Raw genomic sequence first — 144,179 nt, 5'->3', positions numbered from 1 at the left:
TTATCATAATAAAATCAAATTATGCCTTCACTCTCTAAGTATACCCATAACAGAAATAAAGTTCTCAAGAGTTCTTTCCTTTTTACCTTTACATGTTTCTTTTCAGTTTTGTATTTATAGATCAAATTTTTTTGTTCAGCTCTGGTGTTTTCATCAGAAAAAAATGAAACTCACCTCTCATTGAATGTCCATCTTAACCGTTGAAAGACAACACTCATTTTATCTAGATAGCTTACTCTTTGCTATAATCCAAGTTCCTTTGTCCTTCAGAATATCAGGTTCCAGGCCCTTTGATCCTTAAAGTGGAAGCTTCTAGGTCCCGAGTAATCACCTCCTTAAAGAAACCCCAAAATTAACCCCCCGAGGAATATCATGGCCAAATATCAGAACTATCCAACCAAGGGAAAGTTATTGCAAGAGGCCAGAAAGAAACAATTTAAATACTGAGAAGCTATAATCAGGATTAATTCTGGGGTCTATTTAAGAAGGTGATTGGTGAATTCTTCTGATTCTAAGAAATCAGAGCAGGTTTATTTATGATTTACAGTAAGATAATGTCTAGGTTCTTTCCCTGAAAGATTGTGAAGACTGAGTTAGTCCCTTGGATACCTTTGAATCAGCTGGAATCAGGATAAGCAAAGTCCTTGGTCTTTAGGGGTAGAAGTGAAGGGAATGGACACAGGATCTCCACAACCTTCTTTTTCCACCTCCACCGCCAAAATGACTCTAGCTTGTCTTACTCCACCCCCTAATCCTTCCCACAATTCTCAGTATACACCAAAAGATTGAACCAGCACAGAATAGTGGGAAGGGCCATTTTCCAAGCATATGATAATCAAGTATTGTCCAATCGGTAATTAGCCTTAAGTGCTCAGTTATCCAACCTCAGTGGATTAACTCAGAGTTTCAGCCCTTTACAAAAGATAATGCTCAATTTAGCTGAGTAATTTATTCTTGGCTGTAATATAAATTCCTTTGCCTTTTGGAATATCAGATTCCTGGCTCTTTGATCCTTCAAGGTGAAAGCTACTACATCCTAGGTTAATCTGATTGTGGCTCCTCAGTATTTGAATTGTTTCTTTCTTTCTGCTTGCAGTTTTGTTGTTGTTGTTGTTGTTCTGATAGTTCTGAAATTAAGCTATGATGTTCCTTGGAGTTTTCATTTTGGGGTCTCTTTTAGGAGGTGATTAGTGAATTCTTTCAATGGCTCTTTTCCCTTCTGATTCTAGGACATCAGGGCAGTTTTCCTTTATTACTTCCTAAAAGATAATATCTAGCCTCCTTTTTTCATCATCCTTAGTTTGTCTCTTCTACAATTATTTTTAGATCACTTTTTTTTCTAGGAGGTATTTCATATTTTCTTTTATTTTTCCATATTTTTATTTTTGTTTGACTGATTCTTAAAGTCTTATTGAGTCATTTACTTCCATTTGTTCAATTCTAATTTTTAGTGTATTGTTTTCTTCAATAACCTTTTTTAGCACCTTTTGCATTTGGCCAATTTAATTGTTTTGTTCATTGCATTTTTTTTCCATTTCACAAATTCTGTTTTTCAACAAATTGATATCTTTTAAATATCTATTTTGTAAGGAATTATATGCTTTTCCCATTTCATCAAATCTGCTTCTTAAGGAGTTTTTTTTTTTCAGATAATTTCTGTTTTTCCTTTTCCATACCCTCTTGCAAAGATCTCATTTCCTTTCCCCATTTTTCTTTTAATTCTCTTTGAAATCCTTTTTGAAATCTTCCAAAAAAGTCTTGTGAAATGGGAACCAATTCATATTTCCCTTTTGGAGCTTCATCTGGAGTTGATTTGCCTTTAGGAATCTCATGATTTGAGGTCTGTTCTTTCTCTCTATAAAAGTTGTTTATGGTCAGAGTTCTTTTTTTTTTTTTCTCCTTTTTTAAGGGTTGAGATCTGCTCTTAAGGCAAGGGGGTGACAGCTGCTTTAGTTTGCCCTGGGGCCAGTGTTTCTGATTGATTTCCAGTGCTAAGTAATCATGGCCAAGTCCTGTGTTCTTCCTGATCTTAGAGGCTCTCAATTTGCCGTTTTTATTGTCTTTGGGGTGTCTTGCAGCAAATCTGCTAAACCATCAACTTTCAACCAAGACAGAATAGCCTAAGAGCCTTACAGAAGATTCCCAATGTATGCTCTGGCTCCCTGCCCCAGCCTCCCTTCTCTGAAGGCTGGGTTCAGCAGACTGTCATACTGCTCTACTGAACCAGACCTGTTGTGACATTCTTCCAAAGTATCTTCTTCTGGAAATGTGTTGCACTCTAAGTACCTGGGGGTTCTGTCATTACAAAACCAGTTCAGAGCCAGTGAAATTTGTTTTTGTAGTCTATCTCTAACAAATAAATTTCTAGTTTAGGGAAAATCACTTAATCTCTCAATGTCTTAAGCAACTAAGTCTAAGACTTGAAATTATTGATGCAATTTACACATAATTATGAAAGAAGTTTATAATCAGAGGTTAGTTCTCCCAAGTGAATGAAATAATAAATCCAGATCTTTAAAAATTAAACAAATCTATGTATGCCTAAGGCATAACAACTATTTTAAAGAAATTGGATATATATATATATATATACACACATATATATAATCATAAGTATACATCCCAGCAATAGTAATTGAAGACTATGATACCCAATTAAATGAATATCAAATAAGTTATAGACTTGAATATAAATAAAAATATAAATAGTCCTGATTAACAGCAGAGGAATTAATTACTTAAATAATCCTATTTTGGAAAAAAAAATTGAACAATCTATTAATCAACTGCCTAAGAAACCATTTTCAGGGCCAGATGGATTTGTATGTAATCTACCAAACATATAAAGAAGAATTTATTCCAATATTATACAAACTATTTGGGAAAATAGAGAAAGAAGAGTCCTACCAAATTCCTTTTTATGACATATATAAGGTGCTAATAGCTAAAATAAATAGGGCCAAAACAAAGAGAAAATTATAGAACAATTTACCTTTTGTATATTGATGCAAAAATCTCAAATAAAATGTTAGCAAAGAGATCTCAGGAAGTTATCACCAGCATTAAAACACTGGGAACAAGTATGATTTATACCAGAAATGCAGGATTGGTTCAATCTTAGGAAAACTATTAGCATAATTTACTATATAAATAACCAAAGTAAGAGAAATCACATGATTATCTCAATATATGCAGAAAAAAATTGACAAAATCCAACACCCATTCCTATTAATAAACACTAGAGTACATGGTAACCAGAAGAGTTTTCCTTAAAATGATCAGTAGCGTCTATCTAAAACCATCAGCAAGCATCATTTGTAATGGGGATGAACTAGAATCATTCCTCATAAGATCAGGGGTGAAGCAAGCTTGCCCACTATCCCCATTACTATTCAATATTGTATTAAAAATGTTAGCATAACAATGAGAAGAAAAATAAATTAAGGGAACTAGCATAGGCAATAAGAAAATAAAACCATCATTCTTTTGCTCATCATAAGATTGTATACTTAAGAGTCCTAGAGAATCAACTAAAAAACTTCTAGAAACAACAGCTTTAGCGAAGTTGTAGGACAGAAAATAAATCCACACAAATCATTAACATTTCTATATATTACCAATAAAGTCCAACAGCAAGAGATACAAAGAGAAATTTCATTTAAATTAGCTGTAGTTAATATAATATGTGGTAGTATTTCTGCCAAGACAAAGTCAGGAAGTGTATAAACAATTATAAAACACTTTCCACACAAACAATATTAGATATAAATAATTGGAAGAATATCAAATGCTCATGGTTAGGCATAACTAATATAATAAAAATGAGAATTCTACATAAATTAATCTCTTCATTCAGTGCCATAAATTACTTTACAGAAAGTAACAGAAAAACTAACAAAGTTCATCTGGAAGAAGAAAAATAAAGAATTTCAAGGGCATTAATGAAAAAAAAAAATGCAAATGAAGCTGGCCCATCTGTATCAGACTTAACTAATAAATCAGTGGTGATCAAAAATATTCAGTACTGGCTAAGAAATAGTTAGCTGATCATTGGAATAGGCCCACAAGACATAACAGTCAATGACTATAGTAATCTAGTGTTTGATAACCTGAAAGACTATAGCTTCTGAGATAAGCATTCGCTATTTCACAAAAATTGCTGGATAAATTGGAAAATAGTATGGTAGAATGTAGGCATTTAGCAACACATAACACTCTATACCAAGTAAGATCAAAATTAATTAATTCATGAATTAGACATAAAGGGTGTACTATAAGCAAATTAGAACAAGGGATAAACTGTTTCCCAGATCTGTAGAGATGGAAGGAATTTATGACCAAAGAAGAACTAGAGAACATTATAAAGTGCAAAATGTATCATTTTATTGTATTACATTTAAAAGATTTTGTACAAACAAAACCAATGTATCCAAGATTAGAAGGGAAGAAGAAAACTGGGAAAAGCTTTTTTTTTAAAATATCCAAGGATTCTGACAAATGCCTTATTACTAAAATATTTGGAGAACTGATTCAAATTTATTTGCATAGAAGTCATTCTTCAACTCATAAATGGTCAAAGACAATTTTCAGAGGAAGAAATTAAAGCCATTTCTAGTCATATGAAAAAAAATGCACTAAATAACTATTGATTATAGAAATGCAGATTAAGACAACTCAGCTACCACCTGACACCTTTCAGATTGGCTAAGATTACAGGAAAAAATAATGATGAATGTTGGAGGGGATGTGGGAAAACTGGAGTACTAATACATTATTGGAAGAATTGTGAACTGATCCAACCATTCTGGAAAGCAATTTGGAACTCTGACCTAAACACTGTCTCTACTGGTACTGTATCCCAAAGACATCATAAAAAAAATGGAAAAGGACCCACATGTGCAAAAATATTTATGGCAGCCCCTCCACCCCTCCTTTTTTTTTTTTTTTAGTAGCAAGGAACTGAGAAACTGAGTTCATGCCCATCAGGTGGAGGATGGTTGAATAAGTTATGGTATATGAATATTATGCAATGTTATTTTTTCATAAGAAATAATCAGCTGGTTGATTTCAGAGAGGTCTGGATATTCTTACATGAACTGTTGCTAAGTGAAGTGAATAGAACCAAGAGAACATTGTAAATAGCAACAACAAGATTATTTAATCAACTGCACAAGTTTAACATATATTGGATTACTTGCTATGTAGGGGACAGAATGAGAGGAAGGAAGGCAGAAAAATTTGTAACACAAATTTTGCAAGGATGAATGTTGAAAACTATCTTTGCATATATTTTGAAAATAAAACTTATTAAAATAATAACATTTTTTAAAAATATGGAAAGATTTGGACTCATAAAAGATGATGTCTACCTTCTAATGGAATTAGTATGGTTTTACATAGATTCCTATAAATGTTTATGTATCTGTATGAGTAAGGTTATAGATAAAAATGTGTATATATCTATATACATATATTATTTATATATACATATATGTTTGTATATATTTATATATACATAGGCATATATTCATACATGTGTAGGTTTGTGTTTGTGTGTGTATGTGTGTACATACTTGTAGCCTTCTTGGGAGATGGTGGGAGGAAAGGTGAAAAAATAATAATGTAAAATCTACATAGTAGAGAACAAAAGAAAAAGTTATAAGGAAACCAGAAAAAATAGACTGCTCTGAATACAATATATAGAATTTTTATATAGACTTTTTTGTAATGGAAATTTATTGCTTTATATTTTGAATCCTCCCATCGGTTCTATTTTGCACATGGCAATCTTTTTTCTTTCCTTTTCCTATTTTTATTTGTTTTAATTAAATAAAAGGGAAAAAGATATATGAATACATTTCTTGAGAAGGGTCTGAGAAGGGTCTTTAATTGATAATCTAAGAAAAATGAAAAGTGCCACTGAATATTAGAAATTCAAGAAGTCAACAGCTATGGAAATGACTAAAGGTATATTTGTGATTTCTCTTAATAAATTTTAAACAAATTTTGTGTTCAAGACTTTTTCCTTCAGGGTTAGTAAATTAATAACCAATATATGTGTATTGTAAATAATGTAACCAATAGTATAATTAATAATAACAAAATTGATATTTGTCAAGCATAGGAAATGACATTTACATATACATGATGTGTATATGTATGTATGAATACATTTGTCCACACACAGAGAAAGGGAGACAGAGACAAAAACTAAGATAAGCTAATTGATTAGTTCATGATAGGTTTTATGATTTTACTAATGAAAGAGGAAATCTTAATATATACTTCTTAATTGTCTTAGAATCTGATATGAAACTGAATAGAGAAAAAGTTTTAGTTGGAAAAAAGTTATTGTCTCTCTGGGATAGTCAGCTTCTAAATCCATGCTCATATTTTTAAACAGAAAACTATGAAGAAACAAGCCAAAAACAATATGAAACTAAACTTCACCAACCTTACAAAGCCTTAAAAAAAAGAATCAGTTTCCTGCAGAAATAATGGGATCCTTTTTATTGAAGTTGTTCAGGGGAAAAAAATGTTTAAATGATCAATTTAGAGAAATGTTTCCCAGAAGATTCTTTGTTGTGTTATGTTAAGTGAAATGGCCTCTGCTATTCATTCCAAATACGAGAGTCAATGATTCAATTAATTATAGTAATACATGTAATGGGAGGAAATAATTCTCCTTATGAACTAATGAATCTAAAAATTATGAATAAATGTAGGAATATAGTCAGTCAATTAATCAATTAGGATTTGTTAAGTGTCTGTGCTATGGCAGGCACAATGCTAATTGCTGGAGATAGGTTAAAAAAAAGTCCTTGATTTCAAGACATTCATAATCTAAAGGAGGAAAGAACATGTAAATAATAGCTATAGATAAAATAAATCGGAGATAATCTCAGAGATCATATTTTACAATTTAAGCAGACTGGGAGGAACATCTTTTGGAAGATAAAAATTTTGCCCCAAATTGAAGAAAGCCAAGGAAGTTGAAGAGAGGTGTAAGGATAAGGAGGCAAAGCATTGTGATCATTAGTGATAGTGAAAATGTCAAGAGTTGGGGACATGAATTGTCTTGTATGAGGAATAGCAATAAGACCACTGTCATTAAATCATTGAATACTTGGAGGAAGGGGTGGGATAGTTAAAGTGAAAGAAGTCTGGAAATGTAGATAACTGTCATGAAGGGATTTAAAAGCCAAAAAAGAATTTATATTTGATTTGAGAGAACTAGAATTGATTGAATGAAGAGAATGATATAGATTTGCAATTTTTAAAAAAATGTATGTTAAAATATAAGAAAAAATATTTGAAGGTAGAATGAATAGGTGTTGTCAATAGATTGAATATGGCAGAGTGAGAGGTTGAATATGATACTGGAGTTCTGAATCTGGGTAACCAAAAAAAAAAAAAAAAAAAAAAAAACACAGACAGTGCCCTCCACAATAATGGGGAAGTTAGGAAAAGGGATAAGATTTATAGGAAATCATAATTAGACAACTTTTGACTTGTTAAGTTTACAATCTCTATGAAATATCCATTTCAATATGTCAAATAGTGAATTAGAATGCAACTTGGAATTCCAAGTTGGAATCTTGAAGGTCAAGATAGAGGTACTGAAATTCTTTACATATGGTTTAAGTTAGAGTTTTATAATTCTTAATGTAAATAAAATGGAATGCTTAGGTACCAGATTAATGAAAACATATTGAAAATCATGCAAAATATTTTTAAGAGATTCTGTTCTGTAAAATTCAGTATGGAAACTAAACTACACAATGTTTTAATCAATCCCTTATCTAGATGTGCAGACATTTCTTATTTCAGAAAGAAGGGGGATATGGGATTTGGAGCCTTATATAGAAAATCAGCAATCCAAGATCTGGATAATGCAATTCATATTATAAAATAATATGAATTATATTATAAAACAAAGGGAGATCGCATTTACTCCAAATTCATTGTATCCCTTTTGTTGGAATCCTTACAAAGTGTTAAGTCATCAGAATTGATAGAGACAATAATTATCTAATTTAGCATGGCTCAGTATGATTGATGTGATCCTATAAAGAGATGTTATGGGCCAGAACTTGAAACAAGGTACTAAGTGGAATTGAGGAGACAATGTTTAAATCTAGTTTAGAATTGATTTAATCCTACAACAGATAATGGTTTCCCAGTGATATAAGGATTAGTGTGTACTCAGTGTACAGCATATAAGCAAGAAGCTCTCAGGGCCAAAGAGCGCTCTGGGAGATACAGAAGCCCACTCTCAAAGGCGGAATCAGATTCATTCCATTTTCCTGTGCTGGCTGCAGGCTGAAGGACAAACCTTTGGATTTGGAGACATTCAGAGGGAGCTCTTAGAACCAAGGAGAGAGACAGGTCTCTATTAAAGTTAACAAGGCCCAAGGAAAGAGATAAGACTTGGAAGGAGAAAATGAATGTTTGGATTTTATCAACTGGCTGCATTTGAAGTGATTATTACTCTGAACTGAAACTATGGCTGCCTCCAGAAAACCTCTCCAAGAAACCTGCTCCCAGAGAACCATCATATTATACAAAAGAAGAGAACACTACATTTTGGCGTCCAACATGGGGCTGACAGGATCCTGATCTCAGTAGAAAAGCCTCTGATCCTGGAAAAGTCTCCTCAACCCAGAAATTAGGGTGAATACAACAAAGAAATTTTGTTAAAAGAGTTAAAATAGTATTTCAGCTAAGATGGGACAGATGTTTAGAAAACATGTTGGGCCCAAACAACACCCCACATTGGGCACCAAAATGTGGTGTTCTCTTCTTTTTTATAATATATGATGGTTCTCTGTGAGAGCAGGTTTCTTGGGGAGGTTTGTAGAGGCAGCCTTAGTTTCAATTCAGAGTAATAATCACTTCAAATGCAGCCAGGTGTTAAAGTAGTTCTTTATTGTTTCTTCCAAAATAGCCCAGTTAGCTCTTGTTGCTAGCTTCAGCCCATCTCTCTGAATCTTGGTTCTGCCTTACTGCAGATTAGCTTCTCAATCTCCCAAACTGAACTCTCACTCTGTCAATCTTCCAAAGTGACTTCTGCTCTAGCTCAACTCCAACTCGTAGCTTCTTCTGAACTGACTGACTTCACTAACAGCTCCTTTTTATGCACTTCTAGAGGTGTGAACTCAAAGACTGACACCTCTTCTGAGAGTGGAATTATGGGAGGTGTGAATTCACAAAGTTACAAAGTTAACTGTGTATCTCCCCTACTTGTGAATTCCAATGTATAAGCCAATATGTGAATTCTCAAAGGTGTAAACTCAAGCATTGTTTCTATCAATATTACTGACTTAACACCTTGAAAGGATTTGCTCTAATGTGTGAACCAATAGGCATTGTATCAATTCTACTGAGTTAACACTAGGATTCTAACACCTTTGAAAGGATAAAATTTATTTTTTAAAATTTTTAATAGCTTTTTATTTACAAGTTATATGCATGGATAATTTTATAGCATAGACAATTGCCAAACCTTTTGTTCCAATTTTTCCCCTCCTTCCCCCGCCTCCATCTCCTCCCCTAGATGGCAGGTTGACCAATATATGTTAAATATGTTAAAGTATAAATTAAATACAATATAAGTATACATGTCCAAACAGTTATTTTGCTGTACAAAACAAATTAGACTTTGAAATAGTGTATTATTAGCCTGTGAAGGAAATAAAAAATGCAGGCAGACAAAAATAAAGGGATTGGTAATTCTATGTAATAGTTCATAGTCATTTCCCAGAGTTGTTTCGCTGGGGTCATTACTGCTTTATTGGAACTGATTTGGTTCATCTCATTGCTGAAGATGGCCACATACATCAGAATTGATCATCATATAGTATTGTTATTGAAGTATATAATGATCTCCTGGTCCTGCTCATTTCACTCAGCATCAGTTCAGATAAGTCTCTCCAGGTCTTTCTGAAATTATCCTACTGGTCATTTCTTACAGAACAATAATATTTCATAATCTTCACAAACCACAATTTATTCAGCCATTCTCCAATTTATGGGCATCCACTCAGTTTCCAGTTTCTGGCCACTACAAAGAGGGCTGCCACAAACATTTGTGCTAGATCAAAGGGTAGGCACAGTTTGATAACTTTTTGAGTATAGTTCCAAATTGCTCTCCAGAATAGTTGGATGTATTCACAATTCCACCAACAATGTATTAATGTCCCTGTTTTCCCACATCCCCTTCAACATTCCGCATTATCTATTCCTGTCATTCTAGCCAGTCTGACAGGTGTGTAATGGTATCTCAGAGTTGTTTTAATTTGCATTTCTCTGATTAATAATGACTTGGAGCATATTTTCATATGGCTAGAAATAGTTTCAATTTCTTTGTCTGAGAATTATCTGTTCATATCGAAAGGATTAAATTTAAACAAAAAGAATAGGAAGTCACAGAGCTATCATATTGGGGATCATTTTCTAGTTTATATGATCTTGGACTTAAGTAGAGAACAAATTCTCTTAGAACATTTACACTGTATAAGTACCTGTAACAAAGGCAGTTGGCCAGCATAAAAAAGAAAAGCCCAATTATTAGAGCTAATTGATAGATCCCCTCACCTGGCTTAAAACACCCTAACAAACAGTCTAAAAAATGTCAGATTCTTCTTCCTTGTTCCCCACTCCCACCTCCAAGAAAGTTGTCACCAGAAATAAAGTAGGATTGAAAATAGTAAAAAAGCTTCAGAGATTACAGACTAAATAAAAAGGATAGAGATAACAGGAAGATAATCTCTGTCCTCAAGGAATGTATAATATAATTTTAGAATATAAGAAATATGCAAAAAGCTGTCTACTACTGCCAGATGATGGTTCCCACCTGGCTTCACCTCTATCCCTGAGTTAAATTAAAGGCTTCCATTTAGTTAACTCTATTAAGACAGGAGCTTCAGATTTTGCTAAAATTACATCTCTTAGACTTTCTCCATATTATTAAAATGAGCAGCAAACTCTCTCAAATGAGGAAAAAAACCTAATATGTACAATGACTTTAACAATGTAAATAACAGCAATGACCACAAAAATGAAATTGCATGTTTTAAACTAAAATGAATAATCATGGTCCTAAATAAGAGATATGAGAAAAAAAAAAAAAACTTGCTTTCTTTTTTTTCCAGAGTTCAAAGAATATGAGTGAGAAAAACTGCAGTTAATATTAATCTGCTCATAATGACATATAGTATCTCTACATATCTATATATATAACTGCATTTTTAAAATAAATTAGAATCAATACATTTATATTAAAGTTAAAGTCCTACATAAATTCCAAAGGGCATAGCTTTTACATATGGAATTTTAAAATATATGCAACAAATGAACATAATGATATTCGTGAAAGTTATGAAACAAAGAAACTTGAAAAGTAATGTGTTAACCAAGACTCTTGGTCATTAAGAGAAGAGATAAATCATGCCTTTTTGGAGAAATTAGAGAGGGCTTAATGAAAAAGTGATTTTAAATAGATCTTGAAAAATTAAAATAGCTTATATGTATAGAGGTTAGAGTCATTCTAAAAGAAAGAACAATATGACAAAATCATCAAGAAACCATGGGGCATACATGGAGTTCAGTTTGGCTGCAAAGTAAGGTTTATTTAGGAAAGTAAAGAGAAACAAGATGCTGATTTCCAAACAAAACCACAAAATGTTTACTTTTAAGGGTATATACAAATTGCACCATATATGTAACAATGACAGTTCTGTTTTATTGGTGGCTTACAAATCATCTTGCACACATATAATTTGTTCTCCACAATAGTCCTATAGGGGTAGCTACTACAGCACTATTGCATCATTTAAAAAGTAAGAAAACTGAGATTAAGAAATTGTAACTTCACTATTATTATGTGGATTTTCTGACAAGGAAATTATACCTTTTCCTCTCATGTCTTAAAGTTTTTGTTTATTTACAATACCACTCTGTAGTTTTGGGAGAAATGATCTCAATCAATGATTCTACCATAAATTCCAACCTATGGTAGAAGTAGAATCTTAGATTTGATTGTTTCAAAGAAAAGTCTGTAGCCACATCTCATCAAAGATTATCATCTTTCCAGTGTCTCTGCTTAACAAAAATACTATTGAACTCCTAATTATCATAGATAAATTGTTAGAGTTTCATAGTAAGTTATGGTTCTCTAAGGAACCAAGACAGGACTTCACAAAAGGATTTGGTTTTCCAATGAACTTGTCATCACTCAGCACTGTAAAGTTTCATACTTGGAGACTTCCTTCCTTGATGGATAGCTTATGTTAGTTTTTCTGAAAAAATTCATGTTTTGTTTATTTGTTTTCCTCTCCAATGATCCATTGTTTGCTTCTGCCCCTGCATGAACTCATACACTTTCAGCGTGGAATTTGTCATCTGGATTAGGCTGGTCTTTTAGCACCAAAACACAGACCACGAAAAATTGGTTCTTAGGTAGTCTTTGCTTATCTTTTCTCTGAAGTTAAGTGAATTCCAAAACAAATGTCAATTGTAACTAAATGCTGCTAATCTACATCAATTTTTTATTTAAATTTGAATCATCTCCAGAGATGTCAGAGATATGAATGAAAAGGTGAATATTTATTAAATGCTTACTATATATAAAGCCTTGGTTAAATATTGGAATGCTTTAGAAAATTAGATATTGCTTGCTTCAAAATGAGCTAACATTTTACAAAACAAACAAATTGAATCATTTGCCAATCAGATAGAATGATCCAGTTGTACTTGGGATGGAGAAAAAAAGCAGATGTTAATGAATCTTCAACCATGTTGTTTCCATTGATAAAACCATATCTATTTTTTTTTATACATGACCAAACTGTTATTTTGCTGTACAAAAAGAATCAGACTCTGAAATATTGTACAATTAGCTTGTGAAGGAAATAAAAAATGCAGGTGGGCATAAATATAGGGATTGGGAATTCAATGTAATGGTTTTTAGTCGTCACCCAGAGTTCTTTCTCTGGGCGTAGCTGGTTCAGTTCATTACTACTCCACTGGAAATGATTTGGTTGATCTCATTGCTGAGGATGGCCAGGTCCATCAGAACTGGTCATCATATAGTATTGTTGTTGAAGTATATAATGATCTCCTGGTCCTGCTCATTTCACTCAGCTTCAGTTCGTGTAAGTCTCTCCAGGCCTTTCTGAAATCATCCTGTTGGTCATTTCTTACAGAGCAATAATATTCCATAATATTCATATACAACAATTTATCCAACCATTCTCCAACTGATGGGCATCCACTCAGTTTCCAATTTCTAGCCACTACAAAAAGGGCTGCCACAAACATTCGTGCACATACAGGTCCCTTTCCCTTCTTTATGATCTCTTTGGGATATAAGCCCAGTAGTAACATTGCTGGATCAAAGGGTATGCACAGTTTGGTAACTTTTTGAGCATAGTTCCGAATTGCTCTCCAGAATGAAAACCGTATCTATTAATGATGCTAATTCTTTGACAGTGTGTCTTTAAATTTTTACTTTCAAATAAAATTTGTAAAAAGGATTTCATCCTTGTTATTGTTCAGACATCAATAATTACATCTAAATCACTGAAGCAGCCAGCTAATGCAGTTGGATTTATCAATGGACCTAGAGTCAAGAAGATCTGAGTTCAAAGCAATCCTTTTGTGTGATTCTAGAAAAGTCACTTAATCCTAATTGTCTCAGTTTTCTCATCTGCAAAGTAAGCTGAATAAGGAAATGACAAAACCACTCTGGTATCAATTTCAAGAAAACCCTTCAACGGGATTGCAAAGTGTTAGACATGACCAAAAGAGTGAAAAGCAACAAAAAGTTAAACTTTATTTAAAATATACACTTTGATAAATACTAAAAATAGAAGAGAAAAAAAGTGTTCCAAGTAGCATATGTGTTTAAATAAATAGATATATAGATATCTATATACTGATATAAAATGTATTGATATCAATAAATTTAACATACAATATTCAACAAAGAATAATCATGCACTTTTAGAAGTTTGCAGGTACTGTCTCATAAGGATTTCTCCCTTGGATCCCAGATATGGGAACACAGCAGATAGCAGAACTGGTTGGCATTACTCTTCCCAAGGTTCTCAGTATTACCTTTTCAGTAGCAGCAATTAGTTAGAGACTGGTGTTTGGGGGGAAGGGGGTTGAAGAGGGCAGGATACTAGGTCCCTTCACCATATGCTTTGTTTCCCTGGATGATGACTACAGGAGATCAGTTTAAAAAAAAAAAAAAAAAAAAGGAAAGAAAAAAAAAGGAAAAAAATTCTGTTTATTCTTTTAATGGTGATTTTATTCTCTGCTTAGCTTTTCCATATTGCTAAACTAAATTTAGTGAATGCAGTTGCAATTCCCCACTCACACACTTCGATCTTCCCCATTATACACACATTCCCATTTTTCTCTCCCTTTCCCTCTCCTACTCTGGCTTTGGCTCTGTCTATGTCTCTGGTTCTGGCTCTTTCTCTGTCTTTCTGTCTCTCTCTCCGTCTCTCTCTCTGTATGTCTCTCTCTCTCTCTCTCTCTATCTCTCTCTCTCTCTCTCTCATTCTGTCTCATTGTTCTGTTACCCTTTTTTACCTTTGTGGGATTGGGGATTTAGAATATTTAAGTATAATGAAGAATATTTCTTTAATACCTCCTAATCTCTGTTCCTCTAAATGCTGATTTCTTCAAGACTCAGCTCATGTTGCAACTTTTCTTTGAAGCCTTCACTAATTCTCTTTATCTCTAAAACTTAATATACTGCTGGACACTTAGTAGACACTATCTATATGATTATTGATTAATTGATTCTTAATGTTGTCTTTCTTTTCTTACATTTAAAATTTGGCTTTATGTTCACATACAGTGGTTTTTCAAAGATAATTTCTCTTTCCCTTTTTTTTCTGAATATTTTATAAAGCATTATTTTCCTGGAAAAAAACCAAAGATTTCAAAAACAGTTATATTTTATATTGGGTATCTGAATTGCAAAGTGGATATAAGGATGGTCATTAAGAATGGCCTAAAGTAAAGTCCTGTATCTGAAATATACTGATGACTGGTCATAGATACCTCATTTAACATCACTGTATCCCCAAACAACTCTCTAGGACAATAAACCACAGGCTGGTCTTCTCTGGTGGAAGGTATTTCTACACTGAGAGTTCACTTCAAGATGAAAGCAAATACCTGAGTTAAAAACCAAATTTTATACTGCTATATCAAAAACATTTACATATATGGATTAATTTTAAACAAGATTAGTGTTACATAATGTTACAAGTAATATTTTGAAAGAAATGTTACAGATTATGTGACAAAAGTTTTAAAAATTCTAAAGATGCATTGTATTCTCATTTTACATTTCTCCCTGTCATGTACTTGACATTCCAACTACTTTGTTTTCTAAATTTCATTCACACTGTCTGTATTTTTAAGCAACCTGGCCCCATTACTTGTAATATACTCCCTCCTAATCTCTGCCTCTTCAAAATCCTTATCTTTCTTCAAAGCTCAGTTGGTGTTATAACTTCACTGTATAGTTTTTCATAATTTTTGTATCTTGAATATTTAGTATAGTGCCTGGAACTCAGTAAGTACTTATTATGTAGGTTACTGATTGATAATTCTTATTATTATCTTTCTTCTTAACATCTATCTGTGAACATTCAAGTATGTGCCTCAGCAGAATGCAAGCTACAAGAGGGTAATTGTATTTATATCATTAAGTCACTATGTTAAGTGTTAGAATAAAAATTAAATAACAATTTGCTCAGAGAAGGAATTTTATTAATATTTGTGGAATCAAATCCTCTTACTATCAGGCTCATCTAGTCAGTAGAGTTTTAGGTATTCCCTTGGACTACTGCATTATATCTAGGATAGAGTGGTTCTCTCAGTGTCAAAACCACTTTATGTTCTATAGGGCAAAGACTTTATTTCCTATGTTCACAGAACATGTGAAGTTGTATTCCCCAAACTGCTGAGTGTCTTGTATGTGGTTGCTTGTTGGTTACTTCTTCTAGTCCCTCCTCCTTTTTCTTCTTCTTCTTTCAAATTATTTATAAGACTTTGGAAATAGACATTGTGCATCATGAAACAACTTAACAGTGGAATAGATACTAATAAAGTCAGAGAAAATGTGTTCAAATCCTTGTCACTCACTAAATGCATGTTTTTGCTTAAATCACTTCACTTTAATCTTCTGGGAAAAGAGGGGTTGGACTTGATTATATTTAAAATCCTTTCTCAATATAAATCTAGTATACAAGAATCTCCTTGATAGACTCAAGGAAGAGATGAGTTTTTAAAAGATAAAGGAGAAAACATACATATTTAAAAGAAAAATCAAAGAAATAAAAATAGAAAATATGGTCTATGTATAGACAACTAAATTGCTGTTTGTCCTTCATTCTCAAAGAGAAACATGACATCAGAGAGATGATGCTATGACATGTAAATGAAGTGGATTTAAATGAAGGAAGGGTATGCTAGGTCACCTGTCTCACTTTCCCCTCCAGAGCCATCTGGGTCCAGTGGCAAGATATAGCTCAAAATGATTGAAGATGGCCCTGGATAAAATGGGAGGCTTTGGCCTTTTTATGTTAAGGTCTTCAACAGGTGGATTAATAGCCATTTAATGAATACATATTAGTCGTACCTTTATTTATTTAGCAAACATTTATTAAGTTCCTAATATACATAACTGAAGTGACAGGCACTGGGGGAGATGTAAAATAAATTCTGAAACTTATAATCTATACGGCAAAACATGCTTCATAGTTGTACATATAATAAATACCAAATACTAAAATAGTCAATAAGAATTTATTACATACTATGTATTTTAGATCAGGAATTATGTTAAGTAAGGGGAAGGGTAGGGGAAGGGGAAAGAAAGGGCAAAACAAAATCTTTCCTCATAGAGCTTATATTCTAATAGGAGATACAATGTAAAAAAAAATTAGGTACATAACAAGAAATATAAAAAATTATAGAAGGAAATTTCATAGAAGGAACTATAAGCAAGGATAACTTTGAAAAGGCCCATCGAGGACAATGGGATTTGAGCTGAGTATTAAAAAAGTCAGAGAATTTAAGAACTTCATCTGAGAAAGAATATTCCAAGAATAAAGTAGGCAGCTTACTTCAAACATAATGATATAAGATAAGCAAATCCTATTTGCAAAGAACAGTAATGGAGCCTGAGTAACTAGACAGTAGAATTTGTGGAGGAGAAGGAAATATAGGAAATACTGCAGATGTAGGAAGGTAACTGATTATGAAGAGCTTTAAAAGCTAAACAGAGGTGTTTATATTGTACCCTTTACAATGAAGCACAGTGCTTGGAACAGCAAGACATCTTCTTGAGTTTGAATTTGGCCTCAGACATTAACTTGCTATGTAATCTAGAGAAAATTACTTAACTATTTAACCAGTTTTCCATCTGTTAAATGAGCTGGAAAAGGAAATAGTAAACTATTCAAGTTTACTTTGCCAAGTACCTTTGCCAAGAAAAACTACAAAATGAGGTCACAAAGAATCAGATATAATCAAAATTACAATAATAATCTCAATATATAGCCACTGAAACTTATTGAAGAGTGAAAGAGTGGGGTTGGAGTAATATGGCCAGACAGGTTTTAGAAAAAGCATTTTAGCAGATGAATAGATAACAGAATGGAGTGGGGAGATCATTTTAAAGATTAGTGCAATATTCTAGGCAATACTAATATCAGAAAAGCTTGAATAGGTATATTGGTTTGTGAATGGAGAGGAGGGAATATAAATGAACAATGATGTAGACACAGAAACAACAGTGTTTGACAAAATATAGGATATATGGGGTGAATGAAAGTGAGGAGCCAGAGAAGACACCAAGACTGCATATCTAAGTGACTTAATTCAGTCCAATTTTCTTTTGTGAGCCTGTTATGCATTATCAACTGCCTTTTGAACACTAAGAAATGAAGGTCCCAAAGGATTGCCAAACTCATTAGTTCCAAAATCTTTCCTCTTAGATCTCCTTTAAACTTTATTATTATTAACAAGACTCTAATCTTTCCATCTCTCTGCTTCTCTTCTCTTCTCTTCTCTTCTCTTCTCTTCTCTTCTCTTCTCTTCTCTTCTCTTCTCTTCTCTTTTCTCTCGCTCTCGCTCTCTCTCACTCTCATTTGTCTCACCCCTTCCTTCCTTGGCATCAAGCAATATACTAAGCATAATAATTCTAAGAAAGTAGATTAGGGATGGTTTTGAATGCCAAACAGAGAAACCTCTAATTTACCCAAAGAACAAAAAATACAATAGCACTTTATGACCCCTGGAGGAGCAAATTCATAAAAATAAGAAAAAGCACCATTCAAGATTTAAGAAATGCAGATTCTGGGCAGCTAGGTGGTACAGTGGATAGAATACCAGCCCTGAAGTCAGGAGGAACTGAGTTCAAATCTGATTTCAGATACTTAACATTTCCTGACTGTGTGATCCTGGGCAAGTCACTTAACCCCAATTGCCTCAGCAGAAAAAAAAATGCAGATTCATGGCTGGCAGTAGCAAGCTATATAGAATGTATTGCTAGGTGCTGTGGAAGATATAAAATCAGAAAACATATTTTGTCTTTCACTCTTCATAAAATGAAAGAGAAATTTAAGTCATGTGTGAAATTATGTTTTAGAGATTGCAGGGGAAAGTATCAAAAATGTTAATTACAATATTCAGGGAAGTTGTCATGGAGAAGACACTTGAATCAGATTTAGAAGACGGGATGGATTTGGATCATTAAAGAAGGGAGTGAAATGTCTGTCCCAAATATAATAAAGTCACCTTATTAGAATAGAACATACATTTGAAAAATAGCAAAATATGGGCTAAAGATAGTAATGGTACTTTTGCTAATATTGCTTTAAAATCTAATATCTATTATCAACCAATAATTTGATTAGGGAACAGAACAGATTAAGTTCCAGCAATATATAAAACACAATGTAAATCCATGAATTTGAGACATTGCTAATTATGAAACTTTCAGAGTCATTCTGATAACTACTAAATTCTCCAATTCAGGTTAATAAGTCTTTCAGATCTAAATTTGTGGTAATATCCTATACATTAGTAAATTATATAATTTATACCTTGTTGCTTCATTTCATAAGAGGTAGCTTTGCAGGCATATTTTGAGGAGTTGGAGTAACTGTTGGTGAGGTGGCTAGAGTCCTGGACTAGATTCAGAAAGATGTGAGTTCACATCTAGCCTTAGGTATATATTAGTATTGTAACCTATGGCATGTCACTTAATGTCTACTTGCTCAATTTCTTCATCTGTAAAATGAGCATGATAATAACACTTCCATCTATGGGTTGTTGTGAGAATAAAATGAGTTAATATTTGTAATGTGCTCAGCACAGGGCCTGATTCTAAATAAGTGCTATATGAATGTTTCTCATTATCATTATTATTGTGGTTGTTATTTTCCTCATTTAAATGTATCTTCCGGATGGTTGTAGGAATGAAGCATTCCCCACTGGAAAACAAAACAAAACAAAACACCAAAAAACATCTTATTGGGAATCTGGAGATTTGACTGTTTTGGAGGCATGCTCCTTAAATGAGAACATTTTCATCAGATGAGAGAGGGCTAACTGATTTGTAAAATTTTTAAATCTTTGTAATCAACAACTTAATTCAGTAAGTATATTTTAGTACCTACTACTATATGTAAGACAAAGTAACAAACCCTAGGGATTAGAGACAGAAATCAGAAAAAAATACATTTTAAAATAGTTATTGACTTAAAGGAACTTATATTTTAAATGAGAGCTTTTAAGATTTTATGCATAGATGGACTTAAGAGTTCATTTAGTCAGACAAGTAAACAGAAAAGTAACGTACAATAACTTGAGAAAGAAGAGAGCACAAAATAAACAAACAACAACAACAAATAAACAAAATGAATAGCACCAACTTAGGCTTCCTGAAGGATGTGAAATATAAATCGAACCCTGAAAAAGAATTAGGGAGTCTAAAAGGTAGAGATGAAAAAAACAAACAAACAAACAGATTTTATCACTGGTTTCAGGCCTCTCCTTGGTTATTATAATTAAATTTTCTTTTGCAATTGTTTAGAAGGCTGAAATGACTCAATGGTGCAAATGTCTTTTTTTTTTTTTTCATTTTTATGGACCAAATTACAATCTGTACAAGAATGATGCCAGGAGATCTTCCTTTTCTACACATTGGAACATGATAGTTAGAAGATTTTGATATGTACTTAGGACAGCAAATCACTCATAGTTTTTCCCCATTCACTTACATCCAGACAATGCCTATTTGTCTCTTCTGAAAGCCAGTTTTGTACTGAAGCTAAAACTAGACTGAGGATGAATAAGGGAATGTGGCTCAGAAGACCTGTCTCATAAATTAATTAATCGACTTCCAATAAGTTGCATGAGTTCTCTTTGCACTAAATAATGACATTCTCCAAATAGGGGAGGGTTTCATGCTGCAGCCTTTAGCCCTGCTATAAGATGCTTTTTATCTACAGTTTCTGACATTTCCCTAATAGTAAAATGGTTTGTCTTGCATTTTATGTCATTGAAAATTATGCACGAGTCAACAACAGCCAATCCCAGTTGAGTCATATCAGTGTAAATAAAAATGCAAAAAAGTGAAGTCAATAATATTACCAAAAAATAGGTGTTTAGGGTATAATATGGGCATTCAGACTGCACAGATGTTCAGCAGAAATGAGATCCGCACCTCAATTGAGTAAGAGTATTACCTGTTTTATTACTCTGACTTGATACAGGAGGCAAGGGTAGAGTGTCTGTGACCTTGACTGCACCAGAGAACGTGCTGCTTTGAAAATTCCTGCTCTGAAGCAGGCATGTTCATGCAGTGAACAGCCACAAAGCTGAAAACCGTGTTTAGATCTAATGTTTAAATTTCTGTGAATGATATATAAAGCTCATCTTGCTTGTTTTATTTATGGGTGAGGAAGGGGGATGGAAAGAAGAAATTGAAATTGAAAATAATTTTAAATGTAAAAATACATAAATAAACAAATTGATGTGAATGAATAAGTTGATTTAAAAAATAACTAAAAGACAACTTATTTGCTCAGAGAAACTAGGAATTTAGAATGTGGATTGGTTACCTAGAATTTATATCTTCTGTGCTTATAGAAATTATCAAATAACTTTTCATAATCTTATTATTGCATGATTTTTTGATATTCTGATAGAGGAAAAGAAATATATTGATTTGCAGAGTTTGCAACTCTCTGGTCACTTTACTTGTTCAAATACTGTATTCTACATATAACACAGAGAATAATACTTAGGATAGACTATATGTACTTATAATAAAATATATAATAATACTCAATCATGCTTCTTAATTTGTGAATTAACATTTGGAAATTTTTAAGAAGAAATAGATTTCTAATATCCGTAATTATTGGGATGGGGAGAATGCTTAGAACTTGTGATTTTTTTTCAGAGAAGATTTAGCTTTCTACTTTTTTAAAAAATAGTCCTTACCACCCCTACCCCACCCCAAAAAATTTTTTTTTTCAATAGCCTCTCCTGACCTTTCCTTTTGTGTCCATTTAACAAGCCAAATGGCTTAAAAGAGGTGTATAACGGATTTTTGCCCCAACGGAGAATACAGTCTACCTAATGGGTACATGATATATACATGAAAAGATTTTTTTTAAAATGTGAGTTAGTATGTACAAAATGACACATAAGTACCATGTGGCAGAATTTAAATGGATGGAGGGAAGAGAATGCTCTGAAGAAGTAAAATTCGTGTGAAAAGAGTTAAGCTGAGTATGAACAAAGAACAGGGCTTGGATAAACAGAGAAAGAATAATGCATTTTGTGCCAGAGTTGGAAGAGAAGGAAAATAGAGTGAAGACAGGCAGAATGAACAAAGGCACTAAAGAATATATTTCAGATGAGCCTAAGCTACATTTTTTTATACTCATAGTACACAGAATAAGGGAAAAAATAGTGGTCCTGTACTCTTTATTGGAAAGATTATTCACATGCCACATCTGTAGATCTTTTTGTTTTTTATTTTTTCACTTCTTTAAATTTACTCTCAGAATTTAGAAAGAATATGATAAATTTGACTGCTTTCTGAGGAAAGTGATCAGGGAAATAGAAGACTATGGCATGGAAAGAGCGATTGAAGGATTTGAGTAAATGTAAGAGGAAGGGGAGATGACTTCAAGAGGACATGACAGCTGTCTGCATGTATTTAAAATGGCATCCTGTGGGAGAGATATGGGATGTTCTCTGTTAAGCCAAAAGGGCAGAAATGTGATCAATAACTAGAAGTTTCAGGAAGTCATATGCCAATCCAAATAGAAAATACTTCATAATAATTTGAACTGAGCAAGAATAAAATAGCCTACTTCAGGAAATACTGGGTGTCCCCTCCTTGCAGTTCTATATGAAGTGATAATGTGGAGGGGGGTTCAACCCAGTTCAGGTACAGGCAAAATTACAAGGCCTCAGTAGTTTATAAAATATGAAATTCTGTGATTTTCTTTGCTTAGGGGAGGAAAAGAAATTTTGAATAAAATGGCAACTTCTTTCAAAAAAAATCTTCAAACTTCTTTTGGAGAGCTAAGATTGACTATTATAATTACATTTCTTTTCTTTGTATTTATTTTACTGTTATTGCTCTCACCATTTACATTATTATGTAATTTATATTACTATATACATCATTTGTGTTATTTTTTGGTTCTGCTTACCTCCTTTATTCATACAATTCTTCCCATGCTTCTCTTTATCCCATATTTTCATTTCATTTTATTTATGTACTATAACATAGTTTAGCCATTTCCTATTTATGGAAGTAGGCTGTTTCCTTGTCTTTGCTATTACAGATACTGCTGCCATCAGTATTTTAGGGAGTGTGGATTTCTTGTTTTCATTGATTCTCTTGGGGAAGCCATATGATTACTGGGTCAAAAGAAAGAGATATTTCAGTCTCTACTTAGTATTTTTATACATTACTTTCTATGTTGGTTTAATCAATTTTCAGACCTATTAAGAGTATATTAACATGCCTCTTTCCACAGCTGTCCAAACAAAGAAGCATTATAAGATATAAAAACCTACTTGGAATAAAATAAGTAGGAACATAAAAACCATCAATATGTTTATACAATGACTATAGTGCAAATGAACAGGATACCAACACATTAAAAACTGAATGATGCAAAGTTATAATGTCAAAACTTGCTCCCAAAGAAGAAACTTCACTTGTTTATTGGCATGGAATTGATGGTATGAAATTTTGCATAAATGATTTATTAGTGATATAATTGATTGATATTTTAGTAATTTTTTCTATCTTTTCCTGATTATGATTTCCTTGGTACAAAGAATTCCAGGATGAGAAAATTTCTTCTAACATTGTGAATTCACACATTTTCTGAAATGTTAAATCCTAGATAGGTGCCCAAGTAACTTATCCAGGGCTACAAAGACAATATGTGTTATTCAATAATTAAATACAGATTTTCTTGGTTCTAGAGATGATTCTATAACCTCTATACTGTTTCTCCTCAAAACATCAATTAAAAAAAATAAGCATTTTTATTAAGAAAGGCAGATGACACACCACTGCTAGTAATTCTTGAGAGCTAAGGAGCAGATGTGCTTTCTTTAAAAAAGAAAGCAGATTAAGTTCAGAATTTGTGATTTGTATTTACTACATTAGAAATCATTGAGTGAGGCATACTAATCAGAGGATTTGTGAATGGCCTTATGAATAGAGCAAAAGCCAGTATCAGTCTTCCTTAATTTTTGTCTTTGTCAGTCATTACTACCATCTGTCTCTGTCTCCTATATTCCACGTTCCATTCTGTGTTCTTTCTCCCTCTTTTCCCCTTTCCCCCTCAGTTTTCCTTCTATAATTTATTTTTAAATTTTAGAACAGAAAAGCTTATGTGACCAAATAGACCTGTTGGAGGTAAGATGATCACATCCAATTTTTAAGAATTTATATATGATGTATACTTAGAGTAATCATTAGAAAATATTTGCTCCACCCCCCAAAAAAAGAGAGAGAGAGACCACTTCCATAACTACCATATCAGATGATTAACTTAATTGTAAAAAAAGGCTACCTGTGTGGTGAATTACATTTCTTCTCTCACTTTTTTGCCTAGATCATCTTTTTCCTGTGCCTTCTTTGAAGGGCCTTATAGATGCACTTCTGTTTAAGGTTTACCCTGAGAGATTTAGAGCCAGATACCTCAAATCCTAATAACACTTAAATTAAGTAAACACCCTCTATTTCCTTTCTATAGGGATTATTTCTGTAGGTATATTTTGGTGAATATACATGTTCATTTTTTTGTATTGCATATTGCATTACATCTTAGAGTTAGACTTTTTTCTCTGAAATGGTCAAAGGATAAGAAAAGACAATTTTCAGATGAAGAAATTGAAACAATTTCTAGTTATATGAAAAGGTTCTCTAAATCATTATTGACCAGAGAAATGTAAATTAAAACAGCTCTAAGGTACTACTACTCATCTTTCAGATTGGCTAAGAAGACAGAAAAAAAATTAGTGACAAATGTCAGAGGGGATGTGGGAAAACTGGAACACTAATACATTGTTGGTGGAGTTGTGAACTGATTCAACCATTCTGGAAAGCAGTTTGGAACTATACCCAAAGGGCTGTCAAACTTTCCATACCCCTTGATCCAACAATATCTCTACTGGGCTTGTATCCCAAATAGAATATAAAGGAAGGAAAGGTACCCATATATGCAATAATGTTTGTGGCAGCCCTTTTTGTAATGGCAAGAAACTGGAAACTAAATGGATGTCCATTAGTTGGAAAATGGCAGAATAAGTTATGGTATATGAATATTATGAAATATTATTTTTCTATAAGAAACAATCAGCAGGATGATTTCACAGAGGCCTGGAGACACATGAACTGATACTTAGTGAAATTAAAGTGATACTAAGTGAAATGAGCAGAATCAGGAGATCATTGTACATGACAACAACAAGATTAAATGATGATCAATTCTGATAGATGTGGCTCTCTTCAACAATGAGGTGATTCAAACCAATTCCAATAGTCTTGTGATGAAGAGAGCCATCTACACCCAGAGAGAGGACTGTGGTAACTAGTGTAGATCACAACATAGTGTGTTCATTCTTCATTGTTTTTTGCTTGCATTTTGTTTTCTTTCTCCTTTTTTTTCCTTTTTGATCTGATTTTTCTTGTTCAGCATGATATTTGAGGATATATATAATTGTACATGCTTAACACATATTAGATTACTTGCCATCTAGAGAAGGGGATAGGGAGAAGGGAGGGAAAATTTGGAATACAAGGTTTTGCAAGGATCAATGTTGAAAATTATCTATGCATATATTTTGAAAATAAAAAAAGCATAAATTAAAAAGAAAGAACTTATCTGCCAGGTGCTCTGAAAAAGTGAAAAGCATTCCTAGTCTTCTAAAATTCAAGTGAATTTTATCAATATACACATCTTATCATTAAAGAAATATGTTTAAAAATAGGTGTGAATGAGATTTGTTAGGTCTGATTAGCTAATATGCATAATATTTTAAAAAAATGTGGTTTACAAGAATTTCTACTTGAGAATTCAAGTCAACTGATTCCAGATTTCACACCTCATTGATGACAATCACAAACTCAAAGATGACCATTTCTACTAAGCTCCTAAATAAAAATTGGAAACTTGTTATTGTGGGACAAGTGCAAAGGTAGGGGAGAGAATGCAGTTTACCTTCTAAAAAGTTGTTTGTACTTTGTTCATTTAGGTGTTTTACTTTTGTTTTTTAAAAGTACAATCAATAGATCAATCCTTTTGTTACCTATACATTGGACAGTAATAATGCAAAAAAGAGAAAAAAATTGAACATAGAATTCATTTCTTCTTAATGTGAAAGTCTAATTTTTAAATAGAGATTATAGCATGCTGTTAATTGGGGTAAGTTTTTCATTAAACCAGCTTTCATCAGCATATCGTCATTGTTCAGTTTTACTTTTATGTTGATTTCATCTTTGTTTTACTATTGTCTAGCATCCATCCCTTGGTTCTAGTGCCATTTCTCAGAAATGACCTCACTATTAATTGAGGAGCACTTTATGGTTTTGCCCCATCTTTATATTAAATGAGTATTTTTTTTAATGTATAGACATAACAATCACCAAGCCTTACATGATTTAAAATGCAGAGAAAACAGCTCAAGGAGATTGGAAGATCCTTCCCTGAGTGTGCTGTCAGGAGGGGTGGCAGACAGGTCCTTTGAAGCTAATGTCCTCAAATTTCCTGGGGCTGGTTCAGCCTTAGGCAGGAGCACCATCTGAATGAGACATATTTCTGTCTAATCCTGCTGAAGACAGATAAGTCTGCCAATTGAAACTGTAAAAGCCTGACAGCCAACGGCACCAGCTTTGTAATAATAAAAGACTGATTCTGAAATATCAGAAATGGAACAGCATCTTCTGACAGTAAGAAACTAACACTTTTGACAAGAAATTGGAGACATGATCATTTCTAGTCAAACACGATGTCTGTTCATTCAGAGGATCAAATTTACTTTCATCACAGAAATTCAGGTTTCATTTCATCACTGACATTTTCTCCATTTTTTTCCTTATCAAGTTAAAAAAAAAAAACTTGCAATGACACATCTTTTTGATGTATCTTACTAGGACAATAACCTCAGTGTTATTTTCATCTAAACAGGATCTAGGGTATATTGAAGAATTACTATTTTTTCTTTGCATTTAGTCACATATCAGAAATCATGATTACATTCATTTATTTAATCTGTAATTTTTCTCCATCTTGTTTATGCATTATACAGCCCCTTGCTTGGGTTCCATCATCCATCAAGATCTGAGTTTTTTACAGATACTTTTCCACCCTGCTACTTTTATAAACACCTTTATAATTTCTCTGTTGTTACCGCTACCCTGTAACAACTTTTTGATTGAGGAAAATTTTTTTAATCAAAGGCTTTTATTCTCAAAACATATGCATGGATAATTTTCAACATTCACTCTTGAAAAATCTTATGTTCCAAATTTTTTCCCTTCTTTCCCCCATCCCCTTCACCAGATAGCAAGTAATCAATATATGTTAATCATGTGCAATTCTTCTAAATATATTTCCACATACTGAACAACAAAAATCAGATAAAAAGAATAAAAATGAGAAATAAAAGAAAATACAAGCAAACAACAAAAAAGACTGAAAATACTATGTTGTGATCCACATTCAGTTCCCACAGTCCTCTTTCTGGGTTTAGATGGCTGTCTTAATCAAAAGACCATTGGAACTGGCCTGAATCATCACATTATTGAAGAAAATCACGTCCATCAGAATTGATAATCATATCATTTTGTTGTTGCTGTGTAGAATGATCTCCTGATTCTACTCTTTTCACTTAGCATCAGTTCATGTAAGTCTCTCTAGACCTCTCTGAAATCATCCTGCTGGACGTTTCTTATAGAACAATAATATTCTGTAACATTCATGTACCGTAACTTATTCAGCCATTCTCCAACTGATGGGCATCCACTCAATTTCCAGTTTCTTGCACCAGAAGAAGAGCTGCTACAAACATTTCTGAACATATGAATTCCTTTCCTTCCTTTATGATCTCGTTGGGATAAAAGTCCAGTAGAGACACTGTGGGATCAAAGGGTATGCACAGTTTGATAGCCCTTTTGGCATACTTCCAAATTGCTCTCCAGAATGGTTGAATTAGTTCACAACTCCAACAACATAAAAGAGTCCCAGGTTTCCCCCATCCCCTCCCATATTCTTTACTATTTTTTCCTGTCATCGTAGCCAATCTGATAGATTTTTAGTGGTATCTCAGAATTGTCTTAATTGCATTTCTCTGATCAATAGTGATTTAGAGCATCTTTTCTTATGACTAGAAATCATTTCAATTTCTTCTTGATGTGACTTTTTAATTTCATCATAGGATACCAAAAAATAACTCTGTTTCTAAAACATATCATGATCAAATTAGGCAAAACATACCAAAACAAAAAAGATTTCATTATTTTAAGTACTTGATTTTATTGTCTGAATTTGAATGCAAAATAGAGGCCTTTGAAAATTTTCTTTTACTTTTTTATCCAATGTTTTCCTCTATAATTATATGTAAGAAATATTTTATTACTAATAATCAGGATTTGAAGTTTATAATTATCAGAGATTCTCAGTTCTCATGTTCAATATGCTTACAGATTACCCCAGACAGTAATAAGGATATCTATACTCAAATGTTCTTACACTGGAGAAGTCACAAAATTGGATCAAAAGAAACAAATGCACATATGCTAAGATATTTCCATTTTAATTGCATATTAATCAATGGTATTTTCCACTTAAAAACTTAAGAAACATATTTAAAAATCGGAACAAATGATTAACTATGAATTTATATTATCTTTTCACTTTGTGAATTATGATGATTGCTGAAAAAAATAAAATTAAAATAAAATTGAAAGATTAAAAATGCCTCTGAATATTAACTTATTTTGTTCTGGAAGATGAATGAGTTTACCTTTTTAAAATCATGTTAAGTAATCATAAGAGGCCATAAATCAAAATTCTACCCTTTCCATTTTGATTTTTGTCATTCTATTATTGACAACAATACAATACATTGACAACAATGACAATCCCTATTATTGGGATGATTTCTAAGAAATATTTCATTATTTTTTTAAAGCAGCAAAATGTTGACTAAATAATTGACATAAGGACATATTTCTATTCTACTTTTTACATTTAATTTAAGATGAAAACATAATCTTTATAGTTTAAAAACCTACTAAATTAAGTTTGGCACTAGAAAAGAAACCAGCACTGGCAATTTTCTTGCCAGCATCACCTTGTCATAATGGAATTTCAAAAGCATTTTAAAAAATACCTACAGGGTGTCTTTAGTACCAAGAGAAAATGGTATTTACTCTAGGTTATGCACTTCTGTAGTGTTATGTATTTGAGATACAAATAGAAAAATAAGGTATGATTTGCTCTTAAGGAGTTCACAATTATTTAAGAGAGAGCTATTTTAGCTTCATGGAAGATGCTAAGTCATAATGATCCTTGGGGTACAACAGTAGGTTAATCTTAATTAATGTCCAATAATAATAAATGTGGGAATGTCAGTGAGTCTCCAGGGCTAAATGGTAAGTCATGGTCTGCTAAGATCTGGTAGATATTAGGAAGAATGTGGTGCAAATAACAATTCCCACTGGTATACCATCTAGATAGAATTGTAATTGCTGACTCCTCCTTCCACAAGCAACCTATATCGCCATATTCAGTGACTACTAAGAAAGATAGACTTGGTTTCAGGGTCAGAGTTTAGTATAGATCTGGGTTTCCATTACAGAGGCAATTATGGGGAAAGAGGTTAGCATATGCTTGAGAGGAAATATCCCCAACTTGGTAGGAACATAGATGGACAGCAGAAGGGCTCCATACAGCCTACTGTTCATAGGTTCTTAGGCATTTATTGGGATATGGATGATTACATGCAGAATATGTAATTGTGCATTTGATGTGGCACACCAAAATATAGAATCGGTCTCAAGTTGATACATGTGGAAATGGAAAAGAGTAGAAAAGTAGTCTCAGGTGGTAGCAAAACTTTTCTTGAGACTGAATGTTTTGTTTTGTTTTTCTCTTGAAAGAAGCAGATCCCATCAGGTTGGCTGAAGACTAGATAATTATATATTTTGGAAGTGCCTTCCTTTTCCAAGCTATTGACTCTCTCTTGTATATCTCTCATTTTTTCCTTCTATTTTTCTTATTTGCCTTTCATAGTCTTTTATGGGCACTTTCAAGAAAGGTCCTTGTATGAGACAAATTCATATCATTTTTTTTAAATTGCTTCTGTGGACATTTTGCCTTCATCTGAGTTGATATTTTGGTCTTCCCTGTCACCATAGTAACTTTCTAATGTTAAGGTTCTTTTCTAGTTCTTGTTCATTTTCTTTGCTTTTCTTTTGGTATTTCCTGTTTTGTGACTTTGATGGTTGAGCCCTGCTTCTAGGCTAAAGGGGGTATTGTCCTAGGTTTCTCTGTAGCTCTGAACCCTGGCAATGAGCACAGGGGCTCCTTATGTTTGGGGTCTTGCTCCCAGTAGGGAGTAGCATAGCTTTATATGCGCTTTACAGGAAACAGCATGGTTTCCCAGAATTTGTCTTCTGAGACAGTATGGGGGGGTTGTCCTACTTGTTTACTCCACTACTAAGTAAGGAATGATGGTGTTAGTTGATGATCTGCTATCTTTAAAATCCTCTCACCAGCTTTCCCAGATTCTGCCTAAGCTAAGTTGAACCTCCCTTTTAATCCAGTGAGAGTGAGCTTTTTTGAAGTCCTTCCACCCTATTTTGAACTGAAGAGGGGTTTCATTCTGTTAGACTTTAATCAGAGACTTGGTTTCACATGTTTTTTGAGGAAAACTGGGAGAGCTTAAGCAGCTCCCTGGCTTCACTCTGCCATCTTGGCTCCCTAGTTATATCTTTTAGAAAATATGGAGGTATAGTAAAAGAATCAATAGTGTAAGGAGATAATCAGAGAATGATATCATAAGGGATTTAATAAGATTTATCAGTTTATATTACTACATGGGAGGATGATACTTGTAACAGAACTTTTTCATTATTATGACAGAAGATTATATACACATATATTTATACATACACATACATATACAGACAGAAGGCACCTGTGTGCCTTTGAATATAAAGAGATAATCTCTTTTTTTTTTTAAATGTTGAAATTAAAGGGTGACAAAGAAATGTAGTGGGAGAAAGGGAAAGGGAGAAGTGGAATGGTGCAAATCACCTGCCATAATAAAGAGGCAAGAAAAACCTTTTACAGTGGAGGGGAAGAAGGAGAGGAGAGAGAGAGAGAATGAGTGGACTTTATTCTCATCAGAATTGGCTCAAAGAAGAAATAACATACATTCTCAATATAGATATAGAAATCTATCTTACCCTTCAGGAAAATAGGAGGGGAAATAGAATATAGGAAGAGAGGGAGGATAATAAAAAAAGTGGGCATATTTAGGAAGGGAGTAGCCAGTACCAAAATACGTTTGAGGAGGGATAGGGTGAAAGGAGAGGAAGAAATACAGTTCACAATAGTAATTGCAAAAAGAACTTCTCAACAAGTTCCTCTGATAAGACCTCATTTTTCAAACATGGAGGGAACTGAGTCAGATTTATAAAAAAAAAAAAAAAATAAGAACCATGCCCTAATTGATCAAAAGATATGATTTGTGTCTAAAGATCTATATATTCATGCATATCCTTTTGATCTAACAACAACTACTAGTCATGAATGCCAAAAAATGTTTAAAAAAAAAGGAAAATGACCTATATGTACAAAAATATTCATAGCAGCTATCTTCTTAGGGCAAAAAGTATAGGTTGACTACCAAATGGGGAATGGCTCAATGAACCATGGTGTGTGTTTGTGATGGGATATTATTCTTCTATGGGAAATGACAAGCAGGATGCTCTCAACAAAGTAAAAACACTTGAAAGTCCTCCATGATATCAAGCAAAATTAAATATACTGACAGGTGTAAATGACTTTGCCATTCTCTGTAATACAATCATCCATGACTACTCTGAAAGACTTAGGATGAAAAATCCTATCCATACCCCGGGAGGGAACTGATTGACTTTGAATATAGAATGAAGCATTCTCTTTCTCTTTTTATTTGTCTCCCTCTTTTTAAATTTAATTTTTCTTGAAGCATTTTGCTTTCATTAGGGTAGAAAATTCATATTGTCTTTCACAACTTGACTTATGGGAATGTTTTGCATAACTTCACATGTGATTTCCTAATTGTGGGTGGGAATAAGGGAGAACCTAGAACTCAAAAAAAATTTCAAATGTAAAAAAAAAAAAAATAATAATAATTTTGAAGCAAAACTTTACCTAGAATTAAAAGAGAAGCTTTTCTTTTTAATGTGATGGATGGTGGAGCACATGGAGAGTTGGGGTTGGAGAAAAGAATCAATGTCAGTCTATAGAGCCAAAACAAGATATGCCAGATCACAATCCGTAATTGATCTTCCTAGATGTTCTTCTCACAACTTCTGCCATCACAATAAATTATGCTTATTCTAAAGGAAGTTACTCTGGGTGTTCTGCAATGATGTTTCAAGTGGCTAACTATATTTTGTCTACATAGAAAAAAAAATAAAAAGAAATATAAATTTTGCATCCCAAACTAGAAAACGAATATGTAGAACCATGAAAACTTCCAAAATCTATATAGTAAGGCAACATATGATAGTGGTTAGAGCAATTAAGTCAAATAGATGCAGGATATTATCTGTATGACCTTGTACAAGCCACATAATCTCTGTGTGACTCAGTTTTCTCATATATAAAATTAGATGCCCGATGTTTTTAAGCTCTAAATCTTACAGGCTACAGAATTTCATTACCTGTCTAATAGGGATAAAATTAATGCCTCCCTCACAAGGTTATTATAAGAATAAAATTAAATAATTTATGTAAAATTATTTCAAATATCAGAGCACTGCATAAATGCTTATATTGCTTTTTGTTATTGTTGTTTGTTATTATGATAAAACTCTTCACCCTCTAGTTTTAAAAAAAGATGCTTGTGTTTCATAATAATCTTTAAGGCAGCTATTTATATTTGGATACAATAGTTTCTAAGGGCTCTTTGAGCTCTGTGATCTTAAAATGATCCTATAAACCTTTATCTATATCTATGCCAATGTCTATATCTATATAGATTAATATAATGGGAAAGTAGAGAGAAGTGATATATATATATATATATATATATATATATATATATATATATATTATACATATATGTGTATATATGTGGGAGGAGGGCATGGTGGGAGTGTATATACATATACATCTCATATGAAAGACTGAAAAGGAAAAATATTTTAATAAACTCTGAGAAGCTTTCAAACCCATTCTTTTCTTTGCAATGTAGTATAGGTAAGTGAAAATATTTGGAACAATTATTCTCAGCCCTGTGGTCAAACATCTTCAATTAAATCATTCAAATATTAAAGTAAAAGAAGTAAATTTTCTCAATCTTTCACTTTGTTCCATAAGAATTAATCTGGGATTTCTTATAATATGATATAGAAAATATTCATTGTGTATCGTGTGGTAATAGTAGCACAAGGCACCTAAAAATAAGGCTTTTAAAACTAATAAACCAATAATCATATTTTCCAAGTCTTTTATTCATGTTCTCAAAGAAACAAAAGAAGCACTGTTAAGGAGTTCTAGCCAGCCAGAGGTCCTCCTTTGGGGTTTAGCTGAGTTCAATAGTTATGGTACCCTTAGATCTAGGATACAAAGATGAGTAAGATGTAGTAGGACCTACCTAAAATGCTCTCAGTCCTATCTTAAGTTTCTCAGAATTTCTATTTTCTTTTAAGATTCAGTTCACATAGCATTTTCTGCAAAAGTATTTTCCCAGACCTCTCCTCACTTTCTTCCAACTTTTCCTCCAAGGCTACTTTCTGTCTATTCTGTGTGCTTCTTATATGTACCTATTTTTGTAAATGCTATCTTACTCCATTTTAGAGTAAACTACTTGAGGTTATGGACTGCCCTATGCCTTATTTATTTCATAGGACTGAAGCCAGTGTCTGGGGGATACTTAAAATTTCCTGTGATTGAGATGATTTCCTTTGAACGGACACACCATTAATATCACAAAAAAAATTTGTAATATTGAAGCATCTTGAGTTGGATCAATTTTATTTGGGGTATGCCTTTTACTTATTTCTAATAAACTGTTGTCACCATAAAAATCCCAGAAAAAAAAAAATGAAATGTGTTACCTAGTTACCTACAATATATAATTTGTTGACCTCTTTACCCACTTTATCACCTCTTATCTATAAGCATAGGTTGGGAGCCTAAGCAGATTTTAAGCCAAATTTTATCCCTTAGAATTGGGGAAATAAGGAGAGGTCAAAAGTATTGTCCTTACAAAAGGTGGGCGCAAATAATAGATTACAGTGAGAGGTTCTGGGTAGTCAGATTGTCCAGAAGAGGTCAGGAGAAGCAAGTCATCTTGAGAGAGAACAGATATTAAGAAGATCTAAGAGAATAGATAGAAATAGGTATGAGATTAAAATACTTAAAATGATAAGAAAAACCTTACTATAAATCAAGGGACCCCACTAGTTCCAGGAAGAATTTTGAATTGCCATCATAATAGGAAGTATGTGGGAGATATTATGATCAAACTTATATGTTTGCATAATCAACTTGATAAGTTTATATAATACAGCCATTGCTGAAAGGAATACCTATCATAAAAGTAGGCATGTACCATAACCCTTTGTTTAAAAAAAATTAAACACAAGGATCTCTTTTGATTTTTCCTCAATGCTTAATATGTCTTCCAATGATGGTGACCAAGGAAAACAAAAGATTGTTATATGAACCTCTATCTTTTTATGTTCTACTTACACACACACACACACACACACCTGTTTTTGTTTGTTTTCTTAGAACTTACAGCTTAGAATGTAGAAAGGATTGAGCTTAGGGAATGATTCAATAAAAAATGATGAATTTGAGGAGAACTTGTTAACACACTCTGTTTACCAAAACAAAAGACTACTTCTTTTTATCTACCAGATTCTGGTTACTTTATAATTCTGTGTTTTCTTTGCTGAGCACATATTAGACTCTTGATCTTGACAATGGATTTTTGCGGCCCTAGGGTTAACTCATGGGCAATCCTTAGTTCAATATTACATGAGTTTTGAAACCAAATACTAGCTATAAAGAGAGGTAAGATTTCCCTAAAAAGTATCATTTTCACAGAAGAGGGCTGCATCTGAAGGTATAAGATCATTCCATGAGGGTCCAGGCCAACAATTCATGATACTATTATGATTGCTTGAATGGTACAGGTCCAAGATGAATGGGGAATACTTATTCAGTGTCCACTGTCATTTTCAGAGGGACTCCTATAATGCAGAATTTTATCTTTTCTGTATTTATTCTGTTAGACCTTAGTAATTTACACATTTTCTGAGATGTGTAAAATTTTCAAAAGACCTGTCCCTATCCTGACAACCATAAAATACAATGAGTTCCTGTGTGGTAACTGAGGACATTGTTCCACATATTTGAGTAGAATTAGACATTAGTCACAGTTAAGTTTTATTTTAAAGGTTTCCTTAGAGTCTTACTAAAGAATGATAGCAAATTCAGAGAAATATGATAAATTTTTTGAAATATCAGATGGTTAAGATTGAATCCAGGCCTTATAAGCTTTGCATAAGGTTGTCCTGGGTGTGGGAGATTCAGGACTCGGGGTCACAGATAACATCAGTGGAATCCTTTTGGATACTGACTCCTAATTTCCCAAATCCATAGAACATGAGTGTTTAGTTCTTAAATTAGGGATGAATTTTTGTATCCATGTCAAACTTATAATCTCATATTCTTCTCCCAAACTTTGGTGGGAAATTTACATATTATCCTAGACATCAACCATTGGAAGTACCCTTTTTAGAGGTTAACAACTCCAAACTATATTTGAAAATAGTACATATTACATCAGAACTGATAAACTGGAATTTAAATTTTCCTTAAAGATATTTCAAAGGAAGAGATAAACTATCTCATGAGGCATAATATTTAACTTTGTATGATGCTAATTGTTAGGAAGTTTATTCATAAAAAATGCTTTTTTGCTTTGCCATTTTACCCAAAACAATTCGTTCTCATTGAGGATCAAGTAAATCTTTTCTAATCCTTCTAACATTATTTCATGTACCATATTCTTTCATAACACCCAGTGATCTGCTCACAGTAGGTTCTTAGGTTCTTCCTAAATGTTTAGTGGTTAGTTGATTCCATAGCTAGTAGGTTGCTTCTACTTACCACAATGACTCCAGTAAAATTGAAAAAATCAATAAAATCACCATCTAATTCATAATTTTTAAAAATACTCATGATGACCTCATAATTATGTCTTTTAATTTTGTCATTTATTCAAAAAAGATAGTTTAAATTCATGAGAGTAGCAGATTCAATAATAAAAACTATTGAAATTATAGATTTAGAGCCACAATCATACAATCAATCAAAAAGCAATTATTAAGTCCCTATTACATACAAAGTGCTGTAGTAAGCACAAGTAATTGAAACAGTCCTTAAATCAGACATCAGAGTTCAGAATTCAATAGACTGGAAAAAAGGGGTTCAAAGGGTTTAAATCAATGACATCAACTTTGATCTCTGTGGGACACATATTGACTTAGAAAACTACAAATTTACATTATCTATGTTTTATTTTTAATCCTGTTTGTTTTGTTAAACATCTATCAATTATATTTTAATCATGTTGGAGGGAATTGCTGACTGGTGGCCAGTTTGACATGTAAATTGTGCAAGGTTAAAGAGGGAGTTATATGGAAGAATCATGTCAAATCAGCAACCATTTATTAAATGCCTACTTTGTGTCAATCACTATACTAAGCACTAGCTATATAAAGAAAGGGAAAGCCAATGTCTCACCATGTAATGGGACTGGCAATATGAAAACGATAATACATGGATATAAAATAAAGATAGGAAATAATCACAGAAGGAAGGTACTAACAATAAGGAAGACTAGGGAAGGCTTGAGAAAGAAGGAGACTTTAGCTGAAGAAGGAAAGCATTCCCAGTATGGAAAAGCTTCCATAGGACCTTTAACTCCTAATCTGGAATTCTTTGCTTTACATAATACTGACACCACACTTTAGCAACTCTGAATAGCATCACAAATTAAACCAAAATTCATGGTAACTATATAATGTTTCTTACTTGAGGATCATACCTACAGGCATAATTTAAAAACTTACCAATTAAGCCTATCAGCATCTCTGTGTAAATAGATAAGTGAGAAGCATCATTTTATCACTTCAATAATCCTTGTCTTTGTTATAAAGGCCTAACCACTAGAAACCAATCACAGAACTACTGTTTTTAAATGAATAAATAAGAACCCCTGCTGTAAGACAGATATTAGCAAGGAGGCATGGAACTTGACAGAGGACATGTCTGGTTCAGCAACTATTGAAAAGAGAATGACATATACAGAACAGGACGCTAGACCTCTGAAATGTGTCATATGGGAGAATAATGAACATGGATAAGTCTACCAGCTAATGTTAGTGGACTGGGTTATAATAAAAGAAGTTAATTTGATAAACTGATTCCACTTAAAAGGTAAAGCAATAGAGTTTACTTTCAAAGTTTAATAGAAACTTGAAGTTAGAAACCCAAATTAACAGAAAGAAGAAAAGCAATACAAAAAGGATTTGGGCTAACCATAAATGAGGAAAGGAGAGCATAAGACAGGTATGGTCCTGGAAAGATTTCCCAGGAAATTTTTTAAGAAAAAGAAGCTATGTGACAAGCCTGGGAGAAAAATCAACAGAAATTTGTTCTGTATTCCCCAGATATGGAAAAAAGCTTTAAGTATGATATTTTGTAACAATTTTTTCACTGAGAGGAGTCCAGGACTAGTCTTAGTATCTTGATTCAAATGTAGTCAAAATAGCAAAGTTAACATGTTATTTCTCCCACCCCACCCCAAGGAATCTTTATACCTTGATGAGTAATATAAGCTTGAAATTTTATATCTTAGCTGATATTTCATTTCTTAGTTAAGGTAGAAATTCCTCTAACCAATGTTAACATTGGTTAACAACTACATAATAAGATTGTGGAAATAATATTTGGAAATCTGGATTCAACTTTTGACTTTGACCTTGGGTAAATTATTTAATCTCTCCAGTCTCCAGATTCTATGAGTCTTCTTCTTAAGTGGGATAAGAGTAAATGCTTACCAAGGCTTATTCCCATCATGGACCCATGATCCTAAGGAAATTTTGATTATAGGACAATTATAGAGAGTGGATCTGTGATTTCATAGGTATAGACATCTACTGGATAAGGAGACATTTCCTATGCATGTATGTCAGAATCTCCTCAGCAACTACATAGGAGATTTGCCTAAACACTGGAAAAAATAATAAACAATTATAACAATATTGATATGATGATGATAGCTAACCTTTACAATAATGCTTATTATATGGTAGGCACTGTATTAAGTCTTAGCTCATTTTATTCTCACAAGAACCCTGGGAGGTTAGTGCCATTATTATCTCTATTTTACAGATGAGGAAACCGAGAGAAACAGAGGTTATGACACCCAAGATCATATAGCTAGTAAGTATCTCAGGTCAGATTTGAATTCAGGTCCTCCCCACTCAGGACTCAGAAATCTATTTACTATGCCAACTAGCTATGCCAAGTTAAGAGTCTTCTCTAAGATAACAAAGTCAGCATTTCTCAGAGGTGGAAATTTAACTTTCTCACTTCAAGGATAATTATATTCTTTTTTTCTAGGCTAAGTCTCATTAAACATTAAGAGAGCACAAATCCAAATAATGTATATCCCTTTTGTTAAATTAACTTTTAGTATAGCTAGGGAGATGAAGCAATATACAAATAGCTACCAAAAGAAGGAAGAATATAAGAAACACTTAAGTGGGAGTAAGAATGAAATTCTCTCTCATTTGGAGAGGTTGGAAATTTCTTCTGACTGAAGTTTTCAAGGCATATATATATATATATATATATACACATATATATATGTAATTATAAATAAATTTAGAGACTGAAGAAAACACAAAATTCATCTAGACCAGGTCTTTCATTTTGAAAAAAACTGAAGTCCTAAGGTGTTACATCTTGTCCATGATCACTCAAATTACAAATTGCAGAGCCATGATTCACTTTTAAGTCTTTGGATTTCAAATCAATGCTTGTATTTTTGTTTATTCCAGTGTGTAAGTGTCTCTTAAAAGCTGTGTTATATTTTGATAAGTAAAGGTGAGAATCAGAGACATTTTAGAGAGAATATACGACGAACAATAAGGGCTAAGGCTTTTTTATGACATAAGTGGTTGACTGTCCAGGGTGTATTTATTTCATAATAGAAGGATAGATTGAAACAGGGGAAACAATCTTTTATTCTATCATAGAATCCTTTGAAAGTTTGATGAAATCTATAATATGCTTTTCAGAACTCAGTTTTTAAATGTATAAAATTAAATACATAGGAATATAAGAAAAGCCAATTAAATTGAAATGTAGTTTTCTAAATTAAATATATATATATATATATATTCACAGACACCAGATAAGAACTCCTGGATTCTAGAGATCTGGAGGACAAACGAAAGACAGAGAAAGACTGACCATCTTGCTAATGGTCTCTGTCTGTTTTTATATTAATTTGTTTTGTTTTGCTTTTTGTTAGGATCACAGATTTGGGTTTTTTTTTTTTGTTTGTTTGTTTTTGCTGAGGCAATTGGGGTTAAGTGACTTGCCCAGGGTCACACAGCTAGACAATGTTAAGTGTCTGAGATCAGATCTGAACTCAGGTCCTCCTGATTTCAGGGCTGGTGCTCTATCTACTATACCACCTAGCTGCCCCAAGATCATAGATTTGAACTGGAAAGTTATCTCCATCTAATCCAGCTCCTATATTTTACATGTAAAGAAACTAAAGTCCAAGAGATTAAGCAATTTATTTACGTATATTGATAATATGCTTCAGAAGTGAGATTTGAGCACAGATATTCTCAATTTCAGAGATTTCACTATTGCCCCTTTCTTTTCCTTTTACATCCTTCCTATCCTATTACAAATAAGCCCCTTGAACTAGGGTGATATTTCATTTTTATCTGTATATCTCAACAAATCAATAAATATTTATAAAGCATGTACTAAATTCTAAGCTCTGGGAGGACAAAAAGATGCAAAAAACAATCTCTTCCCTTAAGAGGCCTAAATCTAATGGGGAGACAACATACAAGTAAATACTAAAACATGTAAAAACATACAAGTAAATACTAAAAATGTAAAAACAAACAAGCCAAATACTTAATAAATAGGAAATAAGAACAGAAGGAAGACTCTAGAATTATATCTTGTACTTACTTAGTAGGTGGAAAATACTGAGACTCTCCATGAGGGATACTTGAATGAATTCAACCAGGAATATTGGCAAAGAATAAAACAGCATTTTTAAAGTTTATTTTATAAAATGGAAGAGTTTGTGATGGCAATTCAAGAAAGGTTATTATTACCAGAAAGTACATTAGGATTATCCTTAAGAAATCAAGTTTAGTAATCAATGTAGATTATACAAGGCAACACTAGTAATTGAACAGTATGTAGATAAGGGCTAGAAGGAATCTTATAGGGCATTGAATGCAACCTCATTTTATAGATAAGGAAACTGAAGCTCAGAGAGATTAAGCTCATAGTCATACAGTAACTGAGATGGGAATAGAACTTGGAAGAGTATGACAAGGAATCTATGGAACAGAATATTTTAATAAATACTAAACTGTCAGGCAGTGATAACTTGAAGAGTATCCAGAAGAGGATGAAAAAAATAATCTAAGGTGTTGAGATCCTCACATATGACCTTTCCAATGCCTCCTTTCCCTATTCTCAAAGCTATATATCTCACAGAATATGAGATCTCGTAGAATCCTATTCATTGTCTATTGTTCTGTCATATTCAATTAAATATATATTAATAAAGCACTTATATTGTAGATTCTATTGTGCTAATATACTAGAGATGCAAAAAAACAACAAAATTAAATAATCTGTTTTCAAAAAGATTACATTCTACTAGCAGCAAGATATGTGTATATTTATGTGTGTAATATATATATATACACAAATATATATATTTATCTGTATGAAATGCATACACACAAATATATATGTATATACTTCTGTGTGTTTATATAGAGACAAAAGAGAGGGACATACATAAAGAGAGATGGAGACAGAGATAAAGAGATGTTCTGAAGCATCTTCAGTAACTACTTATTAATGTTCGTTTAACCTTTTCTCCTTAGTACGTAGGTCTAGTATCATTATAGAACATGCTTCTTTGAGAATAATACAGTGTTATATTTCTTTGAAGCTACTAGTTTCATCATGTTAACTCCTAATTACTGAAAACACACACACACACACACATACACACACACACACACACACACACACACACACACCTTTTTCCTAGTTTCAAATTAATGTCCCCTTTGAGATTTTTCATCATTTTTCTTTTTTTTCTTGTTTTAGTTCCTTTGTAGAACAAAGATGACACATCCTCTTCACAAAGTCACTCATAAGAAACCTCAGTCACTACTTAGTTCTATCCAAACATGAAAGTAATCCCCACTATTACATACCTAAGAAGAGGTCATCCAGCTTCTACTTTAAAATTTCCTACTTAGAACAGGTAGATGGTGCAGTGTATAGAGCACAGAGTATAGAGCCTGGAGTCAGGAGGACCTGAGTTCACATCTAGCCTCAGATACTTAACATTTACTAGCTCTGTGACCTTGGACAAGTCTCTTAAACCCAGCTGCCTTGCAAAAAGCCCTCTCTTACTCCAGTTTAGATTACCTATTTCTCTTTGATCTCTCAGATGTCCCCAGGCGAATAATTTTATGTAATTCTTTTACACAATCTCAGAATGATTTGTTCATATATTGAAAACAGAAATATTTTCAACAAAAAAGAGAAACATCATTCATTCACATAGCTTAATAATCTGAAGGTGTTAATATTCCTCTCAAACCAGCTGGCTCTCAGAAAGTAGTTCACTTACTGACAAGCTCTGAAGGCCATTGGAGTTAATACATTCTAAAGCCCATGGGGAAGCTGACGGGAAAGCCAAACTAAGCTCTGGAGTAAAGGGCATAGCAAAGAATCAATTGCTGGCAGAATGGTTTCTAGACTAGGAGGAGATTTTCTGCTACCTCTGAGATTTTTGACAGACCAAGAAGAAAAATTGAATACATCTTAAAGCTTGTGCCAGCCAAACCCTGTGCTCTGAGACCAGAAGGTATATGTAGTCCCAAATGCTAAAATGTGAAAGGTCAACACAGGGTCTGGCTTCCTCAAAGTCCCTGCTTTCATTATTTTTATCATGGCAAAAACAAAAACCCTCATTCATTTTTGAGAATGTAAAAATACAAACCTTAATGTTTTATGAGTATCAAGCTTCAACTAAATTGTTTTAAATATTTGTCATCTTAATAATATATTTGGATTCATGCATTGTGGTGTCACATAATTTTTGTCATTATAACCATTTATTTTAAATCATCGATTTTTATAGCAGTCAAAGGTGATTATAGTTATGGCTTTCATTTTTATCTTTAAGTACTAGGAAAATTTTGTTTCGATTATACCAAACTGAAAAGTTTTTGTACAAACAAAACTAATGCAGACAAGATTAGAAGGGAAGCAATAAACTGGGAAAATATTTTTACAGTCAAAGGTTCTGATAAAGGCTTCATTTCCAAAATATATAGAGAATTAATTCTAATTTATAAAAAATCAAGTCATTCTCCAATTGAAAAATGGTCAAAGGATATGAACAGACAATTCTCAGATGAAGAAATTGAAACTATTTCTAGTCATATGAAAAGATGCTCCAAGTCATTTATTAATCAGAGAAATGCAAATTAAGACAACTCTAAGATACCACTACACACCTGTCAGATTGGCTAAGATGACAGGAAAAAATAATGATGATTGTTGGAGGGGATGTGGGAAAACTGGGACATTGATTCATTGTTGGTGGAGTTGTGAACGAATCCAACCATTTTGGAGAGTAGTTTGGAACTATGCTCAAAAAGTTATCAAACTGTGCATACCCTTTGATCCAGCAGTGTTACTACTGGGATTATATCCCAAAGAGATTATAAAGAAGGGAAAGGGACCTGTATGTGCACGAATGTTTGTGGCAGCCCTTTTTGTAGTGGCTAAAAACTGGAAACTGAATGGATGTCCATCAGTTGGAGAATGGCTGAATAAATTATGGTATATGTATATTATGGAATATTACTGTTCTGTAAGAAATGACCAACAGGATGATTTCAGAAAGGCCTGGAGAGACTTACATGAACTGATGCTGAGTGAAATGAGCAAGACCAGGAGATCATTATATACTTCAACAACAATACTATATGATGACCAGTTCTGATGGACCAGGCCATCCTCAGCAACGAGATCAACCAAATCATTTCCAATGGAGCAGTAATGAACTGAACTAGCTATGCCCAGAAAAAGAACTCTGGGAGATGACTAAAACCCATTACATTGAATTCCCAATCCCTATATTTATGCACACCTGCATTTTTGATTTCCTTCACAAGCTAATTGTACAATATTTCAGAGTCTGATTCTTTTTGTACAGCAAAATAACGTTTTGGTCATGTATACTTATTGTATATCTAATTTATATTTTAATATATTTAACATCTACTGGTCATCCTGCCATCTAGGGGAGGGGGTGGGGGTAAGAGGTGAAAAATTGGAACAAGAGGTTTGGCAATTGTTAATGCTGTAAAGTTACCTATGTATATATCCTGTAAATAAAAGGCTATTAAATAAAAAAAAAAAATTTGGAATCAAGTCAACTCAAAAAAATCAAGAAACCTTTAAGTGGTTATTATGTATCAGGCATTGTGATAGATCCTAAGAGCATATCTAAAAAGAGAAAAGATGATAGTCTCTCTTCTTAAGGACCTTGCATTCTAATTGGTAAAAGGAAGCTAAAAAGTATATCGAGATGGGGGAAAGGCATAGGCAAGGCTTGAACTGGGGTATAGTAATAAAGGTCCAACAAATCAGGGATACAGTCTTGAGAAGAATAAAGATATGGTTGACCATCTTAAAATGGAAGTCTGGGAATAACTAGCCAGTCAGAAAAAGAGGCAACAGGGATGAAGGATACTTCCAAGTGTGAGGAGTCTAGGAATAGAGTAGATTTCCAGGCTAAAGAGATTTCTGTGGAATGTATGGTAGAGAAGTTCCTTTATTTATTAACTATTTTATTTTTCCCCACTTATATGGGGAAAAAAAAGTTGACATTTCTTTTTAAGCTTTGAGTTTCTAAATTCTTATCCTTCCTTCCTCCCCACCCATCGTCATTGAGAAGACAAGCAATTTAATATAATTTACATGTGTTTGGTCATGCAAAATATTTCCTAATAGTCATGTTGTAAAGGAAAACATAGACTTGGTAGAGAAAGTTCTGAGAGTCAGGACTGCAGCTAGGAAAGGTACGGAGATATACCAGAAGAAGGTTTCATGATACTTGTATGTGTATTATATCTTAAGTCACCAAATCAAAGATTAAAGGATAAGAGGAAACTTGGAAAGATTAAACAATGCATATTCACTGATCTTTTCTTTCTTCTTCCTCTCCCTGACTCCCCTTTTTCCTTTTTCTTCCTTTAAATCCACCTTTATTATTGCTCATTTATTTATTTATTTTTATTCAGAAATTGCAGTTATGCCTGACTCTTCATGACTCCCCACTGGCATGGGTTGTCTTTTCCTTCTTCAGCTCATTTTATAGATGAGGAACCAAGGCAAACAGAATTAAATAAGTTGCTTGGGATCACAGCTTGTAAATGTCTGAGGCCAGATTTGAATACAGGAACATGAGTAAGGCCTGGTAATCTATCCACTGTGCCACTTTAACTGCCCTAAGATTATGATTTTGATTATATTTTAATTACACACTCATTTTGTACAATATATTATGATAGGTAATGTGTATATGAGAAAAAAAGTCCCAATTGTTAAGGATCATACATTCTACTGGGCAGAATAAAACATGTCTTTAAAGGTAAATAAGAAGTAATTTCAAGGAGAATAAGATATATCATCAATTAGAGGAGGGAGGGAAGGGATATCAAGAAAAGTTTCCTATAGGAGGTATTTCCAGAAATCAAGAACTCAAGAAGAATGTTAAAATGTTTAACAATGGGCTCTTACAATTCCATTTTCTTTAATTTGCATAGTATACTTTTAAGTTTAATCTAAATTATACAAATTTTGTTCAGCAGTTTTTTTAATTTAGAAATTAAAAATACAAGTTATACTCTAATTTGTAGCATTTGTACAGTTTTAAGGTGTAAATTTTCACATTAAGAACTTAATAATTAGATTGATCCAGTTAGAAGATGTCTCTATCATGCTCCTAGACTGTCAAAATGGAAATAAAGCAGCTAAAAAGATAAATTGGTACCAGGTTCTAAAGGGTTTTAAATCTAAACAAAGATTTTGTTTCAGAGATGGTGGGAGAGTAGCACTGTTAACTTTAGAAATGTTCCTTTGGCAACTTTGTGGACAATAATTAATGAGCAGAAAAATTGGAAGCAAGAAGACAAATCAGGGGAAAATTTACAAAAAGCCAGGAAAGAGGTGATTAATCCTGATTAAGGATAGTGTCCCTGTACGTGCTGAAAAGTGAACAATTGTAAGATATTGAATTAGAATTAATGTTAGAAGTACACACAAATCAAACCTAAAACTATATTATAAAACAGCAGTAATCAAAACCGTTTGGTACTAGCTAAGAAATAGAGTAATAGGTCAATGGAATAAATTAGCTACACACGACACAATAATCAAGGCCAAAGAAATCTAATATTTGATAAAGCCCCAAACTCCAGCTTGTGGAATAAGAACTCACTATATGACCAAAATTGCTGAGAAAACTAGAAAATAATGTCATAAAATCGGCATAGACCTACATCTTACCCCATACCAAAATAAGGTCAAGATGGATACATGATTTGGGCATAAGGGATGATAGATACCATAAACAAGTTAGTAAAAAAAAGGGATAAGTTACCTATCAGATCTTTGGAGAAGGGAGAAATTTATGACCAAAGAAGAACTAGAAAACATTATGAAAGATAAAATGGATAAATTTGATCACATAAAATTAAAAAAAAAAGGTTTTGCATGGGGCATCAGTCCTCAAATCAGGAGGTCCTGAGTTCAAATTTGGCCTCAGACACTTAACACTTTCTAGCTATGTGACCCTGGGCAAGTCACTTAACCCCAAAAGCCTTGGGGGGTGGGGGACCGGTGAATATTTTGCATGAACAAAACCAAGAAAAACAAGATTAAAATGGAACTATAAAAAAGGGAAAAATCTTTACAGACAGTATTTCTGAAAAAGGTCTTATTTTTAAAATATGTAAAGAACTGTGTCAAATTTATAAGAATACAAGTCATTCTCCAATTGATAAATGGTCAAAGGCTATAAACAGACAATTTTCAAATGAATAAATAAAAGCCATTTATAGTTATATGAAAAAATACTCTAAACTACTATTGATTAGAGAAATGTTATATTAAAACTATTGTGTTTTTTTTTTTTCTTTAAATTATAAGAGTTCTCTCTGGGAGAGAGGGTTTCTTGGGGAGGTTTTCTGGAAGCACCTTTAGTTTCAGTTACAAGTAAATAATCACCCAAAATCTCAGCCAGATGACAAAAGTTCAGATCTTTTATTGTGTCCTTCAATATAGCCTGGTTAGCTCAGAGGCCTATCTCTCTGCTTGGTTCTAATAGCTCTTGCAGCTTTGTCCTTGGCTTCTGCCTCTGCTTTCTTCAGCCTCCAGCCAACACCAAGGTGGAAGATGCAATGAATCTCTCTTGCCTCCGAGAGAGGGCTTCCAGCTCTCAATCTCCCATAGTGCTGAATCTCCAACCCCTGGGAATGTTCCCAAGTAACAACTCTCTAGTGGCTCACTAAAGCTGTATTTATGCTGCTTCTCCGAGAGTGGGATTGTGGGATATTTCTCAGCACGCTCTCTGACCCTAAGAGCTTCAAGGGAAGTGTGAATTCAGATATCTCATACTAAACCCTGAAATCTTCCAAATGTGTGAACTCCAATGAGTACTTAAATACTTCTAGCTTATAAGAGCTCTCTAAAGGTGTGAACACAAGCATTATTGTCTATTAGTTGTACTTGTACCTTGTTTCAAGTTCTGGCCCATAACATCTCCTCGTAGGATCAGATTAATCATACTGAACCATGCTAAATTAGATAATTATTGTCTCTATCAACTCTAATGACTTAACAATTAGTAAAGATTCCAACATAAAACAATTCTGAAGTACTACCTCAAACCTTTCAGATTGGCTAAGATGACAGGAAAAGATCATGATGGATGTTGGAGGGGATGTGGGAAAAAGTGCAACACTGATGGTGGGAGTTGTGTGATTCAACTATTCTGAAGAGCAATCTGGAACTGTGCCCAAAGGGCTATAAAACAGTGCATGCTCTTTGACCCAGTAGTGCCATTACTGGGTCTATATACAAATAAATCATAAAGCAGGGAAAAGGACCCACATGTGCAAAAATATTTGTAGCAGCTCTTATTGTGGTAGCAAAGAATTGGAAATGGAGTGGATGTGAGGGAATGGCTGAACAAGCTGTGGCACATTAAGGTAATAAAAAATTATTGTTCTATAAAAAATGATGAACAAGTTGAACTGATGCTCAGTGAAACGAGCAGAAACAGGAATACATCGTACATAATAACAGCAAGAATATGCAATGATCAACTATGAAAGGCTTGGTTCTTCTTAGTGGTTTAGTGATCTGAAGCAATCCTAATAGACTGGACAGAAAATGGCATCTGCATCCAGAAAAAGATCTAAAGAGACTAAAAGTAAATCAACAATGCTATGTTCACTTCTTTTTTTTTTTTTTTTTTTTTTTTTTTAGTCTTCCATGTTTTTTCCCTTTTACTTTGATTTTTCTCTCCCAACATGATTCATAAACTAATGTGTATTGAAAATAAATAAAATGACTACCAAAAAAGCAGTACACATGAAATGTTTGTGCTGCAAAGATTTACTTAGAAGCTTCTAGATTCAAGAAGCTTGCATTCTTTTTTGTTTGGTAGTTGCTGTTGTGGTTGTTGTTTGCAGGGAAATTGGGGTTAAGTGACTTGACTAGGGTCACATAGCTGGTAAGAAGGAACTTACACTCTAATGAGGAGACATATTATTACTATTACAATTTTTATTAGTAGTAGTATTATTTTTGCATATGTCTAAAATGGCATCTAAGAATAATGGCATCTAAATATAGAGTGTATCTATAAGGACTAGTGATTTTCCCCAGTCCCTGCCTGTTGCCTCTCAAAGTTTACTCAGGGTTCTATACTCTTGGATTATCTGTCTTCTTAATAGGGAAGCCTTAGTAGGGAAAATAATTCCCAGGTGCCTCAGTTTCCAACACACATCACTCATATTCCTTGGAAACAATTTAATTTTTGACTCTATATTAAATATCCTCCCCAGTAAACAGAAGGAGAAATAAAATGATACCCAGAGAACAAACATAAATCAGAAGATATGGAACAGAAATTCCATTCCAACCTAGAAAGCAATGATGAATCATAAAGTGACTACAATATTTTGAAAGTCTAGTATTCAAGACTCACTGGCACTTTTGCAACAAGGCTTCGAAATAGTATTTTACATTTTATCTCTGAAGATACAGCTTGATCCTCACAAATTGATCTCTTTCATCCACTTGGCTGCTATTTTCACCACTGTTAATACTGCATTTTTCTTGTTGGTCAACACTTGGAACTTAAGAAGAGAACACCAGATAGATGCCTTTCAGGATCTCACAACATACTGTACCAAAGTAAAGAAGATACAAATTGTGTCCTTCTAGACACAAAGTTGTATAGGTCTCAAGATTAAGGCTTGCTGTGTGGTGGGAGAAAGGTGATTCTCCACTCACTTCCTCATCCAACTGTCTCACAATGTCCTAGAAAATTCAGTTATATTATGGCTAAGGTCATCAGTCTATTAAGAGTTCTTATGGCTAGAAGGAAGAGGTCAGAGGGTAATTGCACCTGCTCTGAATTGATTGTCTATTGGGTGTAGTAGCTGAGAGAGGGGAAGGGAAGTATCTTCCAAGGGAGCATTGAATATAAAAATTTGAAAAGGGAAAAAACCTCAAACTCTGCATTGTCAATATACTTTCATGGGATAACCTTCTGATTTCTTGACTACAGTAGAATTCTGCAGGGCAAGAATAATTTGTTTTTGAATTTCCAGCTGAAAAACTGTTTCTATAGCCGCTTCTTTCTCTGGTGAATGGACTTTATTCAATAAGGCCACTTACTTTCTATTTAAAGATTATTGTTCAGACATTTTCAGTCACATTTTGACTTTTTAATGAGCCTATTTGGTATTTACTTGGCTGAGATAATGATGTGATTTGCCTTGCCTTCTTAAAGTCATGAGGGAACTGAAGCAAATAGGGTTAGGTAATTTGCCTGGATCACAATATAACAAGTACCTGAGATCTGATTTGAACTCAGGAAGATGAGTTATACTAACTCCAAGTCAAGAATTCTAACTACTATATCATCTAGTTCTCTAACTAAGGATAAATGTATTTCTCTTTCCATAAATCCCATGGGATACTATGAAGAATGGTACAGTGTGGCCAGGATCCCAATGGTGGGGCAATAGCCATATCTGGAATCTTATGAATCCAAGATTATCATTAACATCTCCTGGAAAATTATATATATATATATATATATATATATATATATATATATATATATATATATATATATTTATATCCTAACCTCTGCAGTCCTAGGCCTGAATACTACAGGACTAAGCTGAACTATACTTTGACATAAAAATACCTTGCAAACATAAAGACATGGTGCAAAAATACTACTTTGTGAGTGGAATAAAACATGTGTGGAGAATATCTTTTTACTATGAATTATCAATAAAATTCAATTTGAATCACCTGCTGCAATTTTTAAATCTAAAAATGGAACACAGATATAAAAAAACTAGCAATAAAAAGCTTGTGCCTATATATCAAGCTATTTTCCATACTTTCCTTTATGGTTATCCATCTGGCTTTGCTTCCATACAAGCTTTTCTTTTATATCTTGCATTTTATAATATTCATATGAGGCTCACTTAAATTGGTTTCTCATTATTGTTAAAGCATCTTAACATAATATCATTGCAAAGAGGAACCTTGAACACATGAATTATGAACACCTGCACATTAGCAAAAGCATAATGGAAATAAAGATGGATTTGGAAGCAGAGAACCTTCAGTCCTGGGCTCAGTTCTGCTGTTTGCCTCTCATGAGACTTCAGTCAATTTTTCTAATACCAGACCAGTTCTTCCTAGTACATAAATTACTGAATTGTGAGTCAAGCATATCCAAGTTCAGTGCCTGCCCTGACACTTACTAGCTTTGTGATAATGGGTAAGTCTATGGACCTCAATTTTCTCATCTGGAAAATGTGTTTGGATTAGATCACCAATGATAAAATCATAAATTTATAGCTCAAAATTACTTTTAAAAGGCCCTCATTTTACACATAAGCAACTAAGGATGGCAGATTAAGTCATATTTTCAAAGATGCAAAATTTTTAAGTGACAGTGACAGTATTCAAACCCAGATCAATTTTTCTACTAAATGCATTACTGCATGATGCATGCATGACTGATTGAATAAATAAATAAATGTTAAATGCTCTTGATGTGCTAAGGTCTAACTACTCAAATGCAGAAGTGAAGACAATTCCTTCCTTTAAGAAAAGGAAAATAATAGAAGAATCAAATAAATTCTATCTGGAATCAGGCCTTGGTGTAATGGGCAGTTGAAACAAACACCAATTAAGACAAGAGGGCTCCAGGTAAGAGTGGGGGGAAGGCAAGGGGAGAACAGTTAAGTTTTTGAAAGGATTGTTTCTGGTCCCAGCAAAGGTAGATAGCAAAACAACAAAATGTTGACAAAGATGCACTGGCTTCAGCAGACAGGTTTTATAACCCACCGGAAGGGCAGTGTCCATTGCAAGCAGCTCCACTCTCTTTAGATAATCACCACGTGATGTGGAGAGACCCAGAAAGTGGTGAATGGAAGGGACCAGATAGGTTAACTGCTTGGGGGAGAGAGTTTGCTTGCATCTCTACAGGTGGAGAAGGAATCAGATAGGTGCCAACAAGCCATATTTGCTTTGTCCATCGGAGAGAGACAGAGCAGACCCTTAAAACAAAAGAGAAGATCCAAGAAACATCTGGAGGTTCTGTTGCTGACTGTGCCCGCCATTGAAAGAGCATGGCAGTTACGACATTTGAATCATGGACATCAAAAATTGTTGGACTTCAAAAGGAATCATTGGATTCTCTGAGACATGATAAGACTGTTGTAGGACTTGAAAACCCTCAGGAATCATTGGATTTTCTGAAAAATGATAAGACTGTTGCAGGACTTCAAAATCTGCAGGAATCATTGGCTTCCCTAACACATAAAAAGACTTTTGCAGGACTTCAAAAACTTGAGGGAATCATTGGATTCCCTGACATGTGAAGCAATGGACAATAGATTGGTTTTGGACTATCTTTGCTGAAGAAGGCATATGTGTTACTGTTGTTTTTGGTTTTGGACTATCTTTGCTGAAGAAGGCATATGTGTTACTGTTGTTTACGTACCCTCCTTCTAGGACTTTTGGCAATCTTTTACAACACCATGTTGATTCATATTGTTTGTTATTTCACTACTTGCATGTACAATTCATGTTTGTTACACAACATTGAGCCTGCAGTGCCTGTGGGGAGAGTCATCACTAATAGCCTGTGCGTTATTGCTATGTGCTTGTATGATGCCTCCCATGCTGATGGGTTTGTGCATACCTGTTTCTAATAAGACCCTTCAGCCCAGAAACCTGCTAGCAATCCCCATTTCCTTTTAGTGCTTTTCATCTCCCTTCCTGAGAGGTCAGGGGTGGCGTGACCACCTGTGTTCTAAAACAAAAGAAAGCAGGAAATTTAAAGAGCTGAAACTCTTGAGTTCATGCACTGAGGCCAGACAACTGAGCACTTAAGTCTAACTACTGATTGGACAATACTCTATTAGCATATGCTTGGAAAATGGCCCGCTGTGAAGGTTTTCCTTGGAGGCAGTCTTAGTCTCAGTTGAAATAAATAATTACTCCAAAATTGCAGCCAGCTGGTAAAAATGCAAGCGTTTATTTCTCCTTACAAATTAGCCTGGTTAGTTGAGGCCTATCTCTCTGCCTGGCTCCAAGAGATCTTGCAGCTTTGTCCTTGGCTTCTGCCTCTGCTTTCTTCAGCCTCCAACCAGCTCCGATTCGTGACTTCTCAATCTCCAGTCTGTGGTGAGTAGTCTTTTCTTCCAGTATTCTGTCTCAGAGCCCTGTTGATGTTCTGGAGAAATTCTTCCTAGCTCCAAGAGCTTCCTCCATATATATCATCTCCCAAAGGTTAACTCCTCCTTCTGGAGGCAGGGACTATGGGTTATCTCCCAGAGTGCTCTCTGGTCCTAAGAATTTCAAGGGAGATGTGAATTCAGACTAAGCCAGCCCTGAATTCTCATGTGAACTCCATTGAGTACTTAGATACTTATGAGCTCTCTAAAGGTGTGAACACAAGCATTGTTCAATCAGTTCCACTTAGTATCTTGTTTCAAGTTCTGGCACAAAATAACTCTAAGATTAAATTAACTCCAATGTTTTTAACACTTTGTAGAGAAATGTCTTAACACTTTAGTAAAGATTCCAACAGCCCACCCCATTATTCTGTGACAGCTCAGTCTGTTGGTATAGACAGAGAATTGTAAGTGGGAATTGTGGGTAGCGTAAGAAAAGTGAGAGTTACTTTTGGCTGTGGAGAGAGAGAAAAAAAGTGTGGAGATTCCTGTGTTCATTCCCCTGACTGCTACCCCAAAAAACCAAGAATAAAGATCAAGGACTTTTGCTTATCCCGACTCTGGCTGATTCTAAGATATTCAGGGTGCTAACTTGGTCTTCACAAAATGTAGAAATATATGAATTAGCCCTGTGTGTTTTCCCACTATGCTTTGCTCTTTCACTACTTTAGAAAAGTTAGACACTGTTTTTAAGAAGTAAAAACAAAACTAGATTTCACTTTGTGTTTTTTTAGGCATTTAGACACTTTATGTTGATGTCCCAATTTATTAAAACAACAATTTAGATGTAACCAAGATACAATACAGCATTTTGCCTTGCAGTGTGCTCTTGGCCAGTGTTTTACATCCAAAAGGGAAAGCCCACCTAGGAGGATCCAGGAAAGCATTGGCTTAGAAGATCATACTGATATAGAAAAAAAAAAGCAATGAATTATGAGACAAAAAGTTTTCCTTATTCTTACCATACAAAATGGTCTTACTCTGCTGGAAGAGTCAATAGTGAAATAAAGATTTCCATTACTAGATAGTGAGGATGTGATTACAATGTAGTCATAGATCATAATTCTAGACCTTAGAGTTCATAGCTTAGAATTCTTAGGAACATTGTTTTAAAGTTGTAAGAAACTTTATAGACCAGCTAGTTCAAATCTCTCATTTTATAAATAAAACAGAAATACACGCAAAGAAAAAAAAACTTTGAGAACTAGAGAGATTTAAGTGGTTTTCCAAAGTCACATGAGGAAAAGAGACAGTGTCAGCATAATCCATACAAAAGTCAGATTGAAAACTCAGGTATATGGGCAAACATAGATGGGAATAAGATTTTTATACTGATGGCAAAATTGACACAAAAAAATAAGTGGTAGATATGGAAATCATCCAAATCTATTTCTCCATAATTCAGAGTCTAAATTATCTAGGCTTAATTTTTACCTCCAGTATTTATTAATTATGTGAACATGGACAATGATTATTCTCTTTAAGTCTCAGATTCCTCATCTAGAAGATGGTAATTATAATTCCTATAATGTCTAATTGAGGACTATTGTAATACTCAACTGACATAGATGAAATGTTTAGTAAACTTTGAAGTGTTGTTTTAAAATCATTTATTTATTCTTCAAAATTTATCTTATAGTTTAGACAGAAAAAAATCCTTTGAAAAAAGATTCTTCTATTTTATGTTTAATGATTAGGGGTTTATAGCATAAATGGTCAACATGATTGGTCCTGGTATTTGAATAAAAGTGCTGGAATATAAGCTCATGTATTACATGCTCACTGAAAGCATGCTTAGGGAGCAGAACCAAGATGGCAGATTGGAGGTAGTAACCCAACCACACTTTCCCAACATTCTTTTGCAAACAACTTTAAATCAACATCTTAAATCAAATTTTGGAGTAACATAGCCACTAGAAGTTCAAAATAAGACATTTTTCAGCATGAGACAATTTAATAGGTCATCAGGAAAGATATGTAACAGCCCAGTAGTGTCCATTCTAGAGTATAAGAAGTAACAGCATGAAAGAGTGGGAAAGACTTGAAGATGTTGCAATAGCAATGACAACAGCAACTTCAGGATTTTTTGGAAGTTCTCATATTGTAAAAAGGTCAGAACAATTACAGAAGTTTTGCTAGTCCTGGGTACTGCTGGAATTGATTGGCAACTAGCATATTGCTCATATGCAATTCTGGGTTGAGTTGCAGTTTCAGGGGAGAGAATATCATATTCCAAGATAACATATTCTTTTAACATGAAAGCTGCCAAATCTTGTGTAATCCCAACTTTAAGTCAAAATATTTGAATTTCTTTCTTTCTGGATGTTTGCAATATTTTCTCTCTGAATTGGGAATTCTGGGATTTGACTATAATATTACTAAGAGTATTAATTTTAGGATCTCTTTCAAGATGTAATTCTTTCCATTTCTATTTTATTCTCTGGATCCTAGATTTTAGGGCATTTTTTTCCTTATAATTTCTTGAAATGTGAAGTATGGCATATGTTTTAATTTTTTTTTTTGATGTTTTGGCTAGTTCAATAGTTCTTAAATTGTCTCTCCTTTAACAATTTTCCAGGAGTGTTTTTTCCCAATGAAATATTTCACATTTTTTCCTATTTTTCACTCTTTTCATTTTGCTTGATTATTGATTTCTTATAGTTAGTACCTTCCACTTACCCACTTCTAATTTTTAAGAAATTATTTTCTTCCATTAGCTTCTACACCACCTTCTCCATTTGGTCAATTCTACTTTTTTTTTCCAACTAATTTTTGTCTTTTTCAACATTATGTCAATAGTTTAAGTTACCATTTCTTCAGTATGTTTATGCCTCTTTTGCCAAGCTGTTATTCTCTTTTAATTATTTCCCTATATCCATCTCATTTCTCTTTTGAAAAATTTCCTCCACCACTCTTCTCTTTTTCTTTAAGTCTTCTAGGAATTCTTGTGAGAACTGGGCTGAATTAGCATTTTTTTGGAGACTTGTTTTAGCTGTTTTCACAATGTTTTTCTCTTGTAAATTTGTTTTGATCTTCCCTGCTACCATAGTAGCTTTTTATTGTTAAATTATTATTTCTTTTGCTTGTTCATTTTTCCAGATTATTTCTTGACTTTATGTAAAAGTTGGGCTCTGTTCATCTGGAGGTGAAAAGGCACTATCCCAAGCTGGAAGTTTTATTGTGCTACTCTTTTCCAAGCAATTTGTAGAGATCTGCAAGTTTTTGGTGCTTCCAAGAGAAACTGATGATCCAAGGAGAGGTATAGTCATCACTAACCGGGCCTGTGATTTTTATTTACCCAAGAAGGGTTCCTGCTACCTAATCACAAGACCTAGCACTTCTCTCACTGTATGAACAAGTCTACTACTCTCCGAAGGAGCAAGGGCTAATGTTCTTCTCTACTTTAAAAATTCAACCCTTGCCTTTGTTCCCTTGTGATCATTAAATATAAGCATTCATCTTTATTTTGGAACTATGAGCTGCATATGGCAATACTCTTGCCAATAAAAGCCAGCTATACTCAATCCAGAAAAAAAAGATCTTTTGTGATATATTTCTGATCAGTTGTCTGATCCCCTTACTATTTCCAACTGAGAGCTTCTAAAAATGATGCTCTTGATACTTCCATGGCAGTTGTAGCCATCTCTAAGACCCTGTGCTGATGCTGATGCTTCATGAGCTCCAGACTACCTTTTACTCCCATGTCATAGACATCTCATGCTTACCTTCTAAGTTATCTTATGCTGAAAAAATATTTTACACTTATTTTTTCATTGTGCTCTATTTTAAAATTTTATTTGAGATGTGATTTTAAAGTTATTGGAAAGGGAATATTGATTGTTGCCTCTAATCTGCCACCTTGCCTCCCCACCATAACTTATTCTAACATACCTATATTACCAATCACTCTATTAATGATGCTCATGTTTTTATTTTTCATTTAATCCAAATCACATTGTCAATGGAGTGAACTTTTTAAGATCACTTAGATGGTCAGCAATTTTTCATGTTCTATTTGTTTGTTTGTTTGTTTTGGGAGCATTGTTGATTTTCTCTGTGCTAGGACTTATCTACTTCTTAAACCTTCTTATGAACATTTTAAATTTTCATGGATTTCTTTAACATGATCTTTCATTTATTGTTATCCCTTGATTTTTTTTTTTACTTTTTAACCTTTAGTTTCGATTGTTGGTCAAAGAAAAAACTTATAAAAAGTTATAAGCTTGTATCTGAACAGTTAAACACAGGTTATGATACAATATACAGGAAAAGGGAGATTGACCTATTTATAAGCGATAATGACACTGATTTTGAAAGAAAGTTACAAAAAAAGTATAGTTGACATGCCTGGGAATAATATCAAAGTAATATTAAAGTGGATTTTTAAGATAGGCATCATCACCAGCATCAGTATCAGCATAATCATCATCATTCCTACTTCACAAATGAACAACTGAATTTTAGAGAGATTAAATAATTTTCCGATTTCACACTTAATGTTCTGTCCACTACACCAATATGCTGCATGTAACCTTGGAGTCAGAAAAATGAGTAAACTCAGATTCAGACATTTATTAGTTTTGTGATTCTGGGCAAGTTACTTATGCTTTGTTTGCCTGTTTTTTCACCTGAAAAACAGGCATAATAATAGCACCTATTCCCAACATTATTTGGAGGATAAAATGAAGTAATATTTATAAAACATTTTTCAAACCTTAAAATACTATTTAATCCTATATTAATTTGTCTATACTGTACAATTTTTGCCTTTTCCCCTTTCACATAGTGATTAAAATCACATCATTGCCTCCACATTTGTTGCTAGTATAAGGATAAATTGACTGAACATTTGATCTGAAATAAAAGTAACTTAACCATGTTGTTTCAACATATTTCTGTTTTATTCCCCTCTCCTTTTTTATAACAAATACATTACTGTTCTATTACTCTACATTTTTAACTCTGCCGTCTTTTTATCTTAGTTGTTAGAGGTTGGGAGATCATGGTGTGAACATTTCAAATTCTCTTCCAGGTCACAAAAATCTCAACCCCATGTGGCTGATTTGGCATCTTGTGAAGCATTATCCAAGGTCAAAAGTAAAACCTGTGACCCATGAGCCACTGGAAAAAAAAGTCATTAACTGCTATTGGCCCAATGTTCCAACTCTTGGGCTATATAACACATTTATAGATCATCTGGACAAAGGGTTCCCAGTTGCTACTAAAAAAAAAAAAAAAAAAAAAAAAAAAAAAAAAAAAAAAAAAAAAAAAAAAAAAAAAAAAAAGAAAAGAAAAGAAAAGAAAGAAAAAAGGCAATAATGTGAAGGTAAGGGATGCCTTGAGGAATAAAGGAGATATATAGATTTAAAATGATCTATCAAATTCCTTGATTGTAACAGTTCATGTGAGGCATGTCTCACAAGCTATTCAATTTCAAGTGAATATTTACCACAGAATAGTAGTCACTCAGTGGATTGTTTTCTTGTTTCTAGTACTATTCTTCATATCATGTATATGCAAACAATTATACATAAGTGTTTTCCTTATGACTCAACACAAACTTTTCCTTAAGAGTAGCTACAGACATTACAGGTATATTTTGATGATTTTTTTTTTGCCTAAAACCTTGAACCTAAAGAATAGAATTATGTGTCTCATTGAAAGAAAAAAAATGAAGCAACCAAATAATATATAGGCATTCTGTACCTCTGATGAAATATTTATATACACTCATGGATGTTGTATTTCTTCAAAAAGCTAGTCCTTCCAAAGGTACAGAGTTTATAACCATCAGTGACTTCCTATCTTATGAAACTTTAAGTTAATTTTTTCTTGTTTTTAATAACTTCAACATGAAGAAATCTAATTATTATTCAATAGTTTGTCATTTAGAAATCTATTTTTTGCATGAAAGAAAATATAATTTGTGAGTTGGCTATTGTTTGTCCATCCATTTACTCTTAATGAGTACATTTTTTTTTTCCAGTTTTGAATGTCTCTGATGACATCTACAATTTTCATTCTTTATTAGCAATAGGCTTTTAGCAATCATACCCACCATGTTCCTCTTCATTTCCTTTTTGCCCCATTCTTCATAGACTGCAATATTCCACAACCAGCAATCATATAACATTGCTGGAAAAATATTAGTATTAAAAAGATTTGAATTTACTTCATAGAAAAGTTTATAACTTCTAGTGGGGTCTCTCCAACATTCCAAGCTTCTATGCTACCAGTAGGACTTCATCTACAAAGAGAATACTTAAATTCACACTGCATAGAGCATTTTTCTTGGATTTGGATTTTTCCTCGGGCATATTCTGCGATGATAATAACACCTATCTCTTTCTGGTTATAATTTTTAATGGTATCAGTTATCAAAGTATTATCGCATGAAGTCATTTTTTTTGTTGCATCTTTCAAGGAATTGATTAGAGAAATGCATATTAAACCAACCTTGAGATAACATTTTACATTTACCAGACTGATTAAAATGAGAAAAGAGTTAAGTAAAAAATGTTGAAGAAGATATGGCAAAAAATTGAGACTAATTAATTGTTGACAGAATCACAAAATGATCAAATCATTTTGAAAAACAATCTGATATTATGCCACAGAGTTATTAAAGTACCTCTACCCACTTATATCACTATTTGCTCTATGTCCAAATATGATTATTAAAAATGAAAAAAGAAGCTATATGTTCTATAATGTTTATAGCTGTTCTCTTTGTGCTGGCAAAGAAGTAGAAATTTCAGGAATGTTCATCATTTGGGGAATGGATGAACAAGTTGTAATATATAATGGTAATAGAATACTACTCTGCCATAAGAAATACCTATATATGTATATATAAATATACACACACACTTATTTAGGACTAATGGTAGCCATCTCTAGGGTGGGGAGGAAAGGATGAGGGAAAATAAAATTACAGGATAATTTTGTTGTAGGTTAGAAATGAACATATACTTGTACATAATGTATTTGTGATTTCATGTATCTTTTTATTAAACTACGTTATGAAATGCTTAAAACCTTATGTGATTTCAACATATGCATGGATATTATAATGCAGGCTAGGGAGGGAGCCTTCAATAAGACATGTCACTCTACTAACAGCTAGAGTCAGGTAAATGTCATAGTGGACAGAATGCTGTACCTGAAGTCAAGAAGACCTTCATGGCTTGATAGATCTTTAAAAAGGAGATGGCTTTTTTTTTTTTTTTAATCAAATTCCCATCTAATGCTTATACAAACAGGAGATTATATATGCACATGTTGCTTCATAATAGAATGTAAATTTAAGGGGAACTTTGTGTCTGTATTCCAGGCATTCAGCACAATGCCTAATACATAGCAGATGCATAGGAATGCTTATTTGTTGGTTGGTTGGTTGATTATTATTGTTGTTGATCTTAAACATAAATATAATGACATTATTATTAGTGAGTAGAAAACAATTTGAACATTATCATATTTGTATAGTACCAGGAAAAGTGGTATGTGAGTTTGTGGTTATAGTTGTTTCCTTAATTAAGTTTAAAATATAAGAAGAAAAAATAGATAGGTTTCCCCAAAAAACAAAACTATATCAGTATAAATTCTGATGGACGTAGCTCTTTTCAACATCAATGCGAGTCAGACCAGTTTCAATAGTCTTGTGATGAAGAGAGCCATTTACATCCAGAGAGAGAATTGTGGGAACTGAGTGTGAATCACAACATAGTATTTTCACTTTTTTTGATTGTTATTTGTTTGCATTTTGTTTTCTTTATATTTTTTTCAGTTTTGATCCATTTTTTCTTTTCTAACATAAAATTTTGTGGAAATACATATATAGAAAAATTGCACAAGTTTAAGATATATTGAATTACTTTCTGTCTAAGGGAGAAGATGGGAGAAAAGGAGGGGAAATAATTTGGAACACAAGGTTTTACAAAAATGAATGTTGAAAATTATCTATGCATATATTTGAAAATGAAAAGCTTTAATAAAAAATAAAGATATAGGCATATGACATAGAAAATAAATCTAGATTACATACAAAAGTTATATCATGTCATACCTTTATATTCAAATAATTTATTGAGAGGTGAAAAGAATTTAAACTCTAATTCTGTGTATTTTTAAATTTGTTACAAAAAGGATTTTATTTAGTAGGAAGGAATCAAGCATTTATTAAGCACCTACTATATTCCAGGTATTATCTCAGTTGACACTTATAATCATGGTAAACTAGTATAATATAGTACTCATTTTTCAATTGAAGAAACTGAAGCAGAGAGAATTTAAGTGACTTACCCCTATTCCTATAGCAAATAAAAATCTGAGGTCAAATTTGAACCCAGCTAGTTGACTCTGCATTTACTAGAAAGACAACTTTAGCAGGGAAAGAACTAGAATGGCATTCTATTTTTTAAAAGATACATAATGGCTAAATCTTGGAACATAGACCAATAATTTAGTCTTTAATCTTAATTTTCTATAGAAATTAAAATTGAATTTGATTTCATATGAAGTCACTTGTGTATGTTGATCCCATAGGAAGCAAAAAAATGTAAAACACTAATGTGTACATTTAGGAAAAAAAATCTGATTTTTCCTCTAATTCAAAGTTTCCAGAATGGAGGAGATAGAAAGCAAAAGAAAATATTTATCACATGCTAAATGGTTTAGCCTCAAAGAACTTCATGATAATCAAAACATTGACATATTCCCACTTATATGCTAATTCCTCCATGCTGAGTACGATATTGTGGTACATGAACATGTCATTTCTGATTATAGAGAAAGATAGGGCATGGCATAGTGTTTTTGTCATACTACCCAGGGTTCGTGAAAATGAGTATAATTCTGGTTGACTACAATAGCAATGTAACCCTTAATATTTCTCATTTTTAAAATTTGTAGTTCTGAGTTTCAATAACAATGATTTCCAGCTGATACCCATTGCACACAATGGCAACCTTGGTCAAGAGAAACTCCCTTCTGGCCCATCTGGAAAAACGGCGGTTTATGAGCCATTGTGGTCTCAATAGAGGTATCAGCCATGTGTGTCACAGAAGGAACAGACAGTATGGCAAGCCTCCAGATGGGAAATTATCTTGACTAGAAGTCAATTCCTTTCAAAGAATTCAGGTTAGAGCATAAAGTAAAAATGTTCACAGAGGGCTTTCTTTTACTGCCTACAAGGAACACCTCTATCTATGATTGTTATATTTTTCCCATGGTGTATTTTATGCATACTTTACTACTTGACAGACCTTTTGCAGCTCATTCAATGTGCTTGTTATTACCCCTTACTGAGACACCTATTATTTAAGGTTATTACTAGTGATACCAGTAAGAATAACATATTATTCTCACATGTGTGATAGAACAAATCAGATATATTCACAGTTTGAGGGACATACTTTACAGAACTTGATGGAGTGATTCATATTTCTTCCCTGAAGTGTGATATCTACAGTTATAGAAAGGAACATGGCTCACTTGTGGTTGAGTAGGGCAGGCCTTCTGATAAGGAGACACAGATGAGTGATCTGCCCTCATGCAAAAACTTACACCTTTTAAAACAATGATGTTGAGTTGTTCATCTTTTTCAGAAAACATTTTTTTTTATTTCAATTGTTAATTTTAAGGACTGGACATAATACATAGATTTTTTAAATATATAATTAGAGCTAAAGGGTAGCTAGATAGCACAATAGTCAGAATGCTAAGACTGGAATAAGGAGGAAGTAATTCAAATGCAATCTGAGACATTTACTAGCTCTGTGACCCTGTGAAAGTGATTTAACCCTATTTGCTTTAGTTTTCTGATCTGCTAAAAAAAAAAAAAAAAAGAGCTGAGAAGGAAATGGCAAAATTAGTTTTGCCAAGAAAAGCTCAAATGAGATCATAAAGAGTCAAATATAATGAATTAGCTAAACAAAGAACTATATATTAAGAGGGCAACATTATATTGAGATCTGCATTATTGAAGGAAATCTTTGAAAATATGAAATCACATATCTATCAGATTGAAGTATTTGTGTATATGCTTGGTGAATGCAGTCAAACAAGACTTGGAAATAATTACCACTTAGTCAAAATAAAAATCCTTCTGACTCAGGAAAATGTTAAAGTAATGCCTATAGGAAAAATACAGAATATAAGAATTTAAAGGAGAAAAACCAAAATAATGGTAGATGAAATTAGAGAAGGCAGAAAGCAAACCAGCCTGGAAGAAGCAAAAGAACAAGTCCTTTGGCAATTCCAGCTGAAATAACTGTAAAACAGAAAAGTAAGGAAGGAGAAGAGTCAAAAGAAGAGTTGGAGGAGAATGGATGGAAAGTAAAGTACAAAGAAAAAGGTAGGGCAGGGCTCAAGGAATTAAAAATGATAACAGGGAGCACAAGTTTATACATGACTTGTTCTCTTGCATCCAGGAAGGCAGAAGAAAAAGGCAGGAATTACAAGAAGAAAGAAGAAGAAAAAAGAAGAGAGGGAAGAGGAAAGAAGAAGAAGAAGATGAAGAAGAAGAAGGGAGGAGGAGGAGGAGAAAGAGCAGGAAGAGGAGAACCAGGAGGAAAAGGAGAAGGAGAAAGAGAAGAAGGAGGAGGAGGAGCAGGAGGAGGAGGAGCAAGAGGAGGAGAAGCAGGAGGAGGAGAAGGAGGAGGAAGAGGAGGAGGAGGAGGAGGAAAGAGAAGGGAGAAGAAGGAGGAAAGAGAAGGGAGAAGAAGGAGGAAGAGGAAGAGAAAAAAGAGGAGAAGGAGGAAGAGGAAGAAGAAAGAAAGAACTATAACTAAAGGAATATAGAGATGGGGCATTTAGACATCTTTATTGAGTCAATCACCCGATCTCACTGAAAACAACTAGGACAATATTTTAGTCCTGCCACATTTAATCAATCAATCAATAAATCACTATTTATTATTAAACACTATATGACAGTTACTCTAAGAAAGCTAAGAAATATATAAAAAAGCCCTTCCTCTCAAAATGCTCAAAATCTATTAGGGGAAACATTGTGCACACAAAAATCAAGAGTAGATCTAGATCCATATTCACATAGATATAGATATATCTATACACATGGATATATAATCAATTTTACATCTATCCATCCATAATTAAATAAATAAATGAGAAAGGATATTAGAATTAAAGGGGCTTGGGAAAGATTTTCATCACAAAGTTAGATTTTAGATGGGACTTGAAAGAAACTGAGGAAGCCAGATGAAACTTCATATTCCCTATTCTTTTATTGAATAAATCATTTAAAAATACATTTAAAGTAACTTCATTAATTAGGTGAGAACACCTGTATTGATTCAACCAATCAAAGGCATGAGACCAATTCTGAAAAGCTCTTGAAAGCTACTGGATAGAATAGAGTGACACAGAAAATATATTGATATTGGGAGGGGGGATACTTGGCTATCCCATATGGGCGTTCTACAAAATAGCAAACCCATTTAAAAAATTAAACCTTTTTGTGACTAGCAAGAACAAAAGGAATGCCAGACAAGTCACTGAAAGGAAATTTCTTGGAGCAAAGAAAGAAAAGTCTCATCTTCTCCCTCTGGCATACCTCCAATATATTCCCCAAACCACAAGAAAACCTTGCAACCTTTAGATGGTAGGAGGATTTAGGATTCTCATGTTGTTTAGTATATCCTGGGACATCAGTCATTGATTATGATGTACAGCACAAATTAAGAACACGAGTACAAGGAGCCCAGCAGAAAAGTGACAAAAAAAAAAAAAAAAAAGTTCCTATGTAGGAACTATATCATGTCTTTTCTGATAAAGTTAGTTTCTAAACTAATAGATCATGGTGTTGCTATATATAATTTATCGAGTTATTAACAAAGCATTTAGATCAACTTCTTATACTATTCTTGTAAGGAAAATGGAGAAATGCCAACTATACATTAGTACATTAAGTGAATTTGGAATGATCTAAAGGACCAGACCCATAGTCTTCAATGAATTGAATGAAAGCAGAAGTTGCATATTATCAGATTAATATAGGGCATAAAGCTGGTAGTTATAACTAATAATCATATTGGTTAAGAGTGTCAGGTTTTAAAAAGATCTATAAGTCCACTGAATCACTTAAAAAGAGAATCAAAATGAGATGGTATTTAATAGAATAAATATTAAGTCATACTAAGATAAATATATTCAATATCTTTAATATAAGACAAAGGAGAAAAGGTTAGGAAGAAGTTTGTTTATTAAAAATAGGGGACAGCCATTTCAATGAAACAATTGCAGGACTAGACAGACAAAAAATTAAAGTGACTTGTGTGTGTGTGTGCATTATTAAGACAAGAATAGCTTTCACAAAGAGCAAGATTTTTTTCCTTTACCTGTACTTTACCTCTGTTAGAATAGTTAAAGGTTTTAGTTTAAAAATAATCATTATAATCTAGAAAGTAGCTAGAATGACCTTGATATGATTACATATGAAGATGGGCGGGTGTAAAGTCCAGGCTAGCTCCCTGGAGGCCTCAGGAATAGCCGGAGTCAGGATAAATAACAGTCCTTGGTCTTTAGGGGAAGAAGTGAAGGAGACAGACAAAACTGCCTGGATTCTTGAGTCTAAAGTCGCCACCTCTCTCCTCCTCCTTTGGGCCAAGTGAAATCCTCTGGCCTCTCTCACCCCACCCCCTAATCTTTATCTACAATTCTCTTAACCCCAAACATTGAGCCAGCATTAATTGTGACAAGATAAATTCCAAACATACTAATAGAGTCATTGTCCAATATGTAATTAGCCTTAAGTGCTCTGTTGTCTGATTAAGTGCATCTATTCAAAGTTTCATCCCTTTACAGGTGGGTATGGGATTTTTTTTTCTTTTGGTCAATATGAAAAAAAAAAAATAAAAGTAAGTTCAGAATCAGAGGAAATGATAAGTTTTTAGAAGTATTTGAAGGTTTACCATGTAAAAGAGGAATTAGAAAATTTCTTCCCATTAGTAAGAATGGGAAAAAGTTACAAAGATGCTAATTTAGGCTTGATTTGAGAGGATGGGGTGGAAATTAAACTCTTTACTGATTATTGATACTGAAATGTGGAATGGGTTACCTTGATTTCTAGTGGATTTTCCCAATCTGTTGTTCTTGTTTAGTAGTTTTTATTGTGTCTAACTCTTTGTAATATTATTGGAGGTTTTCTTGCGAAAGAAATGATTATTAATAGCCAATAATATGGAGTTCAGACTTCTACCCTTCCACAATTCTGGTTTCAAAAATTCTGTCTCTTTAAGGATATTGCTGATAATGAAATTGAACTAGTACCTCAGTCTCGTGATACAACTATTGTGTTCTTCTCAGGCTTAGATGAAGCATGCATTCTTTGAATACCATATTCCAAGATGTGTCTAGAGAGAGTCTGTCCAAAGATAGTATGATGTCACACTTAACCTCTCATTTTAATATATGCCAGAATAGGATTGTCATCCCTCAGGAACATTTATACTTGAAAGCCATATAAATGATGAGCTCACAACCATGATTGTCTTTGATCCAATAGTGAAGGTCAAATGACCATTCTCTATATTCATAACATGCTGACCTTATTAATAGAATGATTAGATTACCCAACAGATTACAAAGAAAACTGGAGGGGTTTACCATTTTTTTGTCCAGGAACATGCAGCTAGTGTCTGAGGTCTAATTTGAAATCATGAAGATGAATCAGGCCCAAAACTCTATCTACTGTACCACTTGACTGCTCATAAATTAAAAACTTCTCAAATAAAATGTTGAAGAGATTGTTTTCACAATACATGATATGATAGAAAAATACTAAAGAACCTTACAATTCTGAAATTCTGTGATTCTAATTATGGAGAGAGAAATAAGAAAATGTGAAGAAGCATTTAAGCTAAAAAGAATGTAAATGTAGGAGAAAGGAGGCCTGTAGAAAGAGAGACACAAAGGATTTTGATACAGTTAAGTTGTAGGTTTTACTAAGATGTCATGATTGATAGATATGCTTTTTACTTTTCTCTTTTTTTTTGGAAATAATTCTGATTCTTTGCAACATAGAATACTCAGAAATAAATGAACACATGATGTAGTTGAATTCCAAATCATGTGGTTTAGGAGAGAAATTTCTAATCTCAGATGAAGCTTTTAGGGTTCAGTACCAAATGTTGAAAGATACCAAATGTTAGGGTTGGGTCATGTGAAGAATTCATAATGGCCATTTGCTTTGGCAAAAGTAGGTTTATTTAGGGGAATGAGATTATAGACAAAATGAAGAGATACAATAGACCCTAGGAGTGATAAATTTGGACTAAAATTGGGAGAACTTATTTATACCAAGGACAGAGGTTTTAATAATTAATGATGAAAAAGAAAATTCCCTAGTGGAACTCACAATTTACCAGTAGAGAGGGAATGCCCCATGAGGTTGGAATATTTCCTTAGCTGGAAGGCTAAATAGCAAAAGAGATTTAGTACCCTAAAAAGTTGGTTTGTTATAAGAAGGAGAAAGACACCATAAGGTATGGTGAGGGGTTGAGAAGAAAGTTATCATGTGTTGTGGAGGAATGATAATGAGAAAAACACTACTAGGCAAAATGTGTAGTGGACTATAATCCTAAGTGGGATCCAGGAAAAATAGGGTGAGCAATGGACAGATTTATAGGGAAAATTTAAACTCAGGAGTTCGATATAACTCAAATTTCTCACCTGACATAGCAAGGTGGGGCTACCCATGATCTCTACAGATGGTAGAACCAGAAGACTAAAGTGATCTATCAGTGCCTTACCTTGCCTGCCCCAGGGATCAATTCCATCAATGCTGCAGTCCTTCTCTGCCAGCTGCAACCAGTTATTGAGGATTTCATCACAAATACTCCTTGGGTACCTAGTGAAGAACAGGATACAACATGTTGTATATAAGAGATTTCCCTAAGTTTATGGTATCTTGTCTCCCAATCCACTTTCTATATAAGAATTTAGTAGTCATTTGCATTTATTCTATTTGTCTTTATATATCTTCTTGTTGTCCTTTTCATTAGAATATGAGTTCCATGCAATCAGGTAATTATATATTTATTATGCCTGACACAGAGGTACTTAATAAATTCCTAGTGATTGATGCAGCAGAATATCATTGTCAGTAGTCATATTAGGAATATATTTGTATATACATATAAATGTTTATACATTATCATTTGGAAAAACAAAGAATGAGAATGTATCTTAAACTAGATCATCACCAAAGGTGTCATCATTGTTGGACCTGTAAACTAGATGACTTTATGTCATTCCTTTTAGATAACTTATTTATGTCACAAATATATAAAAATGTATGCTACAAGTAATCATAAAACTTAATATATGTATAGCATGCTATTTCCAAAATAAATTTTGTCATGCTACATTTTAATGCTTTGAGTATATTGAACCCAAAAATACCAGTCAAGAAGAATAAGGACATAGAAAATCCTCCATTTGGGGAGAAGGAGAGCAGAGAAAGAGACAGAGACAGAGACAGACAGACAAAAACAGAGAAAGAGAGATAGAGAGGAAGGGAAGAAGAGAGAGAGAGAGAGAGAAAATAAAGGATCAGGATAAAAGGACATCTAAGAATAAAATATTAAGAAATCAACTTAATCTTATACTGAAATAAACACTAATAATTTTTTTGCACTTAAATAGATTTTATTTTTCCAATTATGTGTAAATATAGTTTTCAGCATCCACTCATAAGATTTTGAGTTGCAAAGTTTTCTCCCTCCTTTCTCATATATATATATATGTGTATGTTATACACATTTAGTCATATTAAACAGATTTCTGCATTAGTTATGTTGTGAAACATGAATTTAAAAATTGGAAAATTCAAAAGAAAAACCATAAAAAAGAAAAAATTAAAATAGTATGTTTCAATCTTTATTCAAGCACCATAGGTCTTTCTCTGGTTATGAATAAACTTTTCCATCACAAGTCTTTTGGAATTGTTTCAAATCATTATAAGAGCTAAATCTACCATAAATGGTACTATGGCGTTACTGTTATTGTGTACAATATTCTCCTGGTTCTACTCATTTCACTCAGGATCAGTTCACAGAAGTATTTCCAGGTTTTTTTTAAATCCTTCTGCTCATCATTTCTTACAGACCAAGAGTATTCCATTGCATATATATATATACATATATATATATATATATATCACAATTACTCAGCCATTCCCAAATTTATAGGCATACCTACAATTTCCAATACTTTGCCATCACAAAAAATAAATATCTTTGTATGTTTTATTTTTTCTTCTTTTTTTTTATGTCTTTGGAATACAGATCTAGTAGTGGTACTGCTGGATCAATGAATAGGCACAATTTTATAACCCTTTGGGCAGCTTTCCAAAATATTCTCCAAAATCGTTGCATCAGTTCATAATGCTAACAATGCATTAATGTCCCAAATATCCCACATCATTTCCAACATTTATCATTTTTCGTTTCTGTCATATTAAAAATCTGATACAAGTGACTTTGAAACTCAAAGTTGTTTTAATTTATATTTCTCTGATTAATAGTGATTTATACCATTTTTCATGAGTATAAATAACTTTAATTCCTTCATCTAAAAGTGGACTATTCATATCATTTGACCATTTATCAATTGGGGAATGGTTTATATTCTTATAACTTTGATTCAGTTCTCTCTACATTTTAGAAATAATACTTTTATCAGAAACAATGTCTACAAAAATGTTTTGTATCTTACTTCCCTTCTAATCTTGCTTTTGTTAGTAGAAAAACTTTTAAATTTTATTTTAATGTAATGTAATGAAAATTATCCATTTTGCTTTTCAGAATGTTCTTATCTCCTTTTTGGTCATATTTTTTTCTCCATCAATCTAACAATTAAACTATTTCTTGCTCTCCTAATTTGTCTACTATATCAACTAATTTGACCTTATCTTCCTATAGGATCTGAGATATTTGTCTATGCCTAGTTTCTGTCATACTCTTTTCCAGTTTTCCTGGCAGTTTTTGTCAAATAATGAGTTCTCATTCCAGAAGCTGGAGTTTGTGGGTTTATCAATCAGCACATTACTATAGTCATTTACTGCTATGTTTCTATCTATTCCAGTGATCCATTGCTATATTTCTTAGCCATTAGTAAATGATTTTGACATTTATTTATTTCTAATCCAGTTTTAGATCCAGTACAACAATTCCACCTTCCTTTGAATTTTTTTCATTAATTCCCTTCATATTCTTGATTCTTGTTTGTCGGATGAATTTTGCTATAATTTTTCTAGCTATATAAAATAATTTTGGTAGTTTAATTGGCATGACAGCAGATAAGTAGCTTAATTTAAGTAGAATTGTCATTTTTATTCTATTAGCTCAGTCTCTCCATGACATTTTTTCAATAATTTACATGTGACTTCATCTGTGTGAAAATTCTTTTGTAATTGTGTTTATATAGTTTCTGTCTTTGTCTTGGCAAGTAGATTATCAAATATTTTGTACTGTCTAAAGTTATTTTAAATGGATTTTTTCTTTTTACTTCTGACTTCTGGGCTTTGTTGGTAATGCATAAAAATGATGATCATATATGTGGATTTATTTTATATCTTAAACTTTACTAAATTTGTTAATCATTTTACCTAGGTTTTTAGTTGATTCTCTAGGATCCTCTAAGTATATATCATATCATCTACAAAGTGGTAGTTTTGCTTTCTCATTGTCTATTCTTAATTCTTTTGATTTATTTTTTTGCTTATTGTTATAGCTAAGATTTGTAGTACTACACTGAATAATGATAATGGGCAACCTTGGTTCACCATCATTATTATTGGAAAGGACGCTAGCTCATCCCCATTCTGTAAAGTGCTTGCCAATGGTTTTAGATACTGATACTATTTTAAGAAAAACTCCATTTATTTCCATGTCTTTTAGTGTTTTTTAAAAGGAATGGGTGCTTTATTCTGTCAAAAGACTTTCTGTATCCATTGAGAAAATATATGATTTTTGTCAGTTTTGTTATGTGTTTAATTATGCTGGTATTTTCCTAAATACAATATTATTACCCCCACTCTGCAAATGAGTAAAGTTCAGAGATTTTGCATTGGCTAAGGTCACAACCTTAGCTAGAGGCAGGATTCAATAAGCCAATCAAACTCTGATTTTAAATCCAGTACTGATCACAACTGCACAATTGCACAATTGGTCAATCAATCTGTCTATCAGCAACTAATACCATCAATTGACATTTGTTGATAGTACACAATCAACAAAGCACTGTCAGCTCTATTAATGTCTGGGAATTATGCAATCTATGTCTACCTTGCCAAACACTGTATATAATAAAATATGAGCTGCACATCATCCTAACAAGTTTTCTTAACAGGCTTTAAAAAATTCTGCTGGTTTGAATTATAATCTCCTTATCATGTGCAGATCCTTTAGACAAATAGCTCCAGGTTACATGCACATTAGGTTATTGCTCATCAAAGAGATTAAAATAGGTGTGTTAGAAAGATAATTTTTTTCCTCTCCATTGCTCCCTAGAAATTGCTTTATAAAAACCCTGCAGAGAGGACAACAAGGTTCTCTGAGAAATAAAAAAAAAAAAAAAATCAGAAAAGGAATTCATAGCTAATTATAGAAAGGCTGACAAGCTGGTTTGGTTTCTGACAATATACACAAATGCTCTGGTTTTTGCTTTAATACATGTACTATATATTTCAGAACTAATAGGCATCATTATGCCTAGAAAATTGTGAAAGATCTTTGTAACCCTAGAAAATCGAATATTTCATAAAATACACTGAGATGGTTGTCAGTTCTACATTCTTAAAATATGGTACATTTATTTGTTTTTTTATTGCATAAGGAAAATTCAAATTTCAAATAATTCTGATATTTTAATGTCTTTTTAATACAAAATTTGAGAGGAAATGAATCTAAATTTAATATATAAAATGATTTTGAGAAAGTATAATGAGAGACATTTCATGTCGCAAAATAATAAAAAAGAGAAGATGATCAAAACAAACAAAAATCACATGATAACACGGGAATCTGTGTGGTACAGTGAATAGAGCACTGACTTTGTGGTCAGGAATACCTAAGTTCAAATATAATCTCAGTCTTTTACTGGCTGTCTGACTCTGGGCAAGTCATATAGCATCTTTATACCTTACTTTCCTTAACTATAAAATAGGGCTTGACATAATGATATGCAAGTACTCCAATATATGTTAGACATCTGCAATTCTTCTATACATATTTCCACAATGATCATGCTGCACAAAAAAAATCAGATTAAAAATGAAAAAAAATGAACTAGAAAATAAAAAGCAACCAAATAACAGCAAAAAGTGAAAATACTATGTTGGGATCCACAGTCCCAACAGTCCTCTTTCTGGATGCAGATCGCTCTCTCCATCACAAGTCTGTTGGAATTGGCTCATGGTTGAAAAGAGCCACATCCATCAGACTTGATCGTTTCATAATCTTGTTGTTGCTGGGTACAATGTTCTTTTGGTTCCACTTACTTCTCTTAGCATCAGTTCATTTAAGTCTCTCCAGGCTTTTGTGAAATCATCTTGCTGATCATTTCTTATAGAAAAATAATATTCCAATGCATTCATATGCCACAACTTTTTTAGCCATTTTCCAGTTGATGGACATCTATTCAGTTTCCAGTTCCCACTACCAAAAGGGCTGCTATAAACATTTTTGTACATGTGGATCCTTTTCCCTTTTTTATGATCTCTTTGCTATATAGGTCTAGTAAAGACACTGTTGCTTCAAAGGATATTTTGATAGCCCTTTGGGCTCAGTTTCATATTACTATCCAAAATGGTTGGATTCGTTTATAATTCTACCAACAATGTATTATTGTCCCAGTTTTCCCACATCTGCTCTAAGATTTATCATCATCTTTTCCTATCATCTCAGCCAATTTGAGAGGTATGTAATAGTATGTCAGAGTTGTCTTAATTTGCATTTCTCTAATCAATAGTGATTTAGAGCATTTTTTTCATATTTCCAGAATTGGTTTCAATTTCTTCATCTGAAATTATCTATTCATGCCCTAAGATCATTTATCAATTGGAGAATGGCTTGTATTCTTATAAATTTGAATCAATTCTCTCTGTATTTTAAAAATGAAGCCTTTATCAGAACCTTTGTATATAAAATTTTTCCTAGTTTTCTGCTTCCCTTGTAATCTTGTCTATATTGGTTTTGTTTATACAAAAACTTTTTAATGTAATATAATCAAAAATTTCCATTTTGCATTTCATAATGTATTATAGTTCTTCTTTGGCCACAAGTATCTTGCTTTTCCACAGATCTGAGAGCTTCCAATTTGCTTAAAAGACTTTTTTTTAATTTGATGACATTCCAAAAATATTCAAATAGAATAAAGTAGACTAATTCAAAAAAACTAATTATAATACATGAACATGATTCTTTCATAACTTTTGATGGAAAAATAAGGAAACACTTAAGGACTTGAACATCATAATTTGTCAGTCAATCCTATGAAAATAAAAATGTAAGTAGGAAGTAAAAACCCTAAGGGAGCATCAAAACTATGGCAAAAATTACTTGAAGGAGGGAAAAATAAAGGCTTAAAAATCTGGGAAAGTACACAGAAAGATTTTATCCATATTTAGCAGATATATACAGTGGAACAATATAAATCTATGCTCCACTAAAGGGAACAAAAAGTTGCATGTGCAGAAATTTAGGAAACAAAACAATATTAAAAACCTGCATTCTCTTAACCAACAAACCAATTCAAAAAAGGTCAAGGTGAAATGAAGGCAAAGGGCAAAATAAATAATTCAACTTTAATTTAAAAAAAACAAAAAACTTTGATACAGAGGCTTGAGAAATGAGACACATAAAAGAGAATTTCTGATGTAGGAGAATATGAAAAATCTGTGGTCATGTATATGGGTGCAAGAGGTTGCAGACTGGATCAAATGAGAAACAAAGAAGTCATGAAATGCTGATACAAATAATGGTAGAATGGTTGTCAAACACACACGTACACATACATATATACACACAAACAGAGATGGGTGAGGAACAAAAGGGTTTCACTCAGGGGGAAAAAACATTTATAGCATTCAAATAACATTTTATTGTAAATTTGCAATAGCTTCAAAATATTTATACTGCCTTTTTGGATTATTACAGCAACTTTGACTCATTTCTACACTCATGATCTATTTAGGCATTGTTAAAAAAATAATTAAATAGCACCAAGCATAATGATAATACTAGATCAATTGACTGTACATGGAAAAAAATGTTTCCTATATGAAACACTCTACCAATGCAAAAATGTCAAGAACAATTGACACATAACTTGGTATTTTTGAGAGAAATATTTCAAGCTCTTTAAGATTATACCTAACCTTAAAATCCTTAATATCCCTTCTAAATAGAACTAAATATTGCTACCAAATCATGAAGTGAACCAAAACATTATATTTATCATGTGGTATACATTTAAAAGTCTATAACCTAATCCATTCTCACCATTCTACTCTCCCCATATATCACTTTCTTCCAGAAACTATACAGTTTAGTTTTCCTGGTTTATATGCTATTTCTCATTTGTGACACTGCGTCTTCTATCTTCTGGCATCTATCCTGGTTGTCCCCCATGCTTGGATTATCCTCTCTTATCTTCACTTTTTAGAAATACTGGCTTACTAAAGACTTAGCCCAAAAATCAACTTCTGCAGGAAGCATTCTAAATCAAATTGAATTGCAATAACATTTAATATACACTTACAAAAGTTTAATATGGAATATGCCAATTTCTAAAAGTACCTGAAAATAGATTAATTTAAAATAGTTATGAAATGTGGGACTCAATATCCTAAGCTATTTATAAAAAAAATAGTGCTTCTTCACCAAAAAGCAATAACGGGATTCACAGAATAAGAACCCATGAGAAAAAATCAAAATCTTACAAAAATTATTTAGGAATAAGTAGAGATAGCTTTGCTGAGTAAGTAAAGGATGGTGAAAAGTACATTTATTTGTTTTGTTACTGTTGAGTATAAGCAGAATTAGTTCATTTCCAGACAGAGCCTACAAAATGTCTCAGATGAAGAATGGAAGCATAAGGCTAACCAATGGACACATCCACATGATCACAGGCAACAGTATGCTAAATAAAAAACATTGAATGGAAGCCAGAAGAGTGAGGATTTGTTTGTTAAAATAGAGGTTTATCATGGTAATTTAAGATGAGATTATTGCCACCAGAATATAGGAAAGGAAATATTGCCACCAGATATGGCAATCAAATTAGAAAATGCAAGGATACTATACTGCAAAATATCTCTGTAGTTATGAAAGTAAATTAAAAATAAATTCATAAAATTTAAAAATTAGCAAGATATAATCTAATTAAGAGAATTACACATTAGCATTTGATAATCTACCCATCTTTACCCACTATTTCTTGCCCAAACTCTTATTCAAAATTCAGTGATTAATCACCCTGATGGGACCATTTGCATCTGAAGGACCCAGGACAAACCTAGACTTAGGACTTGCCTGTAATTAGCTCCCTTTACTGATGGGAGTGCAATGGGAATAACAGCCTCCCAGTAGAGGAACAGGGGCAAGCCCAATGGGCCTCACTGTAACTAGCTTGGGCAGCCTATTAATTTCTCTTTCCATCTTCCACTCATTATTACTCCTCTGACTTAACTTATTTTTCTCCTTATATCTATAATCATGAATCATTAATTTTTTAGAATAATGTATCTCAGACTTTTTCATCATCTCATAATCCAGTCTTCCTCAACATAACATTACTCATATCCCAATCTTAACTTTCTATCTCATCCACTAGATCCTATGGAATTCTTATTCCAACTTGGGATTCTTTCCCTCTTATTTTTCATATATGAGGATTTCCTTGAGACTTTACTATCTCAGTGTTGTCATAGAATTTCCCAGTTATCCCTTAAACACTTACGATACCTCTACTCAAATCTCTGTAACACTCATCCTGAAGGTGGATATGGAATATTCCTTGTTCCCCATTGTTTCTTCTATACTCCCCTCTTTACTCCCTTTACTCAAAAAATAGTTCTCTTTTAAAGGCTATTCATTGAAAAAAAATTTCCTCTGAGCAAAATTTTGGTGGTCCTCTGACCTGATCCTTCAGGTCATTTTGCACACTTTTTAAAAATTTGTTTTTTAAGATCTAATGCAGTTTCAATTGATCAAGGATGGACAGAAGCAGCTACACTCAAAAAAAGAACACTGGGAAATGAATGTAAACTGTTTGCGTTTTTGTCTTTCTTCCCAGGCTATTTATACTTTCTGAATCCAATTCTCCCTGTGCAACAAGAGAACTGTTCAGTTCTGCACACATATATTGTATCTAGGATATAATGTAACTTATTTAACATGTATAGGACTACTTGCCATCTGGGGGAGGGGGTGGAGTGAGGGAGGTGAAAAATCAGAACAGAAGTGAGTTCAAGGGATAATGTTGTAAAAAATTACCATGGCATGGGTTCTGTCAATAAAAAATTATTAAAACAGTTATTTTTATTTTCCCTAGTTACACACAAAAAGTGACTTTTTTGTTATACATCTACCCTTTCTTTTTTAATATATTTCCTTATTAATTATGCTGGGACAAAAAAAAAATCAGAACAGAGCTAAAAAACATGAGAGGAAAATAAGACAGAAGAAAAAGAAAACAAAAAGTGGACATAGCATGTGTTGATTTACATTCAGTCTCCATAGTTCTTTCTGTGGATGTGAATGGCATTTTCCATCCAAAGTTTAATGGGATTGCCTTAGATCACTGAATCGCTGAAAAGAACCAAGTTTGACATAGTTAACAGACCATATGTCTGTCATAGACATACCTATATGATATACTAGCACTGCTGAGTCAAATGACATGCAATTTGATAAACCTTGGTGAAAGCATGGAGAATGCCTTAATTGGTAAAAGGTCAAATGATATCAGCACACAATTTTCAAATGAAGAAATTGAACTTATCTATAGTCACAATTTAAATCACTGTACATGCAAATTAAAACAACTGGGAGATACCACTTCATCACACCTTTAGATTAGCTAAAATGATAGGAAAAGATAATGGGGGGGCGGAGCCAAGATGGCGGAGAAGACACACGCGACTTTCTAAGCTCTTCTCTTACCCTCTTTATCAATATTATATCGAGCCTCAAAATAGTCTTGACTGCTACAATTCGTAAAGATAAGAAGTAGAACAACCACCGGCAAGAAAATCTGCAGTCTCGCCAAAAAAGGTTGGTTCCGGGGCCAGGGGAGATCGCATCAGACGGGGAGAGAAATTAGGTTCCGAGGAGAGTCTCAAACCGAGGGTGAAGGCACAGATCTCAGCACAAGCACGCAGCCCCAACCCGCAGTACGGGGCTTTTCCTTGGGGCAGTTGTGATCCTGCACGGCAGGAGGATGCAGCCCGGGTTAGCCTCCAATCTGCGCAGTGGGGGGCTCGGCTTGGGGCCATAGAGCTTTTCCAGGGCGATTTGCATTGGGCAGAGACACTGGGGCAGAGTTCCGAGGGGTCTCAGGTCTGGGCTCAGCTGCTAATACTCACAGTCCCACAAGAGGCTCCGGCCTGGGGCAGTGACACTTTCACCACTTAGTCTCTAGCCAAAGGCAATCGCTAACCCACACAGCCCTACTGGGCACTTCAATAGCTCAGCCAGTGCTGAATCCACTTCCTGTTGGGGGAAGGGAAAACTCTCACCCAGAGCACTCCCATACCTCGGAGCCAGAAATCGGTTTACATCTTTCCCTGTCTCTACAGAGGAAGCTGGTAACCCCTTGCCTAGGAGACCACCCTAAAGGCTTTAAAACATGAATAAAAAGATGAAAAGAACAATCGACAGCTTCTATGCAGAAAAAGAGCAGGTCAGCAAACCTGAAGAGACCTCAAACAGCAAAAATGCATCAGACTGTCCTCCTTACATAATGCTCCTCATAGAAGAGACCATTAAAAGTCTCAAAAGAGAGTTAGAAGATAAATGGGGAAAGGAAAGAGAAGCCTTACAAGAGAGCAACAACTTCCTGAAATACGAATTGAAAAGTTAAAAATTCCCAGGAAGTGCAAATTTGTGAATTGGAAAAAGTAAAAAATCTCAGGAAAGTAAGAATTGTGAATTGAAAAAAAAGAATTCACTAGAAAGTAGGATCCGTGAATTGGAAAAGACAAAGAACACACAAGAAAGTAGGATTCTGTGAATTGAAAAGAAAATAATTCACTAAAAAAAAAAATTAGTGAAATGGAAAAAATTCCACAGACCAAAACAATACATTCAAAAACTCAATTGGACATATACAGAAAGAAGTAAAAAGCTAATGAAGAAAATAATTCTTTAAAAATTAGAACTGAACAAATTGAAACTAATGATGCATTGAGACAGCAAGAATCAGTCAAGCAAAAACAAAAAAATGACAAACTGGAAAAAACCATGAATTATCTACTTGGTAAAACGACAGAGTTGGAAAATAGATCTAGGAGAGATAATCTGAGGATTATTGGACTTTCCAAAAACTATGATGAAAAAAAGAGCCTGGATACTATTTTACAAGAAATTATCAAAGAGAACTGCCCAGATGTAATAGAATCAGAAGGTAAAATAGGCATTGAAAGAATTCATCGAACACCTTCTGAAAGAAACCCTAAAATAAAAACCCGAAGGAATATTGTGGCAAAATTTCAGAACTATCAGATTAAGGAAAAAATTTTACAAGCAGCCAAAAAAAAAACATTTAAATACCGAGGTGCCACAATAAGGATCACCCAAGATCTAGCTGCCTCTACATTAAAGGAAAGAAGGGCCTGGAATATGATATTCGAAAGGCACAAGAACTTGGGATGCAGCCAAGAATAAACTACCCAGCTATGTTGGAGCATTTTCTTCCAGGGAAGAAGATGGACATTTAATGAAACAAATGAATTCCATTTGTTTCTGAAGAAAAACCAGAATTAAACAAAAAATTTGATCTCCAAGAATAGAACCTCAAGAGATGCAGAAAAGGTAAAAATAACTCTTGAGAATTGTATTTCTGTTGGGATATACAAAAAAATACATGTAAAATTTGATTGTACTGATATAACATAAAAAAGGGAAGTAGATATGGAAAAGGGATGATGGCAGAATAAGGTGGGAAGGAGGGATAAAAAGAGGGAAACCACATCCCACAAAGAGGCTAAGGAAACTTATCATATCTGAGGGAATTTAGAGAGGGAGGAACATTAGTGAATCTTACTCTCATCAGAGTTGGCTCAAAGGAAAAATAATTGACATTTGTTTTAGAGAAAATTCTCTCGCCTCCATTAAAAACGGGGAGAGGAAAAGGAAAAGAAAAAGAGTAATAAGGGAAGGAAGGGGAAAGACTCAAAGGGGGAGAGGAGGATTATAAAGAGGATAAGTATCGTGATACAAGAGGGTACATAAGTTTAAAAGGGGGAAAGAGGGTTGGGGGAGGCAAGAATAAGTAAAGCACAATCTGGGGTTATTAGGATGGCAGGAAATACAGATTTAGTAATTCTAACCGTAAATGTGAATGGGATGAACTCCCCCATAAAGAGGAGGCAGATAGCAGACTGGATCAAAAAGTCAGAACCCTACAATATGTTGTTTACAAGAAACACATTTAAAGCAGGGGGATACATATAGAGTAAAGGTAAAAGGCTGGAGCAAAATCTATTATGCTTCAGGTGAAGTCAAAAAAGCAGGGGTAGCCATCCTTATCTCAGATCAAGCAAAAGTAAAAATGGATCTAATTAAAAGAGATAAGGAAGGAAACTACATCTTGCTAAAGGGTAGCATAAACAATGAAGCAATATCAATATTAAACATATATGCACCAAGTGGTATGGCACTCAGCTTCCTAAAGGAGAAGTTAAGAGAGTTGCAAGAAGAAATAGACAACAAAACTGTAATAGTAGGAGATCCAACCTTGCACTCTCAGAATTAGACAAATCAAACCACAAAACAAATAAGAAAGAAATTAAAGAAGTAAATAGAATATTAGAAAAATTAGGTATGTTGGATCTTTGAGAAAATTGAATGGAGATAGAAGGAATATACTTTCTTCTCAGCAGTTCATGGAACCTATTCAAAAATTGACCATATATAGGACATAAAGACCTCAAAATTAAAATGCAAGAAAGCAGAAATAGTAAATGCTTTCTTTTCAGATCATGATGCAATAAAACTACATTCAACAAAAAATTAGGGGAAATAGACCAAAAGTAATTGGAAACTAAACAATCACATCTTAAAGAATGATTGGGTGAAGCAGCAAATTATAGATACAATTAATAATTTCACACAAGATAATGACAATGATGAGACATCATACCAAAATTTGTGGGATGCAGCCAAAGCGGTAATAAGAGGGAATTTTATATCCTTAGAGGCTTACTTGAATAAAACAGAGAAAGAAAAGATTAATGAATTGGGCTTGCAACTAAAAACTAAAAAAGACCAAATTAAAACCCCCAATCAAATACTAAATTGGAAATTTAAAATTAAAAGGAGAAATTAAAAATATTGAAAGTAAAAATCTATTGAACTAATTAATAAAACTAAGAGTTGGTTCTATGAAAAGCCAATAAAATAGATAAGTCCTTGGTAAATCTGATTAGAAAAGGAGGGAGGAAAATGAAATTAGTAGTCTTAAAATGAAAAGGAGAACTTTCCACCAATGAAGAGGAAATTAGAGAAATAATAAGGAGTTATTTTGCTCAACTTTATGCCAATAAATTTGATAACCTAAGTGAAATGGATGACTACCTCCAAAAATATAGACTTCCCAGACTAACAGAGGAGGAAGTAAATTGCTTGAATAGTCCCATTTCAGAAAAAGAAATAGAACAGGCAATTAAACAACTCCCTAAGAAAAAATCCCCAGGACCAGATGGATTTACATGTGAATTTTACCAAACATTTAAAGAACAATTGGCCCCAATGCTATATAAATTATTTGATAAAATAGGGAATGAAGGAGTCCTACCAAATTCCTTCTATGACACAGACATGGTACTGATACCTAAACCAGGTAGGTTGAAAACAGAGAAAGAAAATTATAGACCAATCTCCCTAATGAATATTGATGCTAAAATCTTAAATAAGATATTAGCAAAAAGACTACAGAAAATCATCCCCAGGATAATACACTATGATCAAGTAGGATTTATACCAGGAATGCAGGGCTGGTTCAATATTAGGAAAACTATCAATATAATTGGCCATGTTAATAACCAAATTAACAAAAACCATATGATCATCTCAATAGATGCAGAAAAAGCATTTGATAAAATCCAACATCCATTCCTATTAAAAACACTTGAGAGTATAGGAATAAATGGACTTTTCCTTAAAATAATCAGCAGCATCTATTTAAAACCATCAGTAAGCATCATATGTAATGGAGACAAACTGCAACCATTCCCAATAAGATCTGGAGTGAAACAAGGTTGCCCACTATCACCGTTACTATTTAATATTGTATTAGAAACGCTAGCTATAGCAATAAGAGCTGAGAAAGAGATTAAAGGAATAAGAATAGGCAATGAGGAAGCCAAATTATCACTCTTTGCCGATGACATGATGGTATACTTAGAGAACCCCAGAGATTCTGCTAAAAAGTTATTAGAAATAATCCACAACTTTAGCAAAGTTGCTGGTTATAAAATAAACCCACATAAGTCATCAGCATTCTTATATATCACTAACAAAATCCAACAGTCAGAGTTACAAAGAGAAATTCCATTTAAAGTAACTACTGATAATATAAAATATTTAGGAATCTATCTGCCAAGGGAAAATCAGAAACTTTATGAGCAAAATTATCAGACCACTTTTCACACAAATTAAGTCTGATCTAACTCAATTGAAAATATTAAATGCTCTTAGATAGGGCGAGCAAATATAATAAAGATGATAATATTACCTAAACTAATCTATTTATTTAGCGCTATACCAATCAGACTCCCAAAAACTATTTTAATGACCTAGAAAAATAACAACAAAGTTCATATGGAAAACAAAAGATCAAGAATTTCAAGGGAATTAATGAAAAAAATCAAATGATGGTGGCTTAGCGTAACCAGATCTAAAATTATATTATAGAGCAGCAGCTACCAAAACTATTTGGTATTGGCTAAGGAATAGATTAGTTGATCAGTGGAATAGATTAGGTTCAAGGGATAAAACAGTCAACAAATATAGCAACCTAGTCTTTGACAAACCCAAAGATCCCAGCTTTGGGATAAGAACTTACTGTTTGATAAAATTGCTGGGAAAATTGGAAACTAATATGGCAGAAACTAGGCATTGATCCATACTTAACGCCGTACACCAAGATAAGGTCAAAATGGGTTCATGACATAGGCATAAAGAATGAAATCATTAATAAATTAGAGGAACATAGGATAGTTTACCTCTCAGACCTGTGGAAGGGGAAGGTCTTTATGACCAAAGCAGAACTAGAGATCATTACTGATCACAAAATAGAAAATTTCTGATTATACCAAACTGAAAAGTTTTTGTACAAACAAAACTAATGCAGACAAGATTAGAAGGAAGCAATAAACTGGGAAAATATTTTTACAGTCAAAGGTTCTGATAAAGGCCTCATTTCCAAAATATATAGAGAATTAACTCTAATTTATAAAAAATCAAGCCATTCTCCAATTGAAAAATGGTCAAAGGATATGAACAGACAATTCTCAGATGAAGAAATTGAAACTATTTCTAGTCATATGAAAAGATGCTCCAAGTCATTATTAATCAGAGAAATGCAAATTAAGACAACTCTAAGATACCACTACACACCTGTCAGATTGGCTAAGATGACAGGAAAAATAATGATGATTGTTGGAGGGAGTGGGAAAACTGGGACATTGATTCATTGTTGGTGGAGTTGTGAACGAATCCAACCATTTTGGAGAGTAGTTTGGAACTATGCTCAAAAAGTTATCAAACTGTGCATACCCTTTGATCCAGCAGTGTTACTACTGGGATTATATCCCAAAGAGATTATAAAGAAGGGAAAGGGACCTGTATGTGCACGAATGTTTGTGGAAGCCCTTTTTGTAGTGGCTAGAGACTGGAAACTGAATGGATGTCCATCATTTGGAGAATGGTTGAATAAATTGTGGTATATGAAAATTATGGAATATTACTGTTCTGTAAGAAATGACCAACAGGATGATTTCAGAAAGGCCTGGAGAGACTTACACGAACTGATGCTGAGTGAAATGAGCAGGACCAGGAGATCATTATATACTTCAACAAAATACTAGATGATGACCAGTTCTGATGGATCAGGCCATCCTCAGCAATCGAGATCAATCAAATCATTTCTAATGGAGCAGTAATGAACTGAACTACTATACCCAGAAAAGAACTCTGGGAGATGACTAAAACCATTACATTGAATTCCAATCCCTATATTTATCATACATGCATTTTGACTTCCTTCACAAGCTAATTGTACAATAATTCAGAGTCTGATTCTTTTTGTACAGCAAAATAATGTTTTGGTCATGTATACTTATTGTGTATCTAAGTTATATTTTAATATATTTAACATCTAATGGTCATCCTGCCATTTAGGGAGGGGTGGGGGTAAGAGGTGAAAAATTGGAACAAGAGGTTTGGCAATTGTTAATGCTGTAAAGTTACCCATGTATATATCCTGTAAATAAAAGGCTATTAAATAAAAAAAAAAAAAAAAGGAAAAGATAATGATAAATGTTGGAGGGATATGGGAAAACTGGAAAACTAATGCATTGTTGGTGAAGTTGTTAAATGATCTAACCATTCAGGAGAGTAATTTGGAACTATGCCAAAAGAGTTATAAAACTGCATACTCATTGGTTCAGCAGTACCATTACTGGATCTGTATCTCATAACCCTAAGTAATGACCTTTATTGATTAAGAATTCTTACTTTCATGTATACTTATTGTGTATCTAATTTATATTTTAATATATTTAACATCTACTGGTTATCCTGCCATCTGGGGAGGGGGTGGGGGGTAAGAGGTGAAAAATTGGAACAAGAGGTTTGGCAATTGTTAATGCTGTAAAGTTACCCATGCATATAACCTGTAAATAAAAGGCTATTAAATTAAAAAAAAAAAAAAGAATTCTGACTTTGCTCTCACTGACTATAACCTATGATCATTACTTCTTTTCTTTTGCTTTTATCTTCCTACACCAGTTCCTCGTTATTAAGATCTCTATTTCCTTAGTCCTTTCTTGGGATATTATCCATTTTCTGATTTCCCTTTCTTCCCCTGACAAACAATCCAATAGTTAGTCAATTCATTTCTATATTTTCTTTTGTCCTGTCAAAAAAACTTCTGCCAAATCTCAGCAAGATTATTGGCTGCATCCATCACTTATATTTAACACTAAAAAATGCTACAGAATGCCTCACAATTATGTTGACTAGGTACAATACAAAGTCATGATATTCACCTTCATTTGTACTTTCACCACAACAAGGCAATCTTTTTATTCACTGTCATTTCATTTCCATTTTTAGTCTTTACAAAAGCTATTTCATGTCTTTTTTTATTCAACAACCTCCTCCCTTGAATATTCCATACTCATTGCTCTCTCTCAACTGAAGACTCTGCCTTTTATTTTCTTGTACAGAATTGAGGCTCAAAATGGATTCCCTCTTTTTTCACTCTCAAAATTTCTTGACATTTTCATCTTTTCTTCCTAGTCTCTGAAAAATAGGTGGCCCTTCTTATTAATAAATTCAACTAACCTACAACTCCATTCAATTGTATCGTCATCTATATCCTCCAAAAGTTTGTAGGTTACAAACTTTGAGGTTTGGGGTCATCTTCCCTCAAAACTTCAACCTCTATCAACTGGTTCCTTTTTTACTATCTTCAACCAAGCCTAGGTTTCCCCTTTCTTTGCATAATTTTAACTTTATTCTATCATATTATCAAATTATTATGCTACATTTCTTTCAGCCAAATTCCTTTAAAAAGTTACTTTTCTTGTTCCTACTTCTCTTCTCATTCTTAAATGTGTTGTAATCTAGTTCCCAGTCCTGCCCAATTGAATCTTCTCTCTCCAAAATTAAAAATTACCACTTAATTGACAAATCTGATGAAATTTTCTCAGCTTCAATTCTTCTCAACCTGTTTCATATGACACTATTGATCATTCTGTCCTCCTGAATACTCTTGTGACATTATTATCTCCTCATTCACCACTCCTTATCCTTTGATTATTCATTATCTACCTCATGTCCTTTAACTGTGAATTGACCCTCTCTCTTCTCCATTTAATGCTTTTGGTAGTGTCATCTGCTCTAAAGTCTTAAATTTTTTGTTTCTACGTTCTATTCCTCTGGAATAAAACAAACAATCTCTAAGATCTGTAATTAGATAGTTGAGGATTTCATATAACTTTACAACTAGCTATGAGAAATGAATTGAATTTAGAGACCTCCTTGACACATAGAGATATCCCTTCTCTATAGCCCTCAAACTATTCTCTGATCTGTATTTATGGGAAAATAAAGTTTTCATTTTTTTTCTTTACCCTTCAAATAACCAATTGCTTTTTTTCTGCAACAATCTTTAGAATATTAAATGTAAGAGAATAATAGCAAAATAGTGAGATCTTCAAAATATTTTTGTCTGAATAACATTAAAAACATCAAACTAAGTTCTGAAGATATGGTGAACCGTTGTTCCTAGAGGAGTTGGCTGTTGAGTAGTAATCTGCCTATTGGAATCTTTTATTTTTGTGTAATGTTATTATAGCATTAGATGTCACAGTACAATATGAAGTTGATAGGTCAACACTTGGTCCCTTAAACCCCTTCTCCATGCTGAATAAAGGGAAGATGAATCCTTACTAGTTTTTTCCTGCTTCCTTTTCTAGAGGTGGTTTGGCTACCAAGAAGGTGCTGGTAAAGTCAGCTCTCCAAAAATGTAAGAAACACTTTTAAGTTTAAAACTGCCCTGTTAATGTTTTTCCATTGTTTTGTAATGTCTAAACAATCAACAACAACAAAATAAATAAATTAAGCCCTGATATATAACATTTGCTTTTTTCCAAGATATAAATGTTCACCCTGTAAATTGAACAGTTTGCTTTCCTGAGTCTACTTTAGCATAGCCCTGTATCTTTATGTTTATTCCAGTCAATGCTTTTTCCTCCCTTTCTTCTTTCTCTCTGGAGATTTAATCATCCTTACCTTATTACAAAAATTAGCTCACTAACAGGAGCAATATAATGCTTTCAGGTCTACTTGGTACCTTTTTATATTTTATGGAATTCAAATCCATGTAAAAGCTATTAATTAAATCACAATAGCAATCACAATAGTCCTGAAACCCCAGTTATTTAGAAAACCCCAAACATTCAGATAGATTTTTAGCTATTTGCCTTCATTTACTTAGCTGTTTGTCTCTGGATAACCCATGACCTCTTAATGATGAGATTATTTTTTTTTAAAAAAGGATAAAGGCATTGTTTAGATTAAAAGAATGAACAGATTATATTACTATTATTATATTACATACTATTACTGGACACATTGCAAGAGAAAATCACAGAAAAGGGAAACGGGAGAAAGAACAGAATTTGGGAGGAATTTGGGAGGAATTTTCTCCAATTCTTAAAGAGACATATTTAAGCTGGAGAAAAGTTTGATACAGAAATGTAATATTATATCACTATGGATGAATCTGATGATTATGAAAAATAAAAAGAAGCATGGATCACACTCCATACCAAAATAAGGTCAAAATGGATACATAATTTGAGCATAAAGGGTGATACCATAAACAAATTAGGACAGCAAGGTATAATTTATTTATCAGATTTTTGCAGAAGGGAGGAAGTTATGACCAAAGAAGAACTAGAGAACATTATAAAGGCAAAATGGACAACTTTGATTATTTTAAATTAAAAAAGGTTTTGTACAAACAAAATTAATAGAAATAAAATTAAAAGGAATGTAACAAAGCTAAGAAAAAGTTTTTATAGCCAGTGTTTCTGATACAGGTCTCATTTCTAAAATATATGAAGAAGTGCATCAAATTTATAAGAATACAAGAATTACCCAATTCATAAATAGTCAAAAGATTTGAACAGACAATTTTCAGATGATAAATTAAAACCATCTACAATCATATGAAAAAATTCTCTAAATCTATCTTGGAAGATTTCATAAAGGATCTAAATCATGATTAATTAGAGAAATACAAATTAAGGCATTTCTGAGGTACCACCTCACACCTCAAATTGGCTAAGAACAGGAAAAGATAATGATTTATGTTGGAGGGGATGTGGGAAAACTGGGACACGGATGCATTGTTGGTGGAGTTGTGAAATGATTCAATCATTCTGGAGAGCAATTTGGAACTATGCCCAAAGAGCTATCAAATTATGCATACTCTTTGACCCTGCAATGCCACTACAAGTCTTATCCCAAAGAAATCATAAATGAAGGAAAATGATTCATATATGCAGCTCTTTTTGTGGTAACAAAAAATTGGAAAATGATTAGATGCTCATCAATTGGGGAATGGCTAAATAAGTTGTGGTAGATGAATGGAATTGAATATTATTGTTCTATAAAAATAATGAATAAACTAACTTTAGAAAGGCCTGCAAAGATTTACACAAACTGATGCTGAATGAAACAAGCAGAACTAGGAATACATCGTACACAATAACAGCAAAAATATGCAGTGATCAAGTATGAAAGACTTGAATCTTCTCAGTGGTTCAGTGATCCAAGACAATCCCAATAGCTTTGAATAGAAAATGTCATATACATCCAGAAAAAGAACTATGGAATATAATGTTCTCTGTTTCTGTTTTCTTGGGGTCTCTGGGAGCAGCCTTCTTTTCAGTTCAGTAATCACCACAAGTGCAGCCAGGTGTTGAAGTCCAAATCCTTTATTATCTCTTTCAAAGTCTTGTCTCCTTTCCTGGGGCCTGGTGAGCTTTCTTAGAGGCCTAATTCTCTCCTTGGTTCCAAGAGCTTGAGCTCCTGCCACCAAGCCTTCTTTTCTGTGGCTCTCAGTACCTGCTTATATGCTCCACACTGAGTATAAACCAGTCATTATATCACTAGAAAAACATTATTTGTTGTGGGATTAAATCTATCATACTGAACCATGCTAAACTGGATACCCATTGTCTCCTCAGTTCCACTTAGTACTTGTAAGTATCGTTTGTTTCAAGTTCAGAGTTTTAGCCCATAACATCTCCCACTTTCTTTTGTTTTTAGAACATAGGGGTCATGCTGTCCCTGACTTCTCAAGGAGGTCAGAACCCCAAAAAAAGGAGGTGATCATGCCTTCCCTGACTGAAAACAAGGGGTGAAAACACCACAAAAGGAGGCAATGAAAGGGAGATGGAAACACCAAAGGGAATGGGAAATGAAATCAGATTAGTGGGTTTCTGAAGGGTCTCATTTGAAACAGGCATACATAATATCAACATGGGAGGTATTACACATAATTACATAAATTACATAAGCACATAGTAACACAGGCTAGTAGTGATATACAAATAACATGAATCAACATGCGGATTTATACATATCCATAAGTCCTAGAAATAGTCCAAAAGGAATCCATTGTCCATTACTTGATGTGCCAAGAATCCAATGATTCTTGGAAGTTTTGAAGTACTGCATGAGTCTTATCATGTCTCAGAGAATCCAATGATTCCTGTTGGTTCTGAATTTCTGCAACAGTCTTAACACTTTTTCATCTCAGTGAACCCAATGATTTCTTCTGGTTTTAAAGTTCTGCAACAGTCTTATCAACAATTTTTCATCTCAGGGAATCCAATGATTACCTTGGGTTTTGAAGTTCTGTAACAGTCTTATTATCAGCCATGCTCTTTTAGTTTCAGGTATTTCTTAGGTCTTCTGTGTTTTGAGGTTTTTTCTCTTTTTCTGTCTCTCTCTGATGGACAAGGCAAATATGCTTTGTTGGTACCCATCTGATTCCTTCTCCATCTGTAGAGATAGAAGCAAACCCTTTCTCCTAAGCAATTAACATATCTAATCTCTTCTATTTACCACTTTCTAGATCTCTCCTCATCACCTGGCAAATACATTGGAGCTGCTTGCACTGGACACTGCCCTTCTGTTGGGTTAAAAAAAAGGTTGTATTCTCCCCAATTGTAATCCCTTTCTCCCATATGATTGCTTTTCTGCTGGTTGATCATGTAATCCATTTTCCCCATCTGATTCCTTTTTTGTTCATTGATCATATCAGAATCCTGAAGTTCTAAAGACTTTCTGGGTGTAAACTTGGCTGCCATCATGCTCCACCTGTTTTTTGTTTGAGGTCTTGGAGCTGGTCTTGGAGTGTATCTTCTCCTTTGTTGTCCTGAAGAGTAAAAAGAAAACAAAGTCAACAAAGAGTCAAGCTCTTCAATCACAGGGTATGCATTTATTTTTAAATCAGATATATTCTGTCCTTTTTTTTTTTTTTTTTGCTTTAATTAGTGCCTTTTATAATCTTGTTATAGGCTGCTTCATAGTGGTGCTGATTGTGTTACTGCTTCTTTTCCCTCCTCCTTCTCTCTCCACTCATGAAAGGTTAATTGAGGGGGGAGGGTCATGAGATGAGGAATGCCCTAATGACTTCTGCTATGAAGCATCACATTCAGAATTGTACTTAGCTCCATTCTTATCTGATTCTTTATCCTTTTCACTTAGTTTGTCTGGATCCTCCTCCTGCTTTTTCTTCTTTTTCCTTATTCTATAACTTATATAATATCCTAAATCTAGTTGTATTAAATTATATGTATAAAACGTTTCTTTGGAAACTGAGTCAGGTCCATTATCATTATAGTATTCACATAGTTGCTCTCCTACTAATTTCCACTCATCTAGATGTAATTCTTTTTTCTTAGAGAACCAAGGAGATGTGTACTGTACTGTTTCTAAAAGTTCAATGATCTGCTCTCAAGTTACAATCAAACCTTGGCTTTTAATGAGTTTAACCAAGTTTTCAACAAATTTTCCTTGTGGTGGATAAATCTCCTTTCTAAACATTTGTCCAATTTTAACTGGAATACTACTTTAGCCCTTTACAAAGTTTCCTTCTTGTACTCATCCTAATTTCACAGATGTAGGTTCTTGGTCCAATGTTCAGAGGTCAAAATGTAATGTTCTTTATTTCTGTTTCCTTCGGATCTCTGGGACAGCCTTCTTTTCAGTTCAGTAATTACAACAAGTACAGCCAGGTGTTAAAATCCAAATCATTTATTATCTCTTTCAAAGTTTTGTCTCCTGTCCTGCGACCTGTTTAGCTTTCTTAAAGGCCTATCTCTCTCCTTGGTTCTGAGAGCTTGAGCTTCAGATGCCAGTCCTTTGTGTTCTCTGCCTCTGCTAACTTCTTTTCTGTGGCTCTCAGTCCCTGCTTATATGCTCCACATTAAGTATAAACTAATCATTATATCACTAGGAAACCATTATTTGTTGTGAGATTAAATCTATCATACTGAACCATGCTAAACTGGATAACCATTGTCTCCTCAATTCCACTTAGTATCTTGTAAGCATCCTTTGTTTCAAATTCAGAGTTCTAGCCCATAACAATGGAGTTTGAATGTGAATCAACACATTCTATGTCCACTTCTTTTTTTTTTCTTTTTGTCCCAATTTTTCTCTCCCAACATGATTCATAAAGCAATGTGTATTAAAAATAAATAAATTTTAAAAATCATAGAATTACATGAACTATTATAAAATAAGCAAATGTTAATGCCATCTATACTCAATTACTAAGAAATGAGAATGGAATAACTATAAAACAATAAAATATAAATATAACAAAAATTATAAGGAACAAGCTAAATAGGCAGGGAGGGAGGGAGGGAGAAAGGAAGGAAGGGAGAGAGGAAGTGAGGAAAGGAGGGAGGGAGGAAAAAAAAAGAAAGGAGGGAGGAAGGAAGAACTATAGAAGTCATCTATCTGTTCCCCCAACCCCTTTGGAGACATACAGGGGAGGGAGATCTATAAGTGTGGAATATTGTAAATAATATTAGATGTTAATGGGTTTGCTCAAGTTCTCCCCCTTCTTTCTTTTAATTTTTTATCATAAGTGAATACTCTGGAAATTAGAAGAATGATATGAAAAATAAAGGTGATGTATAAACAAAAATGTTAAGATATAAATGCCACTAATAACTTCAGTTGGTATTCTCTAGAGCCAAATTTTTGTATAACCAAATATCCCATCTAAAACTCTTTCACCCACTACTGGATCTCCTCTTAGTTTCTCTTTTCACTTGTCCCTATATTTCCACTGGGCAGGCTGGGCAGAGCTGGGATAGTTTCTTCCTGCTGCCACTGCTGCTACTCCTATTGCTTATTCCTTATAGTCCTCATTCATTTATCTCAAGTTGTTTCTTACAGTGTATGTGTGAATGGGTGGGTGGGTGTGTCTTTGTATGTATGCGTGTGTGCTTGTGTTTGTCCCTTTAAAAATCCTGCAACATAATCCAAATTGGCTTTAGGATTCAACAATTCCAATAATTCCAACTAGCTTTCAGACTAAGAGGGAATATTTCCCTCTGAAAAAATTCCAGGATGCCAGGCAGCTCTCAAATATTAAATATACAATAAATTATACTTCTGATCCTTTCTATATAGTGACTGAAGGTATACAATATACATAAATATATTCACTTAACTTTCATTATAAACCTGCCACTTTACTTTGAAGGATATTAGAGTTTTGAGAGACATTAGTAGTTTTATACTGCCCTAGGAGAATTAATGCTCAAGTATATGTATGAAATCAGTTAGCCTGGTCAGCCTACTCAGAAACTCAGATGCTGGAATCTCAGGTAGTAAGAAAAGGAGAATGATGCAGGGGAAGAAAAAAGGAAGGAAGTAAATGAGGGCAGGGAGGGAGAAAAGAAGTAAGGGAAGAGGAAGGAAGGGAGAAAGGAGAGAGGCAAGGAGGGAGAGAGGGAGGGAAGAAGGAAGGAAGAAAGGAAGGAAGGAAGGAAGGAAGGAAGGAAGGAAGGAAGGAAGGAAGGAAGGAAGGAAGGAAGGAAGGAGGGAAGGAGTAAAGGAGGGAGGAAGGAATACCTATTACCTCAATGGAATGACACAGGCTATGTACAATGAATCAGATAATATTTAGGGATCCTTGATGGCACTATTCTCATGTGCACACAAACATTTAGTGAAGCATCAATACACAGACAGTAGAGACAAACAAAATTTTACAGTTGGATGTCAACCTGTAATATAGGTCAAGCTCTACTATAAACACTGAGAGCCCATTTTAAAATCTACTCCTAATTATAGTTGATATATGTAGGGCTTTTTCATCTTATTGTGATAAAAACCTTTTTCCTTAGAAATGCATTACTCTTCTGGTTAAGTTTCCTACCTCAGCAACATACTCTTCCTTATGTAATCATTTTTTTCTGCTTCTGACCTTCAAATGAGCCAGAAAATAAACAAGAGACGTGAGATTCTTTTCCCCAAATACCATTTTTGTATGAAACCATTAAAGGTTTCACAAAAATATGCAATTTGAAGACACATAGTGAAAATGTTATCAGTATATTAAATGTATATAGAAATTCATTAATCCTTAGCCAGCTACCATAAGCCACACAATTCTTTAGTAAATTATATAAATTTGACAAAGCTATCCATCACAGTATGGCACAGGTGTTATAATGAGAAGCTTGCTTTCTTTACCTCCCTCTGTCTTTACATTTCCCTTTCTTTTCTACCTGTCCTCACTCTTTTTAATCATTCCTTCACTACTTCATTTCTTTCACATACTCTTTTCTTCACTCACTGATTTCTTCATTCCCTCTTTATTTCTTTTTCTTTTTTTTCTATCATTTTTCCTCCCTCGTCTGTCTTTTTCTTTTTTATCTTTTTATTCTCCCCCTTTCTCCTCTTTACCTCTTGGCTTGCTCTTTCTTTCCCATTTCCTGTTCTCCTCATTGCCTTTCTTTTTGCCTCCTTTCCTTCATCTTTTCTATCTTCTTTCTCTCCCTCTATTTTCTTCTCTCTCATTCCCTGTACTGCATCATTTTTCTTCTCCATTCCTTGCTTATTCCAACTAACAATACTCAAGGGCACAAAAGACATTGCTCAGCTCCCTTGATCTTACTCAGAAAAGAACATATTTCTGACCTTAACTAAACATGCTATTTTTCCTCACCAAAAATGTGATTGTGGAAGAGCCTCAAATTCTAAAATTGGGACTTCAAATATATACCTTTTCTATTTCAGGGATTTGAATCCAGACTTCAATCATTCTTTCTTTACAATCTCATTGACTTGTGTATTAACTCAAAGAATTTATCTCATTTGGTCTTTACTACAACAATGAAAAATAATAAAAACTTACTTTTACAGAAAGTTTTAAAGTTTAAAAATACATTTTTAAAACTCTATAAGTGATACAAATATGTTCATTTTTCAAATGAGGAAACTAATATAGAGAGATTTGACTTTAAGCTCTCCCTCTAGATTGTCTCCAAATTGATAATGTATATGATGTTTTGAGATTTCCAAAGCCTTTTCCCCACAATAATTCTGTAAAAGGGAAAGTCCAATTCTTATTCATATTTTATTTCAAATGAATATGAAATTTAAAAAATTTGGATACCTTGTCTCAAATCACATAAATCATAAATGTCAAACCTGAAAGAGAAAATCTACATCTCTTAAGTCTATGCTCTAGCTCCCCTCCAGGTTTTCAAAATCACCCAAAGTTAGAATTCAAAGTTGAATTGCTCCATTTCTCAGAATGATCACTTTTATTGCCTCATATTATCACAATAAAATATTCTCCCTAGTCATCAAAATCAACAAATATTTCTTGAGCACCTATGATATGCCAATAATTGTACTAGGTGCTGGGGGAAATTAATACAGATAATGAAAAAAAATATCTACTAATACAATTCCATTTCTATGTATATACTGAATAAACATAATGTAAATAAACACAAGGAGATAATGCAAGGTAATTTAGGAGGCACCATCCATGTTTCTCAAAATCTAACTCATCAAATAAAATGTCAGCACTTCACTGAGGTTTCCCTGATTTTTTTTTTTTTTTTTTTTTTTTTTGCTGTTATGCTTCCTGTGGACATTCACAGTACTTAATTTATATATTTCTTATGTACCTAGAATATTCTAGGTGCGTATGTGTGTATGTGTACACACACACATATACACACACATTAAACATATATACATGTAGAGGGCCTCTATTGAATAATAAGTCTATTTCCAGGAAGAGTCTGGTCCAGTTATTATTTGAGACCTGCTGTCTGTAAGAGTGAACAATTCAGAGCATTGCTCATCATCTTCCTAATAATGAATGAAAGACATACTCAAAATAAATTTAGAATAATATTGATGGAGAATGCATATGATATGAACAAGGCATCACAATTATGCTATTTAGGACTCTGTCTTGGTAAATACATTAGTATGATAATTTCTGCTATTTAAGACTTTTTTGATAAATACATTGGTATTGATAAGCATCACAACTACTATTTACAATTCTGTTTTGATAAGTACCTTGATATTGATAGTTAAGATAGAAACTGAAATGTCAACATATGATTTATGCATTAACCCTGGAATGTGTATGGCTTCACTTGGAGGTAGCTGGTGTTAATGTAACACTAATTTAAAGAGTACATAAAACCTGGCTCTCAGATTAATAAAGGGAGATGGCAAAGCACATCTTCTTCCTAGTCTCAGGTATGCAATTCAAATCCACACTCTTGGTATTCCCTGGAACTGGACTCTGGCATATACATATATACTCACATATATTTCTATGCATAATATATATGTATGCATATATATGTAGTGAGATTTATATAGATAGATCTTTCCTTATACACAGTATAATTTCTATATGCTTATGTAAATGCCTGTTCTTCCTACAAGATTCTGAAGTTCTTTTGGACAAAAGTTATATTTTGTTCAACTTTGAATTCCCTTTAGCATTTGGCATGGGACTGCATTTGTGACATGTTTCATAGAAGATCCAGAGAGGATCATAGCTTTAGAATTGTAAGAGACTTCATAGCTTTCTAACTTCCCCCCTATCATTTTATAGATCTTTTTTTTCAGAGTAATAAATTATATTTACTATATACAGCAAGTAGCAAAGGACAAAAAAGATGCTCAAATCGGAGAATAAACATGATCAAGTCAAGAGGATATCCCACCCCAGCCCATATACAATAAAATACAAACAACAACAATAATAATTAAATAAAGACATCTTTAATAGAAAGGTTCACACAAGTGGACACACTCTAGCATGACAAAAAAATGAGCTAAAATGACTGACACTAAGGCTCAGAGAAATTGCTAAAGTTTACAGAGCTAGTAAATGTCAGATGTGGAATTTGAAACTCAGTTCACCAATGTCAGAACTACTGTGCTCTCCATGGTACTATACTGTCATTCAGGTGAAACTCTAAAATTATTGCCCAATTCTCAAGTAACAAGTCAGGGTGAAAGCAATGTACAGATGACAGACTCAAAGGCAGGGATTAGTTATGGCAGCTATGAGCAATGCTATCTACTTAGTTTACCACCCTGCAGCCCAAAAATTTGAGCTGGAGAGCATAGCATTAGCCAAGCTAGCTCATTTGGCTTGAAGAGTGGCATCTGTGCCCTCAAGGGTATCAGTCATTACTGAGGATCCTTTGCTATCAAATGTGTAAATCCTCTCATTTTCAAAAAAAAAAAAAAAAAAAAAAAAAACCTCTAAATCTCTCTGTAGAATGAGAAGACATGAAGAGATTATATTTTATACGAAAGCACCAGAACAATTTCTTGTGTCACCAAAAATTCTGCCATAATTGTCTTTTTTTAATTGCTAGGGTAGGGTTGGGTAAAATTACTGAGCAAATGTCATTTTTTTCTTCTTAAGATACTATTTTTAAACCTGATGTTTTAATGGATAGAATGCTAATATTGAATTAAGAAGACCCAGATTCCAAAGGCAGCCCTGCTAATACTGACTCTGAGACGATAGGCAAATGATAAAAACTCTCTGCCTTCAATTTCTTCATTTGTAAATGGACCTTTCATGCATGTCCTTTCTCCTTTTGGTATATTCTATCCTGATTTAAATAAAAATCATAGGATAGCTTTTAAAAATTTGTCTTACCTGGTAAAATTAATTCATAAATTACATATGTGCATGCATAAACACACAGAGAGACTTTAGTGTAAAGCATGAGATAGTTCTCTTAAAGGTTACCTCTGTGGTTTTCTGGCTGACCTTGAATGAACTTATTTTGGTGAGCCAAAAAAAAAAAAAAAAAGAAAAGAATTGTCCCTGGTGGGGGAGTGGGGAAGTACATAAATGAGAAGATTGTCCATCTTCCTTGGCAGGGAAAACTGTTCTGGGAAGATTACATAGTTTCATTTTCAAAAGCCAATGCTAATAGTTAAATATCACAGATATTAGCGACAAAAGTCATGAATTAAATAGTCAGATAATGGACATAATGAGTGACACCCAATAAAGTGCAATCTCACATCTGCCTACTAATTATATAATTTATGTCCATGATTATCTCCATTATAACTGGTTATTTGATAAGTTGAAGTTGGAGTTGCAAGAGGGAAGCTTTTCAGGAGACAATGCAGTACATGATTATCATTATCCTTTTTCATTAAGGAGAAGATAAATATGGAGAGAAAAGCAGGTGTTATCATCATACTTGATGCCTAAGAAGTTAGATGTTTTCCAATGCAGAAGAGGACCCAGAGTTCAATCCACAACATAGTTAACAATAACAACAAGCTTTCCAAAATTATTAAATATGCTGCAACACACAAAGCTTTAAAGTGTGGCATTTGACTAACACATTTAAGGTGGACTAGAGTGAAAGCAAACTGCAGAGAATCAATCTTGCCTTCCTTAAAGCAATTTTCTTCCTCTCCCCAAAGGATGTTTAAGAACTCATGCAAGAATCTCCAAATTACATTGCTCTCATTTATGAACTCCTTCCCTCTCAAGTAATTTCAGTGTATATTTATTAAAAATAGCTCACACCATTTCTATGAATAAAGTCAAATTTTCATGTTTGTGGGAATAGGAGACAGTATAAATTTGTTACAGTTCACTATTGAGGTAGACGACATGTATTTTTAATACATGTATATATATACACACATATTCATATAGACATGGCTATCTATTTATCTACCCATCAAACAATGGAAGTGTAAAACCTTTGATGTACGAGTGAAAAATTTATTTTTTACATTTAATCTGGCATGGGAGTCTACCTTCTAAACAGAGAAATCAGCTGCATTTAATTTCAAAAAGGGGTAGTTCTGAGTGCTTCTCAAAAGTATTCACTGTACATAATTAGCTCAAAAGGAGTTGTAGAGATTTGCGCTTCTGTGTTATATAAAAGTCAGGTTTAAAAAGAACTTTGGGGACCAACAACAATAAACACTTTATTACATCTCACTTGGGAAGGAAATATAAAGACTTACTAATTTTAAAACAATCTAAGCTATAAAAGAAGATGTGAAAAACAGTCAAAAATAATATATAGTAGTTTAAAGCATGTAACCTATATATTTTTAAAGGCTTTCATTTATACCCAGGTCCTCAAACTTTAGCATAATAAAGAACTTTTAATAGAACAATATCAATTCATTTAAAATTTAACTAATGCAAATCAAAAGAACTCAGCTGAACAATACAGAAGTCAAGTAAGAAATGACAATGCAATTACAAACCCATATTTTTAAAATATTACATTATGTCTTTCATTATTTGAGAAATGAGAAATAATCATTAAAAATTAACAAGAATTTTTCAAAAATATCATTGGATTAAGGTCAAAACAGATTACTGGTCTTCATTAATTTTAGAATTAATATATATCATAGTTGGAAGAAACCTCTGAAGTTGTGTTCTCAAAAAAAAAAAAATCCCCTCTAATGTATATCCAAAAAATCATTATCTAAACTTTGTTCCTGCAAAGAAGAGAGATTCCCTGCTTCCCAGGTCAGTTGATTTTTTTTTTTGTTTTTTTTTTTCTCTAATTTTCCTTACAATGCCATTTAAAATGTGTCTCTTTCTAATTTCCGAGTGTGTCAGAGAGACCTGAGTTCAAATCCAGCCAATAGTACTTATTAATCCTAGACAAATCACTCAAACAGGGTTGAGTTACCTCATTTATAAAATAAGCTGGAGAAGAAAATGGCAAACTACTTCAGTATCTTTGCAGAAAAAAATGTGATCAGGTAGAATCAGATAAAACTGAAACTGAAGAACAGTAACAATAAAAGTAACAAGAGTTCAAAGAGACCTAAGTGTATATCTAAGCCAACTTATACTTTAAAAAGAATTTCCACTATACAATACTCAGCAAGGATAAGTCAAATTTTATTTAAAGAACTCTCAGGCTGGGAGATGTATTGTATGGTCGTCCAAATGGTTCTTGAGGCAATTACATTTTACAAAATTTCTAAATAGGATATTTCTTCACATCAAAATTAGCTTTCCTATTTCCTCAGTCACGTGAGCTTGGGCATCTGATTGGCACAGTAAAAAAAGGGGCAAAAATTAAAATTTTAAGTTTTAACACCTATATGTATATATGTGTGTCTATAGATATGCACACATGTACATATTTACATACATGTATATGTATACATGAAAATATAGTATACATAGGAAAATATATAAGATTAGTTTATATATATATATATATATATATATATATATTATATATATATAAATAATAGTGTGTGTATATGTGTGCGTATGTGTATTTAGTTTTTCCCTTAGTCTATCTCATTTGATTTTTGAAGTCTTTTTTTGATAATTTTTAAAAATTTTATAATTTATATATAATATATATATATATATATATATATATATATTTTTATAAATTCTGAGTTGGTAGCCATTTAATGTCACTCTTAGTAGTAAAAGAGTTTTTTTTTTTCCTTTTTAAAAATTTCATTGTCCTCTTCTGAAAATGAACCTAGGTCTTCCTTATTCCCATTATAAGTTTCTATGGTTGGGTTCAATTTTTTTTTTTTTTTTATGAGAACTATTAGTGTAAGCACTTCTAATCCTGTGATGGATGGATGGATGGTGCCTCTACCTCACTTCAGCTCTCTCCTATTACCTGAAATCCCAAGCCAAGAGCCCAGGTTTCTCAGATCATGGGAAAGATCTGATGTCTACTACATTAGAGAGAATCATGGACCATTTAATAAAGTGCCATAGCTTCAGAGCTCTACCTCAGATGTCTTATTGTAGGTGACATAATTTTAAACTTTATAGATATAAAATCTGTGAGGTATAAATGGAAGGTAGTCTCAAAGAGAAATTTAAACATAAAGACAAAGCAGGAAAAATATGAGATGTCAAGTGGGTGTTAGAAAAAGTAGGATATGAGTCAAATCCAGAATCCAATGCCAAAGTAGAGATGAGATTAAGAGGTAGATATCATTCCAGGCATGAAGGTGGGGAAAACAGTATCTAGAAAAGCCTAGTATGAAGAGATGATGCAAACCAAAACCAAAAAAACAGTAAGAAAGTAAAATTTATTGTTGAAACTTTTCACTAAAGTCTAACAGGTTATCATGGCTTATTCAATAATGTCCCAGAAATTGTCTGGAACCAAATAGAGTTCAGAAAAATGGCCTGATAAAAGTACGCAAGACAGAATAGAAAACATTTGTGATGAAACCTAAGTTTATGAGAATGGAGAAGGTACTAGATTTGAAGAAGATGAATACAAGACAGTTTATTACACATAGTACTGAAGACAGCTCGTATTTTCAGAAGGGCAAACAAAATGCCACTTTAATGTATTATATAATAGAATGTCATTTTTTGACCAAATTGACTTGAAAAAAGCAACAACTTAATAACTCTTTCAAGATTACACTGAGATCATCCAAGTAAATAATGAAATGCAATAAATAGATTGGGACTGTCCAATAAGCAGCAAGTCTCCTTGTTTCAGGTATTTCTCAGTCAATGAGACACAAATCTGGAGTGCCATATTTCCTGTTTGCCTTTGATATGGAGTCATCCTTTCTTAAAAAAGAAAAACAGACATTCTGGACAATTTGCTCAGAATGATCTGAATTGGCCCACACTCAACCAGACTTGCTCATTATGTATGATAGGGAAGGTACTGTCAGATGGCAAAACATGGACACTGTGATTTAGAAGTGACTAAGGAATAAGAGGATTCAGGGCAAGTGTCATGACTGTTCATAACTGCAGGAGTTACTTGATTTGGTAAGTAGATGGAAATTCTGGAGAAAGGGATATAAAAACCCAATGGGAAACCTAGGAAAGTATAGTCAAAATCCTTCCTTAACCAAGTAGCTAAGAATGGAACCAAAGAAGGAGATAACAGCCTCCCAAGCAAAGTTGAAAGGACTTTCAACAGTCTGTTTGGTTAAGGCCTTGATAGTCTTACTTTTTGTCAGATTCTCTTGATATTTTCTTTTTTTTTTTTCCTTTTTGAGTTTGCCCTCTTTCTTCCTTTCTCATTTTGCTTCTGTCTTCTTTTTCTTCTGTCTTCCTCAACTGGTCACAATATAGAACTATAAGTTGAGTTATTCAGCATATTGTTTTATAATCATCTTTTTATTTTTACTTTAAAAGGTATATTTATCAAATGTCATTATCATAGAATCTTAAAAATTTAAAGGCATGCCGGAGTTTTCTAGAAATGTCTGTACTCAAAAAGGGATAACTTTGCAATACTATGAGGCAACTAATGATGCAGTAGATAGAGCAACAAGACTGAAGACAGGAAGACTAAACATCAAATTTCACCTCAGACACTTAGAAGCTTTATGACCTAAGAAAACCAATTAAAATTTATCCATTTCATTTTCCTCAATGGTAAAATGAGGATAATAATAGCACCTACCTCACAGGGTGGTTATGAATCTCAAGTGAGTTAACAGTTTCAAAACACTTAGCATAATGCCTTAAAACATAGTAGGTGCTTAACACATACTTGTTTCCTTCTCTTATATTATTCCCACAAGTGTTCATCCAGGCTCTGCTTGTTGACTACCATTGAGAGGGAACCCACACCTACCAAGAAAATTCTAATTGTTAACTTTGGGGGGGGGAGTTTCCCTCACCAAGATAAAGTCATCTTCTGTAGAATTTATCTGAATTGTCCCTATTTTTTTTTCCAATGGGGCTAAGTACCGAGGGAAATTTATGAGGATAGCACAGGAAGATGGTTGGCTTGGAAACCCTCAAAACAGGGTTCTAGAACTGGCTCAGAAGACTATGATCCATGGGACCTTGGCCATGACTTGACCTAGTTGGGCCTCAGTTTCTACATCTATAAATGAGAATGTTGGACTCTAGAACCTCTGAGACATCTTCTACCTTTATCTCTGTGATTCCATAACGCCTTTTCAATGTAACAGCCCTGTATTATTTGATTACAGCAGTCACTTCATCCTTGAGATTAAACATCCCTGGTTCTCTCAAATGATATCCATATGACAGTCTTTAGTATACTTGCCATACAGGTAAAGAGAAAAAAAAAATTCAACTTTCAACTCGGTTCCTTTACCTGCGCTATCATAGTGTACCTCGTTCACATTGTCTGTTGAAAGACAATGATAGATACTTTTCTTTCTTTTTTTTACTTTATTATTTTTGGGGTTTCTTTTATTTTGTTTTGTTTTTTTTAATCTGTATTTTTTCTTTTGTAATATGGCTAATATGAAAATGTTTTTATATGACTGCACATATATAAGATATCTCAAATTACTTTCTAAAAGAAAGGGAAGGTGAAAAAGGGAGAGAATTGAGAACTCAAAATTAAAAAAAAATTAAAACATTAAAAATTTGTTTACATGTAATTGAAAAATAATAAAATGAAAATTAAAGATAAAAAGAAATATAATATTATAATAGATGATGATTTGGAGCCCCTTTCTCTTTGAAGTCATGTAATTGGTGAAAGAACCTCCGTTCTTGTTTGTTCTTCTTCATTTTGGGTCAAGGAGATTAATCTTTTGATTAGTAAGTTGATAATGGAATTACTATATATAAAACAAGTTTTATTTTTATTTTTTTGCCCTGCCAAATTGGAGAATCAGAGAATGACCTCTGAGGACTTAAAAGGAAGTAGCTTCCAAAGTAGATGAGAGAAGTCAGGGAAGGTTATGTCAGGTTGAACCAGCGTCCTCAAAAACCAAAGTGGTATAAGGGAAAATATATCCCCAAGATTGTGGTGGAAAAACATTTGTACTTAGCTCCTTTTATATTGTATTTACCAAGTGAATATCTCTTTGCAAGAGAAAGAGGGAGACGGAGAGACAAACAGAGATAGAGAAAGATTAGTGACAGGGAGGAGGAGGAGGAGGAGGAGGAGGAGGAGGAAGAGGAAGGAAGGAAGGAAGAAAGGAAGGAAGGAAGGAAGGAAGGAAGGAAAGAAGGAAGGAAGGAAGGAAGGAAGGAAGGAAGGGCTAAAGGGAGAGGGAAAAAGACAGACAGAGACAGAGAGAGTATATAATCTCTTACTGGATGCTTTGAGAGGAAGTCACCAAGAAAAGAAAAATCAAAATAGAAGAAAATCAAATTGATGTCTCAAAAGAAAACTTTGGCCCATATACAACTTTTCCAACAATATGGAACTCTTCCCAAAAGTATGTGTGATTCAAAATCAACTAGGCATTCCTACTTCACTTTCAGATGAGAAACAAAACCAAACTAGTTTGATACCCATAAGGTGCTCTAGTTTCTAAAGGCCTGAATAGTTTACCCTCTACTTCCTTTCTATAGGTTCACAAATATTCTCTGGACCCACACTTACAGAAGACAATCATTAGATAACTCCTAAATGAAAAGATCATAAAATATTCCATCTCACAAAGTATATCCTTATGCTAAATATGCAGCATGAGACTCTCTGAATAGGAATTGGAGACCTGAAGAACACACACACACACACACACACACACACACACATACACACACACACACACACACACACACACACACACACTCAATGCCTCCTGATGCTCCAGGGAGAAACCAACTGTCTTGGATGAAAATTCTTCAATGATTTCTTCAGCACAGAAGCCCATTCAACTGTTTGAAAGAAAAAAAAAATTAAAAGATAGTAATTTTATTTATTTATTTTTTGCATGATATTTTATGAAATTTCTCTAGGAATCCCTGTATCTGGATTCTTATTTTGAAATTTTCCCCCAAATGATTCCCACCATTTGAAATGGAAATATCAATTGCACTGCAAACCCACCAAAAAGGGCAAGAAGTGTCACTTATAGTAAAAAGCCATACAAGAACAAATAAGTCCTAAAGATAGGCAATACCATTGATATATCAGAACAGAGCATGGACCAGTGATACTTTGATGTAAGGATAACAAATAAACATCATGAACATTCTATGTATGCATACATATATGAATGTGCTTAAAATGTGTGTGTATTTCAGAATGCTATTATGAAATTATGAAAATACATGCAAAGAGATAGCAAAAAATGTCTATAAATATGTGTCCATAAATGGTCAATCTGTGTTCATCTCCACACAATGCATGTATGTATGTAAATTTGTGTATTTTACATATGTATTTGCAAAAACACATATATACATATAGAAACTGCTGAAGGGCTAGTAAATTTTACTACTTACATCTGGATTAGCATTAATGCAATGAGTTGCACATCTGCCTTGACAGCTCCATGAATTTCATTTGATTTTGAATTACTTGCATGTTCTTCAGATGCTAATCTAGCAACAGCTGTAGTAGTAAAGGAAATTGAAGTGAACATAGCAAAATATATATCTACTACATTTTTATTTGTTTTACAAGCACATGGAGATTTATAGACTAATTTTATTTGGAAAGAAAAATATCAACACCAAAGACAAAACTACCATATAGTAGTTTATAAAACATAAGTTGGATTTCCTGTATGATTCTTAAATTGTTGCTCAATTCAGTTTAACAAAAAATGAACAGTTAATATGTGCATAGAGACAATATATGCTAATTAAAATTCTAGTTAGTTGTATACCAGTTACAATACTGGTTACTAGTATGCTAATTAAAATACTAATTAGAATTCTAACATAATGATGAGCTTCAATTTCATCCCACTTAATAATAATTAATCCATTTGGTAAGAACAATTTCCTGAATTATTTAGAACTGAGTGTGAACTTAGTCTATGTGTCCTTGAATCAATCAAAAGTCTTTGATGATAGACTTGGCCATATACTTAGGAACCTGCATGAGTAGGAGCTATTTCAAAACTAAATAGAAATTCTGAGGATCCAAGAGTAGAAAGGAGGTCATATGGAGCTAAACCAGAAAGACCCAGAAGGCTAGAAGTCAAATATATACAGGTGACATTGACCATGTACATTATTTTTATTTACATATATTTTTCTCTATATAATTTAAATGAACTGTAATTTAAAAATCCTTCTCCATCCCTCTCTAAGGAAGACTTTGATTTTTACCAAAAGAGGAGCAAACTCTAGGGACCACTGGGCTGTCCAACTGCTCTCCTGAAAGAGATTTTGTGGGACATTTGCAGACAGCTGTCATATGAACTAATGGTAAAAATTCAGTAACAGATATTTTGATAAGGCAACTTGTTAAAAAAAATTGCTAATGAGGTTTGTAGAAGAATTATACTAGGACAATGCAAAGATGCTCCTTTAGAGGAGATCATAAGATGCTGTGCCACAGTGGGCACAAATACCTTTTATAGCCAGGTTATGATGCAGACTTCCCAAGATCCCAACATGGAAAGACAGGGTCCCTTTTGGCAAGGAACTTCCAGAGAGACTCGCCAATGTTTTCAGTGTGGTAAAGTAGGGCATCTGAGACAGAATGAGAAAACAGGGTGGGAGAACAAGACCCAATACCCCATGTCCAAAATGCAACAGAGGCTTCCATTGGGCCTCAGAATGTAGACTGATTCAGGGAAATGGGATGAGGGGCCCACTTCCAGGGCCCCAGACAAAAAACACTTGGGGCATGATGGCAACCGATGGTACACCCAGAAAGTGCCTAGAAGTCCAGTACCCAGACATGACCAATCATCCAGGAAGCCATCTGATGGGAGAAAGGGATTACAATTGGGGAGAATAGAGTTGTATGCAGCTGAGACAACTGCGATACCACCTGGAGAGGTGAAATCTGTTCCTCTCCAGTCTATGGATCCCTTGCCTCCAGGCACAGTAGGCTTGACCATTTCATCTCCTGAGAGTACATACAAAACAGTGTCCATCCATATACTGATGTGGGAAACTGGGGAATGTGTAGATAATATCCTAGTCATTAATATAGGTAGACAATGTGTAACATCACCCAGGAGAAGTAGTAGTACCAGGTTTACTGATACAGACTCCTAATAAGCAATCTGGTGATAGTCGCCCAGATTCTACTCCAAGCAACAAAATCCAGGAATATACTGGACATTAGCTGTGACAAATGACCGACCTATGCTCACTATCTATATAAATGGCATACCATTAGAATGATTGGTAGGCACTGGTGCAGACTGTACAGTCATTAGAGGTGCCAGTTGGCCCAGTCACTGGCCAAAGATTAAGGCAGACAACTACATGTCTGGTGTAAGAGGATCAATAGCAGTTGAAGTTAGTGCTATCCCTTTGAGATGGACTTTTGAAGGCAAAACAGGAGTTTTTACTCCTTTTATAGTTGAAAAAATCCCCATCAATCTGTAGGGAAGAGGCATTTTACAACAATTAGAATTAAAAATGAGTACTTTGGTTTTTTTAGGCAGGGCTTCTGTTGAAGGCCTGCCAACACTTTTACCTGTTCCTATCCAATGGAAAACTGATACACAGTGTGGATAGAACAGTGGCCCTTAGGTAGCGATAAAATTCAGGCCTTATTAGATATAGTACAGATTGACCAAGGACACTTACAACCTTCTCTAAGTTCTTGGAATTCCCCAGTATTTGTTGTAAGAAAGAAATCTTGAAAATGGAGGATGTTGACTGATTTAAGAAAGGTAAATGAACAGGTGGAAACTATGGGAACTCTTCATCTGGACTTCCATCTCCTACTCAATTGCCTAGAGAATGGCCTCTTTGGGTTATAGACATTAAGGATTGTTTCTATTCTATCCCTCTAGATAAGGAGGGTATGAAAAGATTTGCCTTTTCAGTGCCCAGTATTAACTTAGCTGAGCCTTATAAAAGATATGAATGGACAGTTTTGCCACAGGGAATGAAAAACAGCCCTACTATAGGTGTCAAATATATGTTGCTGCTCTTACTAAGGAACTACAAATTGCACATAGCTCCAGAAAAAATTGAAAGACATGCTTCTTTTCAATATTTAAGATATGAAGTATACCCTACGGTGCTTACAGTACGAAAACTGTCCTTAAGAACAGAGAAGCTAAATACTTTCAATGACTTTAAGAAATTAATAGGAGATATCCAATGGATGTGTCCACTGTTAGGCTTGACTATCTATCAGATGCAACCATTATATGACATTTTAAGGGAAGACAGTGCTTTAAACTCACTATATCAGCTTACAAAAGAAGCTCAAGAAGCTTTGAGAGAAGTCAAACTGGCTTTATCCAATGTGGTTGAAAGAGTCACTCAAAAACCCTTGGAAATATCAATGTTTGCTACACAAGAGACACACACAGCAGTCCTTCATCAAGGAGACAGTGTGATAGAGTGGGTGAACCTCTCAGCACGACCAGCCCAAAACCTTACTCCTTATGCAGTGCTTGTGGCTAGAATTTTATTAAAGGCCATTAAGTAAGCAATATAATTATCTGGGATAAGACCTGACAAGATATACAACTTTTATACTAATGCACAAATTAATGTATGCTGTGAAACCATCCCAGAGTGACAAATTTTATTAGCCATGGTTCCAAATTTTACACATGGGTCTCCATTAAAGATAACCAGACTATTACATAATTGGCGATGGATTCCTGAAGAAAAGGTTTCTAAAATTCCTCTTAAAGGACCAACTATCTTTACAGATGCATCCAAACATAATATTTGTGCTGTATACTCTTGTGACTTAACTATAAAGAGAGTAGTCAGAACTCCTTTTCAGTCCACTTAGCAGAATGAATTGTATGCATTCTAGCTCTTACTTATTATCCAGGAGATATAAATATATCTGATTCGGCCTATTCAGTGGGTGTAGTACACAGAATTACCACAGCCCAAATTTGTAGCCTCTAATATATATAATCTTTTATATATATATATAAAATCTTATATATATATATATATATATATAATCTTATATATATATATATATATATATATATATATATATATATATATATATATATATATATATATATATATATATATATATATATATATCAGCTCTTTAAGGAACTTCAAGAGCAAGTGAAAAAGCATCCAGGTAAGATTTATATCTTGCATGTCCACTCTCATAGTGGACTTCCAGGTCCTATTTTTGATGGTAATTCAAAGGCAGATAGCCTTCTAACCATGTTAGCCAATACTCTTTTATTTCAAGAAACCCAAGAATCTCATTTTAAATATCATCAGGCTGCTTGAGCTTTACATTTACAATTTGGAATAAGAGAGGAAGTTAGGAGCATAGTAAAAGGCTGTACAGCTTGGCTTCCTTTCCATGCTCCTATGCTCCCTCCAGGGAAGAACCCTTGTGGCTTGAGACCCAGTGAAATTTGGCAAATGAATGTGACCTATTATAAATCTTTTGGTCACCTGTCTTTTATCCATGTTGTGGTAGACACTTTTCAGGATTCACTTTTGCAATACCAGCAGCAAAAGAGACAGCCGGAGTAGTCACTGAATTCCTTACCCAAATATTTGCAATTATGGGTGTGCCACAATCCATAAAAACAGATAATGGACCTGCATATACTTCTAAACATTTTGCACACTTTTGTGCACAGTATAAGATTTTACACACCCCTGGCATACCCTTTAATCCTCAAGGACAGGCAATAGTAGAGAGGAGAAACAGAGACATTAAGAAGCTCCTCCAAAAGCAAAAGAAAGGGGGAGCCACAGGTAACCCCAGAGAACTTCTAAATCTGGCCCTTTATACTATTAACTTCTTAATTTTTGACAAAGATGCACTGGCTCTGGCAGACAGGTTTTATAACCCACCAGAAGGGCAGTGTCCAGTGCAAACAGCTCCACTATCTTTAGACAGTGGCCAGGTGATGTGGAGATACCAAGAAAGTGATGAATAGAAGGGACCAGAGAGGATAAGTGCTTGGGGGAGAGGGTTTGCTTTTATCTTTACAGACGGAGAAGGAATCAGATGGGTGCCAACAAACCATATTCTCCCTGTCCATTAGAAAGAGACAGAGCAGACCTTTGAAACAAAGGAGAAGACCCAAGAAACATCGGGGGTTCTTTCACTGACTGTTCCCACCACTGAAAGAGCATGGCAGTTATGGTGTTTGAATCATGGATATCAAAATTTGTTGGACTTCAAAACCTTCAGGAATCATTGGATTCTCTGAGACATGATAAGATTGTTGTAGGACTTGAAAACTCTCAGGAATCATTGGATTCTCTGAGACATGATAATGAGACATTGGATTCTCTGTTGTAGGACTTGAAAGCCCTCAGGAATCATTGGATTTTTTGAGAAATGATAAGACTGTTGCAGGACTTCAAAATCTGCAGGAATCATTGGATTCCCTAACATATAAAAAGACTTTTGCAGGACTATTTTCTTTCTTTTTTTTTGCTGAAGCAATTGGCGTTAAGTGACTTGCCCAGGGTCACAACAGCTTATGTTTATCATTTTCATAGAAATCCATAATTTCAGATTTGGAAGAGATTTCAAAAGCCATCTTCTCCTACCCACAAATGGACCAGAAGCCTTGCTAAAAATATACAACAGGATGAATTTTCTATCTCTGGAAGCAGTCAATTCCACATCTGGACAACTTCAATGATTAGAAAAATTAGCTTACAGAGAGCTTATGTCTATATGCATGTTAAAAAACCTATCACTCTTATCTCTGTCCTTTGAGACCAAGGGGATGACATTTATTCCTTCTTTTGCATAACTGAAACTCTACCATTTTCTTAGTTCTCTTCCTACTCCTCCTTGACTCTCTGACTTTTCTGCCTCTATCTAAATTACCTCCTTACCTTGAAGTTGCCTATGTCCATCTGGATGATTTTTGCTTCCCATTAGGTCACTTCTTATATGAAATCTCCACATTAGGAATTACTCCTCTCATTTCTTTCCTGGCTCCACATCTGACCCTAGAGTCACTTCTGCCTTAAGTTAGGTACATTCAACTACCTCCTCCTTTCCATCACATTTTTCAGCTCTCTTTTATATTTTACCTTCTCCCATTAGAATGTAAACACCTTGACATTAGATAATGTCTTTCTTTTTGCTTGTATTTCCGTTCCCAGAGCTTGTCATAGGACTTTGCACATAGTGAATGCTTAATGAATCTTTTAATCTTAATAAATCTCTTCTTTCTTTCTTTCTTTTTTTCTTCTCTCTCTCTCTCTTATTATGAAATAGCAATTCTAACTTCATTTAAGCAAGTCAAATATTCTGACCTTTAACACCCACTTCCATATAGAGATTAGAAAACTGAAACAGAGGAAGAAAATGGACTTCTTATTCACCTCAATGTAGTAACAGAACTAAAACTAAACCAAAGAGTTCTGATTCACAATTCAGGACTTTAATCACTATCTTACAGTATTTAAAAATATTTCATCCCACTTAGGTCTCTCTTAAAATGGATATAACTGTTCTTTAAGTGATAAGTTTACTAGTTAGGATGAATTCATGATAAATTCATTTTTACTTTTTTCTTTCAAAAAGAAGTGTTAAGATTCTGTTTTAGATGAGTGGGCTTTGAAATCAGACAATTAGAATTTGCTAAACAGAGAGAACATAACTAAGCATATACTCTTTCTTCCATTATGAAGAGAAAGGACGATAATAAAAAGTCTAAATGTTTTGTTTTGTTTTTTTTTGGGGGGGGGAATCTGCAATTCTTCAGACAAAGAGTAGAAGAGTACATGCATGAATAGGAAATAATTTTAAAATTCCAACCTATAGTGAAGCTACAATGGAGGGGCAAAACAGCTTTATTCTTTAAAAACATGTTTATCCAGGCAACCCAGATTTTGATTACACCCCAAATCTTAACATGAGCATATGGCTCAGGAAAATGACTTTAAGTCTAGAAAATAAATATTTTTTGAAGAACAAAGACCTCTTCGTAACTACACTAAACAATAACAACTGAAGGTAATGAAAGGAAAAGGAGAATTCCAGTGTTAGACATTTGAATTGCCAGTACCCTCTATCATTAGTGTATCAAATCCTGTTTAAAATGTGAGGCTTGTCAATCAGATTGGGAAGATGCACATTCCTGTCTTCCGTCAAACAAAGAGAAAAAGAGGAAAAAAAGGAAAGGTCATCTTGTGGCAGTGCACTCATTTTCCTGATAAGTCCCCAGTTTTCACAGTCTTGATAGCTTGCTGTAGAAATGTCTCATGGTGTGTGTCTTCAGGGATGGTTTTGTTGCAAATCAAATACATTTACATTACTTGCAGGAGAGTAAAGCTGACAAAGATAAGACAAAAAGTAGCATTTGGTCATTTTAAAGTGTCTTGACTGATAGCCCCTGTTGAAGTCTTAGTTCCTTATCACATTTTGCTTTTCTTTTTTTAAAAAAAGTTATTTTTATAGAGATCTCTCTCATATATATACATATATATGCACACAAATATATTACATGCACAAATGCATACATATATGTGTATATATGTAGGTATATATAAAATTTTCAATTTTGGAAAATATAAAGTCAGACATTCTAGAGTTAATCTTTTAAATAGTGATAATTTTTTTTTTCAATCCCGACTTCTGGCATGCCTGAGGATAAAAAGAAATGAAAAATAATAATTGTTATTTTTATGCATATATATGTTGCTATTGTTGTTCAATAATTTCAATTGTGTCAACTTTTCATGAAACAATTTAGGGTGCTCTTTTGACAAAGATACATCATTCTAATTGATCTTCATCTCTTCCTTCTGGTCTTCCTGATTTCCAACAACACACAGCTCAAATTCCACTTTCTGCAAAAGACCTTCCTACTACTTAGTTATTCCCACTAATTACTTTCCGTCTGAGATGACCTCCCACTTATTATGTGTGCATGTGTGTATGTGTGTGTGTGTGTGTGTGTATGTATGTGTGTGTGTAAAATGTTGCTGTTGTTCAGTAGTTTCTGTTATGTCCAACATTTTGTGTTCCCATTTGGATTTTTGGCAAAGATACTGGAATGGTTTACCTTTCCTTCTCTAGCACATTTTACCAATGAGAAACTAAGGCAAACTGAGGCATGTGACTTGCCCAGGATCCTACAGCTAGTAAGTGTCTGAGGCCAGATTTTAACCCGGGAAAAAGTGTCTTCCTGATCTGGCATACTATCCACTGCCACCTAGCTATCATCTATTTATGTTTATTCACATACACAACTATGCATATATATATATATATATATATATATATATATTATATATATATATATATAATATACATGACATATGTGTATATATAGATATACTTTAAACTTTGCAAAAAAATTACATACATAATTTATATTTATCCTCAAAAAATCAAATGTGGTAATAGTTTTGGATGTTATTACAGACAGTTGGTTGGTGTAATGGATTGACCACATGGTTTGAAGTCAGGAATACCTGATTTTGAATTGTTTCAGATGTTTAGCAGAACAGTGATCATGAAAGTCATTGAAAGTTTCTCAAACTGAATTCCTACATTTGTGAAATGAGAATGCCTTAACACTTTCCTTATAGTTTTATTCTGAAGATCAAATAACACAAAGTTTGTAAAGCATTTTGCAAAATGCAGTTATGTAAGCAATATGAAAAAAAAAAACTCGGACAGTTTAATTGATATGAAACAAATGGCAAGTGGGGGAATTGAATGCAGTGATACCTCAATAACAGGTTCTATGTGTTTCTACTCTCCTCCACTGCTCCATATAGGCTCCTAGGTAGTTTTACACAGAGTCATGGATATAGAGGTAGACCTGTATTCATGTCACTATTTAACCACAGACACATGATTTTTCTCATTTCTTTTATTTTCCTCCCTCCCTTCCTTCCTTCCTTCCTTCCTTTGTAACTGGAGTTAATTATGACTTGTCCCTGGTCATACAGTTAATGTTTCAAATATATGAGGCTAGATTTGAACTCAAGTCCTCCTGAATCCAGGGCTGGCATTCTATTTACTGAGCCACTTAGCTGCTCCCTCCCCCCCCATTTGTAAAATAGGAATTATAATAGTACCTTCATGACAGGAATCATTAAATGTCAAAAGAAATTACAAACAAAATGCTATTCTCTCTCTCTCTCTCTCTCCCCTCTCTCTTTTTTTGCTCTCCCCAATTATTATTTCTATTATGGCATTTTTTTTATTACTCCATTTATTTAATATTTTATTGTTCCCAAGTATATGTAAAACAATTTTAAACATTATTTTTTCAAATTAAGTTCCAGATTCTCTCTCTTCCTCCCTCCTGCCTCTCCCTTTGAGAAGGCACATGTGAAGTTATGCAAAACATTTCCATAAAAGTCATATTGTGAAAGAAAACATATATACACCACTCCCCTCAAAAAAACTCAAGAAAATAAAGTTTTAAAAATGCATGTTTCATTATGCATTCAGACATAGTCTTTTCTCTGGATATGGATAGCATTTTTCATAAATCTTTCAGAGTAGTCTTCGATCATTGTATTACTGAGAATAGCAAAGTGATTCACAATTGATTATCCCACAACATTTCTATTACTTTGTACTCAGATATTTCACTTTGCTTGAGTTCACTAAGAACTTTCCTGGTTTTTATGAGAGCATCCTGCTTATCATTTCCCACTGAAAAATAATACTCCATTATAAATTCATTCCACAATTTATTCAGCCATTTCTTAAATGATAGACATCCCCTCCATTTCCAACTCTGTATCCTGAGAAGAGAGCTGCTATAAATATTTTTGAACATATAGGTCCTTTTTTTTTTTAAATCTATTTTGGGATACATGCCTAGTAGTGGTTGTGTTGGTTAAAAAGGCATGCCTTTATATTCCTTTGGGCATAGTTCCAAATTGCTCTACAGAGTGGTTGAATCAGTTCACAATTTTACCAACAGTGCATTAATGTCTTATTTTTCCAACATTCATACCAGCATTTGTCATTTTCCTTTTCTGATCCATTAGTCAATCTAATAGGTATGAGGTAGTTCTTCAGAATTGTTTTAATTTGTATTTCTCCAATCAAGGGGGATTTCAATTTTTTTATTATGGCTAAAAGTAGCTTTATTAATTTTTATATCTTTTGCTCATTTATGAATTGTGAAATGGTTGTTTATATGTACACACACACACACACACACACACACACATACTACCTAGCTGCCCCCAATATCTAATTTTTTAAGAATTGTTTTCTTCAATGAGCTTTTGCTTGTACTTTCCTATTTGACCAATTTTTCTTTTGAAGACATTCTTCTCATTGACTTTTTATTCTTTCTTTTACATCAGTTTCATTTCTCCAATTTTTCCTTTACTTTTCTTACTTGATTTTCAAAATCCCCTTTGATCTCTTCCATGGCCTGAGATCAATTCCATTTTTTTTCCTGGAGGCTTTGAATAAAGGAATTATAACTTTGTTATTTTTTTTTTCTTTTGAGTTTGTGTTTTGATCTTCCTTATCACTATAATAACTTTCTATGGTCAGAATATTTTTCTGCTATTTGCTCATTCTTGACACTATTATTTGACTTTTAATTCTTTGTTAAAATAGGGCTCTGCTTTGAAGGTTAAGACTGTGATGTACCAAGGCTTTAGAGGTTTTGTGCCCTTGTCCTTCTAGGGACCTTTAAGTTTTCAGTTCTTCCAATGTGGTATTTTCAAAACTTAAGTTTACTACTCTCCTGACCTATAAGTGATTACAAGCACTCTTTTCTGTACTGGGATTATGAAGAGGATCCCCAGTCTTTCTGGCTGTATGTTCTACTGTGCTAGTGCTTCTTCTCACTCTTGGAGTGTGAGCCTATTTCCTAGGAGACTGACTATGGGCAAAGCAATAGAGTCCTGCCTCAGAGCTAATAAAGAAATTTCCTTTGGACCACCTCTTTGATCTCATAAAATATGTTTGGAGTCATACTTTAAAGGTATTTGGAGGGCTTTGCAGGACTGCTCAGGGACTCTCTGCCTTTTCTCTGCAATCTTTGCTATGCCTCCAAAATGCTATTATCAGAACACAGTGATAGCATTATGTAAATGTGAGCTGTCCTTAACAGCTTATGTCCTAATGTCCTCAGGTCACACTATCTCAGTGCCTTCTTTCATTTGGCCTGCTGTGATAGGTAGTCCTTTATCAGTGTCTCCCATGTCAAGCAATTCAGTTCCAAAGTTCTTCCTAAGAGGTTTCTTGTATCACTTCTTCTGATTACCTATGAACTCCCATCTAGTATCAATTAGGCAAATGTACATTTCACATCTGAACAACGTGACCAGCCCATCAAAGTTACTTTCTGCAATAGAGTTGAAATGCTTGGCAATTTATCTCAAGAAAGGACCCCATTGTCTAGTATCTTATCCTGTCTAGTATCTAAACTAGATACTAGAATTTTCCTCAGACAAATCAAATGCAAGCTATTTAATTTCCAGGCATTGTGCGGATAAACTGTCTTGATTTCACAGGCATACAATAATGAGATTAAACACAATAGTTCTATATACCTTAAGTTTCATAGGCAATTTAAAACCTCTTTTTTTCCCACACTTTCCTTTGGAGTCTACCAAGTCATTCAAAATGTTAATTCTCTGTATTTGACTACTAGATAGTGGCCAACTTTATTAGCTTTAAAAAATAACCAGTACTCAAAGAATAGGAAACAAAACTCACTTCTATCATAGGATCATAGATTAAGAGTTGGAAGGGACGTTAAGTGACATCTAGTCCCCTCAAAACAAACTAATGGTGAACATTGGACAATTATTTAATACATGAATTACTTCTATTTCTTACATCATTAGTGAATTTGGAACTGCTTCCCTCACGTGCTTGTCATTTTGATGCCAGATTTCATACAGAAACACGATGGGCTTTGTCCAATTTTTAAAATTTCTGAGTTCAAGAAATTCACCAATTTAAATTTCTTAATAGCTGAAATTACAGGCATTCACCAAATAACTAGCTCACATTATAAAGTCAGACCTATATGATGAGACAAAAACAATAACACATGAAATTTTAAGGAAATGTCATCTAAAATTTATAATATTCAAATAAGCATATTTTAAATGTAACAAAAAATAATGATATACCAACTATCAAAATAGAGATTTTCCTATCAAATAGAAAAAGTTATCCCATAAAGTTTTATTGCAGTTTTAAATGAAATACCTATAACTGCACTAGGATTTATAGTACACCTTCCAAAAGAAATCTCACACATTACTATAATAATTAAGCCCTTTAGCAAAACAATAAGATAAAATATCTCCTTTCTCTCTGTCTCTTTCTGTCTCTCTGTCTCTCTCTCTCTCTCTGTCTCTCTGTCTCTGTCTCTCTGTCTCTGTCTCTCTGTCTCTCTCTGTCTCTTTCTCTCTCTCTCTCTTTCTCTCTCTGCATCTTGTCCTCTCTCTCTTTTGGCTCTCTAGGATAGTCTCTGCTATAAAGCTAGCACCTAAGTTAACAAAATTTAATTTCACATTGGTTTAGCACCTTCACTTCAAAGGGAGTTTCAGTGCTAACGAAATAATTGAATTCAAAAAGAGAAAGGAGAAATTCTCAAGTTTCTGTGAAATCTGAGGTTCAGAGAAGCTAAGATATTCTATAATATTGGATAACATATGTAGGAAAAGGTGGGAGAAGTGGTTGAAACATAATTCAATTATTTCCCCCTTGAGGTTTGTTTTCAATGAAGAACAACTTAGTGTTTGAAGTTCAGTGTTGTTTTTTTTTTTTTTTTCAGTTGAGGTTTTGCTAAAATATATTTTAACCACTTGTAAGGAATTTATATTGTCCAAGTTTGTGTACTCATCCCTTGGTTATCTGAATCACTAGCTTTACAAAATCAGCTTCCCCAAAATTTCATGATGCCTTCCTGATGTGCCAGATTTTTTTTTCCCCACTCTTGGTTACTTGTTATATAGAATAGTGAAAAGAATAATAGTTTTGACTCTGAGTTGAATCCTGGCTCCGACCTTTACTGTCTGAACTTTGTCTAGACATCATTTTACTCATTTGTAAAATAAAGCACAAAAGAGAAAATGTCATTCCTAGGAATCTTGAGGATGGAAATCCCAGTCAATAAACTTGTTCCAGTCAATGGACTAAAGAACTCTACCTCTAATTCTCCATCATAGTGATACTGAATCCCCAGATGACTATTTGAAAATGAACACCCTCTACTGAAATCACTTCCTATCTTCTCATCACCATCCACATCCAGGTATGCACCAGCTCCACAAAGTCCTACTGAGTTTTTGCCCTATTCTTTTTTCCTTATAGACATCTTTGCTTCTCTAGGTCTTGTTCTGACATAATTTTCTTTCTTTTTCCATTCTTGCCCTATAATTAACTATTTCTCCTTGTATTCTTACTCCTTGTTTCCTTATTCCTTAGTTGTCAAACCCTAGACTTGGATTACTCTCACAATCTACAATTTCAACTCCTATTTATGAGCTGCTAAATAGAACTGGAGGAAGTCATGCAATCAAGATAATAATGGTAACTACAAATCTGTTATCAAGTTTATTCTGAGCCCATATTGTAGCATAGAATTCTTTTTATTCAACCCTAATCAATTGTCTAGGTAGCTATGTGGAGCAGTGGAACACTTGTTTTGGAATTAGGAAGATTTATTTTTCTGAGTTTCTTGAGGGTAGGCCTTTGTATCTTTATTGTATAGTATAGGATTTTTTTCAAATGCTTATTTTGATGTTGATAATGATGAACTGACCCTCATTCTGGAGAAAGTACCAAACATAGACATAGTCATAGAATACAAGAAGGTTTGATAGGAAAGGCACAGATACATCACAGATGCACTTTTCCTCTTGTCATCTTTTATTTTACAAGGAGTTAACAGAATGGGGAATTGATAAAGGGGAATACTCTTGATTATTTGCACAAATGCAGCTATACTCCCTTTCCTATATGTACTTAAAGTTATCTATTTTCAATTCTTCTCAGAGTTAAATCAATTCTACCCCAAAGCAATAACATGTTGATGAATTCCAAGGTCAGATATATAATCATCAGTAATAATCACCTCAGCTTCTACTACAATATATTGAGTGTCACTTCCTTATATCATCACAAAGGCAATGAAATTATGTGTGGATTATAACCTATTGCATATAAGTGTGTAAGTGTGAGACATATGTACATATTCATCTACTAATTACTTATTGATTGTATCCACAAAGAAAATAAAATCATTATGGTCGTGCTAACTTTTTATATGCAATAATGGTCACTGATTCCATTTTGGCTTTTATACACAAACAAAAAATACTAAACTGTGAAATAAAAGAAAACTTCTGTGAAGACAAATTCTAAGTAACCAATCAAAACAAAATGATCACAAATGTGCATAATTAATAATCAGCTCTAATTTATTGCTATTACTATTATTATTATTATTAGCAATACCTCCAAATCTATCCAAGACAACACATTATTTATGTTGTGAGCATGGAGAAATGGTAAAGCAGAGAAAATATAATTAGATTGTTAAAAAGAGACATAATGTGCACTAATTCTACTATTAGAGATGAAAAACTGAAGGGACACTGAAACATTAGCCGATAGAGCATTGGTGATACTGCTGATTGAGTTATAACCTTGGTCACTGTGAGGAAACTTCTCCTATATAGCTAAAAAAAATAGTATGAGACAGGCTTGTAATCTAGTCCTCCTTTAATCATGATACTTATCTTGACACAGAATTACAGATAAAGTACATTTTTTTCATATTTGAACCTCACAACAAGTTAATATATTTCTGAAAAAAAAATTAGGAATACCAGTATCTATGTCCTGGGCCCTTTTCTCTTCTTCCTCTATACTACTTTACTTGATCATCTCATCAGTTCCTATGGACTTAATTACCATCTCTATGCTGTTGATTCTCAAATATACTTATTCCACTTTAGCCTCTTTAATCCCACATCTCCAATTGCCTTTCAGACATCTTGAACTGGATCTTAGATTCAACATGTCCAAAGTAAAACTCACTATCTTTTCCCCTAAATCACCACCCTCTTTCCTAAAATCCCTATTACTGTGGAGAATAACATCCTCTCAGTCTCTCAGATTAATAATCTTAATGAGAATTGCAAACTTTTTACTATCATCACCCCTATCCATTTGTTGCTATGACACATCACTTTCATCTTTACTATTGTAAATATTGTAAATATGGTCTTGAATATTGCAGCCCCTACTTCACATCAACATTACCCCATTGTATGTTCTTATCACCTCACACCTGAACATTACAATAGTCTGCTGGTAGGACTGTCTTCTCACTCAGAGGCATTTTTCATTTAATCAACAAAGTGATTTTCCTAAATCACAATTCTGATTATGTCAATCCCTTTACTCAATAAGCCCCAGTCACTGTCACCTCCACCACACAGACGCACACACACAAATCTTTTATTTGGCAATTAAAGATCTTTATTACTTATCCCCTCTTCCTTTTCCTGTCTTCTTATTCCTTACTCCTCACCATGCATTATTCTTCTATCAGGTGACATTGGCCTCCTTGCTATTGCACAATCAAGACAATCCATCTCTCAACTTTGAGAGGATCCTGTGGATTCCCAAGAGAGAATGAAACCTCAACAGGACATTTCAAATGTTTAAAAAGAGAAATAAGAATTGTGAAAACATAGTTTTGGCATGCAAATTAGACTCAAAAAATCGAATAGGAAAAAAAAATAATCCATGATGTTTAACCACTAGCAACACTTTGACCATATCTCTTTCCAGACCTTGACAGAGACACTGAACCATCAAATCTTGAGAATACAATTTATTCTCATCCAATGCCCTTAACTATCATTCTGTGAATTAACTCTTGTGGAGATACAGCCTTGCAACTGTTTCATAGAAGCATTATAACCATAGATTATAGCATATTGAATACCTGGTAGCCATGAGGTGTTCAGGAAGGACTAGCAGCTCTGGTGCAAAGCTTTGCTGAACACTTCTCAGGGTGGGTTATCCACTTTTGGTGTTCACCTGATTCATTCAGCTTTCACCTGTGTCTTCAAGAAGCTGTAGCATATGAATGGCAACACTCCATTAAAACCAATGTGTTAGATAGACTAAACTAAGTTGAAAATAATTAACAGACTTCAGACCTGTCAAAGTGTTAGAGCATGCAAAGACTTCCCCTGGCAGATTGGGCAGATAAAATAATTTTATTCCAATAGTCATGCAAGTGACTGATGCAGGCTGTTTGGAATACTTAGCTCTTGGTCAGATACTGAAAATGCCAAACCCATCCACTGCATCCTGGGCCATCAACAATAGTAGTAACTTTTGTTTTGTCACAGAACTTTGATGACACTATTTTATCAATGAAAATAGCATTAGATGTTTGTGGCAGCCCTTTTTGTAGTGGCCAGAAACTGGAAACTGAGTGGATGCCCATCAATTGGAGAATGGCTGAATAAATTGTGGTATATGAATATTATGGAATATTATTGTTCTGTAAGAAATGATCAACAGGATGATTTCAGAAAGGCATGGAGAGACTTACATGAACTGATGCTGAGTGAAACGAGCAGGGCCAAGAGATCATTATATACTTCAACAACAATGCTATATGATGACCAATTCTTTTTTTTTTTTTATTTAATAGCCTTTTATTTACAGGATATATGCATGGGTAACTTTACAGCATTAACAATTGCCAAACCTCTTGTTCCAATTTTTCACCTCTTACCCCCCACCCTCTCCCCTAGATGGCAGGATCACCAGTAGATGTTAAATATATAAAAATATAAATTAGATACACAATAAGTATACATGACCAAAACGTTATTTTGCTGTACAAAAAGAATCAAACTCTGAAATATTGTACAATTAGCCTGTGAAGGAAATAAAAAATGCAGGTGGGCAAAAATATAGGGATTGGGAATTCAATGTAATGGTTTTTAGTCATCTCCCAGAGTTCTTTTTCTGGGCATAGCTGGTTCAGTTCATTACTGCTCCATTGGCAATGATTTGGTTGATCTCGTTGCTGAGGATGGCCTGGTCCATCAGAACTGGTCATCATATAGTATTGTTGTTGAAGTATGTAATGATCTCCTGGTCCTGCTCATTTCACTCAGCATATGATGACCAATTCTGATGGACCTGGCCATCCTCTGCAATGAGATGAACCAAATCAGTTCCAATGGAGCAGTAATGAATTGAACCAGCTACGCCCAGTGAAAGAATTCTGGAAGATGGCTAAAAGCCATTACATTGAATTCCCAATCCCTATATTTTTGCCCACCTGCATTTTTGATTTCCCTCACAGGCTAATTGTACAATATTTCAGAGCCCGATTCTTTTTGTACAGCAAAATAACGGTTTGGTCATGTATACTTATTGTGTATCTAATTTATATTTTAATATATTTAACATCTACTGGTCATCCTGCCATCTGGGGGAGGAGGTGGGGGGGAGGAGGGGAAAAATTGGAACAACAGGTTTGGCAATTGTCAATGCTGTAAAGTTACCCATACATATAACCTGTAAATAAAAGGCTATTTTTTTTTAAAATGGCATTAGAGAGGAAACAATAAAAGCTACTTTGTCACTGTATCATACTTTTCTTTCTGACTTGTAACTGAACTTCTATATGTGTTATATTCACATTAGCATGTGAGCCCCTTGAGAACAGGACTATCTTTTTTTTTTTTCCATTTGTTTCTATAGTGTTTAACACAGTGCTTAGGACATAATATCACTGAATAAATGCTGTATTAATTCATTCAAAACGTATCAATGCATGAATGGAAAAGAGAGCTAGCATCTTCACCTACAATCAACCAACTATAACACAGTACAGTAAAGTAGCCTAGCTGAATCAGTAGTCAAGGAAGGATAGACGGTCTCATTTATTAAGGAAGTCAAATCACCACCACCATCATAATGGAAGAAGTGATCTGTTTATTATGGGCTAAATCTCACAAAATTTGCCTAAACAATAATAATAATCAATCATATTGAAGGAGAATACTGACCAAAAGATGAGACTCACACAAGACTTCAATACTTTGAAGAAGGATGAAAATTTACTGTGACCCAAATTTTATTCTTAGACATTCCATATGAATATATAATCACTCTAACAATGATTCTGGATAATGTGTATATGTATGAAGTAAGAATAGACATTATTTATGTATTTATTCTATTTCTTGGTCTTAAGTTGCTAACTAGCCATTATTATAAATGAAGAAATAGAATTCACCACAGTAATTTAATTTCCTATTAGACATAACTAAATAGTGTTTGATAGATGGATATCAGTTGGTATGTAAAGATATATAAATATATCTCTGTGTGTGTAGGTCTATGTCTATTCATATATGTGTGTATGTGTTTGTATTTGTATACACCCATTCATATATATATAAATGTATGTATGTGTGTATGTGTACCGTACATAATGTAAAATGTTTTTAAATGTTATTTTTATTTTGATTAAACCTTATATAATTCAAAAAGTCTATAAACATGAGAAAATAATATATTGACTAATAATGAAAAAGGATGTACCCAAAGTCTCAGGTATGTATAAAGAACAACTCATTATTTATTTAGTTATTATTGAACAAGGTAATTTGAAAATGCCATCTATAAAAGAATAAATGTGGATTGAAACATGGTATTTTCACCTTTTTGTTACTGTTATATGTTTTATTTTTCCCTTCTGATCTGATTTTATTTTTTGCACAATGTGGCAAATATGGGGATATGTTTAAGGGAGTTGTGCATGTCTAATTTATATCAGATTGCTTGCTGCCTTGGGGAGGGGGGAGGTAGGAAGGAAGGAGGAGAAATATGAAACACAAAGTTTTACAAAATAATTTACCTGTATTTAGAAAAATAAAATACTAATGGAAAAAAAGAGTGCCCATCAGGCCTCAAACCTATCAGTGAATTAGGGGGAGGCCTACTTCAAGCATGTGATTATATCCACCAAGATAATAGGCTGATGAGAAGAATTTATTCCAATGGCTATGAACACAGCTTAAGCAGACACTGTGGAGCACTTAGAGCTTAGTCAGACACCAAAGATGCCCCTATGTCATCACCATTCATCATGATTTTTGTCTTACCACTAGACTTCCATGACTCAGAGAAGAAAATGAGGACTTTGTGTTAACTCTGCCTCACTAAAATCTAGCTCATATGTAAGTTAAGTTATCACACCTTCATGTCATTGGTCCTCTGTGAAATGAAGGATGAATAACAAGAAGTAAATAGAAAAGATCCAAGTGTGGAATCAAATGCACTCTAAGGAAAAAATTCATATAAACTCAATCAACAATTTGTTGACAAAGAAGTATAAAACAAGTAACTGTCATTTATATCTATTTAAGGTAAGATATATACTTGTGTGTGTATGTATATATGTATGTATGTATGTGTGATATCAGCTCATATTAGACCATGGCCACTAGAAATTATAGAAACTTTATTCTTAAGACTCTCCAACTTAGTGATACTAGTAATAAAATAAAGCAGTGGGAAAATGCAACTTATGACAAGTCAAAAAAATTAGTATCTTCCAGATATATAGAATGACACAATCAAGTGATTACAATTATATTCTAGAATTTCACAATCCATTATGAGTGAACAGATGCTTAATCTCTATACTACTATTTCAAACTCTAAAATTCCCTTGAATAGTCAATAAACAAATTAATATAAAATATACCATTACCACAAAACAAACTGTGGCTTCCAACTACCTAAACATAATGCTGACTTATAAAAATTTGAGGAATAGAATGTTTTAAATTAATACTGAATGCTCATACTCTCCAAAATGCATTGTATAAAAATATTCTAAAATATAGAAACCTAGAGGAAGAAATTCTTATTCATGGAGACTTGACAAAGTACACCATCCTTGTTATTCCATCTCCTACTGAAGTTGCCTCAAAAATACTTTCTGATGAAGACGAGTTGACATGCCCAAAGTTTTAATCAATTACAATAGCAGTCAGCTATATTACCAGAGTAATTGTCCATAGTACATTAAACATAAAATAATTGGACATTGACTTGTTTTTGTACCATTTCTACCTAAACTTGTAATAGGCTGAAACTAAGCAGATGCACTGAGGTTCCCGCAAGCAAGCACTTAAGGCTAATTATCAATTGGACAATAATTTATTAGTATTTGCTTGGAAAATGGCCCGCTCCACCATTCACCATTCTGTGCCTGTTCGATCTGTTGGTGTATAAAGAGATTTAGAGGAGGGATTCGAGGGCAGAGTGAAAAAGCCACAGTGACTTTTACTTATCCTGACTCCGCCTGATTCTAAAGTATCCTGAGTGCTAACACGGTCATCACATAAACTCATCAAAAATGAAAAGTTAACAGTTAAAATTATGATAGCAGCACTAACATAACTTATTTATTTAATGCTTCAAAGTTTGCAAAGTATTTTACCTACCTTAGCTTATTTGAATTACAGATTTGCAAATTATTACACTTTTCATCTTTTTGTTATTATTACTGAGGTTCTTACTTTTTAGGGAAAGCAGTAGAATGTATGTTTGTTATCAATATTATATTCCAAACAGGCATATTTGTGATTCTAACAGATGTTTATTAAACATTTTCATTTTTTCTGCAAGTACCATCTTCATTTCTATGGCTCATTTTATCATGATCTTCTAGTTTGATGACTTTTAAACAATTGAGAGCTGTTGAAATGACTACAAAGTTAGAAAGTCTTTCTTAATGTGACTTCTATAACCCAATTCAATTATTTTGCTGTGAGCTACTTTCCAAGCATTTCTTTGAACCCTGTCTTGTCGCAAGAAAATATTTAAGCAAAGAACAAAAATGATACTTTGAATGCTTATATTTGAATTTTTGACATATGGTTTTCAAGAGAATAAGCTTTTTAAATTTAAAAAAAATCTTCAGAACTGACACTTTCCATTTGGATAATTATACACTTTTAAATTCATAATATGCTAAATTTAAAATATTCTTAAAATGTATTATTCAGGCTGTTTGTCCTTCATCTCAATATGTAAAAAAAAAAGAACTAAATATGTTCTATAGTCACTAACTACTAAAAGATTGGAATGATTTTCATTAAGAATTATTTTAATCATTCTCAGTGAGAAGCAATATGATCTATAAAACTTCCAAGCCTTATGGTCCAGAACACTTGTTTTCAAAAAAAAATTAACACATGGTGGTAGCTTCCTGACCTTGAGAAAATGACTTAACTAATTCCTTAGTGCCACTAGAAAACTCAGGAAGTTTATTATTTGTAGATAAATTGGTTATCTACATCAGTGGAAAGAGTCTTTAGTTTGGAAGTTTCCTACACTGATAAAATCATGTAGTGACCAAAAAATGAATTCTCACATTTGAAAATGCTAGCACAAATGTTATAAGGTTATAAGGATTCTAGGGGGAATATTATTTATAATGTTATATGTCATCTGTATGTAGTCCACATCTGATAGGGATTTGCTAAATGTTTCTTCAAGTGAATTGAATTAGATTGGCTTGGGCTGGATTTGAATGAGTTGAGACATATTCCAAGGGAAAGAATAAAAGCAGTGTAGGTAGGATCTATTTAAATAGTCTCCAATTAATACTATAGTGGGTTTCATTATGCCCCTACTTTGAAAGGCACTGGCTTGGAATTAGACACAAAGTCAGGAAGATATGCATTCAGAATGTACCTCAGGAAAGGTGTTAACTTCACAGGCAAGTCATTTCATCTTTAAACCCTTAGTTTCCATAACTGTAAAACCGGATTAAAATTACTTGTGGTAATCAACTCTCAGGATCTTTCATGGGGTCAAATGTATTAGTGTATGTAAAACACTTGGAAAACTTTAAAATAATAAGCAAATTTTAGTTGTTAGCATGATTCTGACTGATCCTTTGTACATTTTTTTTATTTAGTACTGAAATAATGCACAGCATACTAAGACTGAGCCATGATCACTCAAAAAATAATAATAAGATGCAAATTACTTATACAAGAAAAAAAGAGATAATGCTTATTTTTAAACTTATGTCATAAGGCTGGATGACACCCCACCCCCTCAGGGTTAGTCCACCAGTCTTGGCCAGGTACTTGTAGATGGAAAGTGAATGCATTGTGTCACAGATGATTAGCAGCATTTGAGGCTTTATTACTTGTGGCTTTTTTATTACAAATTTTCAATGATGCCCAACTGAATCTATGACATAAATTATTTTCTTTTGAACATCCATGCTTTGCCTGAGATGCTATATAGTCATTTAAAATGTAACACCATAATTTAAGAAGAATCAAAAATGACAGGTGACTCAATGGAGGATAAAAACTATACAGTGAATTTAAATTGGAAGTAGCATAAATCTAATGATGACTTGCAGACAAGAAAGGGCTTGAGATGTATAAATGACATATATGACTAGTAAAAAGCAATGTAGAAAGAGCAAAGGATAGAAGGTAACTATTAAAAGTCCTCATCAATTATACAAAAAAACTAACTAAGAATCATAGTAAATGGTTAATTCTTTTTAGGGTACTAAATCCCTTTTAGGGTTAGCTGTCCATACAATGGTGTAATCCCCTTCGCCACTAATTCCTTTTTAGAGTTAGTTTAAGTGTCACAATACCTAACACCATCACAAAAAGGCAGATCTCAACATAGTCATCCTTGGGTCATAAGTAAACCATTTTTGCGATAGGCCCATGTATGAAGACATTTGTGGGACAATAAAGATGTTCTTGAGTCTTGAGGTAACAAACCTTACGTCCATAAAATCATCATATCAGGGTAAAAGAACCCTGTTCCTTGTGATCAGTCTGAGATAGAGAACCACACTTATTCTGGTAGCAAAAGGATACTCTTCTATTTCAGTTCATATAGTGATTACAAGCATTGGAATTGTTGAAATGTCAGGAGGTTTGATTTATCACTTTCTTCTGAAGTATTTGGCTGCTTATGGTTCTCGGTTCCCTGGGAAAATAGGGAAACTCCCACAAATCTAAATAGTTTTTGATTAAAATGAAAATCATAAATCCCTAGAGAATATCTGGTACTGGTTAAAGCAATACATTTTGCCAGAGGTAAGATCATCCAGAAGTTTAGTGCAAAGGATTATTGTTGCGCCAAGATCAGGATAAAGCTTGCTTGCTGGGCCTTAGCTCTAAAAACAGTTTATCTCCAAATATATTGACAGTATTGATTTGCACCAAGCTTCAGCTCATCTGGAATCTTTTTACTGCTTATAGGCCAGAGGACCATTTTTGTTTACTCCAATTATTCCTTCTTCCATATATACTTTTAAAATACATACTTTTAAAATAAATCTTAAGTACTCCACACATAACCACACAGTTTTCTTTTTTTTATAATAGTTTTTTTTTTCAAATGTATGCAGAGAGTTTTCAGCATTCACCCTTGCAAAATCTTGCATGCCAATTTTTTTTCCTCTCTCTCCTTCCCAACCCCTCCTTAGAGAGCAAGTAATCCACTATATGTTAAACATGTGCAATTTTTCTATACATATTTCCACATTTATCATGCTACGCAAAACAAATCAGATCAAAAAGGAAAAAAAAATGAGAAGAAAAAAGTAAGCAAACAACAACAAAGGTGAGAATACTATGTCGTAATGTACACTCAGTTCCCACAGTCCTTTTTCTGGTTGCAGATGGCTCTCCTCATCACATGTCCATTGGAACTGCTCTTAAGCATCTCATTGTTGAAAAGAGTTATGTCCACCAGAACTGATCATTATCACCTAATCTTGTTATGGCTGTGTACAATGTTCTCTAGGTTCTATTCACTTCAGTTAGCTTCATTAGTTAGTTCATTCAAGGTTCTCCAGGCATTTCTGAAATCACTATGCTGACCTTTTTTATAGAACAATAATATTCCACAACATTCATATACCATAAATTATTCAATCATAACATTCATATACCATAAATTATTCAATCATTCTCCAACTGATGGGATCCTCAGTTTCCAGAGGAAACTGGCCACTACGAAAAAGGCCTGCTACCAACATTTTTGCATAAATGGATCCCTTTCCCTCCTTTATAATCTCTTTGAGATACAGGCCCATGACAGACACTGTTGGATCAAAAGGATGCCCTTTGGGCATCTTTTTTCTTTTGTCTAATCAAATAAGCTAAAGATTTATTTATTTGTTGTTGCTTTTTCATAAAATCAACTGTTGGTTTTGTTTATTATTCAATAGTTTTCTTAATTTCAATTGTATTAATTTCCCCTTTTTATTTTCAGAATTTCAAATTTATTATTTAATTGGGAAGGTTAATTTGTTCTTTTTCTAGCTTTTTTAATTGCATGTCCAATTCATTCATCTTTTTTTCCCCAATTTTATGCAAGTAAGCATGTAGAGATATAAAATTTCCCCTACAAAACTGCTTTGGCTACATTTCATAAATTTTCTTATTTTGTGTTATTATTGTCATTCTCTTGGATGAAATTATTAATTGTGTGTATGATTGAGTGTTTTACTCATTCATTTTTTAGGATTAGATTATTTAGTTTCCAATTGATTTTTGTTCTATTTTTCCATGGCACTTTATAACATGTAATTTTATTGTATCATGATCTAAAAAAGATGTATCCATAGTTTTCTGCATTTGATTTTGAAGGCTTTATGCCCTAAGTAATGGTCAATTGTTATGTAGATCCCATCAAGTATATCTTTTCTGTGTCTATTCAATTTTCTCCAAAGGTCTATCATACCTTACTTTTCTAACATTCTATTTACCTCCTTAACTTCTTTCATTTTGTGTAATGTTCTTCTCTAAAATATAATCTTCTCTGGGGGCAGATTTCTTGAGGGGCTTCTGGAGGCAGCCTTAATTTCAGTTCAGAGTAATAATCACCTCAAATGCAGCCACGTGTTAAAGTCCAAATCCTTTACTGTCTCTGTCCAAGTCTTGTCCTTCCTTGGGCCCGGTTAGCTTTCTTAGAGGCCTATCTCTCTCCTTGGTTCCAAGAGCTCTTGCTGCTAGTCCTTTGCTTCTGCCAACTTCAGCCTCTTGTCTTCCCAATGGCTCTAGCCAACACAAAGATGGAAGTTGGAATGAATCTGACTCTGCCTCCGCAAGTGGGCTTGTAGGCTTCTGTGTCTAGAGAGTTTCTTGATTATATGCTGTGCACTGAGTATACTCCAATCACTACATCACTAGGAAACCATTATTTGTTGTAGGATTAAATCAATGCTAAATTAGATTTAACCATTGTCTCCTCAATTCCACTTAGTACCTTGTTTCAAGTTCTGACCTATAACATCCCCTTGTAGGATCAGATCAATCACACTGAACCATGCTAAAGTAGGTAATTATTGTCTCTATCAATTCCACTGTCTTAGTACCTTGTAAGAATCATAACAATTTTGTTATCTGATTAATCTATTTCTGACAGAGCAAGATTGAGATACCCCAGTAATACAGTTTTGCTGTCTACTTCTTGCAGCTCTCTTAAATATTCCCCTAGGAACTTGGATACTATACCACTTGGTGTATGTATGTTTCGTATTGATCACTTCATTATCTATGTTAACCTTTAGCAAGATGTAGTTTCCTTCCTTATCTCTTTTAATTAGATCTATTTTTGATTTTACTCATTTGAGATGAGGAGCTCTCCCTCTGTTTTTGTTTTTTGTTTTTACTTCAACCAAAGCATAATAGATTCTGCTCCAGCCTTTTACCTTTACTCTGTATGTATCCCTCTGCTTTTAAATGTGTTTCTTGTAAACAGCATATTCTAGGATTCTGGCTTTTAATGCAATCTGCTATTTGCTTCCGTTTTATGGAAGAGTTTATTCCATTCACATTCATAGTTCTAACTCTGTAATTCCCAGTTTTCAAGTAGTCCCAATGAATCCCAATAAATTTGTAGATCGTCTCTCCTGGGTCTATTTTCTAGGTCAGTTGTTTTTCCAATAAGATATTTTATGTTTTCTTCATTTTTTTTCCTTTTTTTTTGTTTTGTGTGAATGATTTTTTAAATTTTTATTATTATATATAATAAATTATAATTATTTTCATAGATATGCATAGATAATTTTCAACATTTATTTTCATAGACATGCATAAATAATTTTCAACATTCACCCTTATTAAACCTTGTGTTCCAAATTTTTTCCATCCCTTCTGCTCATCCTCTCCCATAGACAGCAAATAATCCAATATATGCTAAACATATGCAATTTTTCTCTTCATATTTCCACAATTATCATGCTGCACAAGAAAAATCAAATCATAAAGGGGAAATGAGAAAGAAAATAAAATACAAGCAAACAAGAACAAAAAGAGTGAAAATATTATGTTGTGACTCACACTCAGTCCTCTGGGTGCAAAAAGACCTCTGCATCACAAGACCATCAGAACAGGCATGAATCATCTCATTATTAAAAAGAGCCAAGTGCATCAGAATTGATCATCAGATAATCCTCCTGTTGTTGTGTACAATGATCTCCTGGTTGTACTAACCACTTACATTTAGCTGATAAAATTCTCTCAAGCATCTCTGAGATCATTTTGCTGATCATTTCTTATAGAAGAATAATATTTCATAATATTCATATACCATAACTTATTCAGCAATTCTCTAACTGATAGTCACTGACTCAGTTTACAATTTTTTGCCATTACAAAAAGGACTGCCACAAATATTTTTACACATCTGGGTCCCTTTTCCTCCTTTATGATTTCTATGGGATACAGGGCCAGTGGAGACATTTCTGGATCAAAGGGTATGCACAGTTTGATAGCCCATTCCAAATTGCATTGTTCCAAATTGCTCTCAAGAATGGTTGAATTAGTTCACAACTCTATCAACAATGTATTAATGTCCCAGTTTTCTGCCTCTGAATACTTGATATTTTTCCAATGCATACATGGTACTACTCATACTTTGTCATGGTGGATTACTCTGGGGATAACTTATAACTATCTCTTTAAGAATATTTTATTTAAGATCTTTGCACCAATATTCATTAGGGAAATTGATCTATAATATTCTTTTTCTGTTTTAATCCTATCTGGTTTAGGTATCAGCACCATGTCTGTGTTATAAAAAGAATTTGGTAGGATTCCTTCTTTCCCTATTTTTCCAAATAGTTTACATAGTATTAGAATTAATTAATTTTTCTTTAAATATTTGGTAGAATTCACTTGTAAATCCATCTGACTGGAGATTTTTTCTTAGGGAGTTGATTAATAGCTTGTTCAATTTCTTTTTCTAAAATGGCACTATTCAAATAATTTGTTTCCTTGTCTTAATTTGGGAAATCTATATTTTTGTAAGTATTCATTCATTTTCATTTAGATTATCAATTTTTTTTTTTGCCATACAATTGGGCAAAATAACTTCTAATTATTACCCAATTTCATCTTCACTTCATCTTTCACCCCCTTCATTTTTGATACTAACAATTTGATTTTTTTTCTTTTCTTTTTCTAACCAAACTATCTACAATGTTGACTTTATTATTTTTTATGTAAAAAACTTTTAATTTTATTAGTTCAATAGTTTTTTTTTATTTTCAAATTTATTAATCTCCCCTTTTACTTTAAAATTTTCAAATTTGCTTTTTTTTTTTTTTTTTTTTTTTTTTGCTTTTTTGCTGAGACAATTGGAGTCACACAGGGTCACAAAGCTAGGAAGTGTTAAGTGTTTGAGACCAGAATTGAACTTGGATCCTCTTGACTTCAGGGCTGGTGCTCTATCCACTGCATCACCTAGCTGCCTCTCAAATTTGGTAATTAATTGGGGATTTGTAATTTGTTTGTTTTCTAACTTTTTTCATTGCATGCCCAATTCTTCAATCTTTTCTTTCTCTCTTTCATGCAAGTAAGCATCTAGAAATATAAAATTTCCCCTAAGAACTGCTTTGGCTACATCCCATAAATTTTTGTATGTTGTCTCATTATTGTCATTCTCTTAGATAAAATTATCAATTGTGTCTATGATTTGTAGTTTCATCCACTCATTCTTTAGGATGAGATTATTTACAGTAGAAGCTGGGTAATACTGATTATGGCTCTTTAATATCTGAATTGTTTCTTTCTAGCTTCTTGCAATGTTTTCTCTTTGATCTGATAATTACAAAATTTAAATATTCCTTGGAGATTTCATTTTGGATTCTCTCTAAGGAGATAAGTGACTGGTTTTTAGGATGTCAGGACAGTTTTATTTTATGACTTCTTGAAAGATAATGTCTAGTCTCTTTTATTTCATCATGTTTTTCAGGAAGTCCAATAATTCTTAGATTGTTTCTCCTAGATCTATTTTCTAGGTAAGTTGTTTTTTCAATAAATTATTTTACATTTTCTTCTATTTTTCTTTGTTTTCTTTTTTTGGTTTGGCTTGACTGATTCTTAACGTCTCATTGAGTCATTCACTTCCATTTGCTTAATTTTAATTTTTAACAACTTATTTTCTTCAGTTACCATTTTATCTTTTTTTTTTTTTTTTTTTTTTTGCATTTGGCCAATTGAATTTTTAAATGAGTTATTTTGTTCATTGGATTTTTTTTTTCTATTTTACAAATTCTGTTTTTCAACAAGTTGGTTTCTTTTTCAAATCTGTTTTCTAAGGAGTTATATGCCTTTTTCCATTTTGCCAAACTTATTTTGTAAGGAGTTTTCAGATAACTTCTATTTGCTTTTCCATACTCTCCTGCAACATTCTCATTTCCTTTCCTCATTTTTCTTCTAACACTCTTTTAATATTCTTCTTGAATTCTTCGAAAAGAGCCTTATGAAATGGGGACCAACTCATATCACCCCTTGGGACTTCAATTGCAGATGATTTACCTTTAGTGTCTTCAGAGTTTGATGTCTGCTCTTCCCTTTCTTCATACTAGTTATCTATGGTCAGAGCTCTTCTTACTCTTTTTTTTTTTTTTGCTTTTAGGGGAAAGGGGAGACTGTTCTAAGCTCCTCTTCAAGAACAGTTGCTTCATGATGCCCTGAAGCTGGTGCTACTGGCCTCCTTCCTGTGTTGGGTAAATATGTCAAAGTCTCACTTCTTATGCTGGGGTTCAGGGGCTCATTGTTATGACTTCTGTCACAATTGGAGGTCTCACAGTTAATCTGCTGATCCACTGGCTTCTGAACAAGGATATAGTGTCCAATGCTGCTGCATTTTGGCTAAGATCCTCCCACTAAATTCCTACAGTATATGGAGGCCTCTGAGATCTGGGCCTCCCTTCGATGTGCCTGCACTGGGCCACCTTCCCCCGGGTCCCATTGAGACAGTCCTTTCCTGATGTTCTTTCAAAATATCTTCTGCTGGAAATCTGTTACAATCCAAACATTTGTGAGTTTTAGCACTTCAAAACCCACTCTGTTGCTTGATCTTGTGTTGATTCTAAAGGAACCCTGCAAAAGGTCAGACAAAGACCTGTCTACTCTCTACCATCTTGGCTCCCATGGTTTTCTTTAGGCAATTCCTACTACACATTCTTTTATTATATAATATTTTTTATTATATTGTCAAAATTCAGTTTTCTTGAATTATTTTCCATTTTAAAATTTTTACTATGAAAAAATGTTAAATTTTTCTCTGAAGCCTTTGAAATTTGCTTTCATAATATCAGATATCTTTATTAAAATCATATACTAATTCTTAATCATTTATTTAAGGTGATTATGGGAACTCAAGTGCTATACCCCTTAAAAACAATATCTGACCAATCCAACAAAATTTCATTCTATGTTGGATATCTATATATCAGCCTATCTTTGTAAAGAAATTATTCAGTGCATTCATTAGGCGACAATAACTCATAACAACTTTGTAATAAGGTGTACATCTATTAAAATATGTCTAATAATAGTGATCAATATTGTTGTCATATGTTGTACCTAAACTGATTACTCTTAACAAACACCTCAAAATGTTACTCTCATGTCTAATTCTGCCTATAGTTTTCTGTGCAAAATATTAGAAACATCCCTCATAGCATGGTCACTTTCCCCAAGGTTCTAGCTGTCACATCACCAATACATTTTTTTTTCCATTGGCCACAATTCAAGACAAGATAGAAGTTGTAACATCATTTTTCATTGGAAGATTAAACCATGAGGAAATTAAATTAGGAATATATAAGAAGTTTTGCTTTTGGGGCAAAATAAATCTTTTTAGCTGATATTAAAATATTTGAAGTTCCCATTATTTCTCTTTGCTCCAGATTTATGATCTGTACTAATTACAAAAGCATCTTAACATATGTTTTGTCTGCACAGTACCAAAACTACCAGTTGAAAAATGAGTCATTTAATTGATTACTTTTGTCTCATTATATCATGACAAACAACAACGTTGACTGATTTCATTTTTCTAGTGGTCTGATAGTCTCATATCATAGTCATAAATAATCATAGCTTTCTTCTTTCAAGATCATCCACTTGCAAAATCTCATAAATCAATAAATCATTCTATAATAAAGAAATACATTAAGTAAGCTGTTATCAGTTTTTTGTTTAAAAATAATGGTTCTACGTACTAATATTTCATTTCCCTTCCCCCCAGAAAATGTAAATGAAATGTACTTTTTAAAAATAAATATTCTTTTGTGGGATCATGGGACAAAATTGGAACTTTAAAATTAATTAACATAATTTTATCCCTACTAATTTTATAAGATTGAAGATTAAGAAGTAAAATAACTTACTCAAGGACACACTACTAATTAGTGTCACAGAAAGGATTAGAATTCTAAATTAGAGTCATGATCACAGAGATTTTTGACTGCTGTCATGATTAAATATAGATATAGATTTACATAGTTATATGACATACACATATGGAGTGAAGAAAGGAGACAGATGAAGTAATACATTTGTATGTACTTAGGTGTGCACATACATATATTTATACATACATGTATATATGTATCATATATGCTTAATGTCCCTTTATAGTTTTATCTCAAAATACTTTTAAGATAATCATATCTCCTAATTGTTGCACCCTTAACTAAATCGTTTTATCTTTCTTGAGGAACAGCTTATAATAATATATACTTATGGAAAAGTACTTTGACTATGAGAGAAACCTGAGATGATGTAAACTGTTTTGTATACTTTAGAGATCTATAAAAATATTAGAAACTTTTTCTCCTAAATTTCTGTTTTGTATAAATTTTTGCATAAAATATTTTATAATGATCTTACAATGAAAATAATAATAAAATGAACATATATTTTAAGTGATCATCTGAATTTTTTCCTAAAATGATTATAATTGTAATTCTTTGAAGAAGCTGGCATTTCTAAATCCCTAATAAATGACTATCCAACTTGAAGATAAACTATGGCAAATGAGGCTATGTAAATATTACACTTTCCATCTCACTCATGTTAAATGATCCAGATAGAGATAAATTTAGAACTACATCCCATGGTCTGGTATAGTTCCTACATATTAAAGATTGTGGAATTTAAATTCTAATATTTTAGCTCACAGTAAAAATAGGAGTTCCATATCAATCTTGCTTATAACTTTGTGATGAGTATATGGTTCTCATTGATATAAAAAGATCAGTAACTATTGCAACCTCTCCAGCACAAGTGTAAAAAGTGAAGAGTTGATAGCCAGCAGTAACACTTTGGATTTAATAGGATTCTCTGTGAATTGCTATATTGTTGGACACATCACAAGTCAAAAGAACAGTGAGTAAAGTGAGATGAGAGCCAAAGGAAGAGCACCAAGAAAAGAGGTACATACCAATGTAAGCAAAAGTAAACTGGATCATATTAGGCTAATATGAGAAAAATAAAACAAAATATTGCATGTATAAAGATGTAAAATTAAAACTCAAGAATATTATAAAATTATAGAGAAGCTAAATTCAGAAGTCCAGATAACTATCAAAATAATCTTTTAAATGGGGCAGCTAACAGGCCCAGTGGATAGAGCATGGGTTCTGAAATCATGGATAATCTGAATTCAACTCCGATTTTGGATGTTTAACATTTATTAGCTTTGTGATCTTAGTCAAGCCATTTAACCCTAAATGAAAAAAACAAAAAAAACTTGTCAAGTGACCAAGATTTTAATGAGGCACTAAGATATGGCAGTGATGTTCAACCCTGTATCTTAAAGGGACCATAATGCTGGAAGGCAAGATCCTCCTGATTTCATGAAATTTGGGGGTATCATTTGGGCTGAACTATGACAATATGTCCAATAAATCAAATTGAATGAATACTTGTCTAATTTTGGTTATGTAAGATAAATGTTTGAAGACAGTTGTTACTTACTATTTTATTTGCTTTTTATAAAGAAACTAGCTTCTATTGATGGATCTCATTATCCAATTAAATATTTTCATCTGAATAGTAAGGTACTCCCGATGTATCTAATCACGATGGTTTTAATGAGAAGCAATATAAGCCTGAGCTAAGAAACAAGGCACTATTATTTTCCTTTAGCTCTCAATTATGTAAGGCAAAAGAGGAATATGTCAGCACAATAATTGGGACACTATAATAACTTTTGAATGAATTCTATGAGTATGAATTGAAATTGAGAAGAATGGTCATGGGCTTAAAATAATAGAAATTTGCTTGAATGATATTCTCAAATTCTTCCTAGAATGTTTCTACCACTTCATCCTTTTCAAATGATGCATAAGCTAAAACAATTTCATTAGTTTTCAGGTATTTATCATTAGTTTATCATTATCAATATATGCAGAGCAAATATCCTATGAAATAATGTTTCTTGTTGCCTGTTGACATACAGAAAAACCACTTTGCCACCTCATTTCTCTTAGTCTCCAAGGAGTACCTTGATAACATTCTTCCAGTTAGTTTCAATATACTTCTTTCTTTTGATTTTATATATATATAGCAAATATTACAAGATTGTTATGACTCCATTACTTTAGCACATACCTTTCTTCTGCTCATTAAACAGTTGAAACCATTTTCAACAGTGAAGTAAAGTTTATTGATAGTTAAAAATTATTTGATCCTTCTACCACTCTGCCATCATTATTGCAGAAGGAAAAAAAAGGTCACAAAGAACAATGGGGCACTTAAAAAGAATTTCTTTGTGTTTTTTGGTTTACCATCCCACTCATTAAAAAAGAACTCCATGTGATGATATGATTAATTTGATTTATTCAGAATATCATTTATAAATAAGGAGACTATTTGATTAAAAACAAGGCTTATTCCAATAAACTTTCTTAAGATATTTTAGTAGTCAGAAAACATTTATTTTTCTGTTTACAGCTATAAAATAACAATTCCACCACTGACCACCAACATAAGGGCATGGGTATGACTTTAAGTTCTCAAAGAGAATATACCATGGAAGCTCTGGTAGGTCCTCCAAAATTACAATTTGTAGAAAGAGATTCTCATCAGAAAGTCATTTAACAGGTATATTATTTGAATCACCACAATTCTTGAAAGCCATCTACTGAAATGTAGAGAAGCTGCAATTTGCTCTAGTGTCACATCATGGACCTTTTGATATATTGAATTCTTCTTTGAAAAAAACTGTCAGTAAAAGGGTCTCTGATACCCCCAGGTGGCCAGTATCTATACCTGCATTTGCCCAAGTAGAATAGGTATATTTTGTGGAATCTTTTACGTTCTGAATAAAAATCAAAGAAAGTGACAGGAAAATATGTCACAATTAGAAGCCTTTTCTACATCAAAATTTAGCTTTTGTGTGATTTCTATCCTATGGTGACCAATATAAGTCCCACCATGTAGCCAGTGAGCTGGTAGAAAGGACATATACTTGGAGAATGAAGGAAGCACTTGGGTCAGGTTAATTAGTGAAGGGTAAGCAGGTGGGAAATTTTACCGGGTGAGAAGACAGTACAAACAATTCATCTGCAGAGAGCTCATTAGAGTCAAAGACTGCAAAGCTGGTGGGAGGTCATAGCAGGTGAGCAGTTAACAGAGGCAACATAGCTGAGGAGGCAAAAATAAAGCAGGGGTCATGGGTAGAAATTCAAGGTCACAGAAAGTAATAGGGAAACACATTGCAGAATGATGAAGCAGAGTCTAGAATAACAGTATCAGGTCAACCCTTTGGCTGACAGAATCTCAAAGCTAAAGGGATCTATGTGGCTATCTTACCCAACCCCAGTCATAAAAGCAGTGCCCTCCACAATGTACCATAAAAATAGTCACCCAAATTCTATTTGAAGATATCCAGGAAGGGGAAAATCACTAGCTTCTCAGGCAGTCTATTCACCTTTCAGCCACTTCTAATTGTTTGAAAGATATTTTTTCTTTATTTTTTAACATCAAGTTTAATTTCTCTCAATTGCAATTTCCACCCATTATTTCTCATTCTGCCCAGATTTTGAAGTAGAATAGTCCATTTTTTAATTTACAGAATAACACTTCAAATGGCTGGAGATAACTCACTATATTTTTTCATCTTCTCAGAGCTACATGTACCCAATTCATTTAGCTAATTCTCAAATGTGTGATCATAAAGTTCTTCAAAAGCTTCTTGATATGCTCTGGACGTTTTGGAGTCTGTTCAGAAACTTCCTGAAATATGCCACCCAGAAATGAAAATGATTTCCATATGCATTCTGATCAGAGTATAGTGGAAATAACACTTCCCTTGTCCACTTAATACTTCTCAATATAGGCTAAACATCTACATGTTACTCTTCTTGACTGTCTTCTCACACTCTTGACCCATTGATCCATTAAAACATTCATTCATTCAAACATCAAGCGTTATTTAGTTATGATGATTCTATCATGTACTGATTCTATCATGTACTTTTGGGGATGAATCTGAATCTAAATATGTTAAGAATAATTATTTTACATGAGCAGCGTTGCTTTCCACTTAGAAAGGACATTTTTGGGATGTGATTGGACCTTAGTTTTAAGTAAGGATACATATATATTTTTGCTACTCTAGAGATTTGGAAAAAATTCCTACTATACCATAGGACATCTTATAGACTTAGCATTGCTGCTCTGGCAAATGTGGAGGCAGAGAAAGCAACACATTTTTAGTATAAAATATATCCTATTTTTCATAATTTTAAAGTTATTTTTAATGCTCATAATAATGTTTTGTTGCATTCTAATTTCAATCCTGAACCACTGAACTTGTATGAGCTGAATCTAGCCCAGAATATAAAGCATAAAACTTAACATTTATTTTCTTTGAAGTCCCTTTTATCTAGGGATTATTATCTTATTCTTTTACATTATTTTCTAATCCTGAATGTATTACATGATATGTTGTGATATAATGTTTGTACTTGTGTATTTATGGGGGGAGGCTAAAAGGGGCACATCTGAATTTGGAGATAAAAATATAAATAGGTTCAAGTATCAGATGTGCTTTTTTTTTTTTTTTTCCTGAGGCATTCGGGGTTAAGTGACTTGCCCAGAGTCACATAGGTAAGAAGTGTTAAATGTTTGAGACCAGATTTGAACTCAGGTTTTTCTGACTTAAGGCTGGTGCTCTATCCACTGCATCACCTAGCTGCTCCCAGATGTGCTTTTTACAATTTGTGAATCCATGGTTAAGTTTCTTAATTGCTCAGGGCCATATAATTCTCATGTGTAAGATGATGATTTACACTTGAATAACTCTAAGATTATTTCTCTCTCCCACTCTATATATTTGCATTTTTATTTTTGCTATAACTTCTTACTATTTACTGAATTTAGTAATTATAACATCCATGGAATAATGATTTTAAGGGAAAAAAGGGAAAATTTTAAAAATTTTTACCATTTGCATGTAAAAAAAACTCCAAATTTTTTGGTTATATGCATACATTCATTTTTAATGTATTTTCTATGAATCAGAATAAAAGGAAAAAAATCACAAGAGGAAACAAAGTGGACATAGCAGCATGTTTTGATTTACATTCAATCTTCATAGAGTCTCTCTTTAGAAGTGAATGGCATTTTCCATCCAAATTTTATTGGAATTGCCTTGGATCACTGAACAGCTGAGAAGAAAGTCTATCATACTTGATCATCATATAATCTTGCGATTGCTAAGTACAATATTTTCTTGGTTCTGCTTGTTTTGCTTAGCATCAATTCATGTAAATCTTTCCATGCCTTTTTATAATTAGCCTGTTCATCATTTTTATAGAATGATATTATTCTATTACTTTCCTCTACCATAACTTATTCAGCCATTCCTCAGTTGATAACAACTACTCATTTTCCAATTACTTGCTATTACAAAAAGAGCTGCTACAAACATTTAGGCATTTGTGCGTCCTTTCCCCTCTTTTATGATTTCTTTAGGATACAGTCCTGGTAGTGGAACTGTTGGATCAAAGGGTATAGACAGGTGTATAGCTCTTTGGGCATAGTTCTAAATTGTTCTCCAGAATGGTTGGATCATTTCACAACTGCACCAACAATGTATTGGTATCTCAGTTTTCCCAAATCCCCTCCAACATTCATCATTATCTTTTTCTGTCATTTTAGCCAATCTGACAGGTGTGAAGTGGTGCCTCAGAGTTGTTGTAATGTACATTTATCTAATCAGTAATAATTTAAAGCACATTTTCATAAGACTATATGTGGCTTTAATTTCTTCATCTGAAAATTGTTCATATCCTTTGACCATTAATCAATGGGGAAATGACTTTTTATTCTTATAAATTTGACTTAGTTCTTTATATATTTTTAAATGATGCCTTTATCAGAAACACTGGCTATAAAAGTTTTCTTTCCCCTAGCTTTCTGCTTCCCATATGATTTTGCCTGTGCTGGTTTTGCTTGTGGAAAGACTTTTGAATTTAATTGTTCATTTTTCATTTCATAATGTTTTCTCTTTCTTCTTGGGCCATACACTCCTGCCTTCTCCAAAGATCTGATAGATAAACTATTTCTTGCTCTCCTAATTTGCTTATAGTATCACCAAAAGGGGGAAATTTAAAGGTCACCTCGCATAGCTCTTTATAAGGTACTGTGACCAAAATAGATACCATGTACTATTTGGGACTACATCTCCTAGAATGTTGTATATGAGTTAATATTATGAAAAACCATAAAAAAACAATAGTTTCAAAAAGAAGTAGAAGTCTTGTGAGGGATAAGTTGGAATTAACTGAGATAAATTTAAAAAATGTCATTTGATAGAAGCAGAAAATGTCTAGGGAACTAACTTAGTGCAAACCTATTAGTAAGGAACCCATTCTTGAAGAGCAGTTTTGTGGATCCAGTTGTAAAGAGCTACCCACTGAATATAGCTATATTTTCTGTGACAGTATGTACTAGGTATGGAGAAGCATATCTTTTTTAAGAGCTATAGAAAGACTCCTGAGAAGTTTTCTCTAAATTACTAAAATATTTCCCTATTGCTCTATAGCAATATGGATTTTACAATTGATAAAAAGAAGCTATCAACCCTAGAAGACATCCTAGGAATGTAGTTGTAGCCATTTAGAATGGATGACAAGTTTCTCTATACTTGTCCTCTTTGCTAATACTTCTCAGTTATATTTCCAATGTGCTTTCAGACATGTCTGATGAGATTACACAGGATGCTAGGCACAAAGAGACTAAAAATTGAGTATAGTTTTAAGGAAGCACCTTTAGAGATTTCTAATCTCTATATTTTATCCCACAGAAGAGCAAAAAGATGCTCAGAGAAGTGACTTACCTAAATTCTAATACTCTTATGTGATACAGATAGGATTCAAACTTTAGCTCATCTGATTCCAAGCTTCTATGTTCTTTAACAATGAATGATGTTTTGACTACATTTTCCTGGTCTTGTATTTGTCTTTGGTTTAAACATATTTTATTTATGTTATGGAATAAAATAAATTTCATAGCATAGTATAATTTTTAAAAGATGTTTGTGCATGAAACAGCAAATCTATTATCCATAAATTGCTAATTTTTTAAAATAAATAACAGTTATATAAATTCTTTCTTTTCATTTTTTTCTTCACCCTCCTGCCCTAGAGATGGCTATCAGTAGACACAAATATGTATATATATGTATATATATATATATATATGTATATGTGTGTAAAATCATCACTGTCAATTTATTCTCTGGATACAGATAGTCCTTTGTAGTTAATTTGGGTGTTTATAATAATCAAAATTATTTAGTCACTCAAAATTATTTTGTAACATTATTGCTATAATTGTGTACAGCATTCTCTTGGTTCTATTTATTTTGTTTTTCATTTTTTCATGCAATTCTATCTTTTTACTAATATATTAAAGCTCATCGTTTCATTTAGCATGGCAGTATTCCATCACAATCATATACCACAACTTGTTTAAGCCATTTACCAATTGACAGGTAACTATATAGCGATGTAAGATATAGACCTATGTCCAGTTTCTGCCACATTGCTTTCCAGTTTTCCTAGAATGTTTTTAACAAATTTTTTTGTTTTTAACAAATAATGAATTGAATTATTATCCCAAAATCTTGTCTTTATACTTATCAAATTAACAGTTATTATATGAATTTACTCTTTTAAATTGAAAGTCTTCAATTGACTGACAAATTCAATGTTCCATTGATCTACCTTTCTATTTCTTAGCTAGTACCAGATAGTTCTAATAATTACTCTCTTATAATATGGTTTAAGATCTGATATTGCTAAACCTCCTTCCTTTATATTTTTCATAAGTTCCTTTGATATTCTTGACTGTTCTTCCAAATGAATTTTGCTATTTTTTTTCTAATTCAGTAAAATTCCTTTTCTTCAAAATCAGAATACATAGTACTTTTTTTCTTTAAGTTCTTCCTATATCACTGCAGATCTCATGACTCATCAAGGGACTTTTAAGGCATTCACTGTCTTGTTCTCTAGTTGTTTTGTGCTTTGTGCTTTACTTGTCTAATTATATTATAAGTTCCTTGAAGGCAGGAACTATGTCTTACAACACTTTTTTTTACACATAGAACCAATTAAAAACACAGAGAGTAGGTATTCCGAAAATACTTGGTTAATTGATTACACTTAATTGTGGGATGATTGATTTAAAGTTAGATGTGATTTTAGAGATTGTCTAAACAAATATCCCTCATTTTGCAGGTGAACAAACTATAGCTTCTTGATCCTGTAGATAGAATTTTAGTTGAAACTTATAGGAAGCCAAGAAAGTAGTAGGCAGAGTATAGGAGAGAGAACAATCAAACATAGAGGACAGCTAGAAAAATGGCCAGATCCAAAAAATACTAATAGCTAATATCACCGGAATAGACTTTATGTGTCAGACATTAAGATTAAGAAAAGTAGAAATATAGGAGGGGTGGGTTAAAACTTGGAATGCCACAATTTTTTTTTTTGAAGATATGATAGGAAGCCACTGGAGTTTGTAAATGGAGAAATGACCAGACATTTAAGAAAAGCACTTTTATGGCTGAATGGAGGATGGATTGCTATGGGGAGATACCAGAGACAGAAAGAGCTATCATTATGCTGTTGCAATAGTCAAGACATAAAGTGATAAAGACCAGTAGCAGAGAGATGAAAGTATCAGAGAAGAGAAGGAAGCATATTTGAGAGATGCTGTAAAGGTAAAATGAAGACAATAACTCTTATTATAACTTTATTATTTTGAGGAAAGTATTTCATAAATGTGAGGATGAGTATGTGCTAATTTAATAGACCTGCTTGGTTTCAAGGAGCAGCACAAAAGAGGGGGGTAAAGAGTAAATAATTATGAACAAGTCATAGTAAAAAAAAAAGTCTTAATATCTGTGCTGCTACCTTTTCTAAGGGTTATGATTTCCACTACCCAGAGTTGTCTTAAAGGCAGATGGAGCACAAATTAGAAAACATAATGGTTATATGTTTGAATTTTCAATATTTTCCCATGCAGTAACACAGAGATTAACTTTGAGATGGGGAAGAATTGACATCAATTTTTGAAACAATGCTGAGATATTTAAGAACTTAATGCATTAACCACATTTGTAATTGTTCTAGATTAACACAAAAACAATATGAATACTCCCCTGTACCTTGGTAGGTATGGCATTGATAATATTGATTTGGAAAGAATGGTTTAATCCATGGTGAGGATAGACTAGAAATGTCCATATTTCTTAATTGTGGATACTTGCTAAAAACTTTTGAAGCTTCTTAGCTGTTTTTTTTTTCTTTACTTTGTTTCCACCTTGACATCCCAACCCCCATTTATATGGTCTTTGAATTAAAAAGAAATTTGGAATTTTTCTCCCTAAAAATGTCTCAGAAAAGATCCAGTGTTTTGATTATTGTATATGAATTGCAAAGAAAAAATGGAATTTTTGTGGCAAGATCCAAAAGAATTCCTAATGGAATTTTTAAAAAGCCTTGAAAGAGATAAAGAACTAATTCAAAAGGAACATGATCCTTCTCTTGAAATGCAGCAGGTGTAAGAACTGCATGTAAAAAGGTAAAGGTAAGCTTATTTCACCCCTATGGCTACCATGGAAACACTGCCTTCATGTCTAACAACCCAAGACCACATAATCTGAATTTTCACCAAATACACAAAAATCCCTTTGACCACACTTAAATTTGTTTGTGGAATTAGATTTCCTGAATTTATTCCTGGATTTATGATATATAATAGTTATATGATTCTCTTTTTGCTTTCTAAATGTGAAAAAGTATGATAATGAATAATATATAGTAAAAATATTTTCAATTGTGTATGTATGTGTTTGTGCATGCATTTGCAAATTTTATATATGATATCTATATATGTACATGTGTATATATACATGTGTATGTGATTATGTGTATACATTCATATACACACATTTATAAATTTGGCAGAATGCCAAGACCATTCTTTTGGAACCATAGACCTGAATTCAAATCCTAGTTTGGTCACTACTTCTAAGGAGTTTAATAAATCATTTAATTATGTTTGAACCCAGTAATTTCATCTTTAAGATAATCTTAAAAATGATCAAGTTGGATTAGAAGACATCCCTGGTCCCATCTGTTCTAAATATGATTCTAGGTTCCCATCTACATTCTGAATTTAAATAAAATAAAATTTTAGACTATTTAAACCTGATGAAAGGTAATTTTTACAGATGTGATTTTCATGGATGCTTAAGTTACTGTGATCACTACTCAATGGAATGTCTAGCTAAAATGGATTTATAAGAAATTATTCTTGAATACCTATCATCTTTCCCTTCTCCAAATCTTCAACTCTTATGGATAAATATTGCTATTTAATTAAGCCACTGCCTATGTCTGGCTTATATACTTGGATTTATTTGGTCATGTTTCTCCCACTCTTCAGCATACAATCAAGTTTGTCAGTATCTTAACCAAAATCTGATATTCAGAACTTAACAAAATATGCCAAACATGTTTTGATTGGGAAAGAATCTAATACCTTCCTTATTCTCAAAACAATTCCCATGTTAACTTTTAGATACCATGTCACACTAAAAATAGCAGATCTTTTTTCATGCAAACTATTATACAGCTGGAACACCCTAATCTTACACGTTTGCATCATAATTTTT

This window comes from Sarcophilus harrisii, chromosome 4 (assembly GCF_902635505.1).
Source record: "Sarcophilus harrisii chromosome 4, mSarHar1.11, whole genome shotgun sequence".
Lineage (NCBI taxonomy): Eukaryota > Metazoa > Chordata > Mammalia > Dasyuromorphia > Dasyuridae > Sarcophilus > Sarcophilus harrisii.
This window is presented reverse-complemented; position numbering follows the sequence as displayed.